This window comes from Budorcas taxicolor, chromosome 13 (genome assembly GCF_023091745.1).
Source record: "Budorcas taxicolor isolate Tak-1 chromosome 13, Takin1.1, whole genome shotgun sequence".
NCBI classification, from domain to species: Eukaryota; Metazoa; Chordata; class Mammalia; order Artiodactyla; family Bovidae; genus Budorcas; species Budorcas taxicolor.
This window is the reverse complement of record NC_068922.1, coordinates 78,690,456-78,832,753: the sequence shown is the minus strand read 5'-3', so window position 1 is coordinate 78,832,753 and position 142,298 is coordinate 78,690,456. Positions and strand designations below refer to the sequence as shown.

At 47.4% G+C, this 142,298-nt stretch overlaps 4 protein-coding genes across 6 annotated transcripts; 3 read left to right on the top strand and 1 right to left on the bottom strand.

The window, feature by feature from the left end:
• Positions 1-30,652: 30,652 nt before the first annotated feature.
• Positions 30,653-35,477, top strand: KCNG1 (potassium voltage-gated channel modifier subfamily G member 1). The gene is made up of 2 exons (XM_052651244.1): positions 30,653-31,426; positions 34,707-35,477. Exons 1-2 carry the CDS (start codon positions 30,653-30,655, stop codon positions 35,475-35,477), a joined length of 1,545 nt encoding a protein of 514 aa, XP_052507204.1.
• Positions 35,478-78,196: 42,719 nt separating this feature from the next.
• MOCS3 (molybdenum cofactor synthesis 3) lies at positions 78,197-80,812 on the bottom strand. The gene has a single exon (XM_052650921.1). The coding sequence runs from the start codon at positions 80,810-80,812 to the stop codon at positions 79,415-79,417; it is 1,398 nt and encodes a 465-aa protein (XP_052506881.1). The 3' UTR covers positions 78,197-79,414.
• A 280-nt stretch (positions 80,813-81,092) lies between these two features.
• DPM1 (dolichyl-phosphate mannosyltransferase subunit 1, catalytic) lies at positions 81,093-101,816 on the top strand. Of its 2 annotated transcripts, XR_008200501.1 has the most exons (10): positions 81,093-81,263; positions 85,400-85,499; positions 89,548-89,581; positions 91,108-91,184; positions 91,265-91,290; positions 93,011-93,106; positions 96,199-96,267; positions 98,303-98,417; positions 99,527-99,737; positions 101,699-101,816. XR_008200501.1 is itself a non-coding variant. In XM_052651034.1 (9 exons), the coding sequence occupies exons 1-9, from the start codon at positions 81,103-81,105 to the stop codon at positions 99,629-99,631; spliced, it is 783 nt and encodes a 260-aa protein (XP_052506994.1). In that variant the 5' UTR covers positions 81,093-81,102; the 3' UTR covers positions 99,632-99,860. The 2 variants fall into 2 exon arrangements, 1 of the variants encoding a protein (XP_052506994.1); XM_052651034.1 differs by lacking the exon at positions 101,699-101,816 and having other exon boundaries at positions 99,527-99,860.
• Positions 101,817-105,763: 3,947 nt separating this feature from the next.
• Positions 105,764-133,289, top strand: ADNP (activity dependent neuroprotector homeobox). Of its 2 annotated transcripts, XM_052650639.1 has the most exons (5): positions 105,764-105,888; positions 106,786-106,893; positions 123,809-123,921; positions 125,698-125,790; positions 128,880-133,289. In XM_052650639.1, the coding sequence occupies exons 3-5, from the start codon at positions 123,814-123,816 to the stop codon at positions 131,985-131,987; spliced, it is 3,309 nt and encodes a 1,102-aa protein (XP_052506599.1). In that variant the 5' UTR covers positions 105,764-105,888; positions 106,786-106,893; positions 123,809-123,813; the 3' UTR covers positions 131,988-133,289. The 2 variants fall into 2 exon arrangements, with proteins under 2 accessions (XP_052506599.1, XP_052506600.1); XM_052650640.1 differs by lacking the exon at positions 106,786-106,893 and having other exon boundaries at positions 105,792-105,888.
• Positions 133,290-142,298: the final 9,009 nt, after the last annotated feature.

Below are 142,298 nucleotides of genomic sequence, written 5' to 3'. Positions count from 1 at the left end.
TGGGCTTCCCTGGTGGCTCAGATGGTAAAGAATCCCCCTGCAATGTGAGAGACCTGGGTTCAATCCCTGGGTCAGGAAGATCCCCTGAAGGAGAGCATGGCAACCCACTCCAGTATTCTTGCCTGGGAAATCGCATGGACAGAGCAGCCTGGCGGGCTGCAGTCCCTGGGGTTGCAAAAGAATCGGACACGACTTAGTGACTAAACACACGCACATGCACATGCACACACGTGTGCACGCGCATGCATGCATGCATGCATGCACATGCACACACATGCACACGTGCACACACATACACACTCCTCAATAAATTACGCAAAGCTTATCACTAAGATCTCGAATGCCACAAGGTGAGACCCCCAAAATAAATTAATTAATAATAGAAAAAATGCTATGTATAAATTACCCAAAGCATAGGAATTCAAAGGATTTTTCCCACCTAGCCTCTATCTATTCTGAAGCCAAAATATATATATATATTTTCTAGTCTTATCTCTGGATATGTTACCTAATGCTTAATAAAGTCTGATTACACTACTTAATTACTTAAAACTTAACGTGCAAATTTCAGAATTGTTAAAGAAGAAATTTAATTAGGCACCACGGAGCACTCCATCCATCACTTTTTTAAGGGTGAGATTTGAAAATGCCTTATCACTAACGTGGTTACCTGAATATCATCTCCTTCTCCCCAAGCTCCCTCTAGAATATGGTTTTTGTGTGTGGGCAGGGACAGGTCTTTCTGGTTCAACTTTATATTCCCAATATCCAGCACATAGTAGTATATGGTCATACAGTATGTGACCAAAACCTCCCAGCGAGAATTCCTCCTTCATTTTCCAGCAACGAGGATTTCTGGAATGGCAAATGAGCAGTGGCTGTAGCTTAAAATCACCAGCTGCGTTCACCCCAACAAGAGAGGCAGCTCGTCCTTTCAAGACTTCAAACCAAGCACTGACTTCTCCTATCCAGCCACGAAAGTCCTAGACGGTATCTTTTTCCAGGTTTGTTGCTGTTCAGTTGCTCAGTCATGTCTCAGTTCAGTTCAGTTGCTCAGTCGTGTCCGACTCTTTGCAACCCCATGTGTTGCAGCACGCCAGGCCTCGCTATCCATCACCAACTCCTGGAGTTCACTCAGATTCATGTCCATCGAGTCAGTGATGCCATCCAGCCATCTCATCCTCGGCCGTCCCCTTCTCCTTCTGCCCCCAATCCCTCCCAGGAGCAGAGTCTTTTCCAATAAGTCAACTCTTCGCACTAGGTGGCCAAAGTACTGGAGTTTCAGCTTTAGCATCATTCCTTCCAAAGAAATCCCAGGGCTGATCTCCTTCAGAATGGACTGGTTGGATCTCCTTGCAGTCCAAGGGACTCTCAAGAGTCTTCTCCAACACCACAGTTCAAAAGCATCAATTCTTCGGTGCTCAGCCTTCTTCACAGTCCAACTCTCACATCCATACATGACTACTGGAAAAACCATAGCCTTGACTAGACAGACCTTAGCCGCCAAAGCAATGTCTCTGCTTTTGAATATGCTGTCTAGGTTGGTTATATCTTTTCTTCCAAGGAGTAAGCGTCTTTTAATTTCATGGCTGCAGTCACCATCTGCAGTGATTTTGGAGCCCCCCAAAATAAAGTCTGACACTGTTTCATGTCTAACTGTTTTCAAATCCATGGACAGCAACATGCAGGCTCCTCTGTCCTTAACTATCTCCCAGAGTTTGCTCAAATTCATGTACACTGAGTCAGTGGTGATGCTATCTAACCATCTCATCCTCTGTCGCTCCCGTCTCCTCCTGACCTCAATCTTTTCCCAGCATCAGAGTCTTTTCAGTGAGTTGTCTCTTCACATCAGGTGGCTAAAGTATTGGAGCTTCAGCTTCAGCATCAGTCCTTCCAATGAATATTCAGGGCTGACTTCCTTTAGGATGCACTGGTTGGATCTCCTTGCAGTCCAAGGGACTCTCAAGAGTCTTCTCCAACACCACAGTTCAAAAGCATCAATTCTTCGGCACTCAGCTTTCTTTATAGTCCAACTATCACATCCATACATGACTACTGGAGAAACCATCACTTTGACTATATCGATCTTTGTCAACACAATGATGCCTCTTCCAATAGGAGGCTGTTTTTATGCTGAAAATCCGTTGTTTAGTGTAGCCACCTCCGTGGATTATCTCACCTCGATCGTCTGGATAACTTGCTGCAGCTTCTCCATCAGCACTTGCTGCTGCTTCACCTTGCATTTATCTGTGATGGAAATGACTTCTCTCCATGAGCCTCTGCCAGCTTCAACCCTGCCTTCTTCAGTTCCCTCACCCCTCTCAGCCCTCCCAGAACTGAGGAGAGTCGGGGCCTTGCTCTAGGTCAGGTCTGGGCTTAAAGCAAAGCTGTGGCTGGCTTCGTCTTCCATCCAGACCACTCAGACTCTCTCCACATCAGCAATAAGGCAGATTTGTTGTATCATCCTTCATGTGTTCACTGAGGAAGTGCCGTTAATTTCCTTCGAGAACCTTCCCTTTGAATTCGCAACTTGCCCAATCATGATACAGAAGAGGAACTAGGTTTTGGCCTCTTTCAGCTTCGGACCTGCCTTTCTCTCTAAGCCTCATCATTTCCAGCTTCCTGATTTAAAGTGAGAATCATGCAGCTCTGTCTGCCTTTCACATGAACAGTCGGAGGTCACGGTAGGGCTATTAACTGGCCCAGTTTCAGCGTTGCTGTGTCTCAGGCAACAGGGAGGCCACAAGAGAAGGAGGGCTGGGGGAACAGCCAGTCGTGTGGGGCGGTCAGAACACACACAACAGTCACTGATTAACTTCATCTTCTTACATGGGTATGATTCGTGGCACCCCAAAACTGAACAACAGTAACAGCAAAGATCACTGATCACAGATCACCATAACAAATACTGGTACAACAACAATGAAAGTTTGAAATGTGGCAAGAATAACCAACAGGTGACCCAGAAAAAAAGTGTAGAGAAAAAGCAAGAGCGTTCCAGAAAAACAACTATTTCTGCTTTATTGACTACACCAAAGACTTTAACTGTGTGGATCACAATAAACTCTGGAAAATTCTTCAAGAGATGGGAATACCAAACCATCTTACCTGCCTCCTGAGAAACCTATATGCAGGTCAAGAAGGAACAGTTAAAACCAGACATGGAAAAGAAAATTAGAGATACCAAGGGAACATTTCAAGCAAAGATGGGCACAATAAAGGACAGAAATGGTATAGACGCAACGGAAGGAGAAAATATTAAGAAGAGGTGGCAAGAATACACAGAAAAACTATATAAAACAGATCTTCATGACCCAGATAACTACCATGGTGTAATCACTCACCTAGAGCCAGACATCCTGGAATGCGAAGTCAAGTGGGCCTTAGGAAGCATCACTACGAACAAAGCTAGTGGAGGCGATGGAATTCCAATTGAGCTATTTCAAATCCTAAAAGTGATGCTGTGAAAGTGCTGCACTCAATATGCCAGCAAATTTGGAAAACTCCACAGTGGCCACAGGAATGGAGAAGGTCAGTTTTCGTTCCAGTCCCAAAGAATGTTCAAACTACCACACAATTGCACTCATTTCACACATTAGCAAAGTAATGCTTCAACAGTACGTGAACCAAGAACTTCCAGATGTTCAAGCTGGATTTACAAGAGGCAGAGGAACCAGAGATCAAATTGCCAACATCTGTTGGATCATAGAAAAAGCAAGAGAGTTCCAGAAAAAGAACCATTTCTGCTTTATCGACTACACCAAAGCCTTTGACTGTGCGGATCACAGCAAACTCTGGAAAATTCTTCAAGAGATAGGAATACCAAACCATCTTACCTGCCTCCTGAGAAACCTCTATGTAGCTCAAGAAGGAACAGTTAAAACCAGACGTGGAAAAACAAACTGGTTTCAAATCAGGAAAGGAGTGCGTCAAGGTTGCATATTGTCACCCTGCTTATTTAACTTCTATGCAGAGTACATCATGTGAAATGCTAGGCAGGATGAAGCACAAGCTGGAATCAAGATTGCGGGGAGAGATATCAATAACCTCAGATATGCAGAAGACACCACCCTATGGCAGAAAGCAAGGAGGAATTCTTTAGTTCCTTTAACTTCTTTAACTTCTTGATAAAGGTGAAAGAGGAGAGTGAAAAACCTGGCTAAAAACTCAACATTCAAAAGACAAAGATCATGGTATCCGATCCCATCACTTCATGGCAAATAGATGGGGAAACAATGGAAACAGTGGCAGACTTTTTTTTGTGGGCTCCAAAATCACTGCAGATGGTAAGTGCAGCCATGAAATTGAAAGACGCTTGCTCCTTGGAAGAATAGCTATGACCAACCTAGGCAGGACATTAAAAAGCAGAGACATTACTTGGCTGATAAAGGTCCATTTAGTCAAAGCTATGGTTTTTCCAGTAGTCATGTATGGATGTGAGAGCTGGCCCATAAAGAAAGCTGCGCGCCGAAGAATTGATGCTTTTGAACTGTGGTATTGGAGAGGACTCTTGAGAGTCCCTTGGACTGCAAGATCCAACCAGTCCATCCTAAAGGAGATCAGTCCTGAATATTCATTGGAAGGACTGATACTGAAGATGAAACTCCAATACTTTGGCCACCTGATGTGAAGAACTGACTGACTCATTGGAAAAGACCCTGATGCTGGGAAAGACTGAAGCAGGAGGAGAAAGGGACAACAGAGGATGAGATGGTTGCATGGCATCACCTACTCAATGGACAGGAGTTTAAGTAAGCTCCGAGAGTTGGCAATGGACAGGGAGACCTGGCGTGCTGCAGTTCATGGGGTCACAAAGAGTCGGACACGACTGAGCAACTGAACTGACTGACTGACCCAGAGACGTGAAGTGAGAGGGTACTGCTGGAAAAACGGCGCCAAGAGACTTGCCACGTGTGGGGTCGCCTCAAACCTTCCATTTGCAAAAAAAAAAAAAGAAACATAGTATCTGTGAAGTGCAATAAGGTGAAGCACAAAAACAGGAAGTATCCTGCTGGGTCTGGGCTGAGAAACCCCACCTAGACACACAAGGCGTTCAAATTGGAAGAAAGCTCACACGTCACAATACAACTCTCTCACGTTATTAATGGGTAAACTGAGGCCCAGAAAACGAAGCAGCTTTTTCACAGATGGAATGAGGAAGCGGCAGCACTGAATCCTCAGAGATCCCCTGCCAAGGCTAGAGTTCAGGCCACTGAACCCTGAGACCCTGTGGCGGGAAAGCAGGATGGGTTCAATAAGCTGCCAAGGTGAGAGAAAGAGGGCCTCTCTCCCCACCCCCGACAACAAACACGATCACCGTCATCAAAGCCAGAGAGTGACAGCGGGCAGCGGTGGCTGGCTGAGAACCGCCTCTAAGGCTGGTACTCAGGACAATGCCTGTTCCCAGCACCGAATGCCAAACCACTGCAATTAGCCATGCCATGCCCACCAGCCGACTGCACGCTGGGCTAGTGCCCAGATTGCTGAGAGCGTGTCGTCCGCCGCTAAACGCCTTGGCATCCACAGCACTGTCCCCTGCCCTCCCTGGGGCAGGGCGTCCCGGGTTCTGGCCGTGGGGTGTCTCCTACCTGCCATCGCCTGGTCTGAGAGTCCCGGAACAAAGAGATGGGGGCGGGCAGTGTTCCCCACCCTCTTCCTGCAGCTCTGCCCACCACCCTGCCATCCTCTCTCACCCCCAGAGGGGTGCTCCCCTTGAGTGAAGCGTCGGAGGGAGGAGGGGGATGTACCGATCACCACCTGAAGTGTGGAATCAAGAGCTGGAATCAAGAGCTTGTCTACAGGGCCCCCACAGAAACTGGGCCTCTTCATACTGATGGGTTAACAGAACTGCTGCCTATACCTGGGAATTAAAGCATTTTGTGGATTTTCCCATCAGAAACCAATTTCAGGGAATCAGCTGAGTTGGAAACATCTGTCATTCCCAGGTCCTCGTGGTGACCAGGAACCCATTCTGCACCTAGACTTGGAATTCCCAAGTCAACAAAAGCAATGTGCTTTAAGAAAAAAAAGGAAACAAACAAGCAAGCAATGTGCTAGGCGGCTGGAATTAAAGCAACCAATTTTGTCCAAGACTCTGCCATTTGCAGAGCATTCCCTAATCTTCAATGAAACTGCACAACCATCCAGAGACGGATGAAGAGAGGTTTTTTCCTTAATTCTTTATGATTCGCAGGTGCTTTTTAAGAAACATTTATTTCTGTGACTGTCTGGTCTTAATTCCAGCACTTGGGATCTTCCACCTTCACTGTGGCAGGTGGGATTTTCAGTTGCAGCATGTGGAATCTAGCTCCTTGACCAGAGATGGAACCCAAGCCCCCTGAACTGGAAGTTTAGAGTCTCAGCCACTGAACCGCCAGAGAAATCCCAAGCAAGGATTTTTAGCTGCATTTAACAAATGAGGATCTGCATTCTGAGGGCATGGTGATTTATCCAAAATCACCCACCTGGTCAGGGGGAAAGTTGAAGTTCCAATTCAGGCCTTGTAATTCTCTGCACACATCCTGGTGGAAATGCTGCCAGCCTGACCAAGGTCCAGCCCACTGGGTTACTCCTGGCCCACTGTGACAGCCAGCAAACTCTTTAGGAAAAGTTCAGGGCTTCAAACAAGAGTTTGAAGTCCACCCCGTCCAGACCAGCTTCTCCGCCCTTCTTTGGGCCCTTAAAGGTCAACAAGTGCCTGCCTCCATCCTCTGACTGGGCCTGGCCAATGGGAAGCCTACAGAGGAGTGAGGAGAGAGCGTGTTCACCAGGCGGCCCGGTCCCTCCACCCAAGGTTCTCCCCAGACGGCTGTCTCCACCGCACTCTCCCTAGGACTCCGGGAACTGCTCCCTCACCTCATCCCAGATGATCAAAACCTGCAGTTTGTCAAAAGGTGGTAAAAGCTCAAGAGGGAAAGGAGACAGGACAGAGGATGGGGAGGCCCTGGGGGTGGAGGGGGGTGGCACTTTTAAAGAGGGGGACCCGGAGAGACTTCACCACGAAGGTGATGTCTGGGCCAAGGCCTAAAAACAAGTCAGTGATCAAGCTGTGCAGGTGTCTCAGGGAAGAACTTTCCTGGCGCCTGGTGAGCTGGAGCAGCTGCGAGGGCAGCTGGCGCGCATGAGCCGGGGGTGGTCCGGGCACGAGTGGACTGCCGTCCCAGGCAATGGACTGGATTAGGAGAATGCAGGCCGGGCAGGAGCCAGAGAGAGCGGGATGAGGATGACTGTGGCTCGGCACAGCAAACCCCTAACTCGTAGAAAAAGAGCACAAGGGGCAGACTCTGGAGGAAGGCTCTGGCTCAGCTCTCTGATCGTGAGTGGACTCAGCCCCAGATGTCCCTTCCCCAGAGCTGCCCCCACTGCTCTGGAACCCTCTCTTCTTGACTTGTCCACCCTTCCTTAACCTCTGTCTCTCATTCCACACCTATTTATTACTCACTGCCTCTCACTCACGAGTATTTAAAGGGCATGAAAGGGACTTCCCTGGAGATTCAGTGGTTAAGACTTCACCCTCCAGTGCTGCGGGGTGTGGGTTGGATCCCTGGTCGGGGAGCTAAGCTCACATATGCCTTGTGTCCAAAACACCAAAACATAAAACAGAAACAATGTTGTAACAAATTCAACAAAGGCTTTTAAAAAACATCGTCCGCATCAAAAAGAAATCTTAAAAAAAATGTTTGAAGTAAAAAATAACGTGCGTGGAGACAGAGATGTTACCGGTCATGACCAAAGCCATAGCCCCAAGATCCAGTAGAAGGCTTGCCTCAAAGCAGGCACTCAATACACGTTTGTTCCAAGATGCATAAAAGAGTGGATCAGTGAACGCACAAACTACTATTATGGCTGACGGCTAATTTTTTTTCATTTCCCCCAAAGATTTTTCATTCCCCCCAAAGATTTTTCATTCCCGTCCCGATGAAATTGAAGGCAAGAGCTACCACTCTACCCCTGAGAAGAAAGCATATCTTTTAAGCATTCAGGGTCCAGGAGTCAACAAAGCGTTTGGCACACAGTAGGTGCTTTATAAACATTCAATGACTTGACCAGTAGCCTGAAGTGACGAGAACGCATTCCCCTCCAAACCCACCCCGCAATGTGTAAATGCCACAACAGACGCTCTTGAAATAGGAGGCTATGTTTTGGCTGCCTTCCCTGCCCATTCCTTCCCCTCCAAGACTCTGCTCCATACGTCAGAAGGATCCACATTGTGTGAAAGAGGATTAAACCTGTTTCAGTAGAAATGAAAGGAGAAATGGATAAGGTTCCTTTTCCCCTTACTTCAAAAGGAAGCTCTTGAAAATAAATGGGAGGCCGTGACAGGGGTGAGCATGACGTGTGCACCATAACAAGGGTAAGAAGAGAGGACAGAGAAGGTACTGGGAGCTCCGTCCCGGGGTGCCCGAGGGGACTCAGCGAGGCTGGGAGTCCAGACCTGGGGGCTCCAAGGACAGGATCTGCATCAGCAGCAAGAGGGCCATGGAAGCCAAGCCCACCCCTGCATGCCCCCTGCAGGCCCCCCGCCGCCAGCAGCTTCAGCCACAGAAGCCGCTCATGGGAACAAACACCCGAATGCCCACCAACAAGGGTATGGAGCAGCCAAATGCGGCGTGTCCGCACAATGGAACACTTGCTTGTTGCTGTTTAGTTGCCAAGTCGTGTCTGACTCTTTGAGACCCCCATGGAGCCCACCAGGCTCCTCTGTCCATGGAATTTCCCGGGCAAGAATACTGCAGTGGGTTGCCATCTCCCTCTCTAGGGGCTCTCCCCGACCCAGGGATCGAACCTGCATCTCTTGCATTGGCAGACAGATTCTTTTTCGCTGAGCCACCAGGGAAGCCTACCATGGAATACCACTCAGCAATGAAAACAAACCAGTGACACGTGGAGCGATAAGCCAAGTTCAAAGCTGAGCACTGAACGTTACACTGAGCCAAAGAAGGCAGATGCCAAAAAAAAGCACACTCAGTATGGTTCCACTCTAGTGAAATTCCAGAAGACGCGAAGCTAATCTACGGTGAAAGAAACGGGAACCATGGTGGCCCCTGGGATGGCACGTTTAGGGGAGGAAAGCCTCCTAGGAAAGGAGAGGGGACTTCCTGGGATAATGGAAATGCTCTGTACCTCGACAGGTGTGTGTTACACAAGCGCATGCCTTTGTCAAGACTGATCAGTCCACACACTTAGGACCTTCGCATTTCACTGTATGTAAATGACACCATAATTTTTTAAGTAGCTGTTTTTAAATGTTTATTTATTTGGCTCTCCCGGGTCTTAGCTAGTGCATGTGGGATCTTTAGTTCTGACATGTAAACTCTCAGTTGCACGGCACGTGGCATCTAGCTCCCTGACCAGGGATGGAACCCAGGCCTCCTGCGTTGGGAGCGTGGAGTCTTAGCCTATGGACCACCAGGGAAGTCCCTAGGAGGTTTTTTAAAAACATGGGCTTTGGAGTCGGGCAGATGAGCCCCTTGATTTTTCAACCACATGAGCCAATGACTTCTCCTTTGTGCTGAGACCCAGTCTGAGAAGAATCCTGGTGAACGCCAGCTCCTCCTCGTCTCTGCACAGCCAGCACCTTGCAGAAGGTGTGGCATGGACCCGGAGCTCAGCAAACGGTATCAAATGAACCAATCAAAGTGAGGCTAGATGAATAGCCTTGAAGCATTTTTAGGAGTGAACTTTATTTCCACCAATAAATTCTGACCTAATGCAAATGAAGGACTGATGCTGAAGCTCCAATACCTGGAGCCACCTGATGCAGAGAGCCAACTCACTGGGAAAGACTCTGATGCAGGGAAAGATTGATAGGAGGAGGAGAAGGGGATGACAGAGGATGCGATGGTTGGATGGCATCACCGACTCAATGGACATGGGTTTGAGCAAACTCCAGAGACAGTGAAGGACAGGGAGGCCTGGTGCTGCCTTTCATCAGGTTGCAAAGAGTCAGACACGACTTATGTGACTGAAAAACAGAGCAAATGAGAGGGATTCCACAGACGCTTACAGAAAACTGTTTCCTAGTCTAAGGATAAGCTGAAGTCCCTGAAATCCACCTGGATTAGTTCTTTGATCTGTATATAGTCATGGAGCACCGCTGGTGTGCCAGCTGCTTGAGAAAGAGGGGTAAATAAAGCAGACACCAGACCTGGTCCCTCCCCCACGGAGCTTGCGTTCTGCTGGGGAGACATTATTTGGGGGACTGATCAGAGCTCTGAGGACAAGCAGGTAGAAGCTGTGAAAGAACGTGATGTGGGGGCAGGGCTGCTCTGGGTGCAGGCGTCCGAGGCCGCCTGAGGAAGATACGCCTGAGCTAAGACCGAAGGAGGAAGAGGGCTGGCGGAAGAGCTTTCCAGACGGCTGGTGCATAAGCAAGAGGTCTCGAGGCTGAGCCTCCTGAGATTCTGAAGAGCCCAGCTTGTATAATAATGGAAAGAGCTGGAGCCCTTCAGCCTTGCTCTGTTTCTCACTTGCTGTGCGATCTCCACAAATCTCTTGCCCTCTCTGGGCTTTGTCTCCTTATCGGAACTCTCAGAGAGGGTCTGCAAATAGTCTCTAGGTGTCTTCCCAACTATGATGATCCAAGGGTATCTGATAGGACACTTGCAAAGCACCTCCTGTGCCCTCTCAAGGTTCCGAGTCCAAAAGGTCAAAAGACAGGGGGACTGAGTCCACCAAGGCGGTGGCCTCTGGGGCCAAAGGGATTAGCTCTGAGGCTCTGACAGCTTTGCTGCTGCAAAATGAAGACATCCTCCTGCCTACCACCCCTGTCCACAGGGAGAAAACCAGGTGGCAGAGACCCAGAGGCCTCCGCGCAGCTGTCGGCCACCCTCCGCCCGGCTGCAGCCTTGGAAATAAATGGTCCCGTCAGCTCCGAAGAGGGTGAGCTCAGGATTTCAAATGAAAATGAAATAAGAGGGAACGCAGCCCAGAAGCAATGTGAAGTAACGACAAGGGCACGGAAATCTTCCACTGCAGCATGATGGATGCAGAGAGCTGAGCAACAGGACGGTGACCTCGGATGTGGGGACACAGGGGAAATGAGCTGATGCCCCAGGCTGGCTGGGGGCACCTGAGTTTCGGGGATCCATGGGCTGGCTGGGGGCATCCGGTCCCAGCTTGCAGGGCTGCTGCTTTCCTGCCCCACCCCCACCCCATCCTCCTCTTGCTGAAGCCTTATTATCCTCCTGTGTGTCTGCAGAGCAAAGACCTCCAGGGCCTGACCTGCAGGGCGCCTAACCCCCAAACTTTTGCCAGGGCAAGGGAGCCTCAAGGCTCACAGACTCCCAGCAGGAGAGCGGCAGGTTCCCATGCCAGGAAATGAGGCGACACAGGTGACTTTAAAAACCATCCTCTAGAGGCACCTCCAGTCCTGCTAAGCCCCAGGCTCCAGAGCCATTCTGTGGACATGGCGATCACGGCTTCTTGTTTTCCAGCTGCGTCCTATCCTGAGAAGTGACGTACCTGTCCCCTCGTCTCTAAATCAGAGGAAGTAATAGCACCGACCTTGCAAGGTCATTGTGAGAATTTAATGTAAAAAAAAATCTGAGAACAGTTTCTGGCACATGGTCAGTGCTCTCAAGAAGTTCAGTTCAGTTCAGTTCAGTCGCTCAGTCGTGTCCGACTCTTTGTGACCCCATGAATCGCAGCACGCCAGGCCTCCCTGTCCATCACCATCTCCCAGAGTTCACTCAGACTCACGTCCATCGAGTCAGTAATGCCATCCAGCCATCTCACCCTCTGTTGTCCCCTTCTCCTCCTGCCCCCAATCCCTCCCAGCATCAGACTCTTTTCCAATGAGTCAACTCTTCACATGAGGTGGCTAAAGTACTGGAGCTTCAGCTTTAGCATCATTCCTTCCAAAGAAATCCCAGGGCTGATCTCCTTCAGAATGGACTGGTTGGATCTCCTTGCAGTCCAAGGGACTCTCGAGAGTCTTCTCCAACACCACAGTTCAAAAGCATCAATTCTTTGGCGCTCAGCCTTCTTCACAGTCCAACTCTCACATCCATGCATGACCACTGGAAAAACATAGCCTTGACTAGACAGACCTTAGTCGGCAAAGTAATGTCTCTGCTTTTGAATATGCTATCTAGGTTGGTCATAACTTTTCTTCCAAGGAGTAAGCGTCTTTTAATTTCATGGCTGCAATCACCGTCTGCAGTGATTTTGGAGCCCAAAAAAGTGAAGTCTGACACTGTTTCCACTGTTTCCCCATCTATTTCCCATGAAGTGATGGGACCGGATGCCTTGATCTTTGTTTTCTGAATGTTGAGCTTTAAGCCAACTTTTTCACTCTCCTCTTTCACTTTCATCAGGAGGCTTTTTAGTTCCTCACTTTCTGCCATAAGGGTGGTATCATCTGCATATCTGAGGTTATTAATATTTCTCCCAGCAATCTTGATTCCAGTTTGTGTTTCTTCCAGTCCAGCGTTTCTCATGATGCACTCTGCATATAAGCTAGATAAGCAGGGTGACAATATACAGCCTTGACGAACTCCTGTTCCTATTTGAAACCAGTCTGTTGTTCCATGTCCAGTTCTAACCGTTGCTTCCTGACCTGCATACAGATTTCTCAAGAGGCAGGTCAAGTGGTCTGGTATTCCCATCTCTCTCAGAATTTTCCACAGTTTATCGTGATCCACACAGTCAAAGGCTTTGGCATAGTCAATAAAGCAGAAATAGATGTTTTTCTGGAACTCTCTTGCTTTTTCGATGATCCAGCGGATGTTGGCAATTTGATCTCTGGTTCCTCTGCCTTTTCTAAAACCAGCTTGAACATCAGGAAGTTCACGGTTCACGTATTGCTGAAGCCTGGCTTGGAGAATTTTGAGCATTACTTTACTAGCATGTGAGATGAGTGCAATTGTGCGGTAGTCTGAGCATTCTTTGGCATTGCCTTTCTTTGGGATTGGAATGAAAACTGACCTTTTCCAGTCCTGTGGCCACTGCTGAGTTTTCCAAATTTGCTGGCATATTGAGTGCAGCACTTTCACAACATCATCTTTCAGGATTTGAAACAGCTCAACTGGAATTCCATCACCTCCACTAGCTTTGTTCGGAGTGATGCTTTCTAAGGCCCACTTGACTTCACAACAAGTTAGTGTATTTTAATTTTTGTACTGTTTATAGTCGCATTAAGTATGTTGCTATACATACAAGGAAAGCAACATAGTACCAGCCAAGTTCAAAGAGCCATCTAAGTTCACTGATATTAAGAAACTACCGCCTGGATTCATGAAGATCACCTGACTCTCCCCTCCCCCACCGACCCAACAATCTTGAGCCACGACACCCAGCCTCCCTTTGAGCCTTGCTGAGACTCTGCCAGTGCACAGTGCTCTGATGAGCTGTCTCTCCTCTTAGAAGAGAAAACGTTGAAAGCAACGGTTAAAATCTCAGATGCCTGCAGGGGCCAGGAAGGTAAAGCAGATGCCTAAAGGGAGTCCAGCGTTAGCCATCAAGGAGCAGCGGCGACTGCAGCAAACTAGAGAAACCACGTCTCATCGGAGGGAAAAAGCTGCTACTGTCTCTAGCCAACTTTTGCCAGGGAGGAATGTAGGTCCAGGGTTGGCATATCTTTTAGTTTTCAAGGGAAGCCAGAAATCCAGATTTTTGTGTGAGATCTCTTGATGTTAAATATTGGCACATAATTCCTTATTTTTAAAAACATGGAAGCCCTAGCAAGATTCATCTGTTTGCACCCAGTTAAGTTGAGGGGCAGAGCCCTCCCAGCTGTTCCTGGCTGCTGGGCAAGTGCCATCTCCCTGCAAAGAAATCAGAACATTCTGGCTGGGCTGGAGACAGATCTTAATTAAGCTCCAGGCGGAGTGCCTATTAGCTGATAAAGGCTTTGGGAAAGAGTGAGGGCAAGAGTCCCCTGAGGGCTGGAGCGGAGGAGGAAAGCTAAAAGAAGGGGGTGGGCTTTGAAGTGGGCTTTGGGGGCTGTCAGACCAGGAAAAGACAAAGCACAATCCACAGGAGGGACGGGACATGGAGGGGAGATGGGCGAGGGGGTGGAGATGGGGAGTTAGGAGGAACTGAACGCCGTAACTCAGAGGTTTGCCCGTTCAAGTGTGGCTGCAAAATGTCACACTGCAGCACTCTTGAGAGGATTCTATTAGGAAGGCAATCGCACGCTGCTCCGGGCTGGGGGCCCTTGGAGACAGCACCAAGGACGCAGGCTCCTCCCAGGAGGAAAGGCAATGCTCAGATCTCCGGACGTGGAATTAACTGGAAGTCCTCTACCCCGAGCAGACCCCGCTCACACTCGGATCGGCTACATGCAGCCTCCTTTTCTAGAACTAAGCTCTTCCAAAGCCAGAAACGTGTCTTCTGTACACTGGGCATGTAGAAGATCCTTAATGAACGTGTGTCGTGTGAGCCAGTGAATGAAACCAAAGAACAAGAAAAGTGAAAGTTCCTCAGTCGTGTCCGACTCTTGGTGACCCCGTAGACCATACAGTCCATGGAATTCTCCAGGCCCGAATACTGGAATGGGTAGCCTTTCCCTTCTCTAGGGGATCTTCCAAACCCAGGGATCAAACCCAGGTCTCCTGCATTGCAGGCGGATTCTTTACCAGCTGAACTACAAGAGAAGCCCAAGAACAATCTACTGGAAACAAGACATCAAAGAAGAGGGTGCATGCCCACACTTCCAGAACTGAGCATCTCCATCTGGGGGAAAATGAACAAAGTCATCAGAGCTCACTGTACTCGACAGCCACAGAGACCTGGTGTTTGTCCAGAGAATCACCTCGAGTGGGGTGGCGGGAAGATGACAGTGGCGCCCCATAATGACCAGAGTCAGGGAGGCGTCCTACGCCCCAAAGCCCCAGGGAATGGAGACGATGCATGGCCTCAGTGGGTGTCTTGGATCACTTTAGAATCAATATATTATAAAAACTACCGTATCATATTAAGCCCTTTCCGGGCTAGGTGGTGCAGCTGAGAGGCTCAGGGCATGGATGGGCCTTGGTCCAGTCACACAGCGAGTCAAGGGGCACAGGCTGGACCGGGGCCCAGCTCTCCTGACTCCCAGTCCAGAACACTCTAGATTCAGAGCAGAACTGGGGCTAGGAGAGGCAGCTGAGGCCCTTGCCTGGGGAGCCAAATGTAAGGAGGGGCCACAAAGCTTCACGATCAAGTTAACATTTTGATGCAATATCTGTTAAAAATAAAAATTAGTACAAGACAAACCCGAGATAAGAGAGATAGCAACTTATAAAGACGTACGGTTGTGTTCTTGTGGCCCTCAACCTCCCCCAGTCCACCTTGCTGTTGTGGTTCAGTCGCTCAGTCGCATCTGACTCTTTGCGACCCCATGGACTGCAGCACGCCAGGCCTCCCTGTCCTTCACCATCTCCCGGAGCTTCCTCCAACTCGTGCCCATTGAGTCGGTGATGCCATCCAACCATCTCATCCTCCGCCGCTCTCTTCTCCTTTTGCCTTCAATCTTTCCCAGCATCGGGGTCCTTTCCAACGAGTCAGTTCTTGGCATCACAAGCCTCCATGCTGGTCCTGGCCCAAACAGGAGCCCCGAGGTGACAACTGCCCAAGACATGGAGAAAATGGTTGTGTGGAAACCTACGGGAAGATCACTCCAGGAAGAGGGCAGGAAAGCAGCGGAGTGTCAGGAGAGGTGGCCGACGAATGCCACCCCAACTCCCATCCCCACCCCAACTCGCAGGGCTGCATTTTTCCTGCAACAAGTTGTGCCCCAGGGACACTCAGCAAGACGCACCAGGAGAGCTCAGGGAGCAAATGGCACCCCCGGCCCCCTCCCTGACATCCCCCTCCTAACTCCCACCAGTTGTCCTGCAAATCTTCACCTCTTCATCTCAAGGGGCAAGATGGATTAAAAGGTTTGGCCAGCTCAGGATAACTCTTTTTGCCATGGAAAAACAACCCAGAACTTTATGACTTACTGACAGCGGGTTATGAATGGGAGGGAAAGCATATCCTTAAACTGCTGGCAGTAACTCCCTTTTAAGGTATTTCCTTGGGGCCAGAGACAACACGTCTTCCTCCTGCCCCCAGTTCTAAGAGCAGCTTGTCTTTCAGAGACAGGCTTGGGCCTTTAGGTCAGCCAGGCTTGCATTTAGATCTGGCTTTGCCATTTATTGTGAGGCCCCAGATGATATACCAAGACGAGACACAGCAACTCATGCTGCCGGGGGGTCCAGCTTAGAGGACATGACTGCGGCTGAGGGGCAAACCACAGCCAAAGGGGTGGGCACAACCCAGAACCAGCACACCACTCACAAGAGGGGGTGCCAGCCAGATCTCCCTGTGTTTCTAAAGAAAATTTAAAAATGTGAAATCTTCTGATTTGTAAAAGTTGGCCAACTAATTCAGATTAGTTGGAAATTTAAGAAATTTAATATTGAAGAAAATGCTAACCCAGCAGGGTCAAATAAAACAGGTCTGGGAGCCAGAGCCCACCACCAGGCCCACCATGTGCCGCTGACATCCACAAATGCCCCCGGCAACCTGCCTGGCACCTAGCGAGTGTTCAGCAAACACGGACCGTTCCCATCTTTCCCAGAAACTCTCCAAGCATCATCAACATCCATTTCCACACAACAGCTTGGGAAGGAATGCTTCTCGGGGTGGGACATGGAGATATGAAAAGAAGAGCTGAAAATCTGGAAGGCTCCAAAGGGAGGTGGGAACCGCCAAGGGAATTCCTTAAAAGGATTTAAAAGAATTTGATTGGGCATAGTTTACCATAAGTCAGGGATAAGATCAGGCAGTAATTTAGCTCCTGGGCCCCACGAGCGAGCCTGCGCCTATAGGGTGGATGGGGAGTGAGAGGGAGGATCTGGCCTTGCTGAGGTCTCCACCACCATTTCAGGGGCTCTGTCCACAGGTCATCCTCGTACTGGACTCAGCACACGGGGTCCTGATGGGCCCAGCCCCCGGGCACAGCCCCTCCACAGAGATGCTCCTAAGGTCCAGCTGATCCTACCCAATCAGAAGCAAGGCCCAGGGGATCTGGTAGCTCGCATGAACTTTGAAGTCAGACTCAGCTGGGCTGCATTTCAGATTTTCAACATCAGAGGCTCTCTGATGTGATTCCCCCAGACCAATCAGGCAGCAGCAGCAGGGAGCTCGTTTGAGGGGCCCCACCCCAAACCCACCGAGACAGAAACTCAGGGGGTAGGCTCCACCACCCGGGTTTGAACAAGCGGATTCGGATGCGCAATACGTTTGAGAACGCCTGCTCTCCACCTTTGCCCTGTGGTCGTCAGCAAGTCCTGGGCCTCGCTGAGATGATCAACTCTGTCCTATAGAGTGGTCCTTCAGCATCCTTCCACCGACGATTTCAGAAGCCTGGTCTGTTGGTGCCAGACAGTGTGGGAGATACTGGGGGACAGCACATATTCCTGACCCTGATGGAGCGTGGGGTCCAGCTCTTGATGGAGACAGATGACGAGCGAGGAAAAAAGATATAAATGCCAATTTTCAGAAGCGAGAGGAAGGCAGGGCGTGACCCACCACATAAAGCTGCTTCTCACAGTGCGTTCTAGGGACCACCGGAGCACTAGAGCCCCCAAAGTCAGGTGGATTTCCTTTCCTACATCCCCCAACCCCCTCTCTGATGTCCCCGCTGTTCCTCAAACACGTCTCCTCGCTCTAACTTCAGGGCTGAGGCCTTCACCGTTCCACCTACGGGGAAAGCCCTCTTACCAGATCTTCCGAGGACGGGCTCCTTCTCCTTGTCCAGGCTTGCGTGTCACCTCCCCTGAGGTCGAGCTGAAGCAGCCTCTCCCCTTACTCTGTACCCCCACCAGCCTGCTCTGGCCTCCTCCCTGCCTTTCTCTGAGCCTCCAATCCTGCGCCTCCCCGTGGCCTTCCTAGTCCTACCTCTCTCCCAGAAGAACAGGACTTATTGGGGGCAATTTCTTGTCTTGGGCACCTCAACAGCATCAGCGAGCAAACGTCTGCCTAATGAGCGACACTCTAACCCTATTCCCAGGCTCCCCTGGACCTCAGCGGTAGAGTCCGCCTGCCAAGGCAGGAGACGCATGTTCCATCCCTGGGTCGGGAAGATCCCCTAGAGAAGGAAATGGCAACCCACTCCAGTACTCTTGCCTGGAGAATCCCATGGACAGAGGAGCTTGGCAGGCTAGTCCATGGGGTCGCAAAGAGTCAGACAGACTGAGCGACTCAACAACAACAAACCCTACTCCCAGAAAGAGGGGATGCTCCCCATCCTTGAGGAGGAGGAGGCCACAGGCTGTACCCAGCGCAGGTTCTCACGACCTTGCTTCGTTCTCTGAGGGTGGAAAAGGGCGTAGAAACCAGAAGGAAAAGAGGAAGGGGGCGAGGGGGGCGCTCTTGCCAGGCCAGCGACCCGGGAACGCCGGCTGCGCGGAGGCGCACCTCTCTCGGGCAGAACCCTCCAACCCACCCCCCGCCCCCGGGCAAAAGCGCGACTCCTACCCATTCCGAGGCGAGGCGTCGCTCTCAGGCGGCTCGGGACCCCGGGGCCCAGTCCGAGTGCCCCGCGTCGGCCGGGGGTGCGGGCAGCTGGGCCTCGCGGACTCGGGGACCTGGAGGGAAAGGCACCTGGCGTGGCACGTGCCGTCCTAGGAAGTTGACGCCGCCGGCGCCTGCGGTCCCTGCCCCGCGGCGGCACGAGGCGCCCAGGGGCAGCGGCTCACGGGGACCTCCCGGGAAAGACACAAGACCCGGCCCCGCGCGGCGCGCGCCCCGGGGCAGCGGAGCGGGGTCGCTTCAGGGGGCACGTTGGAGCCCCGCGCAGCGCGCGAGGGGCCCGCGACCTGCGGGGCCGGGGAAGCACATGACCCCAGCAGGCCGGCGCGCCGCGGGGCACTTGCAGCCCGAGGGCAGCGGAGCGCGGGGATCCCGAGGGCGGGCGGGCGGGGGGCGCGGGGGAAGGCGGAGAGGGCGGCGGCCGAGCGCTCGGCGCGGGCGGCCCGGGCGGAGGCTCGGAGGGAGCCCGGCGCCGCGCGGTGCACCCGAGAGCGGAGGCCTGGCGCTGGGCCGCCCGGACAGTCCGGGCGGGCGCCGCGTGCCCCGCGCGCTCCCCGCCGCCGCCCGCGCTCCCCGCCCCGCGCCCCGCCCCTCCCTCCGGCCCGCCTCCCGCCCCGCTCGCTCCCTCCCTCGGCGGCGGCCGCGCGGCGCTCCCGGCGCACTCGGAGCCCGGCGGGGACCGGGAGGCACAGGCGGGTGGCCCTCGATCCGGGTGCTGGAGCCGAGCGGGGCCCCGGGGCCGAAGTTGGCCGGCCGCTCCGGGAGGCGGCGCGGGCAGCTTCCAGCCCCTGGTCTCGTCCTCGCCGGGACCCGCCGGCCGCCGGGGGACGCGAGCCGCAGCCCGGCCAACTCCGCGGCGGGGACGCCTTGCCGAGAACTTGAGGTGGGACCCTGGCGCGCTGCAGCCCCGCCGGGCGCAGCCGGGAGGGCGGACTCGGGCCCAGGCGGGGGGAGCCGCACGTAGCTGTGGCCCCTACGGGGACCCAGAAAGCCGCCGAGGGGAGCGGTCTGGGGCGACAGGGGACCCGGGAGCAGCTGCGCGCGGCGGTCACCGTGCGGGTCCGGCTTCTGCGCTTCCCTGGGGTCCCCCGGCGCGCGAAGTGACAGGGCGGGGGCCGCACCCCAGCAGCGGCCGGGGTTTCTCGCCGTCTCGCAGGAGGATCCGGGGAGGAGGGGGTGTTGGGGAGAGGTTGATGGGGCGGGGGGCCGGGGGGGGGGGGTGCGTCCGTCTGTCACCCGCTCGTTCACTCCATCCTTAGGTACAGAGTGGGGCCTCGCGTCAGAGGGCTTTACTGAGTTGTTCATTAGGGCCACGAGCCTTTATTGAGAGCCCACTGTGTGCTAGGCCCTGGGGACTCTTGAGACAGCTCTGCCTTGGAGGGGAAGGTGGCCTCCTCACCCTCGGGGGGCGCTCCCTACCCAGAAGGGGCTCAGCCTGGATGGAATCTTTGAGTGAGGAGGGAGAGGAGGGAAGCACCTTCATTCATTCACGGTTGACTGGGAGACGGGTTGAGCGCCTACTATGCGCATCTCACCTTGCCAAATCTCAGCTGTTCATTATTTCACTGACAGTTATTGAGGCACTGTGCTGGCGAGAGAACTGGGCGGAGAGGATGGAGCCGGCTTGCAGCTTGGAGAGAACACCCCTCGCCCCCCTGTGTACAAGCAGGTCACTGGACAGGTTGCAGAATGGCCTTTCCTTGGTTCATCTACTGCATTCATTCTCAAGGGGAAGGGGGAGGCTGGAATAGGTTGTTGGATAAGAAGAAAAGGCATTTAGAAAGCTCCTTAGGGGGAGGGTTTTAATGGGGAGGAGGGCTGAGAAAAGCCCGTCTCACCGAACTGATGAAGGCAGGCTCCCACCGATGGGGTGTACTACGGAAGCTGTCCATTCAGCAGGCGTTTCCTGAAGCACTTGCTGTCCATAAGCACATCCAGGGTGCCAGGCGTCAGAGTCAGCAAGGTGAACGAGGCAGTTGCAGAGACCCCTTTTGCTGACCCCTCAAGATAAACGCAGGGGAGGTGAGAGAAGGGAGCCAGAACCGCTCTGATTCATCACGTGTGTTAAGGAGGGTGGCTTCTTCTGACTCCATGAATCTGAGCCAAGGTTTATTCACTAGGGTGTGTTTGATACCCACACACGACAGCACAGTCAGAGTCGCTCCGGGGAGCCTCACCTGCTCATGTTTCCAAGGCAGGTTTGGCACTGCTGGTGACCCGGCCCCAGGGCCGGAGCCAGGGCGCGCGCCAGCTTTCTTGGGTGGACTTCTCAGGAGCTGTCAGACCTGAGCTTGACCCTGTGTCCTTCATCCTGGAGCTCTGCAGAGGCACCTGCCAAGTGGGGAGGGAGGGAAGGCGCATCTGAAAGGCAGGCGGTGAGGGCTCCTGGGGACTGCCTTCATCCGTCATTCCCTAAGAGCCCATTCCAGTGGAAAAATGTCTGTCATGGGACACACTCAAACCCACAGGGGCCGTGAGTGTACAACCTTGATCCCCGTCCCAAGCCTTGAGGGCCAGGCGAGGGGAGCCCTGGAGTCTGACGGGGGAAGATCTGGGAGTCAGGCTCCCGTCCTGCCACCACTTTGAACCCCCTGCACCCCACACAGCTGGGCCGTGGCCAGAGGTGAGGACGATGCCCCAGGCATGAGAAGGGCCCTGGACACAGGCCTGAGAGACTCCAACCAGGTCTGAGGAGTCAACCCCCGGGACCCCTCTAAGGCGTCTTGACCCAGCTGTCTTTTCTTCACGTCCCCTTTCCGAATATGTGAGGCAGAGACAGCGTTTCTGGTGGCCAGAGATAGAGGGTCTGGAAATCCACCCTTGGTTGGCCCACTAAACCCAAAGATGGAGCCCCATGGTTGGAAAATAGCGGCTGGAAAAGCCACTCTAAAAGAGAGTTGATACAAAGGCGGAGGCAGGGAAGTCTAGCTGCCAGCACTAGTCCCTCCTGGCCATTTTTGTTCCCTAGCAGACAGTATCTGACTGACAGAGTCCACGCACGGAGTCACGGTGGTCCAGGTAGGAGCTGAACGACGGCCTCACAGGGCACACCACCCCTCCTTCCCCGCCCCGTCCCACTGCAGCTGACCGCAGACACGTGGCCTCAACACTTACTGAGGAACAAGAAGCAAAGGATTGTTTAAGTAGGTGTCCCCCTCCCCGGCTGCTGCCCCAAGGCCCCAACTGCTCCCCAAGCCTGTGCCTCCACTTACCCCTGTGCTCCCAAATCAGAGGCCACGGGGGACAAACAGAAAACAACCCCCTGGCTCCCGCCCCAAAGCCCCTCCTGGTAGAAGGCAAGCGTGGATGTGTTTTTATTTTGCCAGAGGAACATTGTAGGGAGGCTCCAGAGGCTGCCTCTGGCTGGGGGTGGGGGATGGGGGTCTCTGAATGTTCCCTCTGAGGGGGCAGGTGGGGTGGAGGAGAGAGCCCAGCTCCCAGCAAGTATCCCCCACCCCAGTGACTGAGGCCCCCGCTCACTGGAAGCAGGGCTGCGGGCCAGCCCACTTGGACTGTAATAAGCGTGGACAGGAGAGCATCAGGGGAGATGAATTTCCCACGCAGGCACAGCATCTCACAGGGATCCGGTGTGCCAGAGGCTGGGCCAGCCTAGCGGCTGGATCCGTTTTGATTAACGGTCTAATAGAGGATTAATGCAGCATGATCCGCCTCTGAGTCAGCCCAGCCAGGAACCTTGACCATGACAGATGAAACTCCCCCGGCAGGGGAAGGACTGCAGGGAGAGGCCCCTGGAGTCCCCTCGAAACCCGCTCGGGATTAAGGAATGACACGGGTTGGCAAGTGTGGGGAGGAGAGACAGAAACCAAAGCCCGAGGAGCTCGGGGAAAAACGCTTTTTTGTTTTTTTAAAGAAAGTTGCACTGTGCTTGGTTTGTTTCTTCCCGCCACATGCTACTAACAGTATAGTGGCTTGAAGCAGCACAAACTTGTTATCTTACGGTTTTGGGGGGATCAAAAGTCCAGATGGACCTCAGTGGGCTGACACCAAGCGGGCAGCAAGGCCGTGTTCCTGCAGGGAGAGTCCCTTCCTTTGCCTTTCCTAGCTTCGGGGGGCTCCCTGCGTCCTTGGCTCCTGGCTTTACGGCATTCCAGCCTCAGCGTCTGCCATCGCGTCTCTTTCATCTCTGACTCTGATCCCCTTGAGTGACAGCTGCTCAGCCACGCCTGACTCTCTGCGACCCCATGGACTTGCCTCCCTGTGATGAGGACTCTTGTGGTGACACTGGGCCCACCAGTCGATCCAGGGCCATCTCCCCATCTCCAGCTCCTCAGTTTAATCGCAGTAACATCCTCCCTTTCACCACGTAAGGTTACACTCCCAGGTTCCATCCAGGGCTTGGGATGTGGACCTCTTCGGGAGGCCACCCTTCTGCTGACCGCAGGCCTGTGCCTCGTCAGTTTCTGTTGACCGACGGGGAAGCGGAGGCCCAGCGGGGTAAGGCGCTTGACTTCAGCCAGGTGAGGAGAGCGGGCACTGAGGTCCCGCCCTCTGGAAGGCGATGTTGGCTTCATACTGCTCCCCTGAGGAAAGAAATGCTGGGGGAGGAGCAGGCAGGTGAGGTGCCAGGCATGCTACCCAGAAGCCGTTCTAGCAAACAGGGGGCCCTTCTAACGCACCAGGCATGGCTCCAAGCACTTAGCAGGCGAGTGTGATGACACCCCAGTTTACAGCTAAAGAGCCAGGCACAGAGAGGTGAAGGTATTTGCAGAAGGCTGCACAGCTGGTGAACGGTGGGCCAGGCATCGTGGTCCAGAGGCCACACCCTCAGCCCTGCCTGGTACCTGCTACCCCACAGGAGAGTTCTTCTGCTCAGAGACTGAAATGGCAACCCAGAACTCGATGAAACCAGTTTTGTTAATTCCTTACTCTGCTCGTGTGCAAATAGCCGGTAGGAACAAGGATGTCTCCCCAGCTATGGGCAATTGCCTGCTTCTCCCCATCCCCAAAGACTTTTCAAAAGCTTGTGCCTAGAAATTAGAGGCGAGGTGCTGGACACCCTTCTGCCACCAGGAACCAGCGATGCAGGGAAACAGTAGAATGCAGAGTCAAAGAGGTTTGCTCAGAGTCCCACAGACCTAGTGGAGCCTGGCTTCATCACTTGCCACCAGAGTCATGAGTTTTCACCTTTCAAAGCCTCAGTTTCCTCATCTGTAAAATGGGCATGAAACCTCCATTCACCAGCTTGGTGAGGTCAACATGCTTGTCCCTGCTGTATGGGGAAACAGGCCCGGAAGAGGGCCAGTGACTTGGTGGGTACAGATGGCTGAATCAGGCTGAAAGGTTAACAGCAGAAGCAGCAGCAATAGCCAGACAAGCCTGACAGAGACCTTCCTCCCACCCTGCTCCCTGCTCCAGAGTCCTACCCCCACCCCCGGGTCTTGCATCCCACCCCCAGTCATACACTGGCCACAGAGCAGCCTCCAGGTGGGGGTGCTGCCCTTCAGAACTCCTTCTGGCTTCAGTGATCATCTCTCTTTGGAAATGTACACTCAGCCCTCTGTCATAGCTTCTAAACGTCATCTTTCTCCCAGGAGGAAGAGAGGCTGCCTGGGGAGAATCCGCGGAGCCGTGGGCTCACGAAGGGGCGTTCAATCAAGGCAGCCCTAGAGCAGACAGATTTTCTCACGAACCAGAGGGTCTCCACTTCTCCAGTGAGGCTCCTCTCGTGCGGGACCCCCAGAGGCTTCCAGAACCCCAGGGAGATTGGGAAGTCAGGCAGAGGGCTCCCAGCCGAAGCCCAGAGCACCTGGAAGGCCTGCCGGCTTTCCTGGTGCCTGCCTTTCCTCTCTCAAACATCAGCAGGCTCTCAGGGAGCCTTCAGAAATGCCAGTTCCCGGACCCCACTTAAGGACTCTGATGAGAGGGTCTTGGGGGGGACTTGGGGGTCTGTATCTCAGCTGAGTCCAGAGAGATGCAAAACCCAGTGGCGTGACAGTTTTCGTGCTCTTCTCTTTCTCTAACCTGGATTAAAACCCAGGGTGGTGCTAACCACGCTCTTTAATTCATATCGCTCTGCATCACCAGGCTGCCTTAGTCACTGTTCCCTTCGCTCCAGTCCCCAAGCTTATCCCCTCCCCCTGCCCTCCCAGGCACCCTCCCTGTGGTTGACAGAGATGCTTGCATGTGCTCGAGTCTCTGTAAGATATGTAATGTTGTGTGTGCGCTCATTTACATAAACAGCAAAGTGCTATAAACTTCTGTTGTTTTTTTTTTCCACTTGGGACCATGTTTTTAAGATCTAAATGTGTTGCTAAACCTGCATCCAGTCCATTGCTTCCAGTTCCTGGGCACTCTACAGGCTTTGCCATCTGGATCACTTGTTCATCTCCCCCATTGCCAGGAGGGACACTGGAAGACCTCCGAGCGCCAGAGATATATTCTTGTGCCTTGTTCCTTGCTTGCATCTGAGTCCCCAGAAGCGGATCCTGAGTCAAGGATTGGAGTGCAAATATATTACAGACAATGTCTGTCATAAGCCCTGTGGATCCAAGTCTGAGGGATATACCCAGGAATGGGATTCCCGGGTCATCAGACGCCAGCATCCTTCATTCCCCTCGGTACCCCTCAGGCTTTCCCAGAGGCCATGTGAGTGCATTCCCTCCAGCAATGGGCTCTCGGGTCAGACAACGCTGGGGTCCAGTCCTGCCTAATCAGGTCAAGAAAGGAGTCACCCTTGTCTGGAAGAGGGGAGAATAACAGATCCCCCTCCTAGCTAGTAATAATACAGCAGGCCCATTGAGGATCCCCTGCAGGTCAGGCGTTGGGCCCAGCACCTATGTTATCTATGTCCTCTGCTTTAGTCCTAATCATAACTCCGGGAGGTCAGAGCAACAAATATCCCCATTTTACACATAAGGAAACTGCATTTCAGAGGCAGGACACGACTTGTTCAAAGTCACAGGAGACCTTGGTCTCCTGACTTCAGAGCTAGCGGGCTCTTCTGCTTCCCCACCTTGAGGTCATCAGCAAATCGCCCCCCAACCCCCGCCCCCAAGCTGGAGTCTAACCAGCTTTTTCTCAACACTCGCTGTATTTGTTTCCGGTTGTGACACATCGCCACAAGCTGAGTGGATTAAAACAAAACGGACTTAACTGCCTCACATTCTGGAGAACAGGGGTCTGCAATGGGTGTTGCAGGGCTAAAATAAAGGCATGGAAAGGCTGTGTTCCTTTCTGGAGAGCCCAGAGGAGAGTCTGTTCTTCGTCTGTCTCAGCTTCTAGACGCTGCCCGCTTTCCTTGGCTCGTGGCCCCTTCCATCGTCAAAGCCAACACTGGCCAGTCCGGTCTTTCTCACAGTGTTTCATCACTCTGATGCACCCTCCTGCCTTTCTCTTCCATCTTTTAAGGACTCTGGTGGTTGCATGGGGCCCCCAGACAGTCCAGGAAAATCTTCGCACCTCAGAGGAAGCTGGTTAGCAACCCTATTTCCATCTGTAACCTTGATTCCTGCTTGCCAGAGAAGCCAGCATAGACACTGCTTCCAGGAATCAGAAGAAGGATACAGACATCTTTTGGCCAAGGCTGGGTAGGAGTGGGGGAGTGTCTACCTGCACCGACACTCAGGGCTGGGGCAGTGTGCAGCTTCAGCAAGGGGGTGGGTGCTGGGCGCTGAGCACAGGGAATACCAGCCCCCTCGGGCTTTGCTATGTCCCTGCTCGCCGGGCCCTCCCATTCCGTCCAGCCCATCCAAGTCAGAGCTCCCCCTCCCCCTCCCCAATGGTCATCAGGTCGGCCTTGGTGCTCTGATACCACCCATCACCCATGTGGGAGGCCCCATCCCTGACCTCTCTGTCTCTGATTGGCCCACAATTTCTCCTTCCATCATCCTGTAGCCGGGAAAGGCTGCCTCTAACTTGGGCCTCCTAGCGCCACCTATCGGTCACCTGGGTGAATGGCATCCCTAGGATCACCCTACATCCTTGTCCTTGCCCTTCGTCACACTCCAGTCCCACAGCAAGAGTCCCCTCAGCTCTCTCTCTCCAAAGCCCACCCCAGATCCTTCCGATTCTCCAGACCCCTCCACTGGTCCAAACCTCGGTGGTCTCTTTCCAGAGACAGGGGTGGTCTCCCCCGCCCAGCCTGGGACTTCTCCAGAGGATGCCCCACCCACGAAGAACGAACCCCAGCATGTCTGTCGCCTGCTGACCCCCCACACTCGTCTTCTCCCACCTCCCCTCGCTCACTCTGCCTGGCCACTTGGCCTTTACTTCGGTGTCTAACCATCCAGTCCCATCCCCAGGTCAGGAGCAAGCTCTTCTAATTCCACCCGAGACACTGCTCCCCAGGCCCTCCCAGGGCTGGCTCTGCCCCAGGGTCCTCTCCCCTGAGAAGCCCTCCTGGGTCCCTCCAGCTAGCATTGACCCCCCACCCCAGTCACTTCCCGTTGGTCACCTAGTTCTGTTTCCATCACAACACTCATTACGGCCTGAAATGATCTGTGTATTCATTTAGAGACTGTGTCCCCCACTAAAACGTCACCTCTGTAAGGACAGCACTGGGTCTGTCATGTCCTCTGCTGTGCCCCCAGGCCTGGCCCAGTCCCACACGTGGTAATGTTGGATGAATGAACGAATGACAGCTCCCTCAGGACTTCTCCTTCTCATTCCCACCATTGGAGCCCCTTTCTCAAACAGCTTCCTCTTCCTAAGTAAACATATAGACCCTAAAGAGGCAAACTCACTAGATCCCACCATGCTCTTGGAACTCACAGACCTAACACCGAAATTTTAAAAAATCAGCTTTTTCGTGAGGGTAATACCAGACTGGGTGAAAAGTAGCTTTATATTCCAGAAGCAGGACTTTGGAGCCTGATTGATCTATGAACCTTACCAGAGACTCTAGCAGGCAGAACTGTTACCCACACCCCCATCAGGCTGGACAACCCTAAGACCATAGGCTCAGGGCAAAGGTGCCCCTCCCTTGTTGAGCAAATTCAGCATCTGAGCCTCCCCAGGGTCCTCTGGCCCTCCGTGTACAAGCAGCCTGCACAAAGCAACTTTTTTTCTCCCCTCCATACTTGTCTCTGAGACAGAACAACTTTCCATGCAGGAGGCCGAGGCTTTGACTCACGGCTGATACAGATCACAAGAGAAAAAATTAGGAATTGCTAATTGGGGGAGCTTTCAGCTGGAGGGAAAGCGAGGAGGGTTGAAAGAAAAAATTCTGCAAGAAAAGAGGTGATTCCAGACGTGGGGTTTCACAAGCGCTCTCCAGGGTTTGCAGGATGAGAGGAAGGCTCCCGTGCCTCCATCACTATTCTTGCCAAACGGAATGTCATTTTCCCTCTTGTCTTTGGTGGCAAAGATAAAGCAGCATAGCTGAAAAGCTGTGGCAGTAAAAGCCGTCTTCCTCCTCCAAGGGATTCTGGCAGGCTCTGCCTAAGGAGACGAGTTCCAATTTTAGGTGAAGTTAAAAACACTCTTAACGCTTTTAAGTCAGATCATGTTTTTTCAAACACAGGTGTACCGTGGTTTTAAACTTGAGCTGAGAAACGACAGTTTGCCCCAGAGATAAATGCGTGGAGTGATGATCTGCATTTGTGAAAGAATTTTTCTTAGGGAGGTGCCCCTCTCAGATGTGGAAACCTGCGTGGCTCCTGTTAAACACTGCTTCACACCCACGCGGGGCTGTGTGTATATCTGCAACCGCGAGTGTTTCCGCTGAGCATGCCCATAGCATGGATGGACACTCAGAAATGGGTCTCCATTTGGAATTGATAGACTTGGCTGGTACCACCTGCATCCATGGGTGACTGAACTGGGGTGGGGGGGAGTGATGGTGAATTTTAAAAGCAAAGTATTGGAACTTCCCTGGAGATCCAGTGGTCAAGACTCTGCACTCTCAATGCGGGAAGCCCAGGTTCCATTCCTGGTCTGGGAACGAGACCCCCCCATGCCGCAAATAAGGCCTGGTGCAGTGTGAGTAAAAAGAAAAACTATAACATCCAAGTATTATAGACTCGTACTACACTGCTTTTCCCCAGATCAGCTTAATTCTGGAGAGCTCTGTTGCTGTCATCTAGGGGTGTCAAACTCAAGTGCCTACAGTGACCAGGAAGGAAACGTACATAAGGGAAGTAAAGTGGGTGTCAGGAAGACAATAGGGAGGGGTGGGGATGACAGTGGATCGTAGCATGCCTGCCCTGCCTTAAGAGGGGTAGGCATTTCTCAGCTGGAATTTGAAGTGAAGGTTGCCAGATAATCTGATTTTCCAAAAAAAAAAAAAAAAAAACCATGAATTTTTAAATGAAATGTCTCCATTTTTCAAAATCTTCTCCAAGCCAGGCAAAATATTTGTAAACCAAATGCAGCCCATGAGCTATGACTGCATAAGCAATCTGATTCTAATGGCACAAACCCTTAGCTTTGAGGACGGGGAAGGAAGAAGTCTGTGTAAGCTGAGATTTTGACCTCAGTTTCCCGGAAGTGCCCTCATCGGGTTGGCCTCACCAACAGGAAATGTACTTATTTGTTGAGCATTTCTTGGAGCGTTTATGTTGCTGAATACAGAGGTTCAGAAATGAGTACAGCATGTTCTTCCCCCAGGGAGCAAGCAGTCTACTGAAGGAACCAGGCTTGCACACAGATCATTCTAAAACGGGTGGCAAGTGTGGTGACGATAAATGGGGGTGGGGGGGATGACACTTGATTTAGCTGAAAGAGCCAAGGAGGGCTTCCTGGAGGAGGGAGCAAGCCTGTCCAATCCAGTCCTGGGTCCTCAAGATGACGTTTGCTGACACACGAGCAAAACGTGTTGCTATTGCGACAGTTGTGCATTTTTCAGACTTTGCCTCTGATTTATGGCAAGTGATACGTTTTCCACACATGGAACGAATGCAGGCGGTCCCTTTAATAGTTGTAATAGTGTAAACAGTGGGAGTTCCCTGATGGCGTGGTGGTTAGGATTCCACGCTTTCATTGCCGTGGCCCGAGTTCGATCTCTGGTCAGGAAACTGAGATCCCACAAGCCACACGGTGCAGCCAAAAAATAAAATAAAACAGAATAATAAAGCAATAAAAAATAAATAGTAGACAGGAAGTACTGAGGACCTACCATGTCCCACATGCTGTGTTCAGTGCTCTTGGGTACATAATTCACTGAATCTTCTCAGTAATCCTATAAGGTAGATCGTATGGTTATACCCATTTTGCAGATGAGGACATTCAACATCAAACTCTATGCTCATAACCACCACAGCAGAGCCCCCCCTCCTTGCACTATGGACATGGGGGGCAGGATAATTCTCTGTTGTGGGGTCTGACCATAGGACTTTTAGCAGCATCCTTGCTCGATGCCAGTAGCATCCCCTAGTCATGACAATCAAAAATGCCTCCAGACATTGCCATCTGTTCCCTGGTGACAAAAATCAGGCCTGGTTGAGAATCACTGGTCCACACTAAACTATTTTTCCAAGCTAAATAAATATCCCCCAAAGTTGGACAGACTTAAAGCGTTAAGTAAGTAACAGTACCGGTGTAGGCTGTCAGCTCTGTGGGGCTGGGGGCCGCATCTGATTTTATGCATGGCTGCAAACGCCCAGTGCTTGAAGCCACTCCTGGCTTACAGGAGCACTCAATGCATTTTCATGGTGTAAAAGATGCGGATGTGGAGGAATGGTGAGGTTTAGGAGATGCTGAACAATAGAGTGGCTCTTCTGACTCTTGAGCATCTTCCCTCAAGCTGCTGTAAGAGAGTATCTAGACCAGGGGGCTTGAATAACAGACACGGGTTGCTCTCCATCTGGGGGGCTGGGAGTCTGAGATCAGGTCGGGGTCTGACGAGGGCTGTCTTCCTAACTTGCAGGTTGGCTGCCTTCTCACCAGGCCCTCACTCGGTGGAGAGAAAAGAGATCCTGCTGTCTCTTCCTCTCCTTATCAGGGCACTAATCTCACCCTGGGGCTCCACCCTCCTGACATCATCTAAGCCTGATGACTTCCCAAAGACCCCACCTCTTAACATCATCCACTTGGAGGTTAGGGCTTCCCCCTATGAATCTGGGGAAACACAATGCGGTCCATATCAGCAATTAGCTGCAGGACCCACATTGTCCCCAGAGACTCGGGAGTCACTGAGGCTCTTTCCTCCCTTCTCCCCCCCACCTTAGGCTGGAGAGGGATGTGAAAGCTCAAAATGACCCTCCTACCGGGAGACAATTCTGATTACGACTACAGCGCTCTGAGCTGCACATCGGATGCCTCCTTCCATCCAGCTTTCTTCCCCCAAAGCCAATCACTCAAGGGTGTCTTCTACCGCCGGGCCCAGCGGCTGCGGCCACAGGACGAGCCCCGCCAGGGCGGCCAGCCTGAGGACCGCAGGCGGCAGATCATCATCAACGTGGGCGGCATCAAGTACTCGCTGCCCTGGACCACGTTGGAGGAGTTCCCGCTGACGCGGCTGGGCCAGCTCAAGGCCTGCACCAACTTCGATGACATCCTCAACGTGTGCGATGACTACGACGTCACCTGCAACGAGTTCTTCTTCGACCGCAACCCCGGCGCCTTCGGCACCATCCTGACCTTCCTGCGGGCGGGCAAGCTGCGGCTGCTGCGGGAGATGTGCGCCCTGTCCTTTCAGGAGGAGCTGCTCTACTGGGGGATCGCCGAGGACCACCTGGACGGCTGCTGCAAGCGCCGCTACCTGCAGAAGATCCAGGAGTTCGCCGAGACGGTGGAGCGGGAGGACGAGGACGACGCGCTGGACAGCGAAGACCTGGACAGCGAGGGCCCCGCGGAGGAGGAGGGCCGCCTGGGCCGCTGCATGCGGCGGCTGCGCGACATGGTGGAAAGGCCGCACTCGGGGCTGCCCGGCAAGGTGTTCGCCTTCCTGTCGGTGCTCTTTGTCACAGTAACAGCTGTCAACCTCTCCATCAGCACCCTGCCCAGCCTGAGGGAGGAGGAGGAGCAGGTAAGGGCCCCGCCCCTGCCCTGGGGGAGGGCGGGGCTGCTGCTGCAGGAACCACTCCCCACCGGGAAAGGCACGTCCTTCTCTGCCTGCCCTGTCGCCTCCTCCAGGAAGCCTTCCCTGACTGCACTGGCTCAGTAGCATCCCAGTCCATCGTTGTGTTTACGTGTGTTTACGAACGTGTCTCCCTATGTGTTGTCCTCCTCCACATGCAGACTTGAGCTCCACAGACTGTTCAGGTCCACGCTGTGCCCCCTGCCCAAGGCAAAACTGTCCAGCATGGGAGAGGTGCTCAGCCATTCTGTTGAATGAATGGATGGATGGATGGATGGATGACGCAATGTTTGATGTGCCTGGCCCCAAGCTGAGCACGTGATGTGCACCACCAAAATTTAACTTCACCAACTTGCACCCTTTCTCAGCCTTCCCAATTCCCTTCTTACATGAAAAGATCCCAGAAAGCTCTTTGGGGTCCTGGATATGCTGTTCACTGATACATGTGTGTGCACATCTAAACATTGCTTTCTGTTAAAGAAGGGAGTTTCCATAAGTGTTTACTCCAGGGCATGATGGGGTGCATGCCCAGTTCTCAGGGATACCACTTACTTACCGGCAGTTAATGGGAGCCAGGGGCTGGGCTGCCACTCTGCCTGTATCTTATCTCCCCAGCGAACCTTCCAGCATCCCGGCATGGGAGGTGTTCCCACAACCACTTGACAGCTGAGAACTCTGAGGAAAAGCAGCTTGCCCAGATCTGGGTCTGAGTCTGGAGTCTGGGTTCTTAAACATGGAAGTATGGGTCCCACGTGGCAGCCTGGGACCTCATGCAGCCCTCAGCTCAGCCTCTGTCTGTAAGAGACCCATCTCTGGGACCCTCTCCCCACACGTAGGGGTTCCAGACGCAAGGCTCAAGACAGACTGAAAAGTTCAGACAGGTGCAAATGGTGTAGGCACTGGAGAAATAGGTATGGCGGTATGAACTAAACATTAATATCATGCCAGCCAGCATTTATTGAGCACTGGCTGTGTACCAAGCATGTACTAAGGGTTTTACGTGAACCCTCTGATTTAACATTAAAACCACTCACCACGTGAGGGTCTTTCCATACACAAGTATTGTGAGGAAAGTAGCAATAGTGTTACATTTATAGCTCTCAGGGAGTTTCTAACACTTCTTTTTGAATACATTGAATTTTAAAAGCCAGTGTTAAGAAAAGGCTCAATCAGTAAAATGAACACTCAATCAGTAAAGTGAACGTTAGAGATGCATGAGGGGTAGTGATGAGCCAGGCAGGGTTAGAGCCGGGTGGCCTGAATTTGAATCCCACCTTGTCCACTCTGGCTGTGCTTCTGGAGACAAGTCACTCAGCCTCTCTGCGCCTCCGTTCCCTGACATGTCGAAGAGGTTGTGAACAGGCCCACCTCATAGTGCTGGGGGTGGTTCAGTGAATGAGAAGCGACAGGAACAGCACCTGGCATTGCACATTCAGGAATTACTCACTGTGAGGATTATACACCCCTCCGAAAAAAAGAGCAAGTGCTTGTCACTGGAGACCTGTCTGGAAGCACCTATGCTTAGTGTTGATTTTTTTCTTGGCCCCAACACATGCAATACTGATTTTATCTGGAAAATACTAATAAAGCCAGTTTTATTCAACTTCTGATACCTGCTTAAAAAAAAAAAGATACCCAGCCTTTTTCATGACTCAGTAAAAAGGTTGTTCTTCACTTTCATTTGGGGGACTAGTGGGGTTCACTGTCTCACCCAAGCAGGCGTTTAAGCGCTTCCTGTATTCAGGCTTCATGGGGCAGTCAGGGTGACCAGAGCAAGTCTCCAGCTTCAGGGTGCGTCAAGCCTCGGTGACAGCCCCGTAACCATAAGTATGGGGCACAAGCCAAGAGGGCTCTTGTGAGAGGCCCATCAACTGTGCTGGGGATACTTGGAGGGACGCACTCCAGGAAGGCTTCCCAGAAGAGGGGGCTTCCTGTCTCAGAAGTCTGAGACCTCAAAGCCTCACCAAGTATCAGTTCATCTCTCCAGCTTCTCACATATTCCCAGAGAAAGAGCTAGTATGGCGAGTCTGATAGAACAAGCTGTGCCCCAGAACCGACAAGATGCCCCAGGTAGAACCATGTGTGCCTTCCTCTCTGCCAGCCCCTTTGAGGGTGAGGTCTAACCTGGGGACGGTCCCCCATACTGCAGATCAGAGGAGCAACCAGAGAGCCTGCATGGTGGAGGCACAGATGTGTCGGAATGAAACGTGGAGTGCTTTCTTTGCATCGAATTGTCACAACATTTAAAACCCAGGAGATTTCATGTAAAACTCCAAATTTCCAGCTTCTCTTAAAAAAATGGATGAGGCCGCCTCAAGACTGAGTTCGCCTGGGACAGCCCTCAGAGGGTGTTGAGCAGGATGGCCAGGCTCCCCAGGGCCTCCACCCAACCTGGGCCACCTCCCCCGGTTTCACTTTGCCTGCCTGGCCTTCACTTGGCATGCTGTCTAAAGACAGGCCAGTGTTCTGCCATGCATCCTGGTAACAGATCATCCTGGTAACTGATCACCTGCCGTGTGCCAGGCCTTTCCAGGCACTGGGGCCTGAGAGTGAGCAATACACAAAGCGTCCTGCCCTGTAGGGCTACAGTCTTCCGGGGCAGGGTGGGCAGATGAGCAGGGCTGAGACAGTAAAAACGGTAAATAAGTAACTTACAAAACATATTTTGGAGGCGGGCATGGCAACCCACTCCAGTATCCTTGCCTGGAGAATCCCATGGACAGGGGAGCCTGACGGGCTACAGTCATTAGGGTCGCAAAGAGTCGGACACGACTGAAGTGACCGAGGTCGCGTGCACCCTTGGTGGTATTCGTATTGCGATACGTAAATGTGTCAGGTCAGCTTGCCCTGTGCCTTGTGTTTGTTATATGTCAATTACATCTCAATAAAAATAAATTTTAAGAAGAAAGAAGTCAGGAGCTAGTCTGGGGACGTGATGAGTTTGAGACACCTATCAGACCTCCTTTGGAGGCAGCTCCTCTGGAGTCTGGAGTTTAGGGGTGGGGTCTGGGCTGCAGAGAGATTAGGGATAGTCAGTGTTGAGAAGATGCTTCAAGCTTCAGGCTTGCACGGGATTGCCCAGGGAGTGGGTGTAACCGGAGAGAGGGGACCCAGGGACAGGCATCGAGGCCAGCCCACCTTGGCCCAGGTAGCGCCCCCCGGCCCAGGACGGAGCCCCGCGCTCCTCGCGGTGGAGCCGCTGACCTCCCCGCCCTTCTCTCTCTCCCAGGGCCGGTGCTCCCAGATGTGCCGCAACATCTTCATCGTGGAGTCGGTGTGCGTGGGCTGGTTCTCTCTCGAGTTCCTCCTGCGGCTCATCCAGGCGCCCAGCAAGTTCGCCTTCCTGCGGAGCCCGCTGACGCTGATCGACATGGTGGCCATCCTGCCCTACTACGTCACCCTGCTGGTGGATGGCGCCTCCGCGGGCCGCCGCAAGCCCGGCACAGGCAACAGCTACCTGGACAAGGTGGGGCTGGTGCTGCGCGTCCTGCGGGCGCTGCGCATCCTGTACGTCATGCGCCTGGCCCGCCACTCGCTGGGGCTGCAGACGCTGGGGCTGACGGCCCGCCGCTGCACCCGCGAGTTCGGGCTCCTGCTGCTCTTCCTCTGTGTGGCCATCGCGCTCTTCGCCCCGCTCCTCTACGTCATCGAGAACGAGATGGCGGAGAGCCCCGAGTTCACCAGCATCCCTGCCTGCTACTGGTGGGCCGTCATCACCATGACGACCGTGGGCTATGGCGACATGGTGCCCAGGAGCACGCCCGGCCAGGTGGTGGCGCTCAGCAGCATCCTCAGCGGCATCCTCCTCATGGCCTTCCCCGTGACCTCCATCTTCCACACCTTCTCCCGCTCCTACCTGGAGCTCAAGCAGGAGCAGGAGAGGGTGATGTTCCGCAGGACCCAGTTTCTCATCAAGACCAAGTCGCAGCTGAGCAGCATGTCCCACGACAGTGACATCTTGTTTGGAAGTGCCTCCTCGGACACCAGAGACAATAACTGAGACCAGAGGACGCACCCCGCCACCGCCACCGCCAGGACGCGCCCCCGCCCCCCAACCCTGCCCGCCCTCTGAGGCTTGACGCTACCACCATTGCTGCAGAAGCCTCCAAAGGCACGTGCTGCTTCTGAGCACAGCCCTGGCCTGGGATGGACCGAGCCACGCCCCAGGGAAGATGGCCCCACCCCGGCAGGGGGTCCCTGGTCCCCCACGTCCAGAAGCGAAGCCCAGCACACAGTCCTGACAGTCCCCCACCCCACCCCACAACCCTCCCTAGCGAGGAGATGGCTTGTTCTTTCCACCATGTAGATATCATGCCAGCAAAGACTCGCTCTGTGGGGCTGCCTAGGGAACAATACAAACAGAAGCTACAAGTCTGTCTTGAGTGTGGATCATGTGCAATTAAAGAAAACCGGTGAAAAAGAGAAGAAAGCCTTCCCTGGGGCTCTGTTAAGAGAGGAAACGGCGCTTTCCAGTAAGCCAGCCAGTGTGTTACCAGAAGTATTGGGTTAGCCTTTTTCCTTGGGTCCTTCATACCCCGGTGAGGCCCCGTGAGGTTGGGGGAGACGAGATAGACACCTTTGGGAAATTGCTGGTAAACACCACAGCCCCTCACTCTTCTATCTCTTAGATTCTTCCCCTCTCCGAGGCTTTCCTCCCCATCTTTTTCTTCTCTCCCATCTCCTCTTCTCCTCTTTTGCACCTTACGGCCTGTTTCTCAAACTTTCCCCCTAAGGCACCCCCAACAGCGAAGTGGACACCGAGTCAGCCCTGCTGACTACAAAGGTGGAGTCATTTCATTTTATCTTTAAAAATTAGTGTGGGTTTTTTATTCTACGCCACATTTATCTCAATTTGGGGGGGGGGGGGTGGGAATGCTTCAAACCATTTACCTAAATCTAAATGTAAAGCTACATTGCACTGGACTGATGCTTTGGGAAAATGGACCTCAGTTTTCTGGGCCACCCGAGAGCACAGTCTGAAGCCCCCAAGGGTCTCTCTGGGCCCCTCAGAGACCCGCAGAGCACCCACCCAACCGGAACACCTCATGACCTCATGTAGTGTGGAAGATTCGGGGTAGGGCCTGAGCCCAGGCCAGCCCACCAGGTCTGTTCCGCTCTCAGGGTTCAGAGGCCTCTGGTGCCCATCTGGGGAGGGGCTTCCCATCCAGGCGGCAGTCACATGCCGGCCTCCAACCTCAGATGCTGCAGCATGTCGCTGTCTTCTTCACCCCCTCCCCTGGGCCAGCTGCAGAAAGCAGGCTCTAAAATAAACCCAAGACTTCCCTGGCAGTCCAGTGGTTAGGAATCTGCGCTTCCAGCGCAAGGGACACCATGTTCAATCCCTGGTCAAGGAACTAAGATCCCACCTGCCGCACAACACAGCCAAAAAATAAGAAAGTAAACAAAGCAAATCTGGCCCCATCACTGTCCCGCCTAAACCCGCCTAAACCCATAGAGGTGTATCCATCGTGCTGAGAAAGATGCCCAGATGCCTGGCACTGCCGAGGCCCGCCTCGTCTCCCACTCACTCCACTCAGTCACAGCGGCCTCCAAGCTGCGGTGTAGAACCAGCCGGCCCCTGCCCACCGCGGGCCTTCACCATCGCGCCCCTCTGCGGGCAGCAGCCTCCCTGAAGCGCACTGCGGCCGGCTCCTCCCACCGCCGCCCTGCCGCTCGCTGGACAGGGCCCGCCCCAGCGCGCCGCCGCCGCCGCCCTCACCCCGTGTGTGCATCCTCACACCCCTGATGGGCCCTGGAGCCGCTCCTTCACTTCTCTGCTCCTCCCTTCCGGTCTGTCTCCGCCCGGGGAGCCCCGAGCACAGCCAGCACTCAGCAAACACCCGTGCAGTGAGTGAAAGAGGAAGGGGAGACAGGAAGACCACCCGAAAGCAGACGCTGGCGCCTCTCGCGCTCCCCATCCCATGTCCCTCTCTCCCTCTCTCTGTCTCACTCCCCGGTGGGGAGGTTGGACGAGGGCTTCCTCTGCACAGTAGACACGCTGTAAGGCAGCCTGGAAATATCACACAAGTCACGAGAGCCTCGTTAAAGTCTCCCCTGACACCTGCTTCCAGTGACTCACGCCTGAAAAGTAAGTTTTCCGACTAATTGGCTCTACCGTCCCCAGCCCGGTGGGTGTCACAGCGATCGGGCACTGCCGTCACAGTAATAATACCTTAGATTTATGGAATGACATTTTCTTCCCATTCCAAAGTGGCTAAGAGGCATGGGAGACAGCTGAAAATGCTAAACAGACGGATATGGGACACAGGAAGAGATTTAAGACAGAGCCTTTAAAAACTCCAGGGAGAGGCTGATAAATGGCAGAAACCATCACAATATTACAAAGCAGTTATCCTCCAATTAAAAATAAACGCATTTAAATTTTAAAGAAAGATTCCAGGGAGGGGAAATGCTGGGGTTTGGGGGAGCCTTGAACGGGCCTCGCTGTGGGGAGAGCTGTGCCTCCACCACACCAAGGACAGAAGAGGAGCTGGGGTCACTGAGGGCCCAGGCTTGCGGCATCTTCTTGCCCAGATTCTGGTCTGTGCCCGTGGCCAAGGTGGAGACTCAAACATGGGCACCTCTCAAGGCCTCCCTTGAGGGACAAATACTCGAGATACTGACCTGCACACCCGGAGTGGGGCTTAACGATCCTTGGTTCAAATTAAGAATCCCAAGGCCTCAGATCAGCTAACTAGCCACTTCTAAGACCATCATCAACTTGACCATCGTGGCTTTTCCACTCTTTTTTTTTAAGAAATATGAAATCTGATGCAGAAACCCAGCTATAAATCAGATTAAATGAAAGCCATTCTGATTGAAATAGAGGCCCAATTCTTCCCCTGGCCCTAATGGGGCCTTCCTTTGGACCCCCATACAGGCAACTAGCTTCATACAGCCAGGGGCAGCGAGTAGAGACAGTCACTGCTCTGGGGGAAATGGCAAATCAGAACTTTCCCCAATTTGTCTTAGTTTTTTAGGACTCGTGGACACTCCCCCATCTCCAGCTGAACCCGGCGCTGCCCTAAGGCTCACAGTGGGAGTTGGGGAAGGTTGATTTCACAACACAGATTCTCAGGCCCACGTGTAAGCAGGGCTGGGATCTCTCACCTTGGGCACAGAACTCAGGGGGAGCAAAAAAAAAGAAAAAAAAACTTGGTCATCAAGATAAATCATATTTTAATGCAGTAATTTTTAAATCAAGTTTCAGTTCGGTTCAGTCGCTCAGTTGTGTCTGACTCTTGGCGACCCCATGAACCGCAGCGTGCCAGACCTCCCTGTCCATCACCAACTCCCAGATTCCACCCAAACCCATGTCCATTGAGTTGGTGATGCCATCCAACCATCTCATTCTCTGTCATCCCCTTCTCCTCCTGCCCTCAATCTTTCCCAGCATCAGAGTCTTTTCAAATGAGTCAGCTCTTCGCATCAGGTGGCCAAAGTATTCAATGTTCTACAAACTCACAGTGACCAACACAAAGATAGGATCTGCCTTTCCACTTGCGTAACTCAGACCCACATGCATCGCTTCCTGCCTGGATCCCCAGGATGTCCTGCAGCACAGCTCCGGCCACCCAAGCCCGTGTCCCAAGAAGCGCAAGTGGAAGCCCATAGCCCCTGGCACCACACTGGTGGGCACGGGCCCCTTCCCCTTGGAGGGGATCAGAATGGCCCCTGACCCCTCTCCCTACCAGAGTGAACCTTCCAGAACCAGGCCCCTGTCCTCACAGGGCCCGCACAGCGATGGGGAGAGGGAGCGAAACAGTGAATGAGAACTGAAAAAAAACACTTGCTGATGGTGAGCACAGCATGACCTGGCAGACAGTGACTGGGGCCAGAGGACAGGCGGAGAGTGGGCCCCGAAGACAGTCAGGGAGGGACTCTCAGAGGAGGTGATCTTGCACTGAGGACCTGGAGGAGTGGGCGGGGCAGCCTTCCCAGCAGGCAGGACAGTCAGCGCAAAGCCCGGAGGTGGGAGGCCCCGGGCATGTCACCAGCTCTCGAGGGAGCCTGTGGGCCCGGAAACACAGCCCCCCAGGAGCAGCCTTCCTCTCAGGGAGGAGACTCAGGTTTGCACAGCAGACACTCTGAACAAACATTTCCAGAGACCTCACTCTGAGCCCGGCCCTCTCAGAGCAGCTGGGGACAAGACGAGCAAGCAAACAGCGGAACTGGACTCGGCGCCCGCCACAGTGGGGCTGGTAAGTCCATGGGGAAAAAGACACGTGAACAAAGATTTCTGCACACATGGGATGATCCGGGTGCAGGCGTCCAGGGCTGCACGAGCACGGGGAAAGATGATAGCTGGGAGTTCCCTAGCATTCCAGTGATTAAGGCTCAGATTTCACTGCTGGGGCCCAGAATCAAGCTCTAGTTGGGGAACTAAGATCGTGTAAGCTGCATGATGTGGCAAAAAAAAAAAAAAAGACATCAACTAAAGGAAGCATGGTTTACATTCACATTTGCATTTGCATTTTCTATTAATAAAATGGCCTTACTTATATTTTCTTCCAGGAAAAAAAAAAAAAAAAGACAGTGTTCCTCCTAAAAAAGGCAGTGTTCTCCCGTCTTCCCATCCAGTCCTGTTGACGCGTATGGGGAATTCGGCCACTTAACTGCTCCAGTGGGCCGGCCCCTAGCCCCTCTCACATGGACTTCTGCCTGAGCCTCCTCCGAGGTTTCTCCACTCACCTGCCTCCCCTCCCAACTGGTTTCGGCACAGCAGCAGAGAGGCCCTGTCGGAATGCAAGTCAGATCATACTAACTCACCCTCTGTTCAGAGTGTCCCCTCAACCAGCTGACGGCCCATCCCACTCAGTCAAAGCCGGAGTCTCCCTCAGCCCCATCTCCCTGACCTGGTCTCCTGGTCTCCTTATCTCTCCTTTTATAGCCACCTCTTTATTCAATGAACAGGCCAAACACGGTCCGACCTCAGGGCCTTTGCACTCGCTGTTTCCTCTGCCTGGATGGCTCTCCCCTGAGGTACATCCACGTGCCCCCTCTCTCCTCATTAGGGTCTCTGCTCAGACGTCACTTAAACAGAGAGGGCTTATCTGACCTGCCAGCAGCCTGCACAAAAGACCATGCTGCCAGCATGCCCCAGGTACTGACCACGGCTCGTCTGTATTCTGATGCTTGGACATCCAGGGCCTGGCAGACCCAGGGATGCTCCTCCCAGGGATGGCCAGTTCCTAGAGATGGTGAACCACACACCCGCAAGTGTGCTTTTCAAATACAAAGCAGCCACCCTGGATGCCATTCCCTCGACCACCTCTTTCCACCTCCCTTCTCGGGGTCTCACACACCAGGCCGCTCTCCACCTGTCCTAACCACCCCAGCGCCAGATCAGACCACCACGCGCAGCCCTATGACCAGTGCTCACTGCAGCTGTTCACATTGGCCCTTCCTGAGCCTGCTCACCCTGCCTTGCCCACTCCTTCTCTCAAAACCACAGCAAAGCTCTTGCCCCCAGTTTCCCCTCCCTCTGCCTCTGACCAGACCTGGTTCTTTCCCACATGGCCCCCCACAATGTGGGACATACCCTTCTTTGGGGAACTATGAGTATAATAAACTCTCTTTTCAGTGGCAATTGTCTCCTGACCTGTTGGCTTTGCCATACCTGAATAATAATAAAATCTATACTTTAAAACACCCAGCCTCTTAACTGGCTTCATCCTCCTCGAGGAGCCTAGTTATCATCCAGTACCTTATATATTTACTGATCTTGGGTTTTGTCTCTCCACTAGATGACCAGCTCCATGAGGGCTAGGATCTGCGCAGCAGTATCGACAGTCTGTGACAGCACCCGGCACATAGGAGGCACTCAATAAATATCTGCTGACTAAACGAATCTGTGAATCCCTTACTGTATACAGAGGCCTACAAAATACATACACACATCAACCGTATTTGTCCATACCTACGGTGGCATGAGTCTCATTATAATCCATTCCTGTCTACCGGCACCAGGACTAAGCAAATAACCCACCCCACCCCAGGCCACCCGATGATTTCTGCCTGGAAATCACCTCCGCCTGTGAATGTGGCCTCCACCAACATCCATGCATTATGACAAGATACTGTGGGAGTTAGTCTGAAAACATAAAACAGAGCCCACAATATTCTTTCATTTTCTTTTCTGAAAAGAACATGCCACTTCCCCAAATGACCAGTAAATGTGCAAATAAATAAATTTGTTGGAATAAATTTAAAGCCGCCAACTAGCCTTGCCTTTAAAAATGCAGGGGACCGCCGAACAGGATTACATCCCAGGGCTGAATTATTGGGCTGCTACTGGCACTCCACCATGGTCATTATTCTCTATACATGAGGCCCCAAAAAGCAGTCCTCAGAATCATTCTCTAAGTGAATCAGCTATTTAATAAGGACAAGCCCAAGGCAGTGGGTATGTGATCCCCATTTAACAGAACCACTGCTAGGTAGATAGAAGCTGTTTTTCCATAAAGATGATTAAATGGGAAATGTCTCATTTTAGAAGCTCAGGGGCTTTTGAAATAGGTATAAAATTTACTCAGCAGTGAGAGTTAACCAAGGTTTCTGGGGACAGTTGTGGGGAAAGGAGAGGCCCTGGCAGAAGAGAAGCAATACCTTTATTCTGTTGCCCTCAGTTATTCAGTCTTATGCATCCACAGCTGCTGGGCTGGGCTTTGCTTTCAGAGGAGAATAAACTGGAAGGCCCAGCTGAAAGTACATCCCCAAACACCAAGAATTATGGTATCTAGCAAAGTCTTGGGGTGGAGTCTTAATCACTGGCCCGCCAGGGAAGTCCCAAAAATGCCCTTCTGATTTGTTACTGCTACTTCGATTAACCAACCATCCCAGTTTGCTTAGAACTCAGGCTTTCCCAGGATGCTTCATTTAGCATTCAGCGCTAAAGGCTTCCCAGGTGGCGCTAGTGGTAAAGAACCTGCTTCCCAACGCAGGAGACATAAGAGATGCAGCTTTGGTCCCTGGGTGGGAAGATCCCCTGGAGGAGGGCATGGCGACTCACTCCAGTATTCTTGCCTGGGAAATTCCATGGACAGAGGAGCCGGGCAGGGGGGCCTGGCAGTCCATGGGGACACAAAGGGTTGGACACGACTGAGCGCGCACACACACACGCGCGCGCGCACACACACACATGCACACACACGTGCACACAAACACACACGCACGTGTGCACACGCGCGTGCACACACAAACACACACGCGCGCGCACACACACACTCACACTCAGTGCTAAACTCTGAAAAGTCCCAGGAAAACCAGGATGAACTGGTCACCTTACTGCTCGTCAGGCATTCTCTGCTTGCAATCAGAGGCATAGCCAGCTGATGTGCCTACTGTTCCCATTTTACAGGTGGAGAAACCAAGATACAAGAGGCAAGATGAGGTGTATGTGACCACACGGCCAATTAGTCGCAGAGCTGAAATCAGCGATCAGAACTTTGGATCTCTAATCCAGAACTCTTTCAAAAATATCTATTTCTGAGGAGGAGTTATTAGACCCCAGGACAACACTAACTGCCCAGCTGACCGGGCCCCTGTGCCTCCCCAGCATCTGCCCCCAGCCTCTGGCAATGGCCACGGGGACAGAAACTCTAGCGGCTCCTCTACCGCCCATTCCCTCTTTCCTCCTTACTAACAAGCCCCAGTTCTATCCCAGTGCACTGCCTCCGAGAGAAATGCTGCACTTTCCAGCCTCCTTTGCAGCTAGATATGGCCAAATGAAAACAGTCTGGCCAGTAAGATAAAAGCAAAGACTTGTAGGGGCTTTGAAAAGGCTCTTAACGAGGGAGAAAATGGTCCTTCTTCTGTTCTGTCTGTTCCTAGAATGCAGATGTGACTGTTAGATCTCTTGCAGCCCCAGTGGACAGAGAGGTGACTCTAAAGGTATAAGCCACGTACCAAGGATGACAGAACAGGGACTTGGGTACCTGGGTCCTTGGGGGCGTCTTAGGGCTGCCACATCCTGGACTCCATTCTCCAAATCAATCTTGGGATTTATATAAGCCCTGTCGTCAAAGACACTCTCTCTTCCTCGCTGGACACAAACCTGAATGGTTTATATACAGGAGCCTAAGAATGGAGCCCATACAGGAGAAACAGAACCAAGACATGGAAAGAGGGAGACTAGGGTCTAATGTCCACGACGAGCCTGGAGCCACCCCTTCCCCTGGGTCTTCCACTCATGTGACCCAATAAATTAGGTGTCTGTCATTTTTAACTGACTGATACATACTGGAATCCAATCAGAAGTCCAGGAACGGTCCTGTGACACTTAGCACCATTCAAGACACCTCTATCAATAAAAGCATCTTCAAGCTGAGGTTAGCACACTGGTCTTCAGAGGAGTCAGTCCACATAACTTTCTTAATTTGAATCACACCAAATAGACACACACTATTATGTGAGTGGGACACCCTGAAGGAGCAGGAAGGATTGCAAGTCCCAGGACAAACAGAAGGAACTTGGGCTCTGAAGCCAGAGAATCTCAAGTTCAACTCCGTGATAAGTCACTACCTTGCTGTGTGTGCCTGGGCAAGTTATTAAACATCTAGCTCGTCCTCATACAGCTTGTCCTCTAGGAGAAGGCACTGGCACCCACTCCAGTGCTCTTGCCTGGCAAATCCCATGGACGGAGGAGCCTGGTGGGCTGCAGTCCATGGGGTCGCTAGGAGTCAGACACGACTGAGCGACTTCATTTTCACTTTTCATTTTCATGCATTGGAGAAGGAAACGGCAACCCACTCCAGTGTTCTTGCCTGGAGAATCCCAGGGACGGGGAAGCCTGGTGGGCTGCTGTCTACGGGGTCGCACAGAGTCGGACACGACTGAAGCGACTTAGCAGCAGCAGCAGCAGCTTGTCCTCTGTTTAAAAAAAGAAAAAAAAGAAGGAAGGAAGAGTAACCCCCACCATACTGGGATGACATACGGATTAAATGAAGTGAAGAAGACAAAGCATCAGGAACAGAAGCTGACCCACCCCAGTGCTCACAAATAGTAGCTATTGCTATGACGGTTTACTATTTTCTCCAAACTCGGCCAGTAACAATGAAAAGGTTCTGATAAATTAATGGCATACACAAGGTAACGGAAGTAGGCTTTTGCCTGACTTTTTATAACATTTCAAGGGACTTTTGCATATTTCTCACTTGTCTGCACAGTGGCTGCTAATCACAAATGCATGCTCGCACTCCGTTCCAAAAGACTTGGCAGAGCCACAATTGGGGGCTCTTTTCATTAGCAGAGAGTGAATATGGGGGGCTGCATTCCTCCGCAGTTACTCAGAGAGCTGGACTTCAGCCCTGCCCTCCTCCGAAGCCAGGGTGGACCCCCTCTGCTGTGGCGCACGGCTCTGGCCACATGAGAAGGACTACTGCCTGCCGCCCTGCTGGGCCCACCACCTGCGTCCATCACTGGCCAGCGGGCGGCCTTGAGCTACTTACCTGTCTTCTCTGAGCGCTGTTTCCCTCCACTGCAAAATGAGGATAATGACTGCACACCTCCTTCCTCCCTGCAAGGGCTGCGAGGGGACGGGGAGAGGATTAAATGAGATAATGCAGTGAAGTGCTTGGCAAAGAGTAGATACTTAGTGATAGTATTTTTTTCCCCTAAAGCCATTTTGTTAAAAAAAAAAAAAAAGGAAAGAAAGAAAGGGATATTCTGCCAGGCAGGATTGCTATGTTTCTAAATAGCAGAAAATCCAACTCAAACTGGTTTAAGTAGCAGTGATGGCTGAGTGGGAAGAAATGTGGTGGTGGAGAAAGGAATGTGGAGAGAAGACCCTTATACCCTTACATCACTGAAAAGTCCCAAGGACACAACGCAGCGTCACGAGGCATGCTTCTCCCATCTGGTGGTCCCCACCCTGTCATGCTTCCCATGGTGAACGCTCCTCCTCCACCAGGCAGCTCAAGACTCTCCCTTCCTGGTGACAACATAGTAGCAGCCCAGCCCCTCATCTTCTCAAGTGTAAGTCGAACAGGAAAAAGCCAGCCATCTTTGGGGTAGCTCCTCCTGCCTTAAGCCCAGAGATTCACTCTGATTGGTACCCAGACCACCTGCACATCTCTGAGTCGATCAATCAGTGAGGCCCTGAGGAGGCAGTGTTCTGATGGGCAGGGTCCTGGAAACATGCTTCAAGTCCTGGATGGCAAGTTGCCATTGTTCAGTCACTCAGTCGTGTCTGACTCTTTGCGACCCCATGCACTGCAGCACTTCACCAACTCCCGGAGTTTGCTCAAACTCATGTCCATCGAGTCAGTGATGCCATCCAACCATCTCATCCTCTGTCGTCCCCTTCTCCTCCTGCCCCCAATTCCTCCCAGCATCAGGGTCTTTTCTAATGAATCAGCTCTTCGCATCAGGTGGCCAAAGTATTAGAGCTTCAGCTTCAACATCAGTCCTTCCAATAAATATTCAGGACTGATTTCCTTTAGGATGGACTGGTTGGATCTCCTTGCAGCCCAAAGGACTCTCAAGAATCTTCTCCAACACCACAGGTCAAAAGCATCAATTATTTGGTGCTCAGCTTTCTTTATGGTCCACCTCTCACATCCACACATCACTACTGGATAAACCACAGCTTTGACTAGACAGATTTTTGTCAGCAAAGTAATGTCTCTGCTTTTTAATATGCTGTCTAGGTTGGTCATAACTTTTCTTCCAAGGAGCAAGTGTCTTTTAATTTCATGGCTGCAGTCACCATCTGCAGTGATATTGGAGCCCACAAAAATAGTCTGCCACTGTTTCCATTCTTTCCCCATCTATTTACCATGAGTGATGGGACCAGACGCCATGATCTTCAGTTTTTGAATGTTGAATTTTCACTCTCCTCTTTCACTTTCATCAAGAGGCTCTTTAGTTCCTCCTTGCTTTCTGCCATAAGGGTGGTGTCATCTGCAAATCTGAGGTTATTGATATTTCTCTTGGCAATCTTGATTCCAGCTTGTGCTTCATCCAGCCCGGCATTTCTCATGATGTGCTCTGTATAGAAGTTAAATAAGCAGGGTGACAACATACAGCCTTGATGTACTCCTTTCCCAGTTTGGAACCAGCCTGTTCTTCCATGTCTGGCTCTAACTGTTGCTTCTTGACCTGCATCCGGGTTTCTCAGGAGGCAGGTCGGGTGGTCTGGTACTCCCATCTCCTTAAAAAAGTGCTGCTAAGTCACTTCAGTCGTGTCCAACTCTGTGCGACCCCATAGATGGCAGCTCACCAGGCTCCCCCGTCCCTGGGATTCTCCAGGCAAGAACACTGGAGTGGGTTGCCATTTCTTTCTCCAATGCCTGAAAGTGAAAAGTGAAAATGAAGTCGCTCAGTTGTGTCCAACTGCTAGTGACCCCATGGACTGCAGCCCACCAGGCTCCTCCATCCATGGGATTTTCCAGGCAAGACTACTGGAGTGGGGTGCCATTGCCTTCTCTGTTAAGAAAGTGAAGGAGGCTAGAAACAGAAGCCGCCAGCAGTGTTCCTCTAGCGCCCTCTACTGAGAAACCTTTGCACTCCCTGCAAAGGAAAGATGCTGAGAAGGAACTGGCCATCATGGCAGAGCTGGCATTGAAGGGTTGAATCTGGAGCTGAGAAGCAATAATTAGTAATTAGCAAACATTTCAGGGCTGGAGCTCTAGAAGCATCTGCCTGGCAGGAGCAGTGGGCACAGAGAAATGCACAGCTGCCGCCTATAGTAAGGACAGAACAGGTAATAAATAACAGCACCTGTCTTCTGCAGGAACCTCCCATTGCAAACCCAACCCAAAGCCAGAAGGCAGAACGTTCAAAGGGTGCAGGCTCTAGTGATCAGTCTCTCGGGGCAGAGAATGGGTCTGGGGGACGACAGGGTATGTCCAGCTCAGCAAGCAGTCACTACCCCCATTTTACAGCTAGGAAAAGAAACTTGCCAAAATCACATACCACCCTGCTCCACCATGCTGAACTGCCCAGCCCTGGAGCCATTCTACATAAGCAGCAGTAGGAGGGAACAGAGGCCATTGGCTGCTATCGCAGAGATTTGAGATACTCTTCCAGAAAAGCATTCCTAGAAGCTCAAAGTTCAGTGTCATCCCTTCCAGCAATTTCAACAAATCTGTCTCTACTTGCCGCAGGAGAGAGAGAAAAAAACTTTTATTTCACTCTCTTTCCAATAAGGCTACCCAGCAAGAGCTGTCATTTTCCAGCAGACTGTCTTTCATTTGCACACTGACCCAGGCTTCCAAGGAGTGAAAAGGAAATGAAGAGAGAAGGGAAGAGAAAGATGGGAAATGTAGCCCCACTACACCCAAGCAGGAGGGACCCAACAATGGAAAGCTAACCAGATAGACAGCGCCTGTGATGGGTGCGGCCTGCAAAGAGGTGTGTGCTGGCTTTTGAGCAAAAATATATTCAGCAGCTAATTTTTCCTGCAGACCTGGGGCCTGGGCAGCCTGGTAGAGAGGGGACTGGATTGCATTTGCCTCAGCAGATACAGATGTGCTTTGGGGGGCATCATAGCCTCTCTCAGTTCATAGTTTTGGGGTGATCACAGAGGCTGTTTCCAGTGAATCTGAGTGTGCTTTGAACCCTTGCCACCCAAACATGGGCCTGTGTCCCCTGGACACCTGTTGGAAATGCAGTTTCTACGAACTTTCGGCTGCCGGGAGGAAGGGCTGGGGGCAGAGACAGTTAGGGAGTCTGGGATGGACGACAGAAGACGAGGTGGCTGGATGGCAGCACCGACTCGATGGACACAATTTTGAGTAAACTCCGGGAGTTAGTGATGGACAGGGAGGCCTGGCATGCTGCAGTCCATGGGGTCACAAAGAGCCTGACACGACTGAGCGACTGAACTGAACTTGGGGTGAACATGTAGACACTGCTGTTTTTAAATAGTTATCCATTACGGACCTACTGAATAGCACAGGGAACTCTGCTCAGTGTTACATAGCAGCCTGGAGGGGACGGGGGTTTGAGGGAGAATGGATTCATGTATATGCATGGCTGAGTCTCTTCGCTGTTCATCTGAAACTGTCACATTGTTTGTTAATCAGCTATACCCCAATACAAAGAGTTTTTTTAAAAAAACAAAAAGAAAGAAAGAAATGCAGGTTCTTAAAAAATGCAGGTTGTCAGGCCCCAACCCAGACTTGTAGAATCAGAGTCTGCATTTCAACAAGAATCTAGGTGATTTGTATCCACGGTGAAGTTTGAGAAACACTGGTCTAAACCTACACAGGTGGGACCAGTATCCAGTAGAGACAAAGGTGAGGGGACGCCAAGCTTCATACAGGTTTGCAAAGAGGCAGAGCCAATCCAGACCCTCAGCAGTCTGGAGTCAGAGCTCACCACACATAGCCAACCTAAGATTCTTTCTTAAGCTATCCAGAGGTTCTCAGCCCTGCTCACACTGGAATCTCCTGGGGCTTTTAAACATAAACAATATTTCAAGATATCTATAGCAAGTGTAATGGAATATGAAAATATTTGGGAATTTCTTTGTGGTAGATGTAAGGGAGAGGAAATAAAAAGCTTTTTCTTTCTACCCTCTAGGTTCTCAACTAGGCTTGGTTACAAAAGATAAACAGAAGAAAAGTATAAAAATTAATTTAATAAAACTTTTCTGTGATACTTACGATGAGGCTTTAGGGCTTATATACTAGGCTGAAGAAAGAGTAGGGGGTTTCCCTGGTGGCTCAGTGTAGCGAATCCGCCTGCCAGTTCAGAAGATGCAAGTTTGATCCCAGGGTCAGGAAGATCCCCTGGAGGAGGAAATGGCAACCCACTCCACTATTCTTGCCTGGGAAATCCCATGGACAGAGGAGCCTGGCAGGCTACAGGCCATGGGGTCCCAAAATAGTCAGACATGACTTAGCAACTAAAGAACAACAGGGAACACTCAGGATTCAAAGTGAGGTCCAAGGACCTGTGTACAGCACCAGCCTTACCTGAGAGCCTGCAGAAATGCAGACACTCGGGCTCCAACCAGACCGACTGCCCCAGAAGCTGCACTTTAATGAGCTTTCCAGGTGACTGGTATGTCTACACCTCATGGCTGTGAAATCAGGATGAAAAGAGATAACTTAGAGCTGAGCCTGACTTACACAAGCAGTAGGAAGGAGCAGAGGGGGAAAGATTTACCAGCAAATAAGCCTGAGGTCCTGGGCCCATAACAAATGCCACACAAATGCTCATTGACTCCGCTCTTTTGGAGCTCATAGGTATTCAGACATTAATGCACCAGAAGCTGGCGGTCCTGTTTTCCTGAACTTCGCTCTCGGATAGGTTGGTTCAACCTGAACGGCAACCAGCTAGAGGCTACAGTTTGGTCTGTTTCTTGTCCTTCACCCCCACCTACTGGTTCATCTAAGAACTACAACCTGGAGTCCAGACAGCTCTTCCCAATGATCCTGCTTGTAAAGTCCAGGTCTGTAAACGTCCATAAGAGAGGGTGGTGGTGTTCAGTCGCTCAGTCATGTCCAGCTCTTTGTGACCCCATGGACTGCAGCACGCCAGGCTTCCCTGTCCTTCACCAACTCCTGGAGCTTGCGCAAACTCAATCCATTGAGTCAGTGATGCTATCCAGCCACCTTATCCTCTGTGGCCCCTTTCTCCTTCTAAAAGGAGGTGAAACCCTAAAATGTCTATGCGCCTGGAAACATTCTCTCCCAGGCTTCCTTTTGTTCTCCATGTTCTTCTTGACCCTTCGTATCGGCACGGGGAAATCATTCAAGCCAAGATCATGACATCCTGTCCCATAATTTCATGGCAAATAGATGGGGAAACAATGAAAACAGTGACGGACTTTATTTCCTTGGGCTCCAGAATCACTGCAGATGGTGACTGCAGCCATGAAATCAAGATGCTTGCTCCTTGGAAGAAAAGCTATGACCAACCTAGACAGCATATTAAAAAACAGAGACGTTACTTTGCCGACAAAGATCCGTATAGTCAAAGCTATGGTTTTTCCAGTAATCATGTATGGATGTGAGAGTTGGACCAGAAAGAAAGCTGAGCACCAAAGAATTGATGATTTTGAACTTTGGTGTTTGAGAAGACTTTTGAGAGTCCTTTGGGCTGCAAGGAGATCCAACCAGTCAATCCTACAGGAAATCAATTGTGAACACTCCTTGGAAGGTCTGATGTTGAAGCAGAAGCTCCAATACTTTGGCCCCCTGATGCCAAGAACTGACTCATTGGAAAAGACCCTGATGCTGGGAAGAATTGAAGGTGGGAGGTGAAGAGGAGGTGAAGGTGGTTGGATGGCATCACTGACTCAATGGACATGAGTTTGAGGAAGCTCGGGAGATGGTGAAGGACAGGGAGGCCTGGCGTGCTGCAGTCCATGGGGTTGCAAAGAGTTAGACACAACTGAGCAGCAACATCTCTTCCATGTCACGCAGGCATTTGACGGGTTGTTTTTCATGGAAAGTTGAGAGCTTTGCTCTGATGCCAAGCAGGACCCTGTGGGGCTGGGCATGGAGGCCCTTTGGTCCCCTATTCCTTGTAGGCAATACTTCGCCCTCCATGACCCTCTCTGAGTTCCAAAGGGCAGAAGACTGCTAATCAAATGAGAAGCAACAATGGAACCACCTGAGGTAAGATTGAAAGACCGGAAAGACTCCTCAAGATTAGGAGAGGACCGCCTAGGAGACTGTTATTGTTCAATTGTTTAGTTGAATGGTAGAAAAAGTAAGAGAATTCCAGAAAAATATCTACAGCTTCACTGACTACGCTAAAGCCTTTGACTGTGTGGATCACAATAAACTGGAAAATTTTTAGAGAGATGGGAACACCAGACCACCTGACCTGCCTCCTGAGAAATCTGTGTGCAGGTCAAGAAGCAACAGTCAGAACTGGACATGGAACAACAGACTGGTTCCAAATAGGAAAAGGAGTACGTCAAGGCTGTATGTTGTCACCCTGTTTATTTAATTTCTATGCAGAGTACATCATGAGAAATGCTGGTCTGGATGAAGCACAAGCTGGAATCAAGATTGCCAGGAGAAATATCAATAATCTCAGATGTGCAGATGACACCACCCTTATGGCAGAAAGCAAGGAGGAACTAAAGAGCCTCTTGATGAAAGTGAAAGAGGAGAGTAAAAAAGCTGGCCAAAAACTCAACATTCAGAACTAAGATCACGGCATCTGGTCCCATTGCTTCACGGCAAATAGATGGGGAAACAGTGAAAACTCTGCAGAAGAAGGACTGATGACCGTGGCTGCCCCTGTCCTGACCACATACCCCGGCCTGGCAGTGTAACCTCTCTCAAACTACCAGGGGGAAGGGTGGAAGGAGGCAGCGGTCCTGAGGCGCTAGCCGAGTGTTCCCCTTTGCCCAGCAAAGTAATAAAGCCACTCTTTTCTCCGTAACTTGTCTCCATATTGCTGTTTAACAATGGGGCACAGAGAGCCAAGATTTTGGCAACAGCCCCAGCAATTCCACTTCTGGAAAGTTATTTCACAGCAGTAAGTAGGTATAAGTGCGAGAAGTTCACTGAGGCAGTTTTTAGGAGGAAAAAGACTGGAAATCTGGTAGGGGGTCCTCACTGCAGGATCCACAGCCTGAGGCGGGTCTGTGTTTCCGTGCAGTCGGTTCCCCGTGCGCTGTCGTTGTTCAGTCCCTCAGTCGTGTCCGACTCTGCGACCCCATGACTGTGGCACGCCAAGCTTTCTTGTCCTTCACTATTGGTTTCCCTTCTGTTCCTGTGGATTTTACTTTATGCTCTTAAAAACATTTCTTTCTGAGATGTCCGTTAGTTTCACCGGCTGCCAAAGGAAGCAATGGTGGAACGGAGCAGGGTCTTGTGGGGCCCTCCTGGACACATTTCTTTCTGGGTTCCTTTCTGTCTTAAATGCAGGATAAAGGTTTCAGCCTTCTAGACCCCACCCCCGCCCCTGCCAAATGTCAAAGCGCAGATTCAATCAGTTACTAATCGGGGACGTAAGGGAATGCTGGGAAAGACTGAAGGCAGGAGAAGGGATAACAGAAGACGAGATGGTTGGATGGCTTCACCGACTCGATGGACCTGAGTCTGAGTAAGCTCTGGGAGTTGGTGATGGACCGGGCAGCCTGGCGTGCTGCAGTCCGCAGGGTCGCAAAAACACTCAGCTGAGTGAGGGACAAGAGAGAGAATGCAGAAACAGAGAGCAACCAAGAAATGATGGTGGAGCAGCTAAACGGGGAGCCTGGTGCCTCCGAAAGGGGCGTACCAGAACAGCATCTTTGAGTTCTTCAGGAACCACGGCCCCCACCTGGGTGGAGGACAGTAACTTCAGGCTGAGCACAAGTTTCCTGGAGCACCACCCTGTTACCTCACCACCAACAAATCAGAAGAAAGTTACCGCCTTCATCCCAGATTTCGCCTATAAAAATGTCTCCCCACAAACCTCTGGGAGTTCAGGGTCTTTGAGCACCAGCCACGAGTTCTGTAACTGAGCAGAACCCTCTGAGTCCTTGATGGTCCTTGATGACCATAAGCATGTAGCCCCAGGCCTCCTGTTGTTGTTCAGTAGCTTAGTTGGTTCCTATCCAACTCTTTGTGACCCCAGGGACTGCAGCATGCCAGGCTTCCCTGTCCTTCACTATCGCCCAGAGTTTGCTCAAACTGAAGTCCATTGAGTCACTGATGACTTCCAGCCACCTCATCCTCTGTTGCCCCCTTCTCCTCCTGCCCTCAATCTTTTCCCAGCATCAGAGTCTTTTCCAGTGAGTTGGCTCTTCACATCAGGTGGCCAAAATATTGGACCTCCAGCTTCAGCATCAGTCCTTCCAGTGAGTATTCAGAGTTTATTTCCTTTAGAATTGACTGGTGTGAGCTCCTTACAGTCCAAGGAACTTTCAAGGGTCCTCTCCAGCACCACACTTCAAAAGCGTTGATTTTTCAGCACTCTGCTTTCTTTATGGTCCAACTCTCACATCCATACATGACCACTGGAAAAACCATAGCTTTGACTGTACGGACCTTTGTCGGAAAAGTGATGCCTCTGCTTTTTCATATGCTGTCTAGGTTTGTCACAGCTTTCCTTTCAAGGAGCAAGCCCTAAGAACTGATTAAGTTAACCTTGGTGACACCACCCTGTGCCCTCATCATCAGCCAATCAGAACTGTGCTCAATCTGATCACGTACCCTGCCTCCCCCAAACATACACATGGCCTTTAAAAATGCTTTGCCGAAATCTTTCAGGGAGCCTGAGGCTCTTTAGGGCCTGACCACTCTGTCTCCTTGCATGGCTCTGCCATAAACCACCCTTTGCTCCAAACCCTGACGTTTCAATTCATCTGACCTCCCTGTGCATCAGGCACGTGAGGCTGTGTTCAGTGACAAGGACACAAAAACAGACGCACAGCCTCTGCACCCAAGAGACGGGCTGATTTGGCTGTGGTAGAGCATAGCTTATTTAACTTCTATGCAGAGAACATCATGAGAAACACTCGGCTGGAAGAAGTACAAGCTGGAATCAAGATTGCCGGCAGAAATATTAGTAACCTCAGATATGCAGATGACACCACCCTTATGGCAGAAAGTGAAGAGAAGCTAAAAAGCCTCTTGATGAAAGTGAAAGAGGAGAGTGAAAAAGTTGGCTTAAAGCTCAACATTCAGAAAACGAAGATCATGGCATCTGGTCCCATCACTTCATGGGAAATAGATGGGGAAACAGTGGAAACAGTGTCAGACTTTATTTTTTGGGCTCCAAAATCACTGCAGATGGTGATTGCAGCCATGAAATGAAAAGACACTTACTCCTTGGAAGGAAAGTTACTTACTCCTTGGAAGGATAGCATATCTAGGTTGGAAAGCAGAGACATTACTTTGCCAACGAAGGTCCGTCTAGTCAAGGCTATGGTTTTTCCTGTGGTCATGTATGGATGTGAGAGTTGGACTGTGAAGAAGGCTGAGTGCCGAAGAATTGATGCTTTTGAACTGTGGTGTTGGAGAACTCTTGAGAGTCCCTTGGACTGCAAGGAGATCCAACCAGTCCATCCTTAAGGAGATCAGTACTGGGTGTTCATTGGAAGGACTGATGCTAAAGCTGAAACTTCAGTACTTTGGCCACCTCATGCAAAGAGCTGACTCATTGGAAAAGACTCTGATGCTGGGAGGGATTGGGGGCAGGAGGAGAAGGGGACGACCGAGGATGAGATGGCTGAATGGCATCACCGACTTGATGGACACGAATTTGAGTGAACTCCGGAAGTTGGTGATGGACAGGGAGGCCTGGTGTGCTGCAATCCATGGGGAAAAGAGTTGGACACGAATGAGCGACTGAACTGAACGAGCATAGGATGGGATAGTCACCGAGCTGTTTAAGAGAAATAGGCTGTCTATGTGTGCTGATCTAGAACAATCCCAAAAGGACATTGTTAAAGGTGTAGAATGGTATGTATTATGGTCATATTTACATTTCAGAGAGGGACGTTTTTACATCTATACTTGTGCACACACTTGACATCTCGGGAAGGAGATGCAGGATACTGATAGCCGTGGCTGCTCTGAGCCAGGGAACTGGGGGTCTGAGAGTTGGGCTGAATTAGAGTTCCTTTTTACTCTTTATCTTTCTGTATTGTTTGGATTTTGTCAAACATTACAAACATCTTTTTTAAAAGTTCAAAATGCAAGGTTTAACTAAATCTGAGGCTTAATCCTTGAAACCACAATGTTTAGTAGTCTCATGACATTTGTTGGAAAAAGGTAAATACGTGATAAAATGACTACAAACTTACTTTATTAAAAAAAAAAAAAGCCTCACTAGGTCAAGTGCATGGTCCACGATGCTCAGGGTCCTCTCCCAGGAAAGGCCCCTTGGGGTGACCCCAGGGGAGCCGGGGGTCACGTGGTGGATGGGGGGTTCCCCAGTCTCTGTGCTTTTTCAGGGACCCCTGCTGTGGGGCCTCGCACACACACCTTTCTTCCTATTGTCCTTGAACCTTTATTATGTGGTGGAGAATATCTAAGCGACAGGAACTTGAAGAAGAAAAAATATTTATCCTGTCTACTTTAAAATATATATATATTTTAATTTGGTTTAATAAAAAGCCACATACCATAACATGTGCCACCTGAACTGTTTTCATACGCACAGTTCGTTAGTATTAAGTACATTCACGTTATGCAACCGACCTTCATAACTTGCAAAACTGCAACTCTATACCCACTGAACGACTCCCCATTTGCCCCGCCCACCGCCCCAGCGCCTGGAAACCAGCATTCATTTCTATGATTTTATCTACCCTGTGCTGCGCTAAGTCGCTTCAGTCCTGTCTGACTCTTTGTGACCCCATGGACTGTAGCCCGCCAGGTTCCTCTGTCCATGGGATTCTCCAGGCAAGAATACTGGAGTGGGTTGCCATGCCCTCCTCCAGGGGATCTTCCTGACCCAGGGATCGAACCCACGACTCAGCTTTCCTGCGTTGGCAGGCAGGTTCTTTACCGCTAGCGCCACCTGGGAAGAAGTACCTCTTATAAGCCTTGGGTGGGACCCAGAGCAAGTCAGGTAAACTTGTCTCCGGTTCTTCATCCTCAAAGCAGGGATGAAAGCAGGACTCACTTCACAAGGTTGTGTGAATTCAATGAAGCCCTGTTTTTAAAGCTGTTTGAACAATACCTGGCTCACAGGAAGTGCTCTATGAAGGTCCGCTATAGCTGTGATGGTTGGGATGTATTTTCATGTCTGTTAGGGAAAAGATTAAACCAGAACAGCAAACCTATGACTTCATGAATGGTACTGCTTAAAATGAGACTAAAGTATGTTTTTAATTTTTAAAAGTTGATTTAAAGAAAGTTCAATTTTTTCCAAAGTTCAAGCATACAAAACGACAAATTTTTCCAAGGCGATCTGGCGCCCCCTCCTGGTACTGGGGAAGCAGCGTCGTGCTGGTCCCCTACTTAGGAAGCCCAAAATGAGAACAGGGGGCGTCAGTTCCGTGGCTCTCTTTACTTAGCCACTGCTGTTCACCCATCATCAAGGGCTCGATGTGGCCCGAGGTGAAGGTGACCAGGCTCAGCCAGCCACCCGCACCCACTCCAGGATCCACCTCTGGTTCCCCAGTGTGGCATGGTCCTGGCCAGCCTGGTTTTCTCTGGGGAAGGTCTACCGGTGTGAGGAAGCCCAGGGAAGGTCCAGAAGATCTTTCCGCTCTAGCATGGGTCTGGGCCCTGCCAGCCAAGACGCATCAGAAGAAGGACTCGTCTTCCCTGCCCTCCTGCTCTTTGCACATTGTGGCAGGTAGCAGTTGGTAGGTCCATAGGACACGCCCCGATTTTTCCCAGTGCCTACGTCCTCTGAGCCTGAACTTATTCTCTCCCCTGCCAGAGGAGGGCAAGGAATTCCACTCCAGTATTCTTACCTGGGAGTCCCACAGACAGAGGAGCCTGGAGGGCCACAGTCCATGGGGCCGCAAAGAGTCAGACACGACTGAAGCGACCATGTGTACTCTCCTCAGCCCCTTGTTAACACACGTTCCTGTGCCTGATCACAGTGACGCCAGACTGACACGTCAGTTTGGAGCAGAGAAAGGTTTATTGCAGGCCATACAAGACGTGGAGGCTTATGCCCTAAAAATGGCTTCCCTGGTAGCTCAGACAGTAAAGAATCCGCCTGCAATGCAGGAGACCCGGGCTCGATCCCTGGGTGGGGAAGATCCTGTGGAGAAGGAAATGGCAAGCCACTCCAGTATCCTTGCCTGGAAAATCCCATGGACAGAGGAGCCTGGTGGGCTGCAGGGATCTCAAAGAGTCTGGCACTTTGAGCGACTGACACTTTCACTTTCATGCCCTAAAAAGCCTCCAGCTCCCCAAGGGTTTCCGCAAAGCATTTTTAAAGGCCAGGTAAGGGAGGAGGGGGTCGCTGGGCACCAGACCAGCTCGTGCACAGGTCTCTGACAGGCTGATGCTGAAAGACACAGGGTCCTTAGGCTCCAGGAGGCCAGGGGCTACATCTTCTTGGTCGTCAAGTAGTGAACATCTTCCATTGGGGGGTGGGGGGTGTTTCATTTGTGCAAAACAGCTCAAGAAATTTGCATCAAATACTATTCTCTAGGTACTTCAGAAAGGAACTAAAGCGAGGACGTTGAGAAGTCCCGGGAAGCCTCGGTTTCCCCCTCCCACCTCTAGTCACACCAGCCTCTGTTCTCAGTGCTCAGACATTTCCCCGCCTTAGATCCTTTGCCTCTGTGGTGTCTCCACCCAGATTCCCACGTGGCTCGCTCCCCACCTGCAGGTCTCTGCCTCCTGCCATCTCCTCCTGAATGGCCTGCGGACGCTGGCTCCCAGCCCAGCTGACCCCCCAACTCTCATTGCCACCATCCTGTTTAATTTCCCTCGTGACCTTCTCGACAGAGCAGGTGCTGTCCTTCTTTCCTTTCCTGTTTGTCATCCACATCTCCCACCAGCTGTGAGCTCCTAGGAAACAGGTCTGGCTCACTCCCTCAGCATCTGCAGCCCCTACTCAGTGTGGACTGAAGACTGCTTGAAAGAATGAGTATTATCTTCACTTTACACACAAGGAGACCTTGAGAAGACGGGTGACTTGCCAGACAGCAGCGTTCCTGGAGGTCACACCTTTGACGGCCGCCACGCTGCCCAGGTTGGGTCAGGCCTCCCCAGTGAAAATGCTTTTCCCCTTCGGCGAAGGCTGGGGGCTCATTCTGACTCTGGCAACATCACATGGGGGAGATTTAGTCATCGAGCAGTCTCCTGGCCCATGACTCACCCCCACTGACATTTTCAAAGCTTGTGTAGACACAGCATCAATGGAACTTTTCAATCATGAGGAAGGGTAATTGGTTGCCTCCGTCCCCCAGCCACCAAATTGGCAAGTGAGATGCTGTGGACAAAACAGAATGCATTCCCCAAGACGGGCACATCACACAGATTCTTTCTTTAAGAGTCATCAGCAATCCCAAAGCCTTATTCAGACCATACGATGAGTCAGAGTGAGTCAATCAATCATTTGACAAATCCTTATTGAGCACCTACTGTGTTCTCGGCACCGGGATACAGCAGGGAACAAAACAGACCCAAGCCCCCGCCTTACAGAGCTGACGTTCCGGTGACGGAGACAGATATCAACAAATGAACAAGGAAAAATATGTAAGATGTCAGAGGGTGACGTGTGACATGCCATGGAGAAAATCAAAGCATGGAAGCCCAAGAGGAGATACAATTTAACATTTCTTTTGGCCAGGGTAGGGGGAGGGGAAAGGGAGACACTTGATCGCCCGGCTTATGGGATCTTAGTTCCCTGACCCAGCGATCAAACCCAGGCCCTGGGTAGCGAACGCTTGGAGTCCTAACCACTGGACAGCCAGGGAATTCCCTAAAGCTACACGTAAATTTTTAAATTTAATTCAGTAAATGAAGGCTCCCTGAGAAAGTGACATATGGGCAAAGCAAAAGGCATAGCCTACACAAAGGCCCTGAGGCACACGCCTGGTGTGCTGGCGGCGCAGCCGTGAGGCCTTGTGGCTGAAGCGTGGTGAGCAGGACAGAACGCAGGAGGCCGTGGGACTGAGAGGGCAGCTGGCAGTCCTCCGGACAATTTGGCTTTCACTCTGAGTGAGATGGGAGCCTGGGGAGGGGCTTGGGCACAGGCACGGCAGGACACCAACTAGGTTAGACTCCCTTTGTTTGCTTTGGGAGATCAGATTGAGATGGGCAAGGTGGGAGCAGAGACCAGGGATGGGCTTGTTTGGGCTCGAAGTGACAGAGCCTGAGGATTTCCCTGATGGTCCAGTGGTTAAGAATCTGCCTTGCAATGCAGGGGACATGGGTTCGATCCCTGGTCCAGGACGATCCCACATGATGCAGGGCAACGGAGCCCGTGCTCTGGAGCCTGAGAGCCTAAGCTGCTGAGGTTCCCACGCCCTAGAGCCCGTGCTCCCCAAGAGGAGCCACCGCAATGAGAAGCCCTCCTACCACAAGGAGAGAGGGGCCCCGCTCTCCATAATAGAGGAAGCCTGCGTGCAGCAACCAAGACCCAGTGGGACCAAAAATAAGTGAATAAATAAACATTTTAATTAAGAAAACTATCCGCCTTCAGATAGTTAGGAAGTTTGCAATGGACATGTCCACATTGCCATATTTAAAATGGATTACCAGCAAGGACCTACTGTAGAGCTCAGGGAACTCTGCCTAATGTTATGTGGCAGCCTGGGTGGGAGGGGAGGTTTCGAGAGATTGGATACATACATACGTATGGCTGAGTCCCTTCACTGTGCACCTGAAATTGTTAACTGACTAAACCCCAAAACAAAATAAAGTGTTTTTTTTAAAAAAAAAAAAGAGAGAAGTAGTGAAGGGAAAAAAAAAAAAAAAACTTTGAGCCATGCCTGAGTAAATGTGGGAAATAAAAGTTAAAAAAAAAAAAAAAAGAATATGCCTTCCAATGCAGGGGACATGGGTTCGATCCCTGGTCACGGAACTAACATCCCACACGCCTCAGAGCAACAGAATGAACATAAAACAAAGAATGAACATAGCAAATAGCTACTTAGAGTAACTAGAATATTGAAAAATTAAATGAAAAGGAAATTAAGAAAGAGATACAAAGAATCTGAGAGAATTACTGAGCCCACAGGACACACCAAAGTTCTCAAGTGCCGCAATGAAGACCCACATCAGCCAAACAAATAAGTATTTCAGAAGGAAGAAGATGTGATGGTCCTTGGACCAGCGGAGGTGGTGAGAAACGGGCAGATTCTGGGCGTATTTTGCAGGTAGAGCCAAAAGGGTTGAGGGTAGGTGCGATGAAGAGAAAAGGCAAGCATGTTTACAAAGCCCGTCGCCTCAGCACCTGGAAGCCGGTGTCACTTTCAGAGATGGGGACTCTGCTGTGGGAAGGGTGGGTCTGGGAGAAGATCATGGCCATAGACCAGATCTGTGTGCACTCACACAGACCAAGATGAGAACCCAAACAAATGCTCGCAAACCCCCAAACATCAGTCCAGTGCCAGGGAAACTGCTCAGCTCAGTTTACAAACTGCAGAGGCAACTACGGAACAAGTCTGCAGAACTCCCGCTGACGAAGCCGAGAGGTTAGACAGGGCTGCTGGAGGAAAGAGAAGGGTGATTGCTGAGCACAAAGGCCTCCTGTGAGGAAGGGGGTGCCCCTGAGCCCCCTCCCCAAACAGAATCCAGGCCCCAGGCTCCCTGGATCCTTGGTTCATCAGCTCCCACTTCCAACGTGGCTCAACCTCCGAACCCCAGAGGAGATGCTTTCTAATCTGCAGCTTCGAATGAATCCCCAGCTCCCCTGGGAAAGAGCTCAACACAGAGGGGGTGGGAACAAAAAGGGGCCAAGTCTCTGAAAAAGCCCAAAGCGTCTCAAAATGAATAGCAAGTGCCCGGATGGTGCGTCTCTCACTTTGGCCAGCAGTCGTGGCTCTGAGGAAGTCTAACAAGGCCATTACTGCCTGAAGACAAGCATCTCACACGGCTCAGATCACCCCCTGCTCCTGGCGACAGCAGGCGCCGATTCTGGGTGGCTTTAAATAAAACAAGAGGGCCTGGTGCCAGGGGAAGTGAGAACTGCAGCCGCTGGCAACTGTCGCCTCTCCCCCAGAGATCCGGGATGAATGGCTGCAGCAGGTGCGGCCCGAGGACCCGGCGACCTGGTGCGGAGAAGCCTGACATTTTGTCAGGGATCCCTGGATAGGGCTAGCTGGGAGGCCCGAGGCTGTGGTGAATCCCAGGGACAAAGAAAAGAGCGCCCCTCTGGGAGTGCGAGGGTGAAAACTGACAAGCTCAGCAGAGTCCCAAATTGGGGTGAGAACTGGAATAGTATTTCTGCAGTGGGGTCTTTTGTTTCCGCCTGCCCAGCACCTGTCTGTCTCCACTCCTGGCCACAGAAATCGGTTATTTATTTGGAGAATTGTATTAGTCTCATCGTCTTATTATGCAGATCTGATACTGCGATGTTTGAAGAGACTCTAACCTTCCCAGGAAATCAGTCCTGAATATTCGTTGGAAGGACTGATGTTGAAGCTGAAACTCCAATACTTTGGCCACCTGATGCGAAGAACCATCTCATTGGAAAAGACTCTGATGCTGGGAAAGACTGAAGGCGGGAGGAAAAGGGGGCGACAGAGGATGAGATGGTTGGATGGCATCACTGACTCAATGGACCTGAGTTTGAGCAAGCTCCGGGAGACGGTGAAGGACAGGGAGGCCTGGTGTGCCGCAGTCCATGGGGTCGTGAAGAGTCGGACACGACTGAGCGACTGAGCCACAGCAACCTTCCCGGGTGGTTCGAGTGGTAAAGAATCCGCCTGCCAATGCAAGAGATGGAAGAGACTCAGGTTCTATCCCTGGGTAGGAAAGATGCCCCGGAGGAAGAAATGGCAACCCACTCTAGTAGTCTTGCCTGCAGAATCCCTTGGACGAAGGAACATGCCAGGCTATGGTCCATGGGGTGGCAAAGAGTTGGACCCACTTGAAGTGACTTAGCACACACATCCCTCTCAGAGTTAGTCAGTTCCTAAAGATGATGGTAAATTTCTTGCCTGGAGCTTGCTTTTTATATTCAAACCAACCAATTCAGAGCCACACCCCCATCACCTCCTCTATTGGTTTGGTACTCACACTCCAGGCCAGTATCCAGCTGCCCTAATCACTCCAAACCCAGGAACCAAGCAACTAGGGGAGCCCCTCCGCTCCAGAGCCCCCTGAAATTATTCAAACTAGCCAGTTGTGAGGCTGCTTACCCTGTTTCCTTGTCCCCGCTCATGGAAACCACAAGGAAGCCTGCTGTCTCCCTGACTCTGACCAACCCTAGGGCTTCCTGTTGTAGCTCCCCCATAGTACACGCCGACCTCGTAGAATCTGTGGGTATAAAACCATCTATTCTCTTTTAAAAATAGTTTTATTTATTTTGCTGAGGTGAGTCTTTGTTGCAGCATGCAGGATCTTTAGTTGAGGCACATGGGATCTAGTTCCCTGACCAGGGATCGAACCCCAGGCCCCCTGCACTGGGAGCTCATAGTCATAGCCACCAGACCACCAGCCAAGTCTCTAAAACCATCTTTTCAATGGCAGCCATCTCCTGAGCTGATAGCCTCACCCTTCCTGAATATATATAAAAAACCTGCATTTTTAAACAATAATGACCTCTCCCTGTGCAGTCCATGGGACTGGATGCAGCTTACCCCAATGGCACCCCACTCCAGTACTCTTGCCTGGAAAATCCCATGGATGGAGGAGCCTGGTGGGCTGCAGTCCATGGGGTCTCGAAGAGTCGGACACGACTGAGTGACTTCACCTTCACTTTCACTTTTCACTTTCATGCATTGGAGAAGGAAACGGCAACCCACTCCAGTATTCTTGCCTAGAGAATCCCAGGGACGGGGGAGCCTGGTGGGCTGCCATCTATGGGGTCGCACAGAGTTGGACACGACTGAAGCGACTTAGCAGCAGCAGCCCCATTTCAGGGGTGGGTATGTGACCCGGATCTGTCCAATCAGAGTATCCTATCCCTGCTTGCCTTCGTTAAATGTCCAATGAGAGTCCGTCCTGAGATTTTAGGTAGACCAATCGGGAAAGAGCGGCTAAGAGGACCTCTCCTCTCTGCTTTGCTCTTCTGGCTCAGTTCTCAAGCAGGTTCTTCCTAGTGGGAAACCCAAAGACCCACTGGACTGAACAGCAACACTTATCAGCATCGTAGTTTTTCTCCTGCTACGCTGAGCGGCACAGGTGCAGCAGTCGACCAGAAAGCTGGATTCAGTGACGGCTGCGATTTTGCCAGTAAAATACACAACACAGCAGCAGGGGCAAGGGTATGTTGCCCCAAGTGGAGTATCTTGGAAAGTGATAACAGCAATGGACAACAGAATCTAAAATGGTTTGGAGGGGAATTAAAATACGGGGAGGGAGGAGCCAGGGTGCAAAAAGAGAAGGTTGCAGGGTCAGGCATTTATAAAGCCTGGCGGGCCAAGGCATTGTTGGAATTGAGGCACTAGAGGAAATGAGTTGAAAGTCGAGGAACAGAGTGGAGCCAGGCTTCGGGGCCCTGATGCTTATGTAATTTAGGGACTCTCTTGAGTGTGATAGGAGAGATATCCACCCCCCTGCAATATGCTACATTATAGTCAAAAAGGATTTTTGTGGTTGTAAATAATATACCTAATCATTTGAGATCATCAAAAGGAAGAATATCTTTGGTGAGCCTGACCTAATCAGGTGAGCCCTTTCAAGGGTATCTAGATGTCTGAAACAAAAGCCAGAGGAGTGTGTTCTTCCTGGCCGGGAGAAAAGCAAGTGGCCAGGTCCTGAGCTGCTTCTGGGGGCCGCATGGCAAGGAACCACGGGGCAGCTTCAAGGAGCAGACTGGAAGATTCTGCTGACAGCAGGGGGAGGACAGGGACCTCGGCCCTAGAGCAGAATGCAAGCTGAGGGAGATGAGCTCACACCCTGATCGCTTGGATTTGACAACACATAAGGGCCAGCGGATCTGACCTCAGCCTTCCTTTCAACTTCAGTCTATTTGCACCTTCAGCTTCAGGGAATCTTTGGACGTTCATTTGTCCCAGAGACTATTGTAAAGACTTTCTATTTGAATGCAAGGCAATATATCATTGGCTTGTATTATGGGAATATATATATATATATATATGCAATCTATATGCACCTCTGATAAGCTATATTGGATAACAATGCTATTATGTTTTAGATGCTAAGTTGTGTCCAACTCTTTTGCAACCCTGTGGACTGTAGCCTGCCAGGCTCCTCTGTCCAAGGGATTTCCCAGGCAAGAATACTAGAGTGGGTTGCCATTTCCTTCTCCAGGGGATCTTCCCAACCCAGGGACTGAACCCAGCATCTTGCATCTTCGTCATCGGCAGGCAGATTCTTTCCTACCGAGCCATCTGGGAAGCCCAAGTAGGGCATAATTTGAGATGGGAACAGAACAGAACTCATTTTGAGTGGAGAGTACAGGGTAGGCTTGTGTCGACTCGAAGAACAAGTGTTTCCCAGCGCCCTGCTGAGTGTTGTTCCAGGAGGACCCACAGGAGCACTGGCTGATATTGGGGTTCAGGAAGGCAGGCCCAGGACTGGGCTGAGAGATGGCAATCCTGCCATGGGGACAGCCTGCCCCTGGTTGCCCACAGGCCTCACTGTTAGGTTTTACAGTCAGAAGAACCAACGGTGGGAGGACGTAGGAGCTGGATGCCTGTTCCCCACTCCTCCCGTCTCCCTGTGTCTGTGTGTCTCAACCCTGGCTGCAGGTTGGAATCACCTGGGCTCACAGGCTTTCCAGGTCCCACAAATAAAAATCCAGGATATCTCAGTCCACTTTGTATTTCAGATCAACCCATTAAGGTGCTCAGTAGCTCAGCCGTATCCAACTTTTTGCGGCTCCACGGACTGTAGCCTGCCAAGCTGCTCTGTCCATGGAATTCTCCAGGCAAGAATAGTGGAGTGGAGCTTCCCTGGTGGCTCGGGGGTAAAGAATCCGCCCGCCGATGTGGGAGATACTGGTTCGTTCCCAGGTCCGGCAAGATCCCCCATGCCACCGAGCATCTAAGCCCGGGCACCACAACTGCTGAGCCTGCGCTCTAGAGCCGGGGGCCGCAATTACTGCGCGCAGGCGCGGCAACTGCAGAAGCGTGCCCGCCCTCGAGCCTGTGCCAAAGAGAAGCCGCCACAACGAGAAGCTCCTGCTCCACAGCTGGAGAACAGCCTAGAGAAAAGCCTGTGCAGCAACGGAGACCAAGCACAGCCAGGAAATTAGTTTAAAAAAAAAGAATACCGGAGTGAGTCGCCATTTCCTTCTCCCGGGGACCTTTCCAACCCAGGGATCGAACCCGAGTCTCTTGCATCCCCTACCTTGGCAGGCGGGCTCTTTACCCCTAGAGCCGCCTGGGGAAGCCCCGGGGAAGCCCCTCAGATAACAGATTCATTTGTAATGTATTAATAAGTGTGTCCATGCAATCTCTGAGACGTTACTTGAACTGAAAAGTTATATTTGTTTAGCTGAAATACAAAGTTAATTAGGCCTCCTGTAGTTTATCAGATGACGCTGGGAGGTGGAGTTTTAAAAAAAAATACTGAGACCTGACCTCTTCAACCCCGGCAGCCCTGGCTTCCCTAACCCTCACCCGCGCTCAGCCTCTGTAGGGAGGATGAATGATTTCTACAGCTGATGAATTGGGGGAAGGGAAGTGGGCATATGTGCCTTGTCCCCTCCTGGCCCTTTTCTGAGACTGGCTGGCGTGGGAGGGGTACTCTGAGCGGTAGGGCATCTTTGTCCCTCGCGGGGAGCCTACCCACCAGCGCCCTAAGTGCATGGTGGGGGCGGGGGGACGGTGTATTAGCAAGGTTGGCTGAACCTAAGCACAGTCCCCAAGTAGCTCTTCTCATTATTAAGGTAGAATCTCTTTCTCACTTGGTTGTGAACCTCTCTAGGGAGGGAAAGGATGTTAAGAATTGACACACACCCCCCAAAACTCCGACATCTGCCCCCTCCTCTCCTCCTTCAGGGCTTGGCTAATTCATAGGCAGTCTTCACCTATTAGCTAAAAAGAACCTTTGCTCCAAGAAGCCCTCCCCAGACCAAGGCAGACCCTCTGGCTGTGTGTTTTCATAAGCCCCTCTGATATTCTTTCTCTTGGAAGTGAAGTGAAGTCGCTCAGTCCTGTCCGACTCTTTGCGACCCTGTGGACTATACAGTCCATGGAATTCTCCAGGCCAGCATACTGGAGTGGGTAGCCTTTCCTTTCTCCAAGGGATCTACCCAACCCAGCGATCAAACCCAGGTCTCCCCAATTACAGGTGGATTCTTTACCAGCTGAACCACAGGGGAAGCCCAAGAATACTGGAGTGGGTAGCCTATCCCTTCTCCAGGGCATCTTCCTGACCCTGGAATTGAATTGCTGTTTCCTTCAGCCCACCCTTCTCTCTGGCCCATATCAAAATTGTCATTGACTGAAGTGGGATTTCTTGACCTCGACACAACTGAAATTTAGGGTCACAGAAATCTTTGTTGTATCTCTCCTGTGGATCTTAGACTGCTTAACAGCATCCTTGCCCTGCACTCACTAGAAGCTGGTGACCTACTCCCCTGCCCATCTCCAGGGGGACAACAAAATGTCTCCAGACATTGCCAAATATCCCACACGTGCTTTAATAATTTCCATCATAATATCCTTAATAGTGTCTAAACAAGGGGCCCTGAAAATTGTGTGTCTGGGTTCTGTTTGTGTACCTCATTTTAAGATTTTTTTTTAATGTGGACTATTTTTAAAGTCTTTATTGAATTTGTTACAATATTGCTTCTGTTTCCCGCTTTGGTTTTTTGAACACGAGGCATATGGATCCTAGCTCCCCAACTACGGATCAAACTTGCCCTCCTTGTGTTGGACGCTTAACCACTGGACCGCCAGGAAAGTCCTTACCTATTTTTTTTTTTTAAATGCTTCTCTCTCTTAACACTGAGCAACTAACACTTCGACAACACTGGCTTTGGGAGCAAAGAATGGGTCTACCTTATTTACTGCGGCCCCCTCTGTGCCAGCACAGAGAAAGTGCTTGAAAAATATGTGCAAATAAGGATCAAGCAAGAGGCTGAATCCAGGCTCTGGGGCTGCCATTCCCACCCTACACCCAGCCCCCGCCCTCCACCTCTCCCCCCGCTGAGGAACAGAAGGAAATATAACCCCAGCCGACCTGCCTAAGTCGGTCTATTCAATAGCCTGCCTTCCCCAGGCTGCCGGAACATTCTTCCAAACTCCTCAAGCGTGTCAAGCGGCAAATGTACCTTGTGTGGTCTGTGGGCCTTTCTCGAAGGCTCCATATGCCATGTCAGCTGGACAGAGCGGTAATCCCCAGATGTAAGCAGATAAGGGCCGGGGGAGAGCCTTCACACTGCATTTCCGAGCTCCACCCACTCAGGGCAGGCCTTCATTTTGCATTAATTCTGGCCAATTTAGCTTGCCCTCCCTTCCACAAAACGGGAGTCCAGTCGACCTCCTGGGAAATCTTAAAGCCAGCTGAGCTGAGGACAGGAGGCCCTGGGAGGCCAATATAACCCGCTCTAGGACAAGGCAAGTCTACTTAAAATGGGGACCCAGATTTCAGAACACAACAGTGAAGGGGAGATTTCTCAGAGTTAATAGTTTTACTGGAGCTTTATCTTGAAAAATGAAAGTAAAATTGATAACAACTAGCCTATATTTGCAGCAGCTTTCTTCATAATAGCCAAAAACTGGAAATCACTCGGATCGATGATTAAACAAAATGCCATGCAATCCACACCAGGACATTACTCAGCAACAGAAAGGAACAAACTTCTGAAACACTCAGGCAACAATTTGGATAGACCTTGTATCAGATTCCTAGGATGGCTGTAACAAAGTACCATGAATTGACTGGCTTTAAAAAAACAGAAATTTAGAGGACTTACCTGGTGGTCCAGTGTTTTAAGACTGTGCTCACCGAGCAGGGGTCCCGGATTGGATCCCTCATCAGAGAACCAGACGCCCCATGCTGCAAGTAAAGATCTCACGTAACTCAGCGAAGATCGAAGATCCCCCAGGCAACAACTAGGACCCAGTGCAGCCAAATAAAAGAATAAATATTTTTTAAAAATTCAACCAAGGGAAAACAGTTCCCATGAAATCCTTGCTTCCAGATCAGGAAACTCAAGTGTGAAACTGTATCCTAAATATGTACACAGAGAATCTTAAATGAAGCAGTTTATGCAACCCATGCATTGGGAATAAAGAATGTGCCAGAAATATCTGTGCTATAAGGGTCTAGTGTTCCGAGTGCCCTGACTCCAACCATGTAGTCTGAAAAGAAGACCAAAGTCTGTGCGGAAGTGAGTCTGACCCTGTCTGGAGACCAACAGTGGACCAACAGGAGACAAGCTTCACAGCGGCCATTCGTCACACTCACCTCGTCCCAGTACAGCTCCAAAGTTCGGTGATGATGAAGACACATAAAATACTTGCGAAGAGCTGAAAAATTCATCCAGTCTGCAAGAGAAACTTTTCTAAAAGGCTACACAGGGACAAGAGAGCCTGATCTCGTTAGTGACAGGATTCCACTTTGAGAACCCGGCTCCCTGCCAACTATGTTATCTCAGGGTAATCTATTCACCTCAATGGATATGAGTTTGAGCAAACTCCGGGAGATAGTGAAGGACAGGGAAGGCTGGTGCGCTGCAGTCCATAGGGTCAAAAGATTCGGACCCGACTAAGCAACTGAACAACACCGACAGTCTATCATTGGTAAAAACTTACAAGCGAGTCTATGAACAAAGGTGAGTTACCTTAATCTCTGAGTTGTTGAACGATTAAAGGAAGCAGTGTAGGTGGGGAAGTGCTCTGTGAGTCAATTACAGGTATGTAGTTGAGACATGAACTCCTGGAAGGCAAGCCCCACATTCTCATTATCTTGTATCCCCAGAGCCTGGCCAGTGCCTGGTACACAGTAGACTTTCAATAGTGTCTATAGAGGGAATAAATTCAAAACTCTTTTGCTAAGGAATACAGATTTCCCCCCGCCCCCCAGGGTGTCTTTCTTCTTTTTTCTTTTTATGGCCATGAGGCATATGGGATCTTAGTTCTGCAATCAGGGATCAAACCCATGCCTCCTGCACTGAAAGTACAGAGTCTTAACTATTGGATCACCAGGGAAGGTCCCCTAAATGGTCTTTTCTTAACTGTATATATCAAGAAGAACACGCAGATTAAAAAAAAAAAGAATACACAACTCGTAAAAAAAAAAGTAAGCAAAGAATAAACAGAATGTTTTGTTTGAGAAGACTTTTGAACACATGAAAAACTGCTCAAACTTACTTATAATTAAAAAATCTAAAAGAACACAACAAGATTTTTAAAAGCTATTAGATTGACTAAGATCTAAACGTTCAAACAGACTGTGCTGGCAAGGATGTTGGGAAACAGCCTTTCTTAAGCATACTGGTATGTATTAATACAGCCCTTGGAAAGGAAATTTGGTGCTGCCTACCCAGCAGGAAATGGCAACCCACTCCAGTGTTCCTGCCTGGAGAATCCCAGGGACAGAGGACACTGGTGGGCTGCCATCTATGGGTTCGCACAGAGTCGGACACGACTGAATCGACTTAGCAGCAGCAGCAGCAGCACCCAGCACTAGGGCTGGACATACTCTTCGCCACAGTTCTATTTTGAGGGCGGAGCACTGGTTTGATTCCTGGCTGGGGAACTAAGTTCCCACATGCCATGTGGTATGGCCAAAAAATTTAAAAATAAAACATTGAAGCTGATCCTTGTGAAGTGAGAGGAGGTGGAGCCGTGGACAATCTACAGCGCTTTTTAAAAAATAAAGTAAATGGCGTAAACATCATTTGTCTTAAAAAGGTATATCTACAAAAAGCACTTCTACGAGGCTGGTAACACAGCCTGTCCTTAGGCAGCGAACTGAAAGGATGGGAATTAGCAGCGTTAAGGAAGGCTTGCACTTTCTTTACACACCGTTTTCTGTTTTGTTTTTAAAGAACTTTAAAGCACAACGTTAGTAAACCGAGTTCCCGTGTACCGTTCACCCGGTCTCTCCTAAAGTTAATATCGTGCGTGTCCCTGGTGCATGTGTCAAAACCAAGAAATTAACTATTGATTTTATTCGAATTGCCCCAGTTTTCCCACTGATACCCTTTTTCTGCTCCAGGATTCAATCGAGGATCCCATACTACATTTAGCATGTGTCCCTTTAAGCTGCTCAGATTTTACCATGAGCATGAATTACTTTGTAAAAACCGAGCATTTTTTAAAATGAAATGTATGATCATAGCAGTCATGGGATGTCGATGCTTTGACGACATAGTGCTTCTTTAAATTAGAGGCAAATGTTTTCCTAAAGCCTCTTTTTCAGGTAATCATTGTGAATCATTTCTCTCAACAATGTTTTTAAATAAAAACTCTTTTTCTTGCTATTATTAGAGGTTCATTCATGGGTGTCATTCAGTCCCAGACATTACAGGTGCAAAGCTTCCAGGTATCAGATGCAAACTCGAATTTCCATCACTGTGCTCTTCCACCTTTACTCTCATTTTCTGCTTGTCATTGTTCAGCCGCTCAGTCACGTCCAACCCTTTGCGACCCCATGGACTGCCGCACGCCAGGCTTCCCTGTCCTTTACTATCTCCTGGAGTTTGCTCAAACTCATGTCCATTGAGTCAATGACGCCATCCAATCATCTCATCCTCTGTTATCCCCTTTATGCAGGTATATTTTTCTAAAAAATTACATTCAATCACCAATTCACCAAAATACCAGGAAAAATAAAAGATATTGACTACTAGCGCATGCAGCTCCCCAATTCCAATTTTTCAGGCTTTGGAAAAATGTCACACTCAAATTGCTTTGCATATTAATATACATGACATTAAAATGAATGAAAACTGTACTTCCCTTCAAAACTGTAACCATCTAAGATGATTAACTTCTAAATACGAAAACAATGGAAAACATAAAAAACAGCTGTTAACAAATTGTTAAAACTGCCTTAGGCTTCTCCCATCACTCAGTAACCTCCATGACCACCAAATGAAATAAGATAAATCATGTGTTTCTGGGCTTTTTGTTGGTCAGTTCATTTGGTTTTTCCTATTTAAGCCTAAAGGCTCTATCCAGCCTCCTATGGGTATATTTCAACAGCAAAGGAGTTTTGGAGTTTTAAAATTTATTGTCAACGTTTTAAATTAGGAGGTTTCAAGAAAACTCCAAATGTTCAGATTTTCTTTAAAAAAACAAATCTTAAAAAAATCATTTATTTACTTTAATTGGAGGCTGATTCCAACATTGTGGCGGTTTTTGCCGTTCATTGGCATAGATCAGCCACGGGTGTGCATGTGTTCCCCGTCCTGAGCTCCCCTCCCACCTCCCTCCCCACAAATTCTTTCTTTTTAACTTTCGGTCGGTCGCACTGGGTCTTTGCTGTTGCTCAGGCTTTTGTCTAGTTGCCGAGAGCAGGGGCTACTCCTCCTTGCTGGGCGGGGGTCTCTCATAGCGCCGGCGTCTCTTGGCGCTGAGCGCAGGCTCTAGGCTCGGCCCAGGGGGTCACCAGTTGCGGCACGGGGGCTTGTAGGCTGTGGCTTCCGGGCCCTAGCGACCCTGTAGCCCTGGCGGTTGTTGCGGCTGGTGGGCTTAGCTGCTCCACGGCACGTGCAGTCTTCCTGGATCAGGGATTGAACCTGTGTCCCCTGCATCAGCAGGCAGATTCTTATCCTCTGGGCCACAAGGGAAATCCTCAGATTTTGTTAAAACACTGAAGATTCATCCACACTGTACCCACATTCCTGCCTGGCAGACTGAGCTAGCTGTGAGTGACTTTCAAGTGGCTCTCAAGTAGCTGTTTCTATTTCACCAGGGAACCTGGCTGACCACCTCTGCTCATTTCTTTACTTGCCTAGCCACTGGCGTTATTGAGTTGGCAAATCCTTCTGAGCTCTGTGCTAAATAGATGTCTTGTTCATTATTAGATAGATGTCTTGTTATTGAGAAAGGTGATCTAAAAGTCAAGTTTTAGTATATTAACGCATATATATGGAATTTATACGCATATATATGGAAGATGGTAACGATGACCCTATATGAAGACAGCAAAAGAGACGCAGATATAAAGAACAGAGTTTTGAACTCCGTGGGAGAAGGTGAGGGTGGGGTGATTGGAGAGAATAACACTGAAACGTATATTACCATATGTGAAACAGATCATCACTGCAAGTCCAATGCACGAAGCAGGACATCCAAAGCCAATGCCCTGGGACAACCCAGAGGGATGGCGTGGGGAGGGCGGTGGGAGAGGGGCTCAGGATGGGGGACACGGGTGCACCCCTGGGGGATTCATGTCGATGTATGGCAAAAGCCACCACAATATTGCTAAGTAATTAGCCTCCAATTAAAATAAATAATTTTTTTAATCCTGTTTTCTTTCACAGGTCTCAATACCGCCAAAAGGACATTTATAAGGCTGATAGTCCCTGCTGTCCACAGGCGCCTCTTCTGTTATCTTAAGACCTAAGACCAATACTTGGTTCTTGGTAATCCATGATTGGTGATGTGTGTTCCTAAAAAGTGATGCAATTGATGGAAAGACGGCTCAATTGGGGTGGCAGCACTGGAGAAAGAAAACTGTATTTGACAGAATGAATTGTTTAGAAGTGCAGGTTCTTCCAAAATCACAGGGGAGGCTGGGAAAGGAGCCTGACATTTTCGGCACTGCCAGCAAGAAAGATGGTGGGAGTGGGGAGGCTTTTGGGTAGACAACTAAGTTTCCCCGGGGGACTGAGTCGAGGTTGTGGGAGCACTGCTTCCCCTGGCTCCGAATAAATAAGCAAGGCTTGCTTGCAGATTTCTTCTACTTGAGAGTCAACTGTTTCAACTCACCTGAACTTTGGTCTGTTAAATTCCAATTGGTTTTGGGGCTCCCTAATCAGGAAGCACTGAGTAAGGAAAATACTGCTAATTAAAAATAATGCCCCAAACATCTTCCATCAGTGTCATCCTCCTCTGGCACCTTCTCAACCAAGGTGCCACCAAGAAGGGAAATTTTCAGATATAAGCCTTTTCTTTATCTTCAGCAAGCTATCCAGCAATTGGAATTAAATGTCAGGAACAAAACACCTGAATATGTCAAAAATTTTTTTCAATTGTGAATAACTATACTAAAATTAGAAACAAGAATCAGTGTCAGTACGTAGGAACTCATTGTTGGTGGTGATGGTGTTGTTCGGTCACTAAATTGTGCCTGACTCTTCTCGACCTCATGGACTGCAGCACGCCAGGCTCCCCTGTCCTTCACTATCTCCCAGAATTTGCTCAAATTCATGTCCATTAGTCAGTGATGTTATCTAACCATCTCATCTTCTGCCGTCCCATTCTTTTGCCTTCAATCTTTTCCAGGATCAGGGTCTTTTCCAATGAGTCAGTTTCATAGTAAATTATATACATACTACTTATCACCCAAATTCTGGGATGATTTAATTAGCTTTCTCCCACATCCTGAGTGCTCTGGAAACCATACTTCATCAAAGGTATAATTAACCCCCTTTACCATTTTTATTTGCAAATTGCTTTCCCACTCCTGCACCATACTAGTTTCCCTAATATTCCCAACTGACTCCAAAATTATCCGAACCTAAAGGCAGATGCATGATTTCACGTGATGAGATTTTACTCTTACCTGGACAGGGTTACCTCGTGGTATATATGGAACCCTGGGAAAATACAACCTGTGAAAGTAAAGAAATCTTCTCCTGAGCAAACTGGGCCACATACGTGACCCCAGGCTCTGAGGGAACCCTCTGCTCCTGTGGGAGGGAGCAGCTAATTAAACACAAACAAGCTTAAAAAACACAACCCCTCCTCTTCCAGGGGAACACTCTCAGGGGACTCACTGCCCTGCTTTGGCCCCTCTCCTTGGGAACCGTTCCATTTACTGGCTGTGGCTTCTACGGTGAGACTGTGTTTCTCTCCCCGACTGAAGTGGCTCCTTCATACCAAAGGGTGCAATGCAACAGCGGACACCGCATCAATATCAGACGGTGCCCAGGGGTTTCGCTCTGCGGCTCCTTCCCCAGAGAGAGGTCTGCAGACCAAGTGACGCAGACTGCAATCCTGCTGCATCTGAAACACAAGCTCGTTCCCTTCCCTGATGAGCAGGGCATAAATTGCTTTTCAAAAGTGAAAAAACACACAATTACTCAGCAGAGTGCAGCATACTGCTTAGGGCCCAGCCTCTCTGCTCAGACCATCTGGGTTCAAATCCCAGGTCACCAGTAAGTGCTCAGCAAATGTTAGTTGTTATTTTACTTTGAATAAAAATCTCCTATTATGGCCCACAACCTACAGATGTTCCCTATCTCCCTAAACTTCTCCCCAGCTGTTCACAACCCAACTCACTTCTTCAGTGTCTCCATTACAAGTGTATTTGTCTCAGGGTCTTCCCACTTGTTTGTCTTCTCATATGAGCTATTTTACCAGGTCTAATCGGCTTCTTCTTACCACTCAGCTTTTGGGTTTCATATCAACCCCTCTCTGAATCTATTCAAACTAGCTCCTTCTTCCCCAACCTAAAACATCACCATTTCATTTATGACACTTATCACTGACCTGGACAGAGTTACCTCATGTAACTTGTAGACTAGTCTCTCCCCACCCCCATTTAAATATAAGCTCCATAGCAATAGTAAATCTCTTGGTCTTTCAGATCGAACCTAGGCCCTGGCAGTAAGAGCAGGACCACCAGGCAATTCCCTCTTGTTCATCCTTACCCCAGAGCTCAGAATAGTACTGGTACACTTGATGTTAAATGAAAAGGGAAAAAGTTATGTAGTTCAAATCCCATCTGACTGTAAAATCCTAGCCACAAGAGATAAGTGAATTTCAAAGGCTAAAAAGATCTGAGTCCTGTAAATGGCATGGGTGGACACCTGTCATATTCTCCACAGCCCATCTGCTGGAAAATCTTTCCCTAATTTGAAAAAAAAAACCTGGGTTAAGAGTTCTGCCTCCCTGCTGTAGACATCAGAATTCAAAATCCCAGTGGCTCTTGTGACTAGGATAAAGGCATGTGACCAGGCTCTGCTCACCAGACACACCCTCACAAGACTGACTCAGAACGGAGCCAAGTCATTTCTGTCGTGTTTCTTTGCAACCCTGTGGACTGTAGATCGCTTCTGTCCACAGGATTCTCCAGGCAGAATACTGGAACGGATTGCCATGCCCTCCTCCAGGGGTTCTTCCTACCCAGGGCTCGAATACACGCCTCTTCAGTTCAATTCAGTTCAGTCGCTCAGTCGTGTCCGACTCTGCAACCCCACGGACTGCAGCGCGCCAGGCCTCCCTGTCCATCGCCAACTCCCGGAGTTTACCCAAACTCATGTCCATTGAGTCGGCGATGCCATCCAGCCATCTCATCCTCTGCCATCCTGAGGACAAGCTATCATCCTCATCTCACCCATGTCCCTTAGGTCTCCTGAATTGGTGGGCGGGTTGTCACTACCACCACCTGGGAAGAGTGACGTAGAGCAACTCTATTTTCCGGCCCCTGAGCTGTGGCTGAGAAAACATGTTACTTCTGCCTTACTGACTACGCCGGAGCCGTTGACTGTGTGGATCACAACAAACTCTGGAAAATTCTTAAAGACATGGGAATACCAGATCATCTTACCTGCCTCCTGAGAAATCTGTATGCAGGTCGAGAAGCAACAGTTAGAACCAGACATGGAACAACGGACTGGTTCCAAATTGGGAAAGAGTTACATCAAGGTTGTATATTGTCACCCTACTTATTTAATTTATATGCAGAGTATATCATGAGAAATGCCAGGCTGGATGAAGCACAAGCTGGAATTGATTGCCCAAAGAAATATCAATAACCTCAGATATGCAGATGACACCACCCTCATGGCCAAAAGCAAAGAGGAACTAAAGAGCCTCTTGATGAAAGTGAAAGAGGAGAGTGAAAAAGCTGGCTTAAAACTCAACATTCAAAAAACTAAGATCATGGCATCCAGTCCCATCACTTCATGGAAAATAGATGGGGAAATAATGGAAAGTGACAGACTTTATTTTCTTGGGCTCCAAAATCACTGCAGATGGTGACTGCAGCCATTAAATCAAGATGCTTGCTCCTTGGAAAAAAAGTTATGACCAGCCTCAGTTCAGTTCAGTTCAGTCGCTCAGTCGTGTCTGACTCTTTGCAACCCCATGAATCGCAGCACACCAGGCCTCCCTGTCCATCACCAAATCCCGGAGTTCACTCAGACTCACGTCCATCAAGTCAGTGATGCCATTCAGCCATCTCATCCTCTGTCATCCCCTTCTCCGCCTGCCCCCAATCCCTCCCAGCATCAGCGTCTTTTCCAGTGAGTCACCTCTTCGCATGAGGTGGCCAAAGTACTGGAGCTTCAGCTTTAGCATCAGTCCTTCCGAAGAACACCCAGGACTGATCTCCTCTAGAATGGACTGGTTGGATCTCCTTGCAGTCCAAGGGACTCTCAAGAGTCTTCTCCAACACCACAGTTCAAACGCATCAATTCTTCAGCGCTCAGCTTGCTTCATAGTCCAACTCTCACATCCACACATGACCACTGGAAAAACCATAGCCTTGACTAGACGGACCTTTGTTGGCAAAGTAATGTCTCTGCTTTTTAATATGCTATCTAGGTTGGTCATAACTTTCCTTCCAAGGAGTAAGCATCTTTTCATTTCATGGCTGAAGTCACCATCTGCAGTGATTTTGGAGTGCAAAAAAATAAAGTCTGACACTGTTTCCAGTTTCCCCATCTATTTCCCATGAAGTGATGGGACCAGATGCCATGATCTTCGTTTTCTGAATGTTGAGCTTTAAGCCAACTTTTTCACTCTCCTCTTTCACTTTCATCAAGAGACTTTTTAGCTCCTCTTCACTTTCTGCCATAAGGGTGGTGTCATCTGCATATCTGAGGTTATTGATATTTCTCCTGGCAATCTTGGTCCCAGCTTGTGCTTCTTCCAGCCCAGCGTTTCTCATGATGTACTTTGCATAGAAGTTAAATAAGCAGGGTGACAATACACAGCCTTGACGTACTCCTTTTCCTATTTGGAACCAGTCTGTTGTTCCATGTCCAGTTCTAACTGTTGCTTCCTGACCTGCATATAGGTTTCTCAAGAGGCAGGTCAGGTGGTCTGGTATTCCCATCTCTTTCAGAATTTTCCAGTTTATTGTGATCCACACAGCCTAGCCTAGACAGCATACTAAAAAGCAGACATTACTTTGCCAACAAAGGTCGGTCTAGTCAAAGCTATGATTTTCCCGTAGTCATGTATGGATGTCAGAGTTGGACCATAAAGAAAACTGAGCACTGAGGAATTGATGCTTTTGAGCTGTGGTGTTGGAGAAGACTCTTGAGAGTCCCTTGGACTGCAAGATCTTTTTTACAATTAATAAGCTATCTATCTTTGGCTGTGCTGGAGCACCTCATCCTGGTGGCTTCTCCCATTGTGGAGCATGGGCTCTAGGGAGCTCGGGCTCTAGGGAGCTCGGGCTCTGTAGACGGCCTAAGCTTACCTGTCTCAAGGCATATGGAGTCTTCCCAGACCAGGGTTCGAACTTGTGTCCCCTGCGTTGGCAGGCAGATTTTAAACCACCGGACCACCAGGGAAGTCCTGGCCCACAATGTTTTGAAACTTTAAAAATTGTACTCAGAGATGCAACATTTTACTTTTATATCTGTGATTTCTGACAATTTTAAGCTTGCATACAACAATCAGCTGGGGAAGAGAGGCTCCCTTTGGACATGTGGATTGCCTCTAATACACACTCTTATGCCACATGTTCGCTTTTAATTGTGTTGTGTATGTTGGAAGTTTGGCAGACTACCTGCCATTTCATGAAATTGCTGTTGCATAAGAAAACCAACATAAAATGCTGGAATAGATTAAAAGATAGAAAAAGTAAATTAAAAGGGTGTGATGGGGAGATGCTCTGTAGGTGTAAAGTCTAGGTCATGAAGGATGGAGGCTTCTGGAATCTGGTTTTGTACTCACGGAGACTGTCAGGAGGGTGACGTTTATGTGTTTGTTTGCCATGATTAAAAAAAAAAAAAGGAATTCACAATGTTAACAGAAGAGAAAAAACACCTAAGAATGTAGAAAAAGCATTTGATGAATTCAATGAAAACTCTTAGCAAACTATAAATAGAAATTTAATCTGAGAGGTTATTTACCTACAGTAAAGCAGTAACAATATTGGTTAAATATTCAAAGTTTTTCACCCAAAATTTCGAAGGAGAGAAGAAATGTTTATTATTTCACTTTAATTCAATATTGTATTTGGCATCCTGGCCACACAGTAAAGCCAAAAATAAAAATAACAGATTGAACATGGAAAAAAGGACAGGGGAGAGCAGAAAGTTGGGACTTGGACCTGAAGATTTCAAAGCAAGCCACACAACAGTTTAGAAATTTCTATTTGCACAACAGAAGGTAGAACCTGAAACTAAATCTAGAAAAAAAAATCAAGTGATTTATAAAAGAAACTGACAAACTATAAAGATGGTTTCTATCTTGCTAGACGGTGTCTTACTTGGCTATTAATTTGAAACACTTAACAAAGTGACCACATCCCAGGTAATTTTGATTTTAATGTTTAAATAATTTTAAATATTGATATCTATATAAAAGGGGTCCCAGAACCCCAGTCCTGGTTGGTGGCTTGTTGGGACTACAAAGTGGAGAGATGGGTGATGGAAACCGAAATTATCTGCCCCCCAAAACACGTCTTCCATGAAATCAGTCCCTGGGGCCAAAATGGTTGGGGGCCACTGCTCCAGAACATCTGAAGCAGAAATAACACCCCCAAAAATGTCTTAGTAAACAATAAACTGAGCTTAACTACTTCATCTGTAATCAATTAAGTTTACTACACCTTTCCAAACATTAAAATGTACAATTTAAAGAGAGTAAACTTGGGAGCTTCCTTGGAGGTTCTATGGGGAAAGCACAGCTACTCCTAGGCCCTTTATTGAAGACCCATCCTCCTCCACCAGGGATGACTGTCCGATTTCACTGAGGGCACAGCTTCGGGAGCAGTGAAGGAGGAAGGAAACAGCCGCCTAGCTAGCCAGGTCAGTCGCATCAACCCTGGCGATCAAAGGGGCGACAGGTGTTACAACCAGATCGCCCTCACATCCTGAAAAGCTTTTTATTTTGGCGGGGGGAGGGGCGCAGGACTGGCGAATGACCCGAATTTAAAACACACCACTTGCTGCACACATAACACAGGTGACAGGAACGTTGTTATAACCCCTTAATAACGACATTATTCGATACATTACAATTTAAAAGACTCATAAAAAGGAGTCCACCTAATCACAGGTACTGCAGAATCCCAAGGTCCTCTATACATTACTAGGGAAAAAATGTAAATAAATAAAGGCCAAAAAACTTTAGGTAACATGGCAACCTACACCTTCCCTGGTCAGACTCCACTGGCCACCTCAGTACTGCGGAAACGTTCCATCGATTTTGGCAGCCCAGGCCATGAGGCCCCCCACAACATCCTTAACTGAGTCCACGTCTGCCCAGGACTGCAAGATCTTCACGGCTTTCTGGGAGTCGTTGCCCAGTTTGCATATCACATAGATGGGGACAGACGCCCCTTCCTGTGCGCCCTGCTTCCCTTCCCGGATGGCTTCTTCCAAGACTTTCAGGCTCTCCGCATCCTTCCGCTCCAAACGTTTCAAAGGGATGTGCAGGGCGTGAGGCAGACGACAGATGTCCACCTCCACTTGAGGCCTGACGTCCAGCAACAGGTGGGGTGACCCAGAATCCAGAAGTCGCTTATAGTCCATAACCGAAATCCGCTCCTCCGGGCTCAGCAACCGGAGGGAGCGGCACTTATCCGTGGCCGACGAACCGCAGAAGCTTTCGTAGTCCTGCAGGTCGGTCACGGTGGGCCGCTCCCCGCAGGCGGCACAGTCGGGCCTGCGCCTCCGCAGCCGGATACAACGGAAATCGCCGCGGAGGGCGTCAAAGAGCAACAGGCGGCCGCTGTAAGAGGGGCCCAGGCCCGCAGCTGTCTTCAGCACTTCCAGCGCCTGCAGGCAGCCCAGGACCCCGGTAACCGCGCCGAGCACCCCGCCATCCGCGCAGCTGGTCACCGTCTCCGCCGGGGGTGGCCGGGGGAACACGCAGCGATAGCAAGGCCCCCCGCCGTAGTGGTAGACCGTGAGCTGGCCCTCGAAACGCAGCGCGCTGGCGGACACCAGGGGCCGGCCGGCGAGCACACAGGCGTCGCTCACCAGGTAGCGGGTGGGCGCGTTGTCGGAGCAGTCCGCCACCACGTCGTAGCGGCGGACGAGGTCCAGCGCCGTGGCCGGCGTCAGCGCCTGGGCGTAGGGCACACACTCCACCGCCGAATTGAGGCGGCGCAGGGCGGCGGCCGCCGAAAAGACCTTGGCCCGGCCGGCCAGGGCCTCGCCGTGCAGCACCTGGCGGGCCAGGTTGCTCGCTTCGACCACGTCGTAGTCCACGAGGCCCAGGCGGCCGACGCCGGCTGCGGCCAGGTACTGCGCCAGCGGGCAGCCGAGCCCCCCGCAGCCTACTATGAGTACGGCCGCGGCCGCCAGGCGCAGCTGCCCCTGCATGCCGAGCTCCGGCAGCACGAGCTGCCGGCTGTAGCGCCGGATCTCCTCTCGGGACAGGGCGGCCCTGGGAGGCAGGGGCGACACCGAAACCGAGCGCGCTGACTCCTGCCCCGCCGAAAGGGCCGCCGCCAGCCTCTGCTTCAGAGAACTCAGCTCCTCCTCACGCTGCGCGACTTCGGCCTGTAGGGCCAAAATCTCCTCCCTGGCCGCCATGCCGGGCCTCTTTCCGGAACTCGTCGTGAAAGGCATTTCCGTTTCCGGCTTTTCTTCGTCGCGAGGCCGGAGTAAACCAAAACAAAAACTTTATGGAGCTTGAGCAGAGGTGATAAATAGATCTGCATTTCTTGCGCCACCATCAGACTCAGTTTGAAAGATTCACAAGTTCTTACTATTTCCAAAGGAACCGCGAAGCGAACCTTAGGAAGACTAGAACTCGTCCACATAGACCACCCCCCTTCTAGGGATTTGGTCCAGTCCAACCCGTCGCCTTCCGCTCCGCGTGACGTATTTCCGCTTCCGGCCTGTCGCGCAGTTCCGCCATGGCTGCCGAGGAAGCGAGTCGTAGCTCTCCTAGGTCTCGGCGGGAGCCGAAGGGGCGAGCCTCGCGGCAAGACAAGTATTCGGTGCTTTTGCCCACGTACAACGAGCGCGAGAACCTACCGTTCATCGTGTGGCTGCTGGTGAAGAGCTTCTCCGAGAGGTAGCGCGCCGGGCCGCCCTCCCCGAGGAATGAGATGAGCTGGCTTTCCGGGCCTGGGTGTCGGCCGTTGGCGGCTGCGCGAGGCGGCCCTGCCTGGCCTCGCTTCGGCCCCCGCGGGAGACCCTGGGGAGGACGCCACCCTGCGAGGAAAGCAGAGGCGGATTCCTCTGCGCTTCTCTTCGTGTCTCGGATTCTTAGTCCCGCCCTTGAGTTTTCTGAAGCACTGATTTATTGTACATTCCCCGACAGCCCTCTGCCCACCTTTTCTTAGGAGGGCTGGCCACCTTTTTTAATGCCTGCGGGTCCGAAAACCTGACCTCGCTTCTCCCTTATCTAGACGATCGGGCTCTGCGGCCGGAGCCGGGACTCTGAGCGAGCCCGCTGTCTCCCGCCCCCGTTCCGAGGCCTTATGTAAGCAGGAGGTTTGGGCCCTGTGGGTTAGGGAGCTGCTGCTGGGCTGGGCAACCCTTCTGGAGAAGGCAGAAGGGCAGACACGCAGGTGGATGTATGATGTGATTGTTTAAAAAAAAAAAAAAACTGGGAGGTGTTGGTGTTGACTTTGAAAATGTTTAAACTTTTTTTTTCTGTCTTCAGAAAATCCTGGTATTAGTACGAATTACCTTGTTTTGGGGATCATGTATAAATCTTTGACTGATCTTTAGGTATCAGCACATACAAACTTCTCAAATTACAGTGCTTTGAAAATTAGATAATATCATATAGCTTTTATTTTTCCAACCGAGTCTTCTCAATCGAGAACGAGTTATTTCCAGACTTTTTTTGTTTTTCCTCTTTTGACTTTTGTTTTACAAATGAAAACGGAGACTCTCTACGCCGTATTTGTAGTAAGTGCCCCTTACACATTCCTTCTTTTACTAGTATACCCGAGGTAAAGTGTTCGCGGTGGAATTGCTGAGTCGACGCAGTTGTGCTTAAGATTGGTAATTAATGCCGAATTGCTGTCCAAAAAAATTGTACCGGCTTAGAATTCTGCAGCGTTCATCAGAGGGGGCCTTTATCCTCAGGAACCAGCCAGCTTTATTAAACTTACATTGTGGGAAATGCTGATTAGTGAAAAACACTGCTGTTTGATTATAATTATTTGAATCGAATCATTATCTTCACATTCATGGCTTTTCAAAGTTTTTATTCATGGCTTTTAACTTTTTTTTTTAAGTTATATTTTTATTTCTCAAACTCTTTTCCAAGTGAGAGAAAATGTCATGTAGCTGATCTTGTTCTGGCTTGTTTCATGATTATACGATGTTTTCTTTGCTCTGTTCTTTCATGTAGTGCAGTTTATCTTTAGTGATTTCTGGGCAGAGAAGGAGTTTAATAGGGAACAACAATTTTCTTTTCAGGTGGCAAATTACCTAAAGTCGCTCAGCTTGATTCCTTTAAGCTACCTCTTCCTGAGGTGGTCTTGGTGCTTTGAAGTCGAGGGAAATAATTTTGCTTATGAATGACTCCACTGGTTTATGAAGTATCTCAGCACCACAAATAGAATCAACATCTTAACTTGTTTTGACTTGTAAAGCACACGCCCAGATTTAGTGCCCTGTGGGGAACTGAAGTCATCTTTACTGTTAGAGAATAAATAAGCTGGGTTTTGCTTTCTTCCAAGTGTGCTGGTGGCTGACTCTTTTTTTTTTTTTTTTAAAGTATTATAACAATGAAATGTGTTTTCTGGTGGTTTTCCGTGCATTTGTTTCTCAAAGCAGGACCAGAGGAAACATAATGTTGTGTTATGGGAGTTTATCTGTACTTGCTCTTTCCCCATAAGTTTCCCAGTAAAGTTAGCAAAAAGAATGTCTTCTTTAAAGGGGGTGGTGGAAGATGTGATGGTGAGCACAGGTACAGCCAAGTATTATGCTGACTTCTTTTTTGAGTGCAAACTATCACGTGAAGTTAATGAGAACAGTCAGTTCAGTTCAGTCGCTCAGTTGTGTCTGACTCTTTGCAACCCCATGAATCGCAGCACGCCAGGTCTCCCTGTCCATCACCAAATCCCGGAGTTCACTCAAACACATGTCCATCGAGTCAGTGATGCCATTCAGCCATCTCATCCTCTGTCATCCCCTTCTCCTCCTGCCCCCAATCCCTCCCAGCATCAGCGTCTTTTCCAGTGAGTCAACTCTTCACATGAGGTGGCCAAAGTACTGGAGTTTCAGCTTTAGCATCAGTCCTTCCAAAGAACACCCAGGACTGATCTCCTCTAGAATGGTCTGGTTGGATCTCCTTGCAGTCCAAGGGACTCTCAAGAGTCTTTTCCAACACCACAGTTCAAAAGCATCAATTCTTCAGCGCTCAGCTTGCTTCATAGTCCAACTCTCACATCCATACATGACCACAGGAAAAACCATAGCCTTGACTAGACGGACCTTTGTTGGCAAAGTAATGTCTCTGCTTTTGAATATGCTGTCTAGGTTGGTCATAACTTTCCTTCCAAGGAGTAAGCATCTTTTCATTTCATGGCTGAAGTCACCATCTGCAGTGATTTTGAAGCGCAAAAAAATAAAGTCTGACACTGTTTCCACTGTTTCCCCATCCATTTCCCATGAAGTGATGGGACCAGATGCCATGATCTTTGTTTCCTGAATGTTGAGCTTTAAGCCAACTTTTTCACTCTCCTCTTTCTCTTTCATCAAGAGACTTTTTAGCTCCTCTTCACTTTCTGCCATAAGGGTGGTGTCATCTGCATATCTGAGGTTATTGGTATTTCTCCCGGCAATCTTGATGCCAGTTTGTACTTCTTCCAGCCTAGCATTTCTCATGATGTGCTCTGCATAGAAGTTAAATAAGCAGGGTGACAATACACAGCCTTGACGTACTCCTTTTCCTATTTGGAACCAGTCTGTTGTTCCATGTCCAGTTCTAACTGTTGCTTCCTGACCTGCATATAGGTTTCTCAAGAGGCAGGTCAGGTGGTCTGGTATTCCCATCTCTTTCAGAATTTTCCACAGTTGATTGTGATCCACACAGTCAAAGGCTTTAGCATAGTCAATAAAGCAGAAATAGATGTTTTTCTGGAACTCTCTTGAACAATAGAAAGACCTTAATTCAGAAGCAGTGATATCTTTTGTAGTTCTGTGGTTTTTATTTGATAGTGTGGGGTTATGGGTACAATTGTTTGAAATAGTGGTATCAAAGACTGTCACCATCCTCAAGTGGGGTTTTTTTAAGGGTGAAATAAAATCAGATTCCTGATTATGTTATTTAAATCTGTTGGGGGTTAAGTTTAAAAGAATAATCATCCAGAGCTACTCAGCTGACTTGATACCTTTTAAATGTATTTTTGAAATAAAATTTCCCAAGTGGATAAGTAAAATTTCATATGATATCCTATCATATATAAATATATGATCACCAGTTTTTTTTAATGAAAGAATATGTTTTATGTGTGAGAATTTTAACATCTCAGGATTGTATTGGAGAAGGCAGTGGCACCCCACTCCAGTACTGTTGTCTGGAAAATCACATGGACGGAGGAGCCTGGTAGGCTGTAGTCCATGGGGTCTCTGGGAGTCAGACAGGACTGAGCGACTTCACTTTCACTCTTCACTTTCATGCATTGGAGAAGGAAATGGCAACCCACTCCAGTGTTCTTGCCTGGAGAATCCCAGGGACGGGAGCCTGGTGGGCTGCTGCCTGTGGGGTCACACAGAGTCGGACACGACGGAAGCGACTTAGCAGCAGCAGGACTGTATAGCAGCATTTCCCAGCAGCCGGGCCCAGCAGTACTTAAGAGCTGCTCTTGCTGGCCCTGGGGACCTGGCGGGCTTCCCTTTTGGTTCAGCTGGTAAAGAATCTGCCTGCAATGTGGGAGACCTAGGTTCAATCCCTGGAGAAGGGAAAGGCTACCCATTGCAGTATTCTGGCCTAGAGAATTCCATGGACTCTATAGTCCATGGGGTCACAAAGACTCAGACATGACTGAGCGACTTTCACTTACATAGTTTGGAAGTGACATACTGAATATTTGACATTTATTTCAATTGATAATTGGAGTTTTCCTTGGTAATTAACATGGCAATAAATTTCCACTTAGATTAGGGAGGTGTTAGTGACTTTTAAATTGTTTTTTCATTTCAGACTATTGTCTCCAAGCAATACAAATTTTTTTTTTTTTTTTTTAGTGGCTTCAACTATGAAATTATAATCATAGATGATGGAAGCCCAGATGGAACAAGGGACATTGCTGAGCAGTTGGAGAAGATTTATGGGTCAGACAGAATTGTAAGTCATTTTTCTATCATATCAGTTACCTTTATATGGGGGAAAGATGATAAATAGTGCTTAGACTCCATCTGTCTAGAAACTGAAAAGACAAAGAGCTCTATATATGCTTGGGATTTAGATGCATTTTCATTGTGCTTGAGGTTTTACATACCTTTGGTATGTGGAGTCATTGGTAGATTTACAACAGAACAGTGGGCCTTTGGATGAACTCTTTATGTCTGACTCTGCAAATCAGTTTCCTTGAAGGGCAGAATTAAAGCATGATACTGAATTCAGAAGTATTATAGAACAAGGGACTTCCCTGCTGACCCAGTGGTAAAGAATCCTCCTGCCAGTGCAGGAAGACTTGGGTTTGATCCCTGCATTGGGAAGATCCCCTGGAGAAGAAAATGGCAAGCCACTCGAGTATTCTTGTCTCGAAAACCCCATGGACAGAGGAGCCTCGTGAGCTGCAGTCCGTGGGGTCTCAAAAGAGTTGGACACAACTCAGCAACTAAACAGCAAGTTCTAAAACTAGGTTGCAGTTAGCCATGCGCACCTGGATCCTTCTTGCTCACTTTCTCTAGGCATTCTCGTGCTTTCAGTAGAGAACACGGTCTGCAGCTAAAAGCTTGTAGCTGGGAAAGGTTACTGACTGTTTTCATGTGAAACATGATGTTTCAGAGAACCTGGCAGTTTTATCTGTAGGATAGTCTTGTGAAGTAGACTGACTTTCTGAGTCTTAAACTTTCTCACTGTACCTTAAAGCCTGTTCTACGGGAGTAACTTGGGCATTTTTATTTTTGATCAATGGTTTGGCTTTATGAAAGCTGGAGTAGATTTTTTAGTTTACTTCAGCCAATTCTTGGGCCAAAAACAGTTAAATCCAGATTTAATTAGAAAACACATTTTAGACAGTATTTTGTAATTTGCATAGACGAGAATTTCTCAGTCTTGCCGCTACTGACCTTAGGACCTGAGGGGTCTTTGCTGTGAGGGACTGTGCTGTATGTTACAGGATGTTCAGCATCAGCCCTGGACTCTACCCACAAGGTGCAGCAGCAGCAGCCCCCGCAGTGCAGCCGCCCCCGCAGTGCAGCAACCAGAAATACCTCTGGGCATCGTCAGACGTCCCTTTGCCAGCAAAATTACCCCCTTGTGCCAGAGAGAGCCCATTGCTATAGGCGTAAAGAAGTCTCTTGGAGAACGTTTATTGGTACTTGCATTTCAAGAAGTAGCAATTAAGCATCATACAAAGTAGACTCTTGAGTCCCCATATTCTTGATTAATCCCAATAATGAAATAATTTCTGTGCAATCAGAGAGCTTAGTTAATGAGAAGAGTTTAAAGGAAATGTGTTACTTTCTCTTTTTTTAAATTTATTTGGCTGTGACAGGTCTTAGTTGTGGTATGCAGGTTCTAGTTCCCAGACCAAGGATTGATCCTGGGCCCCCTGCATTGGAAGGTCAGAGTCCTAGCCATTGGACCATCAGCAAAGTTCCAGGAAATATGTTACGCTTATGTACAGTGTAAATCTATCCTGTGCTAGAGCTTCCTTCCATCTCACAGACATGATTCACAGAACTGTCACACCTCAGGCCTTTCTGAATATTTCCAGATGTACAAGCTTACAGAGGAGATAAAAGCTTAGATTTTCATCCTTTTAGCAGTGACTTTCAATAATGGTTGATTCATATTTTTGGCCAACAGTTCCTCAGTTCTTTTATAGGTTCTGGGCCAACTGCACTGAGTCACATAATGCATAGAATATTCTCACTATGTATTTCCATTTAACCTGGAAACATCAGCCTGACAGTGTTTTGAATCCTTTTATCTTCGAACCTCAACCTTGAGATGTGATTGATTGTGCCTGCTGAATTGACCTCAAATTCTAAAACAACATGGTTTTCAAAGAATTCCACTTTCCTCATCAATCTAATAAAATTTGAAAGGATGAGGGAAAAAATAGCATTTACTGTCACGATTTCGGTGTGTGCCAGGGAAATTGCCTACTCATTATTTTATCACTTTTAGGTCATTTAAGAAAATTACTGGGGGTGTGTGTGTATGTGAGTACCAATAAGAAGCTATGCCAAAGATAGTACTTGCTTGCTTTTTAAGTCACATAAGTATATTCAGTTGGGGGAGGGGGGAATTGAAAAAAAATTAGGAACCACCTTACAAAACCTCAGATAAAATATTCGTAGATGCTTTGTTAGCTAGCCTTTCAGATTGGCTGGAAGTAATATTTCAGGGGGAAAAAAAGATGGAGCTATTTAATATAAACTTTTGAAAGTCTGAAAATTACAAATAATAAAGTTATTCTTTGAAAATGAGGGGGTTTTTTTAAGCTAAAACACAGGGTTCTAGAAAACCTAAGATAAACTGTAAAGAATTTGAGTTTTCAGTGCAAATACCAGATGAGGTCAGTATTTTGACGGTAACCGTCAAGCACAGAATCAGATAAAACCTGACACATGATTTGGTTTTGTTTAGTGAGTTGTACTTATCATAGATTATTGATTGAATGTCTGGTTCTCCTGTATATAAGAGCTCATCAGGTAGGAATGTATTTTATCTGCCTTTGTTCCTCCTTTGGACCTACAGCAGCTTGCGTGTAGTTAAAAAGTATAACCTGTTTGAATTAAATTGAAAATACTTTGTTTGGAGGTTTGCAGTCTGAGGCAGTCTGCCTACATAACTGCCCAGTGCCGGGGTGGATAAGAAATGCTCAGTGGTGAGTCTTCAACCCTTACCTCAGAAACTTGGTGTCAAACACTGGCATTCTACTTTTCCAGAAATTTAGAGAAAAAAGGAAAAAACTAAAGAAGTCAGGGTTTATATGTGGACCAGAACGTGAAGAAAGACTAATTGACAAGCAATAAGGAGAGAGAAAGGAAATCTTTTAGGAATATAACCTGAAATCATGTGAGTGGACCAATAGAGAGTGAGATAAGGTCATCTAAGCATAAATTCATGGGAAATAGATGGGGAAACAGTGTCAGACTTTATTTTGGGGGGCTCCAAAATCACTGCAGATGGTGAGTGCAGCCATGAAATTAAAAGACATTTGCTTCTTGGAAGAAAAGTTATGACCAACCTAGGTAGTATATTGAAAAGCAGAGACATTACTTTGCCGACTAAGGTCCGTCTAGTCAAGGCTATGGTTTTTCCTGTGGTCATGTATGGATGTGAGAGTTGGACTGTGAGGCTGAGTGCCGAAGAATTGATGCTTTTGAACTGTGGTGTTGGAGAGGACTCTTGAGAGTCCCTTGGACTGCAAGGAGATCCAACCAGTCCATTCTGAAGGAGATCAACCCTGGGATTTCTTTAGAAGGAATGATGCTAAAGCTGAAACTCCAGTACTTTGGCCACCTCATGAGAAGAGTTGACTCATTGGAAAAGACTCTGATGCTGGGAGGGATTGGGGGCAGGAGGAGAAGGGGATGACTGAGGATGAGATGGCTGGATGGCATCACAGACTCGATGGACGTTGAGTCTGAGTGAACTCTGGGATTTGGTGATTGACAGGGAGGCCTGGCGTGCTGCGATTCATGGGGTCGCAAAGAGTTGGACGCGACTGAACTGAACTGGACTGAAGCATAAAATCAAGATAAGTTGATAGAATATCAACATTTAAAATCAAAGAGGGAATTGAGAAAACAGGTGTGGTTATCAAATATTCCGAAAAGGTATAAGTGAGTTAAATCCTCAGTTTTCTTAGGAAGGGATCAATAGATACTGCTTAAAATGATAAGTAATAGACAAAAAAAATACATTGTGTTTTGGTGGGTAGCACCGAGGAGGGGGGCTAGAGTTTAAGATTTTGCCTGGGGGGAGGGGGGAGAGTTGGGTAAAGGAATGTTACTTTTCCTTAAAAGCTCTTAAATTACTTAACTGTTACTAAATGCATTTTTTATTTTGGAAAAAAATGTTAGGCATATTCTGCTTTAAGTTCTAATAAATGCAACTGTATTTCTGTTAAAATGAGTGAGCACTTATTCAAAAAAAGTTTTTATTAGATTTTCCATTATTTGTGTTAAAATGCCATTTCTTATCCTTACAGCTTCTAAGGCCACGGGAGAAAAAGTTGGGACTAGGTAAGCAGAACCTCTAACCCCTGCCCCTGCCCATACCTGTTCCTTAACTTGGTAAGATTTCCCATGTGTAGTTTCCCAGTTTGGAACAGGGCCAAAATACAGTGACCCCCCTGTGACGATTTTTAATGATCTTAATGACGTTTAGCTGGTTTAACTTGAATTTCCTGTGTCAACCAAGGCCCTCTTAGGAGAACAGAAACTATTGTAAGTCTTTCAATATGAGGAATTTAATATAGAGAATCTGGTTACACCAGTGCAGGAATTGCTGAGAAGCCAAATGGAAGAGTGAGGGTACTCAGAGGTTAGTAGCTGCTGGAGGTCACTGCTGCTCCCCCAGGGCTGGAGCAGCGATGGAGGAGCTGGTGTTTTTAGAGCCGGGGACCCAGGCCGCATGCCCAGAGGATCTAGAATGGTAGAGTCAGGGGTACCTGGTGGAAGTGGGAGCCGTGGGGGGAATCTGGTCCATGCTGAGAGGTGGAGTAAGGGGGAGGACTGTTGGACTTTTCCCCTTCTGCTTGAAATCTCCCATCTTCCTGTGTTTCCCAAAGCTGTTTGGAAATCAGTTGACAAGAGAACAAATATAGTACCCTGCGATATATTTAGAACAGAGAAGGGATCTAAGGGCAAACATTTGGACCAGCACACTGCCTTAGCTATAAGTCCTTGAACATTTCTTTAAGTTAAAACGTTTTTAAAAGGTATTCATTTAGTTATTTTTTTTAAAGAAAGCTGTTCTGGCTTTACAATGTAAGAGGTTATAGAAAATCTCAAATGAATTCAGTCTCGTTCTGAGATAAAACTTGAATGCCTTTATTTCTGTTGTCGGTCACAGTTGTTTTATGTTGAAAAGTGTTGCTATTATTGAAAAATTGGGGGAGCATGTAGGAAACACAGTACTTGGAAATGGAGTGCTGTCGGAAGATCATTGATTTCATGGCGTGATCAAATGTTCTGAATATCTGAATCCAGAAGGTTCTTCAAGATTGAAGTAATGTTGAAACTGCCCTGAAAGCCACCAAGAATTATTAACCAATCAGTGGCAATCCAGAAACCTATAGTCAGTCACTTCTTACCAGAAGTCAGAAGAATTCAGCCTTGCTAATAAGCTGCTGTGTTGGAGTGGGGATAGAAAACGCAGGAATTCCCATCTCCTGTTCCTGGCCAGTCACCCTTACCTGCCAAGTCCTTGAGGCGCTTTTGGGCGTGAGCACGGCTAAGTGATCGCTAGCTGCACCTTTGTCCCAGATGCAGGGCTCTTGTGTACCAGGCTTAAGGTGTGGAAGACACTCCCTGGGTCGCTTTTGCGGGGCAGCGGTGATGGGAAGAGCAGAAGCAGAGAGACAGGTTAGGTGGGGGTCCAGGCATCACAAGGTGGTGCCCAGGACTGAAGTGAGACGACAGTTCGGTGTCAGCTCTAGAGGACTGATGGCTTCTCAGAGATGCTCAGCAGTTTCTTCCCTGTTTAAATGTAGACCTCAGCATTTCCGGTGACTTCCTTTAATGCATACAGATGTTTTCATTTTTAGGAACTGCATATATTCACGGGATGAAACATGCCACAGGCAACTATATAATCATCATGGATGCTGACCTCTCACACCATGTGAGTGGTATGTTTCTTTATTAGCTGTTTATTATAGTCTCAGCCTATTTTACTGACCTACTGTTTATTCTTAATTTCAGCCAAAATTTATTCCTGAATTCATTAGGTAGGTATTTCTAATGTTTGAAAGAATTATGATTCAAGTCGTTTATCTTATTTTTATTTTTTTACTTCATTTTTCATTCATTAAAATGCTCATGCTACTTTAAGTTTGCTATCAAAAATGAAACCAGTGTATAGATTTGAGGCATGTGAGTATAGGTATAAGACTAAAGGAAGAATTTTAGGGGCCCTGAGAGGATTAACTGAAAAATAATCCCTTTATTACCTAATTCTATAAACACTATAGAAAATTTCTATAAACCATCATTAATTTCTATAAATACTGTAGAAAAAAGATGAAAAACACCTTCCCTGTTCAATGGAATTAAACCCTGCATCAAAAGGGTAAAACCCTATGAATAGATGGGGTTTATTTTAGGAATGAATGCCAAAATCAGGAATCTGTCAAAATAATTCATCTATCACATTAACAAAGAAGGCAGTCTGATTAAGTCTATAGATGCTAAAGGGTATGTCATAAAATTCACTATCCATTTCTTCCTAAAATGTTAGTACAGAAATAGAAGGAAACCAGTTAAACATGCAGAAGGCAACCTAGCCCTACATCAGAGGCGTCCTACCTGTTTGTTGGTTGCTGCACTGCATGGCTTGGCCACCCACTCCAGTATTCTTGCTTGGAGAGTCCCATGGACAGAGGGGCCTGGCAGGCTCCCGTCCGTGGGGTCACAAGAATTGGACACGACTTAGCCACTGACCCACCACAGCTTGTGGGATCTTGGTTCCCTGACCAGGGCTTGAACCTGGACCCCCAGCAGTGAAAGCGGGAGTCCTAACCACCAGTGGATTTCCCCATGAGACTCTTAGCAAATGATGAGATGCTGAATTAATTTCCAGTAGACTCACCAGTGACTGTAGGTATACCAGATGTCATTGAACACGGAAATTTTAAGTGATGTTGTAACATAAGAATTTAGCATATATCAGTAAAGGGTACAAAATTCTGTTTATTTACAGGTAATGTAAAAACATTTTTAGAAAAATCAAGAGACCATGACACCTTTCAGAAAAAGAACTTGGGAGCTGTTCTGAACGTAAACTAAATAGAAAAACAGAGTCAGATCATGTCACCTGTTTAGAATACTTCCAGGAGGTCCTGTGAACACATGGAGAATCCACATTCCTTTACTTGCCATTCAAACCACTCTGTGAAGTGGCCCCCGCCTTGCGATCTGAACTCATCCTCTGCCCTCCACTGTCTGAAGTGCTGTGTCACAGCTCCTTAATGCCAACTACTTCTCCTTTGATCTCTGCGTAAAGTCATCTCAAAAATACCTTCTCTGCTTAGATCACCAAAACTACCCCAGAACTCCTCTGACCTGATAGGCAGTGGAACCAGTGGGCTAGAAAACGGGTGAGAGATGCAGTCAGGCCCTGTGTAGAGAAATCCAGACGGCTGATGAAGCTGAGATCCTCACCCTGGGATGTAGTCAGGGAAATGCGCCTGAAGTAACCATGCATTACATGTTTGCTACCCATTAGTTTTTCAAAATTAAAACCTATGAAGCAATACCTCCAGCACAGATAAGATGGTAGAAAATGGACACAAGTGTTGCTGGAAGAAGTGTGAGTTACTGCAGCCGTTTCAGACAGGAATGTCTTGTGATATCTGTTAGAATTAAAAATACTTAGGAGCTTTCTTTTAGCAATTTTGTTGAAAGCTCAGCAGCTTTTTAAAATTGACACCGAATTTATTTTTTCTACAGGAAGCAAAAGGAGGGTAATTTTGACATTGTCTCTGGAACTCGCTACAGAGGAAATGGCGGTGTATATGGCTGGGATTTGAAAAGAAAAATAATCAGGTATATACATTTAGAATATATGCTTATGATTTCTTTTTTAGTGTAACTATTAGAAATATGTTTTTAACAAGTATTTGGATTAAATGACCATGTGGGGTTTGTGAAATCAGATTGTGACTTCCAAAAAATATTCCCAGGTAGCTACTTACATACAATTTTTCCTATGTTAGAGTATTTTATTTTGGATGCTTTTCACTTGGGGAAAATCTGCATAAACCTTTGAACCTTTCATAGAAAGTATCTAATTCAGCAAAATTTATTCTGTGTGAACCTTCAGCTCTTAAGTGAATTATTCATCTGTTTTTGGACTAAATAACTTTTCAATATATATTTTTCTAATAATTTAAGATACACCATGGTTTCAGCTTTTACTAAGAAACAAAGTGGTGCAGCTTTGGAGGCAGACTTGGGCTAAACTCCTGACTCTGTCATTTAAATTGCCTGTGTCCCCTTGCATATCTTGCCTTTTCTAAGCTTTATTTTCCTCATGATAAAATGGAAGTAAAACAAGCTGTTTCAGTTTTCTGTTACAGTGTAACAGACCATCCCAAAGCTTAATGACTTAAAACAAATTTATCATTTCTCTAAATTCTTTGGTTTGGCCCCTGGTTCCTCTGCCGTCTTCACCTGGGCTCATTCATGTAGTTTCCTTTGGCTTGAGGGTGAGCTGTGCTGGTATCTCCAAAAATGGCCTCATTCATATGTTTAACATATGGCGCTGGTTGTTGACCGGGCCCCCCTCAGTTCTGCTGCGTGTAGCTGCTCACCTGGAAAGCTGGATCAGCTGCTTTACATGGCCTTCTAAGGGCACCATCCAGAAGTACCACAGTTGCAGCTGCAAGCACTCTCGAGTGCTAAGCTCTGGGGCTAACACCACTTTAAATTTTGGTCAAAGCAAGCTCGTAATCAAGGGATGGGGAAATAGAATCCCCCTCTTGATGGGGAGACCCACAAAGAATTTTTGACCACATTTAGTCTATCTCACCTAGGTTGTTGGAGAGAGGTGTTTCTATCTCTAAACGATCTACCTAGCTTATTGCTTTTTGTGTAACAACATAACTTTGTATAAATTCTTACTAATAGTACTTTTTATCAGTCACTCCATTCCTATCAAAGATTCTGTTAGGTTCAGTTTTGCCTCTTAACTGTAAAATTTAAAAAATCTTCAGTGAAATGAAGGGGTTAGATAAATGAGCAGTTTTCGTTCCTTCTGAGGATCAGAATCATGTAGGAGAGAATTATATACACCTGCTCCCTACTCATCCTCCCGGCCTTTCTTGTGCATACACACATTGGAGACCATTTGAATGGATCTCCAGGGATGGTGCGAAAGCCTCAGTAGTTTTCACAGGTTCCCAGAGGATTGTGTTGTGCAGCCACGGTTGAGACCAGCAAGTCAGTGAGATCCCTGACTCAGGCCTCTCTGAATTTGGTCATTAAAACTAATATTTAAAGTCAGGGAGTCCCAGTGAGAGACAGTCTATAACTTTTGGTTGGATCATTTAGTTGTATTGAGTTGTATCCATCATCATGACTTCTTAATGTCTTCACTGACTTTATAGTAAAAACTGGCGAGAAAGATTGTGTATCACTTGCTCAAGGTCTCATTTTTATGGGCCAGAACCGGAATTTGAACCCAAGTCTGTGACTCCAGCTGTATTTTGATTGTTGTTCAGTCATGTCCAACTCTTCGGGACCCCATGGACTTGCAGCATTTTGGTTAATACCCCAATTTTAGAATGCATTACCTTGAATAGATATATAGATATATACATACACAGGCACACACACATAAATACATAGACTCTCACACTCCTTGGGTCAGATTCATTTTGTGGGATAAGTTATGTCTTGGAATTTTTTTGTAACGACCAGAAGCAAATTGAAGGGGGGGAGTATGTTTTTGTTAGCCATTATCCCAACTATATCCCTAGCCATGTATTTTATATGAAATAGGCTCTCCTGAGGAGCACCTTGATGGTGCCCCTGGCCTTGGAGAGAAACTCTTTTCCACGCTGCTTCCCTGCCACCTTCCCTCCCTCCAGAACAACTAGTTTTCTGAATCTGAGCACACTAAAACAGCTGCAGTACCAAAGTCATTTTTTCCAAGTGTACTTTACATCTTTTTGAAATGTTAATAATAGCTGTTTGTCAGTAATACCTTATAGTTGATTGATACTTAGTTGTGCTTGAAGCATAGATCCTAAAGTCATTGTTATGGGCTGAATGTTTCCGAATTCCTGTGTGCCTTGCCCTGGGAGTGTTGGTGTTCAGAAATGGGGTTTGGGGGAGGTAAGTGGGTTTAGATGAGGTCCTGCATGTGGGTGGGGCACTGTTGGTGGAATTAGTGCCCTTTCAAGAAGAAAGCAGGAAAGCCTGGCGCTTCCTCACCCCCACCCTGAGCTCCTCCACCCTCCATGTGAGCACACACCAAGGCGGCACCATTTGGAGGCTAGGAATAGGATCCTCACCAGGAACCAAGTTTACAGCACCTTCATCTTGGACTTTTCAGCCTCCAGAACTGTGAGAATTGAGTATCTGTTGTTTAAGTCACCCAGTCTGGGTTGCAGAAGCCCAAGCAGAGTGGACAGTTTCAGAGTGGAACCTGTGGTCAGTTTTCCAGAAATGGCCAAAACCCTTTCCCACCTTCACCCTTTAATAAAAAATACCATTTTAATGCAAACTGAGGTTGGAAAAGCCCTCCCTTGGTGATTTGAATCTGAAAAAGAAGCTTGAAATCCCTGATAGATCACTTTTGCTGTCTTGACAGATGTTTGTAATCCTAAATTATTACTGTTGGCAAATATGCGAGTGGAGTTAAAAATCTATTACCATTCTTACCTAGTGTTTGAAAAATGATTGTTTTATAGGTCATCTCCACATGTCACATTCAAAGAATACAAAATACCTATTTTCTGGAAAAATGAGAACTATCAGATCTCCTTTCACTGACAAACCCTTGCTTTGTTCCATAGAGTTAACATTTTTGTTGCATTTTTGAAATTACTATAGCATTTTTAGCACTCTGCACTTGGCTGTATTTCTTTCGTGTAGAAACTGTTATTTTATAAAGAAAACCTTTTCTTTGACAGCCGTGTGGCCAATTTTATAACTCAGATTTTGCTGCGACCAGGAGCATCTGATTTAACAGGAAGTTTCAGGTACAGTGAAAACTTGTAACTGTATATTTTCTACTATTTACAATTTCTTGCCTAAATCTCTTGCTTCAGAATGACTTATTTAAAGAAACCCTTTTCATTTCTACCTCATTTTTGTTCTGGAACACTAAAAAAGGCAGATTGAAGTTCTTAGAGGTGCTAATGAAGCCTAAACATCTTCTTAAGGGAAAATACTGTACTTTTTAAAGAGCAGGAATGACAGGTCGGTGTGCTTAAAGTCAGCATCACCGCTCAGCCCTTGAGGGGCCTGAGGTGACCACTAACTGCTCAGTCAGAGCATAACTTCTTGTCTAAATGGTGCAAAGCCTCCTGCTAGGTCCTTGGGATTTTTAAGTTTTTGCTTGTTTCTTGGCGTTTTTGTAATTTTAGACCTGATACAGTAGTTTACTTTGTATGACGATGCCAAATGACTGCCAGAATTTTTTTTAATCTCTGAAACTAAAATGTCTCCTCACCTGCTTTAAGGTCCAGACTCCATGCATTAGTTAATACATTGTATTAGCTGGTATATGCTTCTATCCATTAAATGTTGATTCTTTTCACCTTTGATAGAACGCACGTGTGCATGCTCAGTCGCGTCAGTCATGTCCGACCCCTTGCGACCCTATGGGACATAGCCCACCAGGCTCCTCTGTCCACGGGATTCTCTAGGCAAGAATACTGGAGTGGGTTACCATGCCCTCTTCCAGAGATCTTCCCGACCCAGGGATCGAACCCACATCTCCTGCATTGGGAAGCTGGTTCTTTCCCATTAGTGCCACCTGGGAAGCCCTTGTTAAAACATACAGATACAGAAATTAGGAGCCTGCTGTTGAAGGTAATGAGTACTTCTAATGCAGCTGTAAGTTTGTTGGATAGCAGTTCAGAGACAGTGAGAGAGAGGCAGAAGTGAAGAGAGGAGCCGTCACAAATTAGAGGTCAGATAATGAAAATTAAACCTCTCTAGAGTTAAGATGTAAGTTGTTCTGAAAGCAGTTTGGTGTATGAAAGATAGCTACAGACCCATACATACATCCTTCAGTTCCACACTTTGAGGCAGATGAATATATGAAGCCCACATGTGTTATCATGATTTTGAATGAAGACCCAGGGTAGCTTCATCGGTTGTGGAGATGGGGACTTTGCTTTGGGACCTAGTTCCCCTAGTTACTTCATCCCCTAGCTCCTCCTCTCATAGCTTTCTCAAAAACTACAAAAAAAAAAAGGTAGAAATTGCTGCCTTTGTATACACTGAGGCTCAGGGGGGAATTGTTTTTTCGCCACAGTGACTCTGAAAACAGAGTCTGTGAAGAAGATTGAGTTCACCCATAGGCTTTCCTCGCTCCTGTCTCTCTTGGAAACCTGATGAGCTTTGCCTTTGGCCTGCAGTCCATCTAAAGTTAGGCTGTGCATTCACCCATCGTAACTGATTGACTGTGACCTCCGTTATTGAGAGCTGATTACTGCCTCAATCTTGTGATCCCTACTTCCTGTCTCTAACTTAACCAGGCTCAACCTAGAGGGACTTAGTTTCTCCCAGGAATTTAGATCTCAGGAAATAGAAACTTCACAGACACTTCGAGGAAACACCTGGCAGTCGCTCCTTCCTTGCCTCGAGTCTGTATTATGCTTTGTTACCTATCACCTCTGTTGTCCCAGTAGTTGAAACAGTTTCTTCCTTTTTGACTTTAAAAGTAAATTTCAAGAAAAAGTTTGAAACTACAAACAATGGGTGGTTTTGCTCCACATGATTCACTTCACCATATTTTAATAATTTCTAATAGTGTGATAGGAAGATAACTCTTTAAATACTAAGAATTCATTTTTACAATTGTCCTAAATTATTTACCAAATATTTTTATGGCCTTTCCAGTTCAGGACAAATGTATGATACTTATCAACTGTGAGAACTTTTCTGTAGACAAATGGCCAATGAAAGTTAAGTTTTTATAAATACCAGTGAACTTTTGGAAAGGTCAGGGTACATGTAGGCATGTATATTTATCCAGGTGTTCATATACATTTTAATTTCTTATAGGTTATACAGAAAAGAAGTTTTACAGAAATTAATAGGAAAATGTATTTCTAAAGGCTACGTCTTCCAGATGGAGATGATTGTTCGAGCAAGACAGCTGAATTATACTATTGGTGAGGTATGTAAATAATGTCAATTCCTCATAAAGAAACAAAGTTTAGACTTTTTATAATAAAATGTTAATTTTCATAAACTACTAAGTAAATGTGGAAGGCTTCCAGGTGTCCATGCAAAAGAGTGAAAGTTGACATTCTTTTAAACTTGATATATTTGACATACCAAGATCTAAAGCTTGACAGAAGGCAGTGTTCCCTTTTAAATAAATTAAAGTGACTGGTATGTTCATCCTTGCCTTTTTTTCTGGCCACTCAGCATTATGGGATGAGTCTGTCTTCTGCTTTTCCCCTTGTCTTGGCCATCAGCCACTCTACTTAAGGTAAAAGTGAATGGTGAGGGACTTCCCTGGTGGTCCGGTGGCTAAGACTCCCCATTTCCATTGCAGGGTGCCCAAGTTTGATCCCTGGTAGGGGTACTAAGATCCCACATGCCATGTGGCCAAAATTAATTAATTTTTCCTAAAAAAATGCATGGTGAATCCCTTTTGCCCAACAGTCTATGAGTAAATGAAAAGGGCAGGAATTGGAGGAGCAGTTTAATACTCTTGTTCAGAGCAAGAAAATAGCTAACTGGAATGCTACTGCTCTTGTGGAAGTTGTAAGATTTTTAGCTTAGTGCTAAAATAGCGACAGCTAAACTTGATGGTGGAGAAGGGGGTGGCATCCCACTCCAGGATTCCTGCCTGGGAAATCCCATGGACAGAGGAGTGTGGTGGGATAGAGTCCATGGGCCGCAGAGTCGGGCAGGACTGAGCAACTAACACTAAACTTGATGGACTACTGGAAAAAATTCAGGTTGTTTTACTTTTGGAGGATAATTTTTCCTTGAAGCTTGAGTAAACAACTTAATATTCAGGATCAGTGCCTTTTCAAAAGAGTAGATTTGGTTCATATGACCTATTTTAAGATAATAAAATGCATGTTATGTTTAATTTTGAAGACTTGGAGGTGAAGGTGGTTACTGTAAGAATCCCATAATTTGCACTTACCTTGAAGGACTTGCTAGCAGAGGAACAATCTTGTTTCTGTTGTATGAGTAACTGTTGTATGCATGCTTTACTTCTTTTCTCATATTTTTGAAGACTCACTTAATGTATATTTTTTTAACTAGGTTCCAATATCATTTGTGGATCGTGTTTATGGTGAATCCAAGTTGGGAGGAAATGAAATAGTCTCTTTCTTGAAAGGATTACTGACTCTTTTTGCTACTACATAAAAGAAAATTATTCATTTATACTTAATCCTGTGCAATTCAGTGTAAACATGGAAAAAGCCTGGTTGCTGATTTTTATAAAATGTACTCTTAGAACATAAATCACAAGGTAAGGCAAGTCTATTTTCTGGAGAAAGTCCCATTTTATATGTCAAATTAAAATGAGCAGTGTTCTCGGTTTTCGTTTACATTTTGTTGTATTAAGACCTATAAATAAAGGTATATGGAATTTCTGCATAAAAATACTGCTGCTTTCATTAAAGTATACAAATGCAGGATTTCTTACCTGGGGAAGATTTTGAGAAAGACTGGATTCATACCTAATAACACGTCAGAAGTAAGATGAGTGCTAATCATATTCATGAAATATACATATGGCTATTTCTGTATGAACTGAAAAATACATACCTCTCCTGCTATTTTAAAGTGCACCCCAAATTTCTTAAACCAGATAATACATTTAGAGCACAATTTGAGTTTGGTCTTTGTAGCTGTTGACGTGATAGAGCATTTCACCTGTCGGAGCAGCAAGTCTGTTTAAAATACATACCGTGCATTGGAAGCAACAGCATTTTACTGCCTAGTTGTTTTTTTCTCTTCTGGGCACAAAGGTCTTTCAGTAAAGAAAACCATTGACGACATTAAGGCACAAATCTAGCTGCTGTAATAATTTTTATTTTTTGGCCAGGCCTTGAGGCCTGTGGGATCCTACTTCCCCAACTAGGGCTTGAACCGGAGTCCCGGGCAGTGAAAGCACCACGTCCTAACCACTGAACTGCCAGGGAATTACCACCTATAGTAATTTTTAAACAACTGTTTTTTCCCTCAAAATAATTTGTTTTCATGTTATTTCAGGACCCTTAACAAAGCATACATAATATGAGTGAATCCCCTAGATGTCTTCTTTTGAGAAAACTGTTCTGCAAATTAAAAGGTTGTTCAGTAAAGCCAGCACAGATAACTCTGTTTACCCATTTTAAGAAGGTATTGCAAATAAGATCAGTTTCCAATTATAACATAGCTTTTAGATCATGCAGTATCTTTTAAAATTTTGAGTGAGACATACTTTGAGCAAATAAGCTTAAAATCAAGATAACTTTTCCAAGTAAAAGGGAGAGGCGTCTCTAAATAAACATACTTAGTGGACAATATTTCTCTGACTACATTGTCCTAGTTTAATTTGGCTGCTAAAGCAATTTAAAATCTGATTTTTCCATTTGCATTCCCAACAGATCTTACCAGAAATGAATACCAGGGTATACCACCTTTGGTGTCATTTTGAACATCACCTGTTCCTGTGGTTGAATTCATAGGATATGCTCTAATAAGGGCCAGTACTGTTCTGTCTCCCTTTTGTGCAGAGCCCACCATGGACCCCTCTCCTTGGGGAAATGACTTCTCTCATCACTGATAACAACTAGAAAATTTATCATCACTGATGTAAAATTAGCTTTATGCTAACAGAAACAATTTTTTGTATGCTTTCTTTTTCATCTAAAACCAAAGTTAAATCTTTATTGTCAGCTATGTGGAGCAGAGATTAAATAACCACCTCAGAGAACTCACTACTAAAGTATTGCCTTCTCAGATGTCACTGGCGTAGGTTACGTACCGTTTGCCTTTTTTAGTCTTTTGATTCTTATTCCTACAATCATTCCAACAGTATCACTGTTGGAATTTACAGTTAAGTATTTGGGCAGTGAAAACTTTCACCATTTGGAAGTTATTAGAAAAAAATCTGGACTATTCAGATGCATTTTTGTACTAAGTCTAGTGACTTAAACACTGGAAAATCTATTTAAACATTTACACGTGAATCCAGCATCCCTTTTTACTTCGTAAATGGGGCCAAGGATGAAATCCAGATGTTCTCCCTTTGTATTGGTATTATCTCTGTATGAATCTAAGTATTGTATCTAAAAAAAACTAACAATTATTTTGCTTATTTCATATTAGTTGTTGCTAGTGTCTTCTGCAACATGTAATTAGATTCGTCATCTTTGTCTCTAAAATCAAACTGTTTTCAGTGTGTCCCCCCCCCCCCTTCTTTTTTCCTACAACTTTTTCCAGCTATTGTTTTCCCTTGAAGTACTGATTTGGCTTTTGAAGATATATTTTATCACAATTTCAGAAATGAATGGAATACTGAGTTGGATGAAACAGCTTGTTAAACCTGCTAACTGAAGCCTTAGACAGTAAGCTCTATGTAACCATAATTTGTACTGTTTTCAATTAAGTCAGCTTCTTTGGGGATGTTACCTATTGTTTGAAACTTAACTTGAAATTTAGAGAAACAGCAAAGTAAGTATAAAGATGTACCGAGCACATCTTAATGGGTTTGGTTAATTCTCCACAATAGACTTTATTGTTCAGTATGTTTAGCCAATGATAGACACTCAACTATAAAAGATGGGTTCAAGAATGTTGAGATGATGTGTTGGCTGGGGTTGACCTAACTCTTCAAAGCCCTCCATTACGTCCTGTGCTATCCAAATTCTGGGAGCACTTAAAGTGACTGTCTTTGGGACTATTCTGTGGTTTTCAAGGATCTTATGGAGGCCCGCTGGCAACATCATTTCTCATCCTTGGCTCACTAGTCCAGTGGCCTCAAAAAACTAGGGATCTCATTTGTTTTCTTCAGGCCAAAGAGACGAGCCCATCTCTGATTTGGAAGAATGCCCTGTCCCCGGGTAACAGCTGGCCTTGTGTAAAACGCAGGCCTGTCCACTGAATAGCCCACCCCACCCCCAAGGGGTCAAGCACCCATGAGTTGGTTTGCACCTCAGGTCGGTGTGTGAAGCACGAGGCCCTCACGCCTCCTTTAAGGCAGGAAGTGTCGGGCATGGCCGGCCAGGTGTCCTGGGCCTCCTTCTCCTGAGCCCGGGAGCCCGGGAGCGCGGGCTTCCCAGCACGTGGAGCCGCGGGGCTGCCCACACGCCCCTCCCGCCAGATGTAGTCCAGGCCCAGCCGGGCCCGCGCAGGGATCCCCAGCACGGCCACCTGACTGAGTGCAGGGCGTGCTTCGGCCCGCCGCTGGTACCTCCGCCGTCGGCGCTGTGACCAGAGGAAGGCGCCCGCCGTGCACAAGGGCCATGGAAGCGCACTGCGGCCATTATCCGCGGCGCCTCCTAGTGGGTCAATGGCAAATCCTTCTGGTTCTCGCGAGAGCTCCCCCTCAGTGGGGATTATATAATTTCCCTTAGGCGGGGATGGGGGTGCTGATGCTACTACCCTCCCTCAGAAAAAGTTAAGTGCAGGCACACATGGAAGTGAGAGTTGTCTTTGGGGGGCATGGGGGGAAGGGGTATTGGCCCCCATTGCCCCCCCCTACTTAGCTGGACAATGAGTCCTCTTATGCTAATGAGGTGCTTACGTCACTTCCGCTCTTTCTCGGCCGCCATTTTGGCTAGGGCAGGTTCGGGGAGTCGCTCCGAGGCGCTTGTATTGTCTGCCGAGGGGAGACGCGGGATCAGCCCCCTCCCCCGCCCGTTGCCGCCGCCGCCTCCGCCGGCCCGGTCTCCCCTCCGCCGCCCGCCGGGATCCATGAACTGAACTCCCGCCCCCCCCCCCCCCCCCCCCGGCCGCCGCCATCTTGTGCCCCCTCCCCTTCCCGCAGGCAGCGCTAAGGGGGATTTTGGCGTCTCCTCAGACACAGCTCCCTCTCTCGGTCCCCGCTGCTGAGGAGCGAGAGGAGCGCGGCCGCCGCCGCCGCCCGCCTGCCCGCGCCGGTGAAGCCGCCTCTCCCACACCCTCCGTCTCCTCCCTCCGCCCCTCCTTTGTCTGCACCGCTCGACGACGCTGCCGCCGCCGCCGCCGCCCGCGCGGGGACTGGAGGGATCCGCTCGCGCCGCCGCCGCCGCCCGCCGCTCTGCTGCGCCCGCCGCGCCCCCCGGCAGCAGCCGCGGCCGCGGCGCGAGCCGGAGCCCACCGAGGCCGCCGAGCCGGAGCGCGACGAGGCCCCGGGCGCGCCCTCGCCGCCGCCAGCGCCGTGCCGCCGCCATCCGCCCGCCGCCGCCGCCGCCGCCCGGCCCCCGAGCACGCCGGCCCCGCGCGCGCCTCGAGGCCGAGTCAAGGTAAGCCCGGCGGCCGCCGCGCGCGCGGACCCGCGGCCGCCCCGACCCTCGGCCCGCGCGGCTCCCGCCCGCCGGCCCCGCCGGCGCATTGTTGTTGGGACCGCACGCGCTCCCTTTGCGCACTCCGGTGCCGACGGAGCGCCCGCCCCGGCGCGGACCGCTACCCGGGCTCTGCTCCGGGGTCCGGGCGCCTCCTCCTGCAGCCCGACCCCTCTTCCCCGCCCCGCGAGCTCGCGGAGGCCGGCAGCCGCCCCGACCGCCGGAGCTTTTGCCGCTAGTGGCATCTCCCTCCACCCCGCCCCCAGCGAGAACCGAGCTGCTCCCATCCTTGGAACCAATCCCTCTCTCCCGCCCCCCCCCCCCCCCCCCGCCCCAAACGAGCCCCCCACGCACACCCCCATCCCTGGGACGAGCCTTCTGCTGGGTCTCCCCACCTTTAGCTGGGGGAGGGGGGACAGGTTGGGGGGGTGGGGAGCATGGAGGGCACGAAGTGAAAGTCTTTGCCTCCCCTGTGCGGTCCTTCCTCCCCAACATGCCAGCTCCCTTCTATCCTGACCCCGGAGTCCTCCACAACCCCTTTTTCTCAGTCGCAGCTGCCTGGTCAGCACGACCTCTTGCGAGCATTCTGAGCCCCAACTTTGCAGTAAGATGGTGAAAAATGGAAATCCAGAAAGCTGCGAGTTTGGTTTGGGTTTTTTGTTTTTTTAGTGCAATGAATGGGGAATAGTTCTTTGAGCACCCATTTATTCACATCTTCTCTTCCTCTGGACTGCCTCCCTGCCCTCCCCTCCCCCCAAATCTGGATGCCTGTCTGCTGGAAAAGGCGCGATTACCTCTCTTCCTCTTCTTCCCCAGTCCAGGCGCTAAGACCTAATATTCTTTTCAGCCACACACATACCACACTAAGTCTTCTTGATGTTCTTGCATTCCTCCGTTCCTCTGGACAGTTCTTGCAATAACCCCATTTCTCAGACAAAGGCTTAGGAGGGAAAAAGAACCAAACTGTTTCCTGTGTTTGCCATTTTAATACTGTCCATCCCCACAGACCCAAGCCCTTTCCCTGATACTACTTTTGCCAATGTCTTGAACCTTCAAAATGGAAAAAAAAAAATCTGCAGGGTAGCTTGATAGAGTTTCTTTATAAATCTGCATTGTTGCTTCTGGTTTATGGCCATGAAGAAAATACCAGCCCCCACCCAAAATGCACCGCAGCCAAGTCGGCTAAAGGCGATGAGTGTTGGAGTCAGTAGGGGGCGCATTCCCTGCACTGGGTAAGGCTGCAGAGGGGGGAAGGGCCCCAGAGCTAGAACAGGATGTGCTTCACAGCGCCTTCTACAGACCATGGGAAAATGGACCCAGCAAGACTCTCTGACACTCTTAGTTGGTGAGCTGACAGCAACATGGTGAAGGATCAAGTGAGTCAAGAGCAGTGATTTTATTTCTTTTAAAGAATCCACCCTGCACTTTAGAAGTTTTCTCTTTTGACTTTTTCAAAGTGTTGACCCTTAGACAATCCACTTTTGTTCTTAACGAATCACCTTGGCACATCCTTGGTACACAGATTCCCCCTTCTCTGGAATTCTTCCGCCTTAAGCTTTGAATGTGTCACCATATCTTTCCAAGGTCAGATGGTAAAGGGAAAAGTTCAAAGCCTCAGAGTAGATTTCATTCCTTCTTCATGGCCCCATGTCTTTTCAACTCTTTGAGAGTTCAAAATCCTTGAGGGATGTTAGATTTTAGTGGGGGAGTAATTTTCATAAGCATGTAGATGGGTGTCATGATTTGCAAAGCCTTGTTGGTAAACGTCAAGCCTAGGTTGAGTTCTACACTGTTAAACTCAACCAAGTTGACCTTAAAATTTTCCTTCTTTGCAACTTTGGACTTGAAATTGCCATTCATTCTCCCAGTAGCCAACCGCCTTTGCAAAAGTGTTGACACCAGTCTTCTGTGAGCACCCACCTGCTTAGGGTGTGTTGATTTCTGTAGATTTTACTCCTCTTGTTATTTCCGTAGGTGTGAGATGCACAATGCGAAACCTAGGCCCCAGCTTTCGCACCATGATGCGCAGGGTTGTACTTTTTGTACTGAACTGATAGGTGGCCTAGTGGTTATGCCCTGTACTACCATTTTGAGGATCTGGACTCCGTTCCTGCCTTGCTCTTTGGACCACATTGTCAATTCACACCGGTGGGTATATTCATTTTGGAGGGTGGGAACTGCAGCAACAGGGAAGCCAGAGATTTCTTCCTCTTTGGTCACCACCAAAGCCAACACGTCCAAAATTTCAGCTTAGCCACATTCCTCAAGGAACCAGTTAGAGCTGGTTGCCGACGTGGGTTCTGAACAGAGAAATGACTTGTGGCTTGTTTAAGAGAAAATTTTAAAGTTGCTAATATTGTTTTAATGAGTTTCATTCTGCACTGTTGTGTATAAAGTACCTTAAGTTCAATTACTGTTATTTTGATGACCCAATCTCAAGAGTGGCTAAGCTTTTAGAAACCATAAAGATTCTCTGATCAGAACAGGCCTTGCCATGAACATGCACTTGCTAACCAAAGATTGGCAGTGTTTATTGACACTTGGGTGTACTTTTAAGACCTTGATACAAGTATTTTATAAAAATTCACCAAGATAAATCTTTGGGAAGATAAATGTTGTAGTCTTTGAAACATAGTTAACCAGTTGATGCTTAAGGGAGAATTTGCATTGGACATTTGCTACCAAGTAACATTTTGGTGAGTGAAAAGGAGGCAGCTTGGTTCAGGTATTCCATTAGAGACTTAACTATAATTGCTTTCACAATTTGTTTAGTAATTAGAAGAATCAGATATATAATCTAAATGGTATTACTTGTAATTTTTAAATACTGTTTAGTATTTGTTAAGTAGATAAAATTTTGACCTGAATTTGTGTTTGATATAGAGTTGTACAACTTTTTAAATGACTAATTTGAATAAAGTTTCTTCTTTGAGGGTTATGTTGGAGGCAAGTTTGTGAAGGTGTTTTTGTTTGATTTAGTAAATTACACATGAGATACAATGTTAACTGATGTCCTTAGTGGTAATAGCCATTTTCCCCCTACAGGAAAACTTGCTGTGAGCTCTTAAAAAGCATAAATTCTGCAATTTCAAAGGTTTCCTGCTTTTGGCGTTCAAAAAGTGAAACAGTTGGCCTTGAAGGGCTGAAATTTAGGTAAACTGTGAGGGTTTATTAAAAAGCCTCAATTAACTAGAGGGTGGGGATTGGGTATTCTATTTAATTGAACTTTTAAGTAAATATTCCTTTGTCTTTGACCCATTTTGAAAATTTCCTGATACTGCCTTACTAGAGACTTCTACACTTTGAACTAACTAAATCTTTGGGTTTGGTTCTTATAGTCTGTGTAGTAAGTAGAGGAAGCTGGACTGTGGACCTCTAAAGATCCTTGGTCCTCCTCATTCTGAACGTCATTGGTTTTAAACATGCCCGTCATGAACTTGTTTTACTTCAGTTTGTCTTTTTTCCCTTAAACCAGAGTGCAGGAAAAGTTATAATACTATTTATATTAAGAATAAAATGTCAGCATGTTGAATAGACTAAATGTCAAGTAAGTTCTAGATAATTGTTATTTTGATGACCCAGTCTCAAGAGTTGCTAAGCTTCTAAAAACCTGAAACATTCTCTGATCAGAACAAACCTTTCCATGAATGTGTACTTGTTCACAAATAATCAATAGGCTTTTGTCAAATAAAAACAGCTTTTGATTTTTATTAGTGACATACACTCCTACATGTGTTTATTATTTATATTTGATTGCTATAAGTATAATTACATTAGGTGTATTATATATTGAAGTGTAACTACTGGTAAGTTTTAGAAAGTATTGAAAGTATTTTTTAGTATTTAACAATCTGGTGGTTAATGTACACATTCTGACTGCACATTTAATTGTGAAAAATACAGTTTAATAAGGAAGATAGGGCTGTTCTGTTGTAAAGGAACAAGTAGGGATCCCTCCTTGGGTAGGGAAAAAATAAAAGGAAAACTTGAGAATTTATTCTGAAAGTAGTATTTTTTCTTTTGAGAACCATGTGTAAATAACAAATTGCCTAAGTTGTCGTAGACCTTGGCAGATTGATTTTCTTAATAGATGGGTGGATATATGTATATAGATATATAAACATTATACTTTTTTAGTGTTGATATATACAAGTAAAAGGTCCGAATATCAGAAGTAATGTTTAAAAACAATACATTTAAGTGTACGGGGGGGGGGGGGGGAATCAATTAAATGTCAGGGGTGTGTTTTTTTTTTTTAATCTGTTTGAATCTTAAACATTTTTTTAATGTGAAAATACCAAAAAATATAATTCTTGTTTTATAAGATTAGAAACTAACTCGTAGCTTACATCAAGGTGCTCAAGTACTGTTGTGTAATAAACTACTTGTTCAACTTAGACTTCCAAAGGACTTTCACTTTTAAAAAACGTCAGAGTCTGTTACATCTTCCAGAAGGTGAAACATTTTCCATGAGAGTGTAATTTTCATTTATTTGCCTAAGAGGCATGAACATGGAAAGAAATGTTGCTCACTGAGTATTAACTATAGGTAAACTCACAGGCCTCGATGTGTTGCGAGCATCGTATAGACTCACAGGGGCTCTCCTCCCCTGGTTCTGTAAGAACTTGTGGTGGTAAGTCTGGAGCAAATGCCAGATTGTGCTGATGTGCGTCTCTGTTAGTTACACGTTTTATGTTGTTAGTTTGGAAACTTGCTGTTTGAAACTGATATGAGCCAAACCTCACACTAATTAAGTGAATTGATATTTTGAATGTAGAGGCTGTTTCTTGTTGACACATTGGCACCTTCTGCCTTGATTGCTGAGTGGCCACAGTCCCACGTGACTGTGTGTTTATTTGTTTGCCTGATTCAGTTCATTGGAAAGTGAGAGGATGGATGATTGGGTTCCCTCAGTCTCTTGGGGTCTCAGTACCCCTTAGACCTTCGTTTTGATCACAACCTGTCTTGGGTAATCTGCCAGTTGAGGGGTCGGTGGAAATGAGAATTCACCCTCTGCTTCACTGGAGGGAGAAGGCTCTCTGAATATTAGCAGGCTTCTCAAATTGGAAGATACATATCTCTCTCTCTCAACTTGATTGTGTAGGGATATGCTTGTATACAGGAAGTCAGGTAAAATGTGAGCCAGGTATGTGAAGTGAGTTTTGATGAGAGGTGCACACTTTTGTTCTAATAAGTGTAAAATGCAGAATTCTTTCACTGTTGCAGTCCTTGGTTGCAGTTTCTCTCCATGTGTGTGTTCCTGTCCACTGTCTTCAGATGCGGTCACAGGCCTCCTTGGTTTTATTGATCCCTAGCTTAGTTCCAAGACAGCAGCTAGAGAAATCCTGATTACCTCAAGAATTTTAGCAGTGTTCCAGAAATAAAGGCTTGAAAATTAGAAGAGCATAAAAGACTTTGAATAGAATTACCAGGGGAAGACCTCCCTGAACATACGCCACAGTTTAAGACTGCGTTGTAGCTGAAAAACATGCCCGGAATCTGTAAGAGACTCCTACATGGACCATCTCTTAGAATTAAAAACAAATCCTTCCACATCCTAATTCCTTCTCCAGTAAGGGTTTAGATTTGTAAAGGAGTCTCTTAGCTTTGAATTGTTTGTATGTCATTTCACATATGATTTGGTCAAAGCCTTTAGTATTGGTATCATTTTCTTAGCACTTTATAAACCGTTCTCAATTCTCTCAGGACTGTCCTTGTTTCACTAGTAGGGAAATCAAGGCACTACGGTGTGCAGCAGCGAAGTGAGCTTTGGAATACGTCTGGCCTGGCCCCCAGGCCTGTGTTTGGAGCACAGGCTTTTATAGTGCCCCTGTGAGCTGTTTGGCTAATGAGGGCCCACACGAGTGCTTCATAACTTCATAGTGATGTTTTGTGTTTGGATGCCAGCTAACACCCAAGGATCCCATGTAGGCTGTGCAGGTAGAGCATCGAGCTGTACACTAGCTTCTTTATGGGTGAGAGCTGTGCCAGTGGTGGTTGAAGAAATAGCAGCTGTGTAGGGTTTGAAGTTGCCTGTATAAGGATCTAAACAGGAACTGTGTTTATAGTCTGCTGCTTTTCCCAGTGTTTTGTTTTAGGGCAGTCTTGTTCCTTCTCTCCTCTGAGCAGTAATTTTTGCTTAGACAGATAATTGCTGGCTTTTGCCCTTCTGCCTTTTCTGTCTTTTTCTGAACCCTCTATGCTCCCATTTAAGAGCTTATGGAAACCTGAGCTTCCCTTGAAAATGTGTAAGGCTTTCCTTTTCTGGTGGGAGCTGGCCGCAATTGAGGACCTGTATGAGTGGCCTCTTGAAGCCTAATGTATCTGAAGAAACCTCTATCTAGTGGAAATGTGGTGGGATTTATTAAAATTTTACATATTGTACGTTTTAAGTCAGCAATTAAGAATTCTTGCTCTGGTGAAGAAGACGAAGCGAGACTCGGTGTGTTTAAATGCAGGGAGTGCTTAAGAACCCTGGTTTGAGATCAGGAAAATAAAGCTTTTGTGGAAAGTGTAAGGATTGAGTCAGGTGGCAAAACCTGCTGTAAGAATAATGCTTTTGCTAAGCCTTGACTGTAGGAGACAGTTTAGAAAAACGTGAGAAGGTAATTCAAGAAAATTATGTATTTTGTTATTCAAGAATAGTAAGAAAAACATTTCCCATTACTGTGGGAAAATTATTTTGACTAGTTTTTGATACAGCGTGGAAAACTTACTAAGGAATTGAAAACAACTTACTTTCTATCTTAGGCTATTGAGATGTGCTTCTGGAATGCTTATAAATGGACACATCTGGATGTCCTCTTAGGCCTGCCTGTGAATTCATTTGACTTCCCCTCTGTCACATCTTTGAAACCTGGTTGTCCATTGACAGCAAGCCATTCCGGGGCTGTGGAGTTTCGTGTAGGCGGCGTAGTGCAGGAGTCACTCGCCACGGTGTGTCCCTGCCTTGCTGGGGCGCCTATTAAAATGGAGGAAATGTGGAAATGGCCTCCCATCTCACACCCTCTCTGAAGCTAGATTGGGATGTAAGACATGTTCTCAATCATTTTCTCTAGGGTTCTTGTCTGAAATCTGAATACTCAAAGGTGGCAGTTTCTAGTTGTAGGCACTAGTCTTTTTGCCTGAAAGCCTTTTAAAAGGAGTAACACAAATTTTATAAGTACACATGTATTTTATAAGCAAATTCTAGATCGCACCTTTGTGTTTCTAAGTCACCTAGGTTTATTTTGGGTACTTACGGACACTCTACTGCATAACTATTATAAGTGCTACAGAACTTGTGAAGTTAATATGCTGACTCAAACATAAATGGCTCACAGTGATGTATAAAAACACTATTCTGTGTAAGTATAAATGCATTAGAATGCAGTCAGAAACATGTATGGCAACCATATCTGATTCTCAGTAAAAAACAATAGTCTGTGCTTTTTAAAAGACTATATCCTGGTATGAACTCATAATTTGCAAAGTTATTGTTATAGCTCCTGATCTAGTTTAAGGTAATAACTTCTGTAAGCATTAATTGGCTTCGTCTTACTTGCTGCTTCTGACATTTGAACAGTGGAATGGTGTTAAACTGGTTATGGCCTAGGAAACAGACCTCCAGAGGTTAAGTAACATTTTTAGAGTCACAAACCTAGTAAGCCACAAAGCAGGGATTTAAACAGATCTCTAGATCTGTCGACCTCTAGAGCTGTGTTTTTCACTACATTGTGCCATCTTTTCTAGCAGGGCAAAATTTTACTGTACTGTGTCGCCCTACTTATTACAGGAGTTTAAAGGTATGAAGGGGAGAGATTTTTTACACATGGCTGGAAGGAAGCTGAGTTTTTGTCCATAAAACTAATATAGTCTTACTGGAAAACATAAATTTTTATGTCAGCTGTAGTTTTATGCTTCAACTTTTTACCTCTCGTCCTTCTGCTATCACTTCTGTGTTTTGTTATCTTACACCTAAGGCTTTGGCTGTTTGCAGACTGTCCAGATTGAGCAGCAGGTCTGCAGTGCGCGTGCGCTCCCTCAGGTCTCAGAAGCTCAGCAGAGCAGCCGTGCAGTGATGCAGGTTCTTCTCTGAACACAGTGGCCACAGTGCAGTAGTTCCTCCCACCCTCTCCTGACCAGCCCTGCCGAGAATGAACCGTCCCTCTTACAGAGCCTCAGAACGTTAATCTGTGATGCGTCTGAATACATTTCTTCTTTCCATATACGTGTGTGTGCGCATATAGGGAGTCACCTCTGTAAGCCCTTTGTAGACAGGGACTGTTCGTTCATTCTGCGCTTTCTGAGGCATGCCGTGTGCCAGCCACTGACTAGCATGTTGAAACTTTGTAATGACAGTGTGACTGTAATTTTGGTGACTGACAATGTGGTGAACTAGGTTGTTTATTTCCCATTAGATTTTTGGTCTAATACTGATGAACCACACCAATATTAAAGAAAACAATTCTTGTTTAAGCTGTTAAATTCTTCAGCATTCTGTTACCTTTGGAAAGGCTTCCTGTTTTGTTTTTCCTAGGGCCTCTCCTTTTGTCCAGTTCTATCCTGTAACTGTTTGAAAGAAACTTAAGGTGATTTGAAAAGTTTAATACATGAAAATTTCTGTGCTTTTGCTACCTGCTGTAGAATCATTTCAGTTTTTTGCAAAATTAAAATAAAATTGAACTTCTCATTAAAGTAACCCTAACTGGGTTAAACTGTTAGTTAAGGCAGAGTGAATTTTACAATCTTGGACAAAAGTGATATAGTCCTTTGTTCCTGGCCTCTTGGAGTGAAGCAGTTTTGCCAGGAAAGTGAACTCTCTACTAAGGTTTTTCTTTTTAAGTACTTAGCAGTTTGGAGGCCATTCATGTATTACCAGAGAAGTGCTCATTTAATATAGTCCAGAATGGTCTAGAAATTTGTAAAGGCCTTCAGAGTTCTTTTATTACATCCAGGACTTGCTCTAAAGGATTTATCCTGTTCAAAGGAAGCTTTAAACAGTCTTAACAGATACTTAATAACAGCCTTATCTGCTTCTGTGTTGACTAGTGTTTGTCTTGTATTTTCTCAGAATTACCTTTTTTTTTTTACTTGATTTGTGGTAAAATCTACATGACATAAAATTTATGCATCACGTTAACCAGGGGGTCGCAAAGAGTCGACTGAGCTGAACTGAACTGAACCATCCACTTTTAAGTGTACAGTTCTGTGCCGTTGAGTACACTCAGAAAGATTATTGTGCAGCAATTACCACCATCCATCTCCAGAACTTTTTCATCTTGCAGAGTGCAAACTCTGTCCCCGTTAAACAGTAAATCCTCCTTCTCCCCTCCCTGCCAGCCCTTGGCAGCCACCCTTCTACTTTCTATCTCTGTGAATTTAACTACTCTTAGTGTCTCAAGTGAGTGGAATCGTATAATATTTGTCTTTTATGACAGGTTTCTTTTGTTTAGCATAATATCTTTGAGGCTTTTCCATGTTTCCAGTAGCTACTTTTTAAAAAATTAAAAGTGAGATTAATAATTTTCAATCCAGCATATCCAAAGTATTGTCATTTCAACATGCAGTCTATTTTTGGAAGGTTATTTATGAGATACTTTGCATTTTTTTCATATTAAGCATTGGAAATCTCAAATATATTTTATGCTTAAAAGCAAATCTAGATGGGTAAAGAAGATACATTAATTGCCCAAAAGTGCATGGAAAGCTGCTCAACATCACTAATCTTTAGGGAAAAGCAAATTTAAATTATGATGAAAGTAATAGCCTCACACCCATTAAGATGCTTACTGTCAAAAAGAGAAAAACAAATGTTGAGGAGGTAAAGAAATTGGAACCTGTATACTTGGGAGTGTAAATGGCAGAGCCACAGGGTTACCATGAGATGTAGCAACACACACGTGTGTCTGAGAGAGCTGCTTGTACACCCATGTTCCTGGCAGTGTTGTTATTCACAGTAGCTGAAAGAGAGCAAATGTCCATCAACAAGTGAATGGATAAATGTGACGCATACATAGCATGAAATGTTATTCAGCCTGAAAGGGAAGGAAAATCTGACAGGATGCTACAGCTGGGTAAACCTTACAGGCATTTATGCTGAGTAGAATAAGTAGTCACAAAAGGACGGGTATTTATGATTCCACTTCTGTGAAGTACCTCAAGTGGTCAGAAGCATAGAGGCCACCCACGTGGTGGTTGCCATGTGCGTGTGGTAGGGGAGAGGTGGAGTGTTGCTGCTGGATGCAGACGTTTCGGAGTTTCGGTTCTGCGAGGTGAAGGGGTTGTGGGGAGGGATGGTGGTGATGGTAGCATGGCAGAAGCTTAAGGCATCTCAGCTCAGCTCAGACTAGCCTCATTTCAAGTGCATGGGAGCCATGTGTGGCTAGTATCTGCCATATTGGAACACATAATTCTTAAAAATTAATTTAGAAAATTTTCAAGCAATATTGGTTTTCTTGCTGTGTGAGTAAATACTGAATAAAATACATTGATTCCCTTTTCTTGTGTTTTGATTTTTTTTTTTTAAGAAAAATTATGCATGCATAAAATCTGGAAGGAAAAGTATACCCCAGTATTTACTGTTGTCTTGTCTTTGGGTAAAATCATTTGTGTTCATCGCCTTATCTACATTTTGTAATCTTACGCTAGGCCTGTTAACAACTTAAAATATTTTTTCATGTTTCATACAGCTCACCCATTTAAAGTATATGATTCAGTGTTTTCTAGTATATTCAGAGTTGTGCTGCTATCACCACAATTAATTTTAAAATATTTTCTTCACCCCACGAAGAACCTAGTTAGTACCCTTCAGCAGGCACCCTCTATTCCCTCCCTGCCCCCACAACTCCTCCAACCTTAGGCAGCTTTAATCTCCTGTCTCTGAGATTTGCCTTTTTTAGATACTTCATATAAGTGGAATTATACAGTAAGTGGCCTTTTGTGACTTTTCATTTGGCATGGTATTTTCAAGGTTCATCATGTTGAGCATATATCAATATTTCCCTCCTTTTTATGGCTAAATCATATCCCATCGTGTCAATATTACCACATTTTACTTAACCATTTATCAGTTGATGGAGATTTGGGTTGATTTTCCTTCTTGGATATTACGAATAATGCGGAGAACGTGCATGTACAAGTCTTTGCCTGGGCATGTGTTTTCATTTCTCAGTTGCCTTTGTAACAGTAGCGAAGAGGATTTGCCAGGGGAGAGGAACCTGAGCTTTAGAGGCAGTTGAGAGCAGACTAGTTCCCCGCCCCCCCCCCCCCCCCCCCCCCGCCCCCCAGCCCTTGCCCTTAGAGAAAGAAAAAAGATGGCCAAAGCCTCTGCCTGTTCTCGGCAGTTCTCAGAGCACTCCGTGAGTGTGGTAATGGTTAACTGGTTCATTATCATAGGGGAAACCTAGAATACACATCTGGCTTTTTAAAAGCTATTGTTTTATTTAAGGATTCTAAGATTGTGGTTCTCATTTTGCAAGATGCTGCCATTACAACTTGGATAGAAAGCTGTCTCTCAGATGTGACCATCTAGTAACTGTCGGCATCCGTAGTGATGTTTAAAGCGCTTTAGGGCAAGTGGTCTCAGTCAGAGCTGAGTTCATGGCTCACTTCTTTGGAGGTAATGGGACCCTCTGATCTGAGATGTATGTGTGCATTCTTAATTATCTCTGTTTGAGCTGGTTTGACTGAATTATTTATGGTTATTTCAGCCTTGGGTATTAAAGTCTTGACACTTTCAGATGTGTGTATATCATATGCATTGTTTACTTTTAATTAATGTCAGTGATCAGAGCTTCATCTGCTTGGATAATAGGAAGAACAATGCACCCTAGATCTGGAGATGACCTTGAAACCCAGCTCTGTGAGTGACACGCTCATTGCCCTTAAGCCAGTTGCTTCTCAGTTGCTCCTCTGTAAAACAAGAAGAGTTTAGATTAAGTAAAACCCTAGATCCTTTTCAGTGATTCAAAGTGCTGCATTTTCGTAGTTGATACTGTGATTTGAAATATGAATCTTAATCTTTTGCCCTTCTTAAGGCCTGTATGTCCATGCCCCTTCAATGAGACGGTGCCTAAACATAGTTGATAGTTATTTCTTTTCTAACCAGACATGTATTCAGAATAGAGTATCTTTTTCTCATCAGCTAAACCAGCTAATGCTGAGAAAGATGGCACCTGATGCCAAAGTAAAAAAGGTTGTTTGTAGTCGTGTGTGTGAAGTGGGTGCAACCAATACGAATGCACCCTTCAGCAGCATTAGTTTAAAAATCATACTGAGAACTAAAGAAGCATTGTCCCGCTTGGCCTGATCATGTCACCCCTGAAGTACCCGTGTTTTAACAGGGCACCAGAGATTGGCCAGCTGGAGCCCGTTTGCTGGAGACTGGCTGAGGTGAGGAGGGAAGGGGCTGTGGAAAGCACCGAGCGTGGCGAGCTTGGAGAGGGGCCTCCTGGGAGGGGAGCAGGGAGGGTCTGAACACCTGGAAAGGCTGTTGGGCAGCTGAGTGTTTAGACTTTCGCAGCTGAACTGAGAGTCGTGGGCTTCTTCCGTTGCGTTGTTGAGTAAACTTGTGAACACAACTGTCCTGTGCGGGACAAGCTGCCTGGTGTGGGGTTTGTGCTTCACTCACACTAAGCAGTCAGGCAGACAGTCTCTTAAGGCAGAGCTGTTTGTGGAAGAGAGTCATACATCGTTTATAGAGAGGGAACAAAGGTATCCCTGTGATAAAACATTTCTGTACAGGATGCTGTATCTAGAGAATACAGGCATTTTGCCTTGCATAAATACGAAAGAAACAGTTATGAAAACTTAATTATAAGGGATTTAATAACTGATTTGGTTAAAAACTTGAAAATCTTTTTTTAACTGGGTTTCTTTTGTTATCAAACTGACAGAAGAAAAATTAGTTACATTTCCTATTTGCTTCTTGTCTTTATTAACAGTGTTCCAGTATGATTATCCTGAGCAACGTAATTGATGTTCAGTGTTTAAATTTACCGTTAGTGCAAGTGTATCTTCATTGGCGAAGCAGTGTCTTTTTCTCATCCCTCTGGGCTTGCACGTTCCTCAGCGCTGCTGAACGTTCCTGGTGAGAAGGAGACTAAACTTCTGTATGCTGCACAGTCTCATCCTCTAACCCAGAGTAGCATTCTATTCCTGGATAGTCAGTTACTTGTTCTGTGGTATTTGGGATTGAGGAAGAGAGGAAAAGGAGGACACCCAGTTGCCTTTCATGTGAAGAGCCTGTGGCATCTGGAAGGTCTTTTGCCCGCAGTTATAGGAAATTGAAAGATAAGCTGCTTCTGTTCAGGTCTGTGTTTTAGGAAAAGATTGAGTGGGGTGATTGCTTCCAGACTGGATGTAGGCTCTACGCTCCCGATGTGTTCACTCATCAGAGGGTTGTTCTAGAAAGGCTTTACAACGTTCATTTTCTTAAAATACAAATATATAAATCTTTTTACATCTGGCTTATTATAAATGTAGGGCTAGTGACATCCTGAAAAGCATGTAAGGCGTCTGTGTTCACCACTTGGAATCCCAGAATAGTCAGGAAAGATAAATACTTAATTGGTTATAAAAAGAAAATGTTTCATAGTGACCACACTTTTACTCAGTGAGTGATATTTACAGTATTAAATATGTTGCTGAGGGGTGACAGAAGTATGGGAATGAAGTTTCCCTTCTGCCTGAGTACTTTCTACCTTAACGGGTCCAAAATGTTTCCACAAGGACATCACACACAGTTTTTTTAAGTGCCATCATGAGTAGCAGTGGAGTAACTGATGCTTTAATTCTCTTCCTGTGACTCTTCAAATGCCTACGCCTCTTAGAAAATAGCATAACTTAATATTTTTAGTTAGATCAGTGGTTTAAAGAAATTTCAAAGACTGACTTAAAAACCCCAGTGTGGGTTATGTAAATACTTGCACCAACATTAAGTGGAATATTGTTTTAAGTATTTAGGATCTGAATTTCTTACATATTAACTTGGGTTGATGATGTACCAGAACTGAAATTGTTTATACTGTAGTATATTTAAATGTAGTAGGTATTTGAATGTCTTCCTGATTTTTTTAATTAACTTAGAATATATTGCTGCCTTTTTTTTTTTTTTTTTCTTCACTAGTAATGGCATCATTTCTGGCCTTTGATTCTCCCCTACTCCCTACCAAAAAGATGTTTCCAGAGAGGTGTTTTTTTTGTTTTTGTTTTTGTTTTTAATAGCTTGAATGTAGAAATGTTTAAAAAACAGAAGAGTATAAACTGTGTCCTAATTCTTAAGCTTACTGTGGGCTTCCTATAACCGTATTCTGATAAGACTAATTTTATTCAGGGGAGATTTTCAGCAAACTATTGTAATTCTGCTCTAGCCATCAGATTTAATGCTTTGGGTGACCTTGGCATAAATTTGCATATTGAGCTTTAGTTTAGACAAGTGACTATTTCAGAGAGAGACTTGGAGATGGAGAACTTTTCCTTCTTCCTCTTTCCATCAACCTGAGCCCCTCTCTCCACTTTTTATCCTTTTCATATTTCAACTAAGATTTCTTTAAAAACAAGGATTTCATCTCTTTAAGGTCAGGTGGGGGCAGTGGAAACCACTGGTTTAGACTAAGCAACTTATGTTCAGGTTTTACCAAAAACCTGGTCTGGTCTGCCTCTCAATACAGTGTTAGAAATGTTTTTTTCCATGAAAATTGTAGATTTGCGTTCACTGGTATAAGGACGAAGTGGATGCCATTCTAGTATATGTTCAGATTTCACTTCCCACGCGTTATAAAGTCTCAGGGTTACGCCTGCAGGTGCTGGAAACCGGGACACACTACTGTGTTTACTTCTGTTTTCTGGCCTGTTAAATCAGCACCATATATTTTATTAGCAACTTGAAACGTGTAAGAATGCATATAAAAATATGAAGAATTTGTATACTGGAAAATGCTGTTCTAGATCCACACTTCCAGTTATTTATTTAAAATATAATCTGTAGAAGTTTGATTTGGAGGGTGGGTTTTTTTTTTTTTTTTTTTCCTTCTTCCTGACTTGATTATGTATACCTAGTCAAAGGTTTGGAGAAGGCAATGGCACCCCACTCCAGGATTCTTGCCTGGCAGATCCCATGGACGGAGGAGCCTGGTGGGCTGCAGTCCATGGGGTCACTAAGAGTCAGACACGACTGAGCGACTTCACTTTCACTTTTCACTTTCACGCATTGGAGAAGGAAATGGCAGCCTACTCCAGTGTTCTTGCCTGGAGAATCCCAGGGACGGGGGAACCTGATGGGCTGCCGTTGATGGGATCACACAGAGTCAGACACGACTGAAGTGACTTAGCAGCAGCATCAGTCAAAGGTTTAACATTGGGTTTCATGGGGGTTCTTTTTGTTGTTTTGTTTTTACTTTGATGGTGCAATTATAAATGCTTTTCTCCTAAAAACAGGGACTAAATGATGCTGTCCTTGATATGGTGTCTTTGCTGAGGGACTGCAGTTTACAGACAAGCCCTGTTGACTGTTGGTATGTTAGGTCCTGCACGTCTTTCTTCAGCCTCTTGAACTATCGCTGTCGTCTGTTGGGCTCCTCTCTGTGTTCTTGGCCCAGATGAGCCTGAGTGCAGCCCCTGACAAGGTTTAAGCCTCCTGGCAGAGCTCGTTTCTGAAACGATGATTATTGTGTTTGTCAGTTAATGACCTCTTTGCCTAAAGTTCACAGTCATTGATGATCCTTCTGTCAAGATTTGGCCTGTAGATATTTCCTCGTGAGGCAGGCTCTTTCTGCTTTTATGTACCTCTTTGTAGTTGGTATAAAGGAGTATTTTTGCATTTGAGATAAGAGGTTCATGCATTTGATCAGTCTTATGTATAGTTAAAATTCATATGGTTCTAAATCATCTGTACCCTATGGCCACAGATCTCGTATTTTCATTTCAATCATCTGACTCTTGCTTTCTGAGGAAGGAATTACTTTCTGAGTGGGAATTTGGCCGGGATTATTAGTAAAACTTTAGTGTTTTGGCCCTAATCAGTAGGTGTGGGTATATTTTGCGGAGATTGATAAGAAGGAATATGGCTAAAATATTCAACAGTGAATTTAAATTGTTCTCCAAAATTGAAGATTTAAGTGTAGTTCATCAGATGGCATATGCTTAACCAAAATTAACTTCAGTTAATAAAACACTTAGAAATGTTAACTCCATTATTAAGGAGTTTGAGCTTTGCCCAAAATCTTTTAGAATTTACAAAGTGTTTTACTCTTCCCATAAAGTGTTTTTGTTTTTAATTAATGAAACTAGGGGCCAATGCCTCTTTCAGAATGATTGCATCTTCCTGACAAATCCCTATTCTTTCTACTACTCCCAATTCACAAATGTAATTACTCTGCATAAAATTCCCAATCTTCCCTCTTCCTTGCTCACTTCCTCTTCTATTTCCCACTACCAAAACTTTTGGCTGCAAGCATCATGAACCAAAACTTAAGCAAAAGTGATCATGTGCTTGTACTTGTTTATGAAAAGTTTGGGGGAGGAATGGTGAAATCAAGAGGGCTGTCTTTCGGGCACAGCTGGATTGAGGATCTCACAGCAGCAGCAGCAGGAGAGTTTTCTGTTCTGTGCTTTTCTCCTGCTCAGTGTTAGCCCTGTCTGGGGCACATGTCAAAGTCTGTACTTAATCAGGGTCTGCAGAGAGAGAGCACTAATTGGCTAACCAGGGTCCTATACTCTCTGCGCTCGTGGTTCCAAGAGGAAGCTGGGCAGAGAGGGGAGCGAGTGTCTCCTTTACTCCAGTGGCCCAGTGCCTGCTATATACCCGAGAAGCGGTGGGCTGTTGAAGGGGAAGAGCTGTATCCTGTTCAGCTCTCTATATTTAGCACATGGATAAAGTGCTCCAAAAATGATTGATGAACAGATGAACAGTGGTTTCATTCTATTAAATTGGATATTTTCCCCTTTTTTATGCTGTGAGCCCAGAAGTGTATGGTTTGGCTAAAGGAAGTTTTCCTTGGTGTTTGGGTAGCGGTGCTGACCTGGTGAAAGTGGCCATCCTGATAGCCAAGGAGGCTCATGAGAATGGTTAGCCACCTGGGGACAGATCTGGGGAGCACGCCCATCCCTCTGCACTCCTTTCAGTGCCCGCCTCTAGACAGTTTGATGTTATCGTAAGACACCTTCCTCCCTAAGAGCAATGATGGTGAATATTTTAAGCTCTATTCAGAAGTGAGGAGTACCCCTTAACCTCAGGCAGTCAGCTGCCTATTTACTCTGTCCTTCTCCCTTCCCAGTTAAGCACAGAATAAATAGGAAGGTGTGGCCCTTTGATTCAGTTTCTGATTCAAAAGGCTTTTAAGGGGTGAAGAAGAGGCCAGTGTCTTTTAAATGTTTTTAAACAAGAATCAAATAGATAACATCAGTGAACCCCAAAGGAAGCTGTTGATTTGAAGTTGTTTCTTAACAGCAAGCAGTGAGCTGGGAAAAACATAAAAAGCATAGGGCCCTTGAGTTCTTTTTCTAATCACCTGTAATAATTCTAACATTAGCCGATAGACGTTGTTGGAGACTTTGGTTCAAGGAATCTTTGGCTTGCTGTCGGCATAGAAAAACTGAAGAAGTATACACAGGAAATGGAGGCTAGGAGTAGGAGGGAGCCTTCTTTACTCATTGTATTTCTATTCCACGTACCTGCTTTATATCTGAGAAAAGTGTTTTATTCAGTAAGTGAAAAGCTAGAGGAAGTTTTCGTTGTTTTTGAGGATGCTAACACATATGAATGTGTTATTCTAGCTCCAGATGGACAAAATTTTGGAGATGGTCTCTGTGAAGAATACCTTCATCCAGGGAAAGGGGCAGATGATAGAATTCCCAAGATGATCAGAAATGTCAGAAATCTGCTTATGAAGACAGTTAGAATCTTAACCTAGAATATTTTTCATCTTTCATTGTAAACTTTAACTTGGGTTCCTCCTAGCTAATTGTAGAATAACCATTTTCTGTACAGCATTTTCCAGTAAGCAGTGTCACTATTTATAAGACTGTTTAATTCAACTCAAGTAAACTGAAGAAATTTATGGCTGAAATAATCATCTTTTGTATGTAAGATTTTATAGCTAAGCTCCCTTATGAGCATATTGTAACTTTTTCCACAACTGTAGGTAGATAACATTGGGTGCCATGAAGCAGTGAGGTGTGCCTCACTTGGAAGTCTTAAAACAACTTTGTGAGCTATTGTGGGGTGGGCGCTTAGAACACGGGTGTTCTCCATAGGAAATGGGATTTTCTTTTATCCTGAGCTTCACTTTGACTCCCCAGGATGTTTTCTGTATGTGGTGACATTTCCAGATCTTTCTGTATTTGTTTTAGTAAGATGTTGAGCTGCTTTTCCAGGAGGCAGGGAAAACCAGAAAGGGCTGTCTTTGGGTCACATCTCTGCTCTGAAGTGGAATGGCATTAACATGGAAGTTCCAAAAGAATGGGATTTGGGCCCATGGAGCGTTGATGAAATGAACGGAGAAACGAGACGTCTCCTCAGCGCTCACCGTGCTGCTCGGTGTCTTCAGAATTAGCCCAGAGCACCTCCTTGATTCCGAAACACTTCTCTGTCAGGTGCTTCTCTCTGATGGCCTGGTTTGTGAGAACCTAGTTTTTTTCCTTTTTAATCAGTTTATTAAGCAACAGATTTTTTGAATCAAAAAGATGGTTCAAAACAATTTAGCAGTAAAATTTCCATAAGGGCTAGTGAATCTGGCCCTTAGTGCATATCAGTTTGCACCAGAACTGACTTCTCAGTCTGTTGGCTAAACACTGGGCAGGATGAGACGGCAGCCTGTGTGCAGAGGACACCATGGTCATGCTTTGTAACCAACTAGGGGTCCATCTTGAGGGTGTTGGTCTCCGGGAACTGCATGCTGCTTTTGGCCTCAGGTATACTAAGTTCTGGTGAAATATATCCAGATTTAGGATTTCTGGAAGTTGCTGGGGGTTTTGGTAAGATTCATCCCCCCTCCCCATTTTTCATAGTTAATATTGATTTTTAGAATAGTAAGTGCAGTAACTTATTTTACCACAGTTGAATTAGTTGACTTTGTGGTTGTGGTTTACAAATGGTAGTGGTATTACAGAGTGACAGCCTTTATTAATTAGAAAGCCAGATTTGCATGTACTGAATTTTAAATCCTGATGTATCAGCTTTTGTTTCTGCCTGGTTTTGGTCTTTAGAGCTACTTTATAGCCTGTAAATTTTACTTAGATTATTAAGTCGATGATAAATTTTTACCCTGCTGTGTAGGGAACATTCATGGTCACTTTGCAAGCCATACAAATTATCAGTTGCCCAAGTTTTATTTTATTTTCTTAACCATTGTTTTTAAGGAACTTGGAAAAGTGGATCTAAATTTCTGCTTTAATGTATTGGGTCATTTAAATAATATTTCAGTTCCTTCATACATACAGAAACGTTTCCTTTCTCAAAGGCTCCCCTGATCCTGTCAGTTACCGTTTGCTCTGACACCTGGTGCTGGCTTTCCCCATCTCCGCACTGACTCCACGGCACGACAGAGCGCCTTTGTCCAGGAGTGGTGCTGACTGCGGGGCGGGATACACGGCCATCCGTGTCTAGTTTGGGTACAGTGCAAAAACTCCCAGTCCCATCACAGTCTGCAGGATAGTTCCCAGGCAACACAAACTTAACTTTCTCTGGCACTCAAGATGTTGTGGTAATGATGCTGAAATGGTGGACGTTTTTCTGTTTTCAGAGGTTCAACATCACAAGGAGAAAAACATTCACATTTGATTTTAAAGTAATCGGTTGGGATATCCTAATTCTCAACTTTAAATAAGTTCATCCCAAACTAGTTTTTTAAAGGTCTGACCAGAACTGTGCTGCCCTGGATTCATGTCATCTACAACATAAAATGTCCTGTTAGGGGTAGAGAGGGTCAGGGAGTGCTTCCTTTAAGAGTTTAGAACATAGTGGATAAGGATATCTACTCACCTTTTTTTGTCATACTGGGCCAGGGTTTGTGATCCTACCATCAGTGGAATTAGTAAATATTGCAAGTTGCTCCTGTTTTGACTTGACTTAAATTTTTTTTTCCAATAGAAACTATGTTCCAACTTCCTGTCAACAATCTTGGCAGTTTAAGAAAAGCCCGGAAAACTGTGAAAAAAATACTTAGTGACATTGGGTTGGAATACTGTAAAGAACACATAGAAGTAAGTAGCATGTCATTTTTTAATTTTCACACGACTCAGCTTCTGCTCCATTACTTTGTGTCAGTGGCCAGGATCGTTAATTTTTAGGTGCGATTCTGAAATTTAACTGCAGCATTAGCTTTGCTAGAACTTTCTCAATTGGCCTAACTTGTTCCCTTCTCCCTAAAGTGGGCTTTTTCATCTTTGCGTCCTGAAGCAAAAGCAGTTACCACTGAGAAAGTGCCACGTCGGACGTTTTCTACTAGGTGCTTTAAAATGGTCTCTAAATTCAAATCCTTTGAAACAGCCCCTAGGGGGATATCGGAATTCTTATCTCAAACACACACATGAAGAACGAGTAAAGGACTAGGTCCACCTCACAGCTGATCATGTGGCAGGTCTGTCTGTGAGACTCCAGAGCCTGTTCTCATTCTGATGTGCCTGAATGTTTTGGTTGACCTTCTGATTGTTGAGGCGTAGTAGTTGGGGTGCTTGTTGTCTCTTTCCTTGGGATTTGAGCGTTTGTTGGCCCTTTTGACCCATCATAGACCATTGTCTTTCCCTCGGTAACAGTTTGGACTTTACAGACTGTTGCTCTCGCCTTCGATTCTGTGAGCTTTCTACCAGCCCTGTGGGATAACCAGTGCAGTGGGCTCCTCTTCCAGATCTCGTTACTCTGATCTTGTGGTTAGTGGATCAGAAACCTCTGATTGGAAAGAAATGGTTAAAGCTGTTTTCCCCACTAGCCTTTTAAGTTCCAGCTGGGCCAGGGACTGTAACTACCTTGCCCATCTGTGTCTCCTCAGCACCTAGCACAGTGCTGGGCACGCAACAGGCACTTGGTAAATGTTTGGAAGAAATTGAAAGCAGAAAAGCAGTTTCCTTCATGCAACAGGTTTCCTTTTCCTGGTTCCCTTACCTACTCTAGGGGCATATCAGGAAGACCAGAGCGTCTCAGAATTGGAGTTCTCTAGCTGTGCCGTCCCCAGTGTGGAGCTCACTCCACACCCTCTCCAACACTCCAGGTACAGGCAGGCCTACCTGATGGACTAGTCCATTCACGCCCCGTGCAGTGGGGTGACCGTCACAAGGATGAGCAGTGCAAATGCTAGAGGTACTTTTCCTACCCTGCATTTGATTTGTTCATCCCTATTACAGCCACTCCGTACTCTGGAATATATTTATGTATACTTGATATTCCACACTGAACTGCGAACCTTTGGGGAACAAGAGGAATTTTACTATAAGACTTTTAATATTCCTATCTCACGGTTGCAGGGGGTCAAATTTTTACACAAGAGTAATTTAACATAATACCACATGCTTTCTTTGAGTAGCGGTCCTCCTCTTGGGGTTCAGAAATCCTGAGTTTTCCTTCTAGTCCAGTCCCACCCCGCCCCCATCTCCACAGAACATTTTTCTTGCAGAGAACCGGAATACCACATTTGTAGTACTGAGTGAATGTTGCTGTCTTACACTCTGTTCCAGTATTACAGCTGATGAGTTACCAGCTCTTAATGGTATCAATACATGGCTTAATTTTTTATTTAATTAGAACTCCAGTGGTTTCTTTGGAACCTGGTGACCATGACGGGAATGTTTAGTTGACACACAATGTTCACTGTAACATCCATGTGCCCTTTTGTATTTCCTAAGAACCTTACGACTCCTAGTCTCGTTCTGGGTGGGGTTGACTTTCCTGTTCATCTCCCCAACCCTAGTAAGAGATAGGATTTATATGTCAAGGTGGGCTAGAATTAATACCATGTTTTTGAAACTTCTTTCACTGTTTTCTAGGACTTTAAACAGTTTGAACCTAATGACTTTTATTTGAAAAACACTACATGGGAGGATGTAGGACTATGGGACCCTTCGCTTACAAAAAACCAGGTAAGTGGCACAGGAGACTTGCCCCCAAAGCAGCATTTTCCCTTTTCAGTTGTAAGCCTTCCATAGTGTAACATTATTTGTAGACAACCTAATGTGGAAAGTGTTAAAAATTTATTATCTCATATTTTCCTAAGAGAGAAAAATAGGAAGAACTTTGGTCTAGTTTTTTTCATTGTCCTGAAACTAAATGTAAGAGGAATAGGACAGTTTGTTACTTAAGAGTTGTGATCCCCAACATGTACCAGAATTCCCCTCTCCTCTAACCCTGCCAGAAGTATTCTGGTTCTTCTGATTCTGAAATGTTCCTGCAGTTTTCTGTGTTGCAGTGCTTGTCTTTTCTATAAAGGGGAAGTCAGGACTCTTCTTCCATTTAGGTTTTCCTGCTGGTCTGTATCGTCACCCAGCCTCTGTGGAGTAGTATGAGCCAGCACTCGGGCTGTGGGACAGGTGGCTCTGTAGGATGGTAGCGGTGGGCAGCCTAACTGTTACTGATTGGAATTAAAAATGGTATTAGGTAATCAAAGGCACCAGCAGGGCCAACAAATAACAATAGGTGATGTTATAACAAAAAATAGAGGGCCATGGGTAATACATCTTTTCCCACAGGGAGAAGTGATTATCAATTCAAACTGTATCATTATTTATTTCAGTGGTGATTGTAATTCTGGATTATTTATCTGTTCATCTGTTGGAACATACTTGGCAGGGAGTCAGTACTTTTAACCTCCACCTCAGAAATGTGATGTCATCTGGTTCTTTTCTAAGTAATAACCCAGGAAAGGGTATCAACCAGCAGCCTTAAAATAGGAAAGCCTTCCAGCAGGACGCGTCACTTAGTTAATTCAGTTTTGCCAAAACTAAAGAAGGAAAAGCACAGTACTTCATTTTGGTTGTAGCCAGTGTCTGAAACAAGGTAGATTTTTTATAAGGAAAAAGCGATCACCTCTCACCGAACTTGTTTCCCCTATCATGAAAGGACCAACTGCACAGATGTTAATGAACTGTTTCTATAAGTTGCTCTTTGATACTAGTAAGTTGTGCAGTGCTTGTTATATTGGCTTTTTAATATCCTGCATTCCCCACATTCTGTAGGAATTTTTACTTAATTTCTTAATTTGAATCAGAGTGGCTGTCACTTCATTACTTCTTTTGAAGCTGCTCTTGGTTGAGAAGAAGGAACAGCGTGGCTTACAGAAGAAAGCTGACTTTTCAGATCAGTGGGGTTTTTGATCTCAGTGAAATCCGAATACTACACTCTACTTAGATCAGAGGGGGGAAATGTTTGAGATTTTTGAAAATGTGCCCTTTTTTTTTTACAAAAATTTTTCCGTGATGGAAAGGATCAAAGGTATGTCTTTATATTGTATTGCCTAATTGCACTAGAACACTCTGGGGCCTGAGTTCTAGTGAGTCTGAAACTTTCAGCAACTTAGCAGCTGTACTTACAGAGTGATTGTAGTGATTTCACCTAGCTTATTCTTTGTCCTTTCTAACTATAAAATGTTTATCTTGAAGCCATTTGTCCTTGGGTTTCTCTAAACCAGTGAGCAAATGTGACTGAATGTGACTGTTCTTTTCTAAAAACACTGAGGAAAAATTCTGAATGGAGTTTTTATTTGTGACACCAAAATAAGTGTTTATTAGTTTACAACAGCTTTTTCATTTGAATTTATATTAGGTTGGTACAAAAGTAATTGCGGTTTTTGTATTGTTGAAATTTACCTTTGCTGTTGGAATACACTAAATAAATGTAGTTATGTTATACATTTTAATGCTCGTCTCACTTTATGTTTTTTTGTGAATGACTTATTACTTGCTGTTTATATCTATTTTAGACTATGGAAAGGATGTTAGACAAAAAGCAAATTCAAGTGATTTTCTTACTCGTGTTCAGAATGGGTTGCAAAGCAGCGGAATCAACTGGCAGCACAGAGCGCTTGGCCCGGGAGCTGCTAACGCGCGTGCGCGGCTGGCGGTTCAGGAAGCTTCGTGAGAGACGAGAGCCTCAGGGGAACGTAGTGGTCACTCATCGGGAATTGACAACGACCGGGTGAGAGCCATCATCGAAGCTGATCTTCTTACTCCATGAGAAGTTGCCAAAAAGCTGAACATTGCCCATTCTACAGTGGTTCGGCATTTGAAGCAAATTGGAAAAGTGAAAAAACTCGATAAGTGGGTGTCTCATGATAAGCTAACCGAAAATCAAAAAGTCGTTTTGAAGTGTCTTCCCTTATTCTGTGCAACAATGAACTGTTTCTCTATCGGATTGTGACGTGCAACAAGAAGCGGATTTTATATGACAAACAGTGACAAACCAGTCCAGTCGGTGGTTGGGCTGAGAGGAAGCTCCACAGCACTTCCCGAACCCTTGCTGGCACCGAAGAAGGAACGTAGTCACAGTCTGGTGGTCTGCAGCCTGTCTGATCCACTATAGCTTTCTGAATCCCGACGAAACAACTACAGCCGAGAAGTACGCTCAGCAAATCGATTGAGACGCACCGAAAACTCCCTCCTGCAGCCGGCGCTGGTCAGCAGAACGGCCCCGTTCTCGTGCACAGCATCACCATCGCATGCGGCACAGCGGCGCTCAGAGGCTGCACACGCCGGGAGCTCCGCCTCCCGCAGTGTCCACCTGGACTCTTGCCAGCCAACTGCCGCTTCTTCAAGCATCTTGACAGCTTTTTGCAGGGAAAACACTTCCACAACCAGCAGGAGGCAGAAAATGCTTTCCAAGAGTTTGTTGAATCCTGAAGCACAGCTTTTACCACGCTGCAGGAATAAACAAACTTACTTTTCGGTGGCAAAAATGTGTTGGTTGTCGTGGTTCCTATTTTGATTTATAAAAATGTGTTTGAGCCTACTTATAATGATTTAAAATGGAGTCCAAAACCGCAGTTACCTTTGTACCAACCTAATGTTTTATAAATTATGCATTTTGCAAAAGGAAGTTTTACTCAGATCAATGAATTACAGTTTCAGTTCTAAAAATAGCATTGTCTCTTCAAGACTATCTTGGGGAAAAAAAATCTAGAACCTGTTAATGCTTATCTGAAGTGGCATTCTGATTCCAGTTTTTGTCTTTTCTTTAGGACTATCGGACAAAACCTTTTTGCTGCAGCGCTTGCCCATTTTCTTCAAAATTTTTCTCTGCCTACAAAAGTCATTTCCGGAATGTCCATAGTGAAGACTTTGAAAATAGGATTCTTCTTAATTGCCCCTACTGTACGTTCAATGCAGACAAAAAGACTTTGGAAACACACATTAAAATATTTCATGCTCCAAACGCCAGCGCACCAAGTAGCAGCCTCAGCACTTTCAAAGATAAAAGCAAAAGTGATGGCCTTAAACCTAAGCAGGCTGACAGTGTAGAGCAAGCTGTTTATTACTGTAAGAAGTGCACTTACCGAGATCCTCTTTATGAAATAGTTAGGAAGCACATTTACAGGGAACATTTTCAGCATGTGGCAGCACCTTACATAGCAAAGGCAGGAGAAAAATCACTCAATGGTGCAGTCCCCTTAGGCGCAAATGCCCGGGAGGAAAGCAGTATTCACTGCAAGCGCTGCCTTTTCATGCCGAAGTCTTACGAGGCTCTGGTCCAGCATGTCATCGAGGACCACGAGCGCATAGGCTACCAGGTCACTGCCATGATCGGCCACACGAATGTGGTGGTGCCCCGGTCCAAGCCCCTGATGCTGATTGCTCCCAAGCCTCAAGAGAAGAAGGGCATGGGGCTCCAATCGAGAATTGGTTCCCTTGCTTCTGGAAACGTACGGTCTTTGCCGTCACAGCAGATGGTGAACAGACTCTCAATACCAAAGCCTAACTTAAATTCCACGGGTGTCAACATGATGTCCAATGTCCACCTACAGCAGAACAACTACGGAGTCAAATCTGTAGGCCAGGGCTATGGCGTTGGTCAGTCCATGAGACTGGGGCTGGGTGGCAATGCACCGGTCTCCATCCCTCAGCAGTCTCAGTCTGTGAAGCAGTTACTTCCAAGTGGAAATGGAAGATCTTACGGTCTTGGGTCAGAGCAGAGGACCCAGGCACCAGCAAGATACTCACTGCAGTCTCCGAATGCCCCGCCTCTCTCTTCAGGCCAGTTAAAGTCTCCATCCCTCTCCCAGTCACAGGCATCCAGAGTATTAGGTCAGTCCAGCTCCAAGCCAACTGCAGCTGCCACTGGCCCTCCACCACCCAATACTTCCTCAACTCAGAAGTGGAAAATATGTACAATCTGTAATGAGCTTTTTCCTGAAAATGTATATAGCGTGCACTTCGAAAAAGAACATAAAGCTGAGAAAGTCCCAGCAGTAGCCAACTACATTATGAAAATACACAATTTCACTAGCAAATGCCTTTACTGTAATCGCTATTTGCCCACAGACACTCTGCTCAACCATATGCTAATTCATGGTCTGTCGTGTCCGTATTGCCGGTCAACCTTCAATGACGTGGAAAAGATGGCGGCTCACATGCGGATGGTTCACGTGGACGAAGAGATGGGACCTAAAACAGATTCCACTCTGAGTTTTGATTTGACATTGCAGCAGGGTAGTCACACTAACATCCATCTCCTTGTAACCACGTATAACCTGAGGGATGCTCCTGCTGAGTCTGTTGCTTACCATGCCCAAAATAACCCACCCATCCCTCCAAAGCCACAGCCAAAAGTGCAGGAAAAGGCAGATATTCCTGTTAAAAGCTCACCTCAAGCTGCAGTGCCCTATAAGAAAGATGTTGGGAAAACCCTCTGCCCTCTTTGCTTTTCAATCCTGAAAGGACCCATATCCGACGCACTTGCACATCACTTACGAGAGAGGCACCAGGTGATTCAGACAGTCCATCCAGTGGAGAAGAAACTCACCTACAAGTGCATCCACTGCCTCGGCGTGTACACCAGCAACATGACCGCCTCGACCATCACCCTGCACCTGGTCCACTGCAGGGGCGTGGGCAAGGCCCAGAACGGCCAGGACAAGACAAACGCACCTTCGCGGCTGAACCAGTCCCCCGGCCTGGCACCTGTGAAGCGCACTTACGAGCAAATGGAGTTCCCCTTGCTGAAGAAGCGAAAGTTAGATGAAGATAGCGATTCACCCGGCTTCTTTGAAGAGAAGCCTGAGGAGCCTGTTGTTTTAGCTTTAGACCCTAAGGGTCATGAAGATGATTCCTATGAAGCCAGGAAAAGCTTCCTAACAAAATATTTCAACAAACAACCTTATCCCACCAGGAGAGAAATTGAGAAGCTGGCGGCAAGCTTATGGTTGTGGAAGAGTGACATTGCTTCCCATTTTAGTAACAAGAGGAAGAAGTGTGTCAGAGACTGTGAAAAGTACAAGCCTGGTGTGTTACTGGGCTTCAACATGAAAGAGTTAAACAAAGTTAAGCATGAGATGGATTTTGATGCTGAGTGGCTATTTGAAAATCATGATGAGAAGGATTCCAGAGTCAATGCTAGTAAAACAGCAGACAAAAAGCTCAATCTTGGGAAGGAAGATGACAGTTCCTCAGACAGTTTTGAAAATTTGGAGGAAGAATCCAATGGGAGTGATAGCCCTTTTGACCCTGTTTTTGAAGTTGAGCCTAAAATCCCTAATGATAACGCAGAGGAACACATACCGAAGGTAATTTCTGAAGATGCTTTAGAAACTGAGAAGCTAGACCAAAAAGAGGAGGATGGTTCAAAATATGAAACTATTCATTTGACTGAGGAGCCAACCAAACTAATGCATGAGGCCTCTGATAGTGAGGTTGACCAAGATGATGTTGTTGAGTGGAAAGATGGTGCTTCTCCATCTGAGAGCGGCCCTGGTTCCCAACAGGTGTCAGACTTTGAGGACAACACGTGTGAGATGAAAACAGGAACCTGGTCCGATGAGTCTTCCCAGAGTGAAGACGCGAGGAGCAGTAAGCCAGCTGCCAAAAAAAAGGCTTCCGTGCAAGGTGACAGAGAGCAGTTGAAGTGGAAGAATAGTTCCTATGGAAAAGTTGAAGGGTTTTGGTCCAAGGACCAGTCACAGTGGAAGAATGCAACTGAAAATGATGAGCGCTTATCCAACCCACAGATTGAGTGGCAGAACAGCACAATTGACAGTGAGGATGGGGAGCAGTTTGACAACATGACTGATGGGGTGGCTGACCCGATGCACAGCAGCTTGACGGGGGTTAAACTGAGCAGCCAGCAGGCGTAAGGGCCGGCTTCTCTGGCATTGGTGGCAAATGCTGCAGCCTGGAACTCTGTTCTGTCAGTTATGACTGCAAAGCTGTGTTCTAACTGGTACTGTCTTCTGAGTGCGGGGTCATCAGGCGGTGGGGACGTGTGGCCACGCCAATCCCAGTGGCTATTTCTAAGTCTGTGACACATGATTGGCTGATCTTGCTTTAGAACGCTCTGTGACAGACAAAGTAACTAAATGTGAAAAACCAATAAGCTGGTGGCTCATGAACGCACACGAGAAAAAGCAGAGGTTTGTCTTACCTGCCTTCTCTACATTTCTTTCCCTCTGTAAAACAGTGTCTGGTTGGACGTCCTTGAGAAGCGTTCTCCTGATTAAATGGTAGTGTAGGGCCAACACACAAGCTGCCAGTCCAATGTGTACAGTGGACTTTGGGGAAATCAATTTTTTTCATGTATTCATTCTGAATAGTTGAAATGTATATTTGTACAGTCTTTTAGACCTATTCAAGTGATGCTTACGATATTGTTATTGTGTAGCCATCATAGATGCGTTTCTTTTTTTAGTGTTGCCCTTGCTGTGTAATAAGCGCTGTATCTAGTTGACCTAGCAAAAGCCTGAAACTGCGCTAGTGTGGACTTCGGGACAGACTTAGTTTTTGCACATAACCTTGTACAATCTCGCGACAGAGGCCAGCCACATAAGATATATATCTGGACTCTCTTGTATTATAGAATTTTTCTTGTTCTGAATATCCTTGACATTACAGCTGACAAAAACAAAAACTGGTATTTCAGATGTTTTCTGAAATCTTTTAAGCTAAAAATCACATGCAAGAATTGACTTTGCAGCTACTAATTTTGACACCTTTTAGATCTGTATGGAAGTGTGTTGTGTTGAAGCAGCAGGCCAATGAGTGCTGCGTTTTGGATATTTAGTTTTCTCTTTAGTTAAACACCACCCTGGTGTATTCATTTATACCATCTAATATATGACACACTGTTGTAGTATGTATAATTTTGTGATCTTTATTTCCCTTTGTATTCATTTTAAGCATCTAAATAAATTGCTGTATTGTGCTTAATGTAAATACTTACTTGCTTTATTACGCCTTCCAGTCCTGTGTGTCCATTACATCTTGTACCAGTTGATGCCGTGGCTTCCTCAGCAGAGATGGCGGCACGGCCACTGAGGAGACTTGTGGAAGACCAAGAATGGCATCAAGAAGGCTTTCTCTCAAGGCTCTTGTTACAGATTCTTTGATTTGGTTTGGCCTTTGTCTGTTACCTTTTTAATCACTAAAATAAACATCCTTGAATTTTTTCAGCTCCTCTGTTGTTAAGGATCAGAACCTGCTTGGATATGTAAATGTCTCAGTGATCAAGGATGTAAAGATAAATAAGCATTGATTTGCAAGCAGAATCTTAATACCCTGGTGCTCTCTCTTCTAAGTGGAGTCCATGCTAGTTTTCACCTTATAATGGGAACAGTTGCACTGACCAGGCAGCTACTCTCTGCTGTTACTTTACCTCTGGACCATCTTGCTATTATTAAGAGAAAGGCTTTGGAGAGCACACGTTCTGGGGCTATCAAGATGCAGGAGCTGGTAGGGTGCGAGTGACCCCGCACCAAGGGACAGGGAGGAGGTGGCAGAAGTGGCCCAGCGTGTTTGGTAACGTGACGGGATGGATGCTCTTAGTCCATGCGGAGGCCGGTCAGTCACCTTTCAGGGACATTGGCCTAAAGAGTTCTGAAGTGGGCTAGTTCCCATGACTTCTAAGACTCCAGAAAGTTGAGCTTAACGCTTTTGTTACCTGAGGGCATAAAGTTTGACCAGCCTCCCTTTAAAATGTAAAGTCGTGTCTCCGAACAATACAGGAGAAAGCACAAGAATGGACTAGAACCTTCAGGGTGTTCGGGGCTCAGACGGAGCTTTTTTTTTTTTTTGGAGCTATTTTAAATCTATCACACAGATAGATTATAAACTCTGTGGACATCCAAGATGCTACAGATAACTAATCAGAAAAGGTGGCATTGAGAACATGTCTTACCTGAGGATAGTAATACCAGCTGCATTTAAGCCATCTCACATTTGCTTTGAAATTACTCTGCCTAATAGGAAGAATTTAGCCTGGTCTTGTGAGTCCTACATGAAGTACTAGTGAGACTCGTGCAGTATAGGGGGTGAGGGTGGGGAGGTGCGCTCCAGGCTGGACATTTGAGCAGAGAGAGACGAGTACACTTCCTTGCTACGGTGGTGTGAGTGGGGGCCTTGTCAGCATGGGGAAAAGAGTTTAGCCACCTAAGGACTGGAAATAAAGATTCCCCAGTAAGAATTGTTGGAGAAGTCCTGAAAGTGTCTCAATAAAAGCCATTTTAAAACAATGCTGTTGCTGCTGTTTGCTTTTGGAATGATCTGGAAAGAAAAGCTGGCTTTCTGCCATCTTCTACTTAGAGAAAGTCTGTAACTGTAGACTGAATAATCCTGTAGATTTTCTTTTGAATAAGGAAAAAACAAAATTCCAGAGCACTTTTTGCCCTTCACATTTCCCTGTGGCCAGAAGTTCCAGACTCAAGCTGAGTAAGCACTGGTTTCTCTCCTGTTTCAGCACGTAGAAGCATTTTCTTGTCCCATCTTTGGTTCCTTACCATTGAGTAGTACGAGGGTCTTCAGCAAACAGCTCTTGGTTCCCTCTTAAATTACAAGCAGAAAAGGAAATGTCCTTTCCTTCCCCTCCCAACCCCATGGCTGTGTCTGTCTAGCCCAAATGCCTACCCACTTGTAAAGATGCACATTTCTTCAGAAGGGAGCAAATAGATTTGAAAATGATCTATATCAAAGACTGAGGAATGGCCCACCTGAAACACTTCTCTAGGGGCCATTCAGCTTGCTTTTGCCAAATGAGTACCGCCATATAGAGGGGTGTTTCCCTACTCTGCGGACTAAACCTTGAGGTGGGGCTCCCAGGTCATCTTGCCACTACAGCTTGAGAGCCACTTAGCTTGAGTGACGGAAAGATCTGATTTTTACCAAGAGGTTAGGTAGAGCACGCTGAACCTGGATTCCACAGAGCAGCTGGTCAGCCTTCTGCCCCTCCCTATGGCAATGATCTTTTCAACCCATTTGACCCTTATTTCTAACCCACCCAGTAGCTTATTGGCCTGGCACCAGTTGCAGGCATGTTTCACCAGAGTGTCATGTAGGAACGTAACTCCTAAACCTCCAGAGGACCGAAAATAAAGGCAAGAGACTGCTCTCACCAAACTGAAATGCATTCCAACGTACCAGTTATTAAAGGGCCACCTTGACATGATCTAGAAAAAGACTGAGATAAACCAGACAGGCAAGTTAAAAAAGGTGTTTTCTACCAACTGTTACTAGGTTAGCTCAAAAATGGATCAAAACTTGCACAAAAGATTATTTGGAAAATCATTGGCAATTCTTTGCATCCTGCTACTTCCATCAACAAACGCCACTTTAAAAAAAATAATACTCACTAGAACTTGAATCCTAGAGGGATTACAACTTAGTGGAGTTGTATTCAAAAATCTGCATGTAAGGCATAGCTGCAGATACCCTGAAAATCCTTGGGTCGTGTTTTCAAAGGGCTCCAGCTAAGAGGATGCAGGAGGGAATGTCTTCTTACTACCAAGTGAAACAAAATGGATCTCCTGATAAGCAAATTGCTCACCTTCTGGAAGCTGATAAAGCAAGAGGCTAGAAATGACCTTTTCCAATGCATGCACGCTATGTGTCACCATCTAGCCTGAAGCAGAAGGCGACAGCTGTGTAAGAGGGACAGCCATCTGGGAGTCAAAACTTTTAAGATCCTGCGTTGAGGATGGCAGGTCAAAAGATGGCTGCATCTGCTGGGCTGGCTCTATCGGCTTCCCCCGAGAGAGGACTCCAGAGGCTTAAATACAGAGTCCTCCAAGGAGGGAACCTCCAGGCCAGGGCCGAGATTCCACCTTTCCCAGGAGTTTGACACTTCATAAAATCGCCCCGAGCTCAGCACACATCCTGAGCACATTTTGACTCAACAAGAACTTTCCAAACATCACATAAGTGTTTAGGACTAGTTGTAGGACACTAGATGCCAAGATAATTTGAATCTTCAAAACAGTCCTGCCCCAATTCCCTAAATCCACCCCCACCCCCTCAAAAAACGTCTTGTAAAAGGAGTGTTAGTACCCAGGACATGATGCTTGAGCAGAGCTAACTTGTCCCAAGACTCCAGCTGGCAGAGGGGAGATGCTCATTTGGACCCAGTATCCTGAGGCCACAGCCCCTGGGTTTCCCAGCCACACCATCCAGCCCTGATCTTGGCTGAAGACTACCCTCTCGAGAAAGGCTTTCCCTCCTGTGAATGCAAGGACACGTGAGTCCCGGGTTTTAAACCAATACATCCTACCTTCCCCAGCACAGGGTCTCCCAAACGACTCCTTCACACTGCCATCTTCGTCATTTTTGCCACATCTGCCTAACAGCTGCTTTACATACTTAGTATGTTTCAACTCCCCTTTTTAAAAGGGAAAACTATTTTTGCAAGAAAAGTCCAACCAGCGTGATTTGCTATCAATGGTAGCACCCCGAAAAACACAAGGCAAGACGTTAAGACTGAAACTGTGCCACCTGCCACTGCTTGCCGAGGGCTGTGAGCCCAAGACTTGCTTTGTTGGTTAAAAAGGAAAATCAGAGGGTCCAGGGCAGACCGGCACCAAGATGAGACCTTTTCCTTGGCCCAGGCAAGACTGGAAAAACTGGATGTGTCTCTGTGGACTCATGTTACCTAACGCATGCCAGATGGCACCAAACCCATTTGTCAACAGATGGCTCTGGTTCAGAGTGTTTCCCAGGGAAGTCTCTGCCCATCAGTGAGTACCCGACTCTTCTTACCTGGTTTTAGACTCCTTTTTATGACATAGGACTCTCATTGGCAGTAATGGGAACTCCAACTCAAATTGGGCTTTTAACAAAGGAAAATGCAAGCAGCCGTGGTACCCAAAGAAGGCAGCTGCTCAGCGATGTGGGCAGGGCCTCCGGGCCTCTTGCCTTCTGGTCCTACCACCCACACAGTCCCCTTCATTCTAAGCAGGCACCCTGGCATTCCTGTTGCTTCCCATTCACCTGCCCTGAGAGAGGGTATCGCCTCCCTCCCTACTGAGCAAGAGTCCTGAACTTGGGGCCAGCTGGACCATTCCAGAACCAGTTTCCATGCTGGTAGGCTTAAGATGGTCTTCCCTGGTGGCTCAATGGTAAAAAAAAAAAAACAAAAAAAAAAAACGCCTGCCAGTGCAGGAGACTTGGGTTCAATCCATGGGAAGGAAAGATCCCCTGGAGAAGGAAATGGCCACCCACTCCAGTATTTCTGCCTGGCTCCCAGCCAGAGGAGCCTGGCAGGCTACAGTCCATGGGGTCGCAAAAGAGGCAGGCACTGCTTAGTGACCTGCTGCTGCTGCTGCTGCTAAGTCGCTTCAGTCGTGTCCAACTTTGTGCAACCCCATGGCAGCCCACCAGGCTCCCCCATCCCTGGGATTCTCCAGGCAAGAACACTGGAGTGGGTTGCCATTTCCTTCTCCAATGAATGAAAGGGAAAAGCGAAAGTGAAGTCGCTCAGTCGTGTCCGACTCTTAGCAACCCCATGGACTGCAGCCCACCAGGCTCCGCCGTCCATGGGATTTTCCAGGCAAGAGCACTGGAGTGGGGTGCCATCGCCTTCTCCGACTTAGTGACTAAACAGCAGCAAACAAGGCTTAGACCAGAACTACCTCGGTGAGTCACTGTGAGCTAGGTTCACCTGGATGGGCTTAGATCAGGCAGTACCCATCTCTGGAGCTCGGGCGCAATCAGTTCAACTCAAGCCAGAAGCCAACTCAAACCCAATTCCATCCATTACACTCAGGAGGATGTGAAACGGATATTGAGGTCTCGACACTCTTCAAAGGAAGCCTTGAGATTTTTCTTAACAGCTCTCCTTGGAAAACATGTCCCAGAATCGGCTGCATCTCCAAGTCACCTGGGGAGTTTTAACACTTAGAGATCTACAGGCTGTGGCCCAGCTGACTCCAAAGGACAAGTAAGCCGGAGAACCACCATTCTTTTCTTTGTTCTTCGGTCTCGCCTTCTGGCATGTGGGATCTTATTTCCCCGACCAGGGATCAAACTTGTGCCCCCCTGCAGTGGAAGTGCAAAATCCTAACTGCTGGACCACCAGGGAAGTCCCTTTTTAAAATTAATTATTTTAAATTTTTTCCACCATTCCAAAGACACAAGTGAATGATGCTACAGCGTGAGCCTTCCCCAGTTCATCTCTTTGCTACCAGCGGTCTCCTGGGTAAGACCACTGATTCTATTTCTCTCCATTCAACAAACATACCCTTGCCGGACAGCCTAAGAACCCCCATCTCTACACCCAGAGATGCAGTTTGTGTGTAGTAAACAGCATGTGTGCAAGCCAATGCCCTGGTGTCTCCGCGGTTCCCTGGGAGCCACGAGGAGACCGTGGGCGTACACAGGGCACCCTTACTGCGGGAGGGGTCACCGCTGCAGCCACCCCAGCCCTGGTGCCCACAAGCAAAGCACAGACCTCATTGTCCAGGGCGCTCCTCCAGGTCTCCTATGCCCGCTCCTCAGGCACATCTCCCCCTGGAAGAGCCTTGCTGATGAAACACTGACCGTTGGCATGTGTGATGGTGTTGCTCCCTGGATGACCCCATGAGGAAGTCTTTCTGGTTGAGGGGCTGACCTCCAGCAGTCAGGCTTGGCTTGACTTGGTGCTTTGAGGGAAACTTGCCATTCTCCTGATGGAGTACACCTGCCCCCAGCAGCCATCTCTCTACCTCCTTCCTCAAACTCGGCATCACGGGCCAACAGCAAAGCACAGACGTCAGAAGTCCCAGTAAAGAAGGCAGAAGCAAGCCTCGGGCCACCGACCCTGCACAGCTGCTTGCAAGGCTAAAATGCATCCAGATGGTGCTTCCTGATAAGACAAATTTTGATGCTTTGATGTCTACAGCGAACACACAGGGCTCAGAGAGGAAATTCTGTGACAGCTGCTCAGTCATAATTGCTTTGAATTCTTGTAAACCCAAAGATGGTTGTGCTCTTGACCAGGACACAAAGCACAAAGTGGAATTTTGTTTTAAGATGGAGAGGGAGATGCCCTGAGGCCTCCAGGTGCCTCGGTCACCAGGTTGTCTTGAAAGAACCGATAATCCCGAAAACAGAACCCTTTGGGAGCGTCTGCCTGGCTTCTCACCTCTGCTCTGGAACTCCCTTTTTGACCCCAAGAAGGAGCACTTTTATGATGAATGGACATTGAGTTTTGTCAAATGCTTTTTCATGCATCTATGGAGGTGACCGTGTGAGTTATTAATCCAAGTGTGTTGCACTGATTGATTTTAAGGTGTTAAACCCACCTTATATCCCTTGGAGACAGCCCACTTGGTCGTGGTGTATAATCCTGTTTCTGGATTCAGTCTGTTGATAATTTGCTGAGGACTTCTGCAAATGCAAATACCAGTGAGTCCAGGCATGTAAAGAAATTAATGAGATATTCTGGACGCAAGGGAAACATGGAGAGTGAGGCCCTTCTAAAGGGACTCGACTTTATTGTCTGGCGAGAATATGAACCTAATACTGCCATATTTTAGTTTCTGAGTAGAAGCTGGAAATCCAGTTCTTTATGAGAAATGTCCTGATTTTTAATTGCTAGAACTTATTTTAATCGAATTTTTTCAATAGGGAAACATCAAAATATCAAAAAGGATAAAATAAAAATGGAAAGTCCACATCTCACCAAAAGCAAAATGTTCACCATGTTCAAATATTTATTTATCCTGCCAGAGAACTTCAGCGCTTTCCTTTCTTACACAGATGATAGCATATCGTGTCCTTCCTCTTCCACTTTGGTTTTGGGGATTCTCCACACCAAGTCATAAAGAACTCCTAATCCAACTTTTACATCTCCACAGGATTCCCCCCACCCACGCACGTGTGGAGGTACTATAACTGAGCCAATCACTAGTTGATGGACACTTGGATTCTGTCCCATCTCTTGCTATTTCAATGTGCAGTGAATAAATTTTTGCATTTATCATTTCTCTTGTGTGTGTATATTGGGAGACTAGATCTCTAGGGATGGAACTGGGTATGCACAATGTCTAAGGGCACATACATTTCTAACTTTGATAGGCACTGCCCATGGACCTCCATGAGAATCGTGTCCCACCACCAATGTATAAGAATGCACCTTTCTTCAAGATTTCACCAACAGTGTCATCAAAGACATTTTACTTTTGCCAGCGTGATAAACAAAAACTAAGTATTCAATATTCTTTCATACTCGCAGATTGAGGTTCGTATCTTTTCATATTTTGAAAATGCCTTTTGCATAGTCTTTTCTGTGAAATGCATATTCATATTCTTTGCTATTTAGGGGGGGTTTCTTTCCTCTTATTTATTTGTAGGAGATGTTTATATATTAGGGGGATTATCCCTTTGCAGTACAAGCTGCAAATATATATTCCTAGTTTGTCATTTGGCTTTTGCATTTGGTTAGAATTCTGTTGTTTTGTTTTCAATTTTTTTTTTTTTGGTTGGATTTTCTGCTTGTTTTTGCCCTACAGAGGATTTAAACTTTTTAAATATCACAATTTTCTTTTATGGCTCCTGGATTTTTTATGATTCTCCAATGTTTCTGCCTCCTTATTCTATAAATTCATTTTACACATTGAACTCCTCCTTAATCCATTTGGAATTTTGGAACTGTTCCTGGTGTACAGAGTGAGGTATGGAACTCACTTTATTTTTTCCAGATGGTAACGGCGTTGTCTCAACATGAAAACAATTTTGAAACAGTTTAGGGCAGACCACATGGTTCTGCCAACCTGTGGGCCACCGTTCTGAAACCTCTTGCTTTGGACAGATGTGAAGTTCACATCCATGGGGAACATGGGAATGATCAAAGGGCTTAGCTCTTCCGAAGACTCACAATGGCCTAGGTTCTGGCACCCCTGTCCGAAAACAGCCACCAAAGAACGAAAAAGACAAAGATCACCCTTTCCCTGGCTACAAAGTGACCCTGGCCATGGGCTTTGGGTTTGACCCTCCAAGGGGTTTGACCCTTGGTAGGTTTGACCCACCAGGGCTTTCGTCAACTTGCTGGGAGACATCCGACACTTGCTCTGAAGATGACGCCTGTCAGGGTACCTGGCCCCAGGCCAGCACCTTAGCCGCTCAGAGGACCGAGGTCAGCGATTCCTAGCGGGCCCTGTGCCCTGGCTCGCCCTCCTGCTCAGTGTCTCCAAGCGTCCCTAAAACTTCATTGTTTGGCACTGCAACTCCAGGAAACTTGGGAAAACCAATTCTAGCTCATGAGTCACCGTTTCCCCATAGATGCTGTCAAGGAAACTCACCCCTCCTCACTGCCCTGGGGGTGAGGGGGTGACCCCCTCAAAGAGTCCCCAGACAGCAGAGCCGGCTTAGTGAAGTAGGACTCCAGCAGCTCTCACTCTCCATTGCCTCGTTCTTATTCTGAAAGGTAGGGCTGTTCCCAAGGCCCGGGCCCTTGGATGCCAAGAGCCCATCGAGAAACGCAGGCCGGTCAGCCCTTCCCCGGCCCAGCCCCGTCACCGTCACAGCCACTTGCTGCCCAGCGCCCATCACCAGGCCCTGACGCAGGTCATCGCTCCCTCACTGCACCCCCAGAGGCAGGCGCCCTTATTCTCTTCCTCTTACTGGGGAGGAGGCTGGGCTCAGAGAGGGCAAGCCACGAGCCCAGAGCCACCGGCCCAGAGCTGCAGGAGGCGAGGGCTCTGAGAGCCAGGCCTGCGGGTCTCTACTTCAGGACACTTCGTGGCTGTGGCTTGATCACGTGACCCCACCCGCCTCTCCCGGTGCCAGGGTCCAGGCTTTGGAAGGAGAAAGAAGCGTGGGCGTCTCCAACCATCAACATATGCCCGGTTTTCCAGTAATGTGCGCCCTCGCCGCTTGTCTAGAAAACGAACTTCCCCTCGACTCTCCGCTCTCCCTCAGCAGACCGGGGCAGGGGGAATGATCTAAGCTTCTTCGTTAAAAACAGTCCTGCTCAATATAACACAGCCGTGACAATGAACGGTCAGCAGCCACAGGGATGCTGCCCACAGACTCGGCGGCGGCCGCGGGAGCGGGCACAAAGCCGCCACGCTGAGCCTGCACACGCCAGTCCGCCTCCAGGGACAGAACAGAAGCCCAGACAGCAGCCCCGTGTGCGCTGTGAGTTGTCAGGATGCTGTTAGCTCGGGGCGGGATGGGGGGTGGGGGTGGGGGTGGGGGTGGGGCGGGGA

What these genes read in the sequence shown, in the direction of transcription:
- DPM1 (XM_052651034.1), top strand. Translation starts at nt 81,103, where the DNA reads ATGGCTGCCGAGGAAGCGAGTCGTAGCTCTCCTAGGTCTCGGCGGGAG. An exon ending in TTTATGGGTCAGACAGAATT is followed by an intron (nt 85,500 to 89,547) that starts GTAAGTCATTTT and finishes TTATCCTTACAG; the next exon opens with CTTCTAAGGCCACGGGAGAA. An exon ending in TGAATTATACTATTGGTGAG is followed by an intron (nt 98,418 to 99,526) that starts GTATGTAAATAA and finishes TTTTTTAACTAG; the next exon opens with GTTCCAATATCATTTGTGGA.
- ADNP (XM_052650639.1), top strand. Translation starts at nt 123,814, where the DNA reads ATGTTCCAACTTCCTGTCAACAATCTTGGCAGTTTAAGAAAAGCCCGG. An exon ending in ACTGTAAAGAACACATAGAA is followed by an intron (nt 123,922 to 125,697) that starts GTAAGTAGCATG and finishes ACTGTTTTCTAG; the next exon opens with GACTTTAAACAGTTTGAACC. An exon ending in CTTCGCTTACAAAAAACCAG is followed by an intron (nt 125,791 to 128,879) that starts GTAAGTGGCACA and finishes TCTTTTCTTTAG; the next exon opens with GACTATCGGACAAAACCTTT.
- KCNG1 (XM_052651244.1), top strand. Translation starts at nt 30,653, where the DNA reads ATGACCCTCCTACCGGGAGACAATTCTGATTACGACTACAGCGCTCTG. An exon ending in TGAGGGAGGAGGAGGAGCAG is followed by an intron (nt 31,427 to 34,706) that starts GTAAGGGCCCCG and finishes TCTCTCTCCCAG; the next exon opens with GGCCGGTGCTCCCAGATGTG.
- MOCS3 (XM_052650921.1), bottom strand. Translation starts at nt 80,812, where the DNA reads ATGCCTTTCACGACGAGTTCCGGAAAGAGGCCCGGCATGGCGGCCAGG.